Source organism: Ranitomeya variabilis, chromosome 7 (assembly GCF_051348905.1).
Source record: "Ranitomeya variabilis isolate aRanVar5 chromosome 7, aRanVar5.hap1, whole genome shotgun sequence".
In the NCBI taxonomy this organism is placed as follows: domain Eukaryota; kingdom Metazoa; phylum Chordata; class Amphibia; order Anura; family Dendrobatidae; genus Ranitomeya; species Ranitomeya variabilis.
In genome coordinates this window covers 186,409,671-186,552,930 of record NC_135238.1, presented here as the reverse complement: position 1 = coordinate 186,552,930, position 143,260 = coordinate 186,409,671, and positions in this window count along the sequence as shown.

Here is a 143,260-nt window from a genome sequence, read left to right as displayed (position 1 = left end):
GAGATGACTCTACTGGTCCAATCATCAGGAACAAACAGCCTATCAGGCGGACAACGATCCGGTCTATCCGCCTGAAACTCCTGCAAGGCCCGCCGCAGGTCTGGAGAAACGGCTGACAAGATAACTCCCTCCTTAAGAATACCTGTGGGGTCAGAGTTGCCAGGTGAATCAGGCTCAAAACTCCTAGAAAGGGCATCCGCCTTAACATTCTTAGAACCCGGTAGGTACGATACCACAAAATTAAACCGAGAAAAAAATAATGACCAGCGCGCCTGTCTAGGGTTCAGGCGCCTGGCGGTCTCAAGATAAATCAAATTTTTGTGGTCAGTCAATACCACCACCTGATGTCTGGCCCCCTCGAGCCAATGGCGCCACTCCTCAAACGCCCACTTCATGGCCAAAAGCTCCCGATTCCCAACATCATAATTCCGCTCAGCGGGCGAAAATTTACGGGAAAAGAAGGCACAAGGCCTCATCACGGCGCAGTCAGAACTTTTCTGCGACAACACTGCCCCAGCTCCAATCTCAGAAGCGTCGACCTCAACCTGAAAAGGAAGAGTCACATCAGGCTGACGCAACACAGGGGCAGAAGAAAAACGGCGCTTAAGCTCCTGAAAGGCCTCCACAGCATCAGGGGACCAATTAGCAACATCAGCACCCTGTCTAGTCAAATCGGTCAATGGCTTAACGACATCCGAAAAACCAGAAATAAATCGACGATAAAAGTTGGCAAAGCCCAAAAATTTCTGAAGACTTTTAAGAGAAGAGGGCTGCGTCCAATCACAAATAGCTTGAACCTTGACAGGATCCATCTCAATGGAAGAGGGAGAAAAAATATATCCCAAAAAGGAAATTCTCTGAACCCCAAAAACGCACTTAGAACCCTTGACACACAGAGAATTAGACCGCAAAACCTGAAAAACCCTCTTAACTTGCCGGACATGAGAGTCCCAGTCATCCGAAAAAATCAGAATATCATCCAGATACACTATCATAAATTTATCCAAAAAATCGCGGAAAATATCATGCATAAAGGACTGGAAGACTGAAGGGGCATTAGAAAGACCAAAAGGCATCACCAAATACTCAAAGTGGCCCTCGGGCGTATTAAATGCGGTTTTCCACTCATCCCACTGAGTAAGCACAGACCATTTACGGAATCTTTGGCAGTAAATTTCAGCTTCATCTTGCCCCTGCGATAGGGACATCAAAGTTTTTTCTGCCTGAAGTTCCAAATGAGGTTCCTCATAAAGCAAGCCCAAGGCCAGAAAAAACGCATCCACATTGCGCAACGCAGGATCCCCTGGTGCCAATGCAAAAGCCCAGTCTTGAGGGTCGCCGCGGAGCAAGGAAATCACAATCCCAACCTGCTGTGCAGGGTCTCCAGCAGAACGAGATTTCAGGGACAAAAATAACTTACAATTATTTCTAAAATTCTGAAAGCTAGATCTATTCCCTGAGAAGAATTCCGGCAAAGGAATTCTCGGCTCTGATACCGGAGCATGAACAACAAAATCTTGCAAACTTTGTACTTTCGTGGCGAGATTATTCAAACCTGCAGTTACACTCTGTAGATCCATTATAGACAGGTGAACATAGAGCCATTCAAAGATTATAAGGAGAGAGAAAAAAAAGAAAGACTGCAGCATAGACAGACTGGCAAGTGATTCAATTAAGAGCACACTCACAACTAGAGGAAAAAAAAAAAAAAAAAAAAAATTCTCAGCAGACTTCTTATTTCTCTCCTTTCTCAGCCAAGGATTTTAACCCTTTAGTGGGCCGGTCAAACTGTCATGATCTCCATGGCCAGAGAACTAGCATAAGCCTCTATAAGAACAAGCTCTTGGAAGATGTAACTGTACTGACCATGAACTAAACCTACCGCATCAACTAGAAGTAGCCAGGTAGCATGTCCTACTTTTTATCCCTATATGCCCAGCACCGGCCGGAGAACTAAATAACGCTAGCAGAGGGAAATATAAGACCTGACTCACCTCTAGAGAAATGCCCCAAAAGGAGACAGAGGCCCCCCACATATATTGGCGGTGATTTGAGATGAAACAACAAACGCAGCAGGAAAATAGTTTTAGCAAATTTGAGGTCCGCTTTCTAGATAGCAGAAGACAGAAAGCATACTTTCATGGTCAGTAGAAAACCCTAACAAAACACCATCCAGAAATTACTTTAGGACTCTGGCATTAACTCATAATACCAGAGTGGCAATTCCTGATCAACAAGAGCTTTCCAGACACAGTAACGAAACTGCAGCTGTGAACTGGAACCAAAATACAAAAACAAAACATGGACGAATGTCCAACTTATCTAGTAGATGTCTGGGAGCAGGAACAAGCACAGAGAGGCTTCTGATAACATTGTTGACCGGCAAGCATCTAACAGAGAAGCCAGGTTATATAGCGACACCCAGATCTAATCAGAACAGGTGAACAGGGAAGATGATGTCACAAGTTCAATTCCACCAGTAGCCACCGGGGGAGCCCAGAATCCAAATTCACAACAGAAGGCCTCTCTGACGCCGTTAAAGATGTCATGGTGGGGTTTCCTACGCCCACAGGTCTGAATGAGTCCATGACTATGGCTATTCAGATTGATCGGCGTTTACGGGAGCGCAAATCTGTGCACCATTTGGCGGTGTCTTCTGAGCAGGCACCGGAGATTATGCAATGTGATAGAATTCTGTCCAGAAGTGAACGGCAGAATTATAGGCGTAAAAATGGGTTGTGCTTCTACTGTGGTGATTCTGCTCATGTTATATCAGCATGCTCTAAACGCACAAAAAAGGTTGATAAGCCTTTTGCAATTGGCACCTTACAGTCTAAGTTTATTTTGTCTGTAACTTTGATCTGTTCATTATCATCTATTACTGTGGATGCCTATGTGGATTCTGGCGCTTCCTTGAGTCTTATGGATTGGTCCTTTGCCAGACGCTGTGGGTTTAGCCTAGAGCCTTTGGAAGTTCCTATCCCTCTGAAGGGTATCGACTCCACACCTTTGGCTAGGAATAAACCACAATTCTGGACACAAGTGACTATGAGTATGACTCCTGACCATCTAGAGGTGATTCGCTTCCTTGTGTTGCATAACTTGCATGATGTCTTAGTGCTTGGATTGCCATGGTTGCAAACTCATAATCCAGTCCTTGACTGGAAAACAATGTCTGTGTTAAGCTGGGGATGTCAGGGGGTTCATGGGGAAGTACCTTTGGTTTCCATTGCTTCATCTACTCCCTCTGAAATTCCGGAATTTTTGTCTGATTATTGTGATGTTTTTGAGGAGCCTAAACTTAGTTCTCTTCCCCCTCACAGGGATTGTGATTGTGCTATAGACTTGATTCCTGGCAGCAAGTTTCCCAAGGGTCGTTTGTTCAATCTGTCTGTGCCTGAGCATGCTGCTATGCGAGAGTATATTAAGGAGTCCTTGGAAAAGGGACATATCCGTCCATCCTCATCCCCTTTAGGAGCAGGTTTTTTTTTCGTGGGTAAAAAAGATGGCTCCCTGAGGCCCTGTATTGATTATCGCCTGTTGAATAAGATTACAGTCAAATATCAGTATCCTTTGCCACTATTGACTGATTTGTTTGCTCGTATTAAAGGGGCAAAGTGGTTCTCTAAGGTTGATCTTCGGGGTGCGTATAATTTGGTGCGGATTAAGCAGGGAGATGAGTGGAAAACTGCATTTAATACGCCCGAGGGCCATTTTGAGTATTTGGTAATGCCTTTTGGTCTTTCTAATGCCCCTTCAGTCTTTCAGTCCTTTATGCACGATATTTTCCGTAAATACCTGGATAAATTTATGATTGTATATTTGGATGATATTTTGATTTTTTCGGATGACTGGGAGTCGCATGTTCAACAGGTTAGGAAGGTTTTTCAGGTTTTGCGGTCCAATTCTTTGTTTGTAAAGGGTTCAAAGTGTATTTTTGGGGTTTAGAAGATCTCCTTTTTGGGATATATTTTTTCCCCTTCTTCTGTTGAGATGGATCCTGTCAAGGTTCGGGCTATTTGTGATTGGACGCAGCCTACGTCCCTGAAGAGTCTTCAGAAGTTCTTGGGCTTTGCTAATTTCTATCGTCGATTTATAACTGGGTTTTCAAGTGTTGCTAAACCTCTGACTGATTTGACTAAGAAGGGTGCTGATGTTGCCAATTGGTCCTCTGCGGCTGTGGAGGCCTTTCGGGAGCTTAAGCGCCGCTTTTCTTCTGCCCCTGTGTTGCGCCAGCCTGATGTTTCACTCCCTTTTCAGGTTGAGGTTGATGCTTCCGAGATTGGAGCGGGGGCGGTTTTGTCGCAGAGAAGTCCTGATTGCTCAGTGATGAGACCATGTGCATTCTTCTCTCGAAAATTTTCGCCCGCCGAGCGAAATTATGATGTCGGTAATCGGGAGCTATTGGCTATGAAGTGGGCATTTGAGGAGTGGCGTCATTGGCTCGAGGGTGCTAGACATCAGGTGATGGTCTTGACTGATCACAAGAATCTGATTTACCTTGAGTCTGCCAGGCGTCTGAATCCTAGACAGGCACGCTGGTCATTGTTTTTCTCCCGGTTTAATTTTGTGGTTTCATACTTGCCGGTCTCGAAAAATGTGAAGGCAGATGCTCTTTCTAGGAGTTTTGAGCCTGACTCCTCTGGTGATTCTGAGCCTACGGGTATCCTTAAGGATGGAGTGATTTTGTCTGCTGTCTCCCCAGACTTGCGACGTGCTTTGCAGGAGTTTCAGACTGATAGGCCTGATCGTTGTCCGCCTGGGAGATTGTTTGTTCCAGATGAGTGGACCAGTAGATTCATCTCAGAGGTTCATTCTTCTGTGTTGGCAGGCCACCCTGGAATTTTTGGTACCAGAGATTTGGTGGCCAGGTCCTTCTGGTGGCCTTCCCTGTCTCGGGATGTGCGTACCTTTGTACAGTCTTGTGATGTTTGTGCTCGGGCCAAGCCTTGCTGTTCTCGGGCTAGTGGATTGTTGTTGTCCTTGCCTATTCCGAAGAGGCCATGGACGCACATCTCTATGGACTTTATCTCGGATCTCCCGGTTTCTCAGAAAATGTCCGTCATTTGGGTGGTGTGTGACCGTTTTTTTCTAAGATGGTTCATTTGGTACCCTTGCCCAAATTGCCTTCTTCATCGGAGTTGGTTCCTTTATTTTTTCAGAATGTGGTTCGTTTACATGGTATCCCGGAAAACATCGTTTCTGATAGGGGATCTCAATTTGTGTCTAGGTTCTGGCGAGCGTTCTGTGCCAGGATGGGCATTGATTTGTCTTTTTCGTCTGCGTTCCATCCTCAGACTAATGGCCAGACGGAGCGAACTAATCAGACCTTGGAGACTTATTTGAGGTGTTTTGTGTCTGCTGATCAGGATGATTGGGTCGCCTTTTTGCCGTTGGCAGAGTTTGCCCTCAATAATCGGGCCAGTTCTGCCACTCTGGTTTCTCCTTTCTTTTGCAATTCAGGGTTTCACCCTCGTTTTTCATCTGGCCAGGTGGAATCTTCGGATTGTCCTGGAGTGGACACTGTGGTGGATAGACTGCACCGGATTTGGAGTCATGTGGTGGACAATTTGAAGTTGTCTCAGGAGAAGACTCAGCAGTTTGCTAATCGTCATCGTCGTGAGGGTCATCATCTCCGTGTTGGAGACTTGGTGTGGTTATCTTTTCGTTTTGTCCCTATGAAGGTCTCTTCTCCTAAGTTTAAACCTCGGTTCATAGGTCCTTATAAGATTTTGGAGATTCTTAATCCTGTATCTTTTCGTTTGGACCTACCAGCATCTTTCACCATTCATAATGTCTTCCATCGGTCGTTGTTGCGGAGGTACGAGGTACCGGTTGTTCCTTCTGTTGAGCCTCCTGCTCCTGTGCTGGTGGAGGGTGAATTGGAGTATGTTGTGGAGAAGATTTTGGACTCTCGCATTTCCAGACGGAGACTTCAATATTTGGTTAAATGGAAGGGATATGGTCAGGAGGATAATTCTTGGGTGACTGCCTCTGATGTTCATGCCTCTGATTTGGTTCGCGCCTTTCATAGGGCGCATCCAGATCGCCCTGGTGGTTCTCATGAGGGTTCGGTGCCCCCTCCTTAAGGGGGGGGTACTGTTGTGAATTCTGTTTTTGGGCTCCCTCTGGTGGCTACTGGTGGTACTGGGTGACTTTGGTCTTGTGTTTCCAGTGCACCTGTTTCCATCTGGAGAGTGGGAGTTTCCTATTTAGTCTGGCTTGTCAGTCATTCTAGTGCCGGCAACCAATGTTACCAGAGCACCTCTGTTGCTTGCTACCTGCTCCAAGTCTGCAATTCAGCTAAGTTGAATCTTTGGCATTTTTTGTGTTTGTTTTGTCCAGCATGCATTAATATTTCTCGTGCTGCTGGAAGCTCTTGTGATCTGAAATTACTACTCCGGTGTCATGAGTTGATAACGGAGTTAAGGTAATTTCAGGATGGCTGTTAGGGTTTTGAGGTAACCGCGAAGTCCTCTTTTGTATTTTCCGCTATCTAGTCAGAGGGCCTCACTTTGCTGAATCTATATTCATACTGCGTTTGTGTTTTCCTCTTACCTAACCGTTATTATATGTGGGGGGCTACTATAACTTTTGGGGTTCCCCTGGAGGCAAGCCAGGTCTGTGTATTCCTCTACTAGGGGTAGCTAGATCTCCGGCTGGCGCGAGGTGTCTAGGGATAAAACGTAGGCACACCCCCTGGCTACTTTTATTTGCGTGTTAGGTTCAGCATCGCGGTTACCTGAGATACCATCTTCCGAGAGCTAGTCCGTTTTTTGCCTTAGTCCCTGCCATTGGGAATCATGACAGTATTGCAGGCCCAAATGTATTAAAAGTATTGGCTGAAGAAAGAGAGAAAAAAGAAGGTTCTGACACTTTTTTTTTTTTTTTTTTACTCAGAAGTTCTGTCTAGCCATAATTGCAATCTGCTGCTTTTTTCTCTCCTCTTAACCCCTGAATGGCTCGGATCTCAGCTGTTGAGAAATGGATATCCAGAGGTTAGCTTCAAACCTGAATACTCTTGCTTCTAAGGTTCAAAATATCCAAGACTATGTTATACATGCTCCCAGGTCTGAACCCAAGATCCCTATACCTGAGTTCTTTTCTGGAGATAGATCTCGTTTTTTTAATTTTAAGCACAATTGTAAATTGTATCTTTCTCTGAGATCTCGCTCCGCTGGAGACCCCGCTCAGCAGGTTAAAATTGTTATTTCCTTGTTGCGGGGTGACCCCCAGAATTGGGCATTTGCATTGGCACCAGGGGACCCTGCGCTGCTCAGTGTGGATGCGTTTTTTCTGGCACTGGGGTTGCTCTATGAGGAACCTAATTTGGAGATTCAGGCTGAAAAGGCCTTGATAGCCCTCTCTCAAGGGCATGATGAAGCTGAAATATATTGTCAAAAATTTCGAAAATGGTCTGTGCTTACTCAGTGGAATGAGTGCGCCCTGGTGGCGAATTTCAGAGAAGGCCTCTCTGACGCCGTTAAAGATGTCATGGTGGGGTTTCCTACGCCCACAGGTCTGAATGAGTCCATGACTATGGCTATTCAGATTGATCGGCGTTTACGGGAGCGCAAATCTGTGCACCATTTGGCGGTGTCTTCTGAGCAGGCACCGGAGATTATGCAATGTGATAGAATTCTGTCCAGAAGTGAACGGCAGAATTATAGGCGTAAAAATGGGTTGTGCTTCTACTGTGGTGATTCTGCTCATGTTATATCAGCATGCTCTAAACGCACAAAAAAGGTTGATAAGCCTTTTGCAATTGGCACCTTACAGTCTAAGTTTATTTTGTCTGTAACTTTGATCTGTTCATTATCATCTATTACTGTGGATGCCTATGTGGATTCTGGCGCTTCCTTGAGTCTTATGGATTGGTCCTTTGCCAGACGCTGTGGGTTTAGCCTAGAGCCTTTGGAAGTTCCTATCCCTCTGAAGGGTATCGACTCCACACCTTTGGCTAGGAATAAACCACAATTCTGGACACAAGTGACTATGAGTATGACTCCTGACCATCTAGAGGTGATTCGCTTCCTTGTGTTGCATAACTTGCATGATGTCTTAGTGCTTGGATTGCCATGGTTGCAAACTCATAATCCAGTCCTTGACTGGAAAACAATGTCTGTGTTAAGCTGGGGATGTCAGGGGGTTCATGGGGAAGTACCTTTGGTTTCCATTGCTTCATCTACTCCCTCTGAAATTCCGGAATTTTTGTCTGATTATTGTGATGTTTTTGAGGAGCCTAAACTTAGTTCTCTTCCCCCTCACAGGGATTGTGATTGTGCTATAGACTTGATTCCTGGCAGCAAGTTTCCCAAGGGTCGTTTGTTCAATCTGTCTGTGCCTGAGCATGCTGCTATGCGAGAGTATATTAAGGAGTCCTTGGAAAAGGGACATATCCGTCCATCCTCATCCCCTTTAGGAGCAGGTTTTTTTTTCGTGGGTAAAAAAGATGGCTCCCTGAGGCCCTGTATTGATTATCGCCTGTTGAATAAGATTACAGTCAAATATCAGTATCCTTTGCCACTATTGACTGATTTGTTTGCTCGTATTAAAGGGGCAAAGTGGTTCTCTAAGGTTGATCTTCGGGGTGCGTATAATTTGGTGCGGATTAAGCAGGGAGATGAGTGGAAAACTGCATTTAATACGCCCGAGGGCCATTTTGAGTATTTGGTAATGCCTTTTGGTCTTTCTAATGCCCCTTCAGTCTTTCAGTCCTTTATGCACGATATTTTCCGTAAATACCTGGATAAATTTATGATTGTATATTTGGATGATATTTTGATTTTTTCGGATGACTGGGAGTCGCATGTTCAACAGGTTAGGAAGGTTTTTCAGGTTTTGCGGTCCAATTCTTTGTTTGTAAAGGGTTCAAAGTGTATTTTTGGGGTTTAGAAGATCTCCTTTTTGGGATATATTTTTTCCCCTTCTTCTGTTGAGATGGATCCTGTCAAGGTTCGGGCTATTTGTGATTGGACGCAGCCTACGTCCCTGAAGAGTCTTCAGAAGTTCTTGGGCTTTGCTAATTTCTATCGTCGATTTATAACTGGGTTTTCAAGTGTTGCTAAACCTCTGACTGATTTGACTAAGAAGGGTGCTGATGTTGCCAATTGGTCCTCTGCGGCTGTGGAGGCCTTTCGGGAGCTTAAGCGCCGCTTTTCTTCTGCCCCTGTGTTGCGCCAGCCTGATGTTTCACTCCCTTTTCAGGTTGAGGTTGATGCTTCCGAGATTGGAGCGGGGGCGGTTTTGTCGCAGAGAAGTCCTGATTGCTCAGTGATGAGACCATGTGCATTCTTCTCTCGAAAATTTTCGCCCGCCGAGCGAAATTATGATGTCGGTAATCGGGAGCTATTGGCTATGAAGTGGGCATTTGAGGAGTGGCGTCATTGGCTCGAGGGTGCTAGACATCAGGTGATGGTCTTGACTGATCACAAGAATCTGATTTACCTTGAGTCTGCCAGGCGTCTGAATCCTAGACAGGCACGCTGGTCATTGTTTTTCTCCCGGTTTAATTTTGTGGTTTCATACTTGCCGGTCTCGAAAAATGTGAAGGCAGATGCTCTTTCTAGGAGTTTTGAGCCTGACTCCTCTGGTGATTCTGAGCCTACGGGTATCCTTAAGGATGGAGTGATTTTGTCTGCTGTCTCCCCAGACTTGCGACGTGCTTTGCAGGAGTTTCAGACTGATAGGCCTGATCGTTGTCCGCCTGGGAGATTGTTTGTTCCAGATGAGTGGACCAGTAGATTCATCTCAGAGGTTCATTCTTCTGTGTTGGCAGGCCACCCTGGAATTTTTGGTACCAGAGATTTGGTGGCCAGGTCCTTCTGGTGGCCTTCCCTGTCTCGGGATGTGCGTACCTTTGTACAGTCTTGTGATGTTTGTGCTCGGGCCAAGCCTTGCTGTTCTCGGGCTAGTGGATTGTTGTTGTCCTTGCCTATTCCGAAGAGGCCATGGACGCACATCTCTATGGACTTTATCTCGGATCTCCCGGTTTCTCAGAAAATGTCCGTCATTTGGGTGGTGTGTGACCGTTTTTTTCTAAGATGGTTCATTTGGTACCCTTGCCCAAATTGCCTTCTTCATCGGAGTTGGTTCCTTTATTTTTTCAGAATGTGGTTCGTTTACATGGTATCCCGGAAAACATCGTTTCTGATAGGGGATCTCAATTTGTGTCTAGGTTCTGGCGAGCGTTCTGTGCCAGGATGGGCATTGATTTGTCTTTTTCGTCTGCGTTCCATCCTCAGACTAATGGCCAGACGGAGCGAACTAATCAGACCTTGGAGACTTATTTGAGGTGTTTTGTGTCTGCTGATCAGGATGATTGGGTCGCCTTTTTGCCGTTGGCAGAGTTTGCCCTCAATAATCGGGCCAGTTCTGCCACTCTGGTTTCTCCTTTCTTTTGCAATTCAGGGTTTCACCCTCGTTTTTCATCTGGCCAGGTGGAATCTTCGGATTGTCCTGGAGTGGACACTGTGGTGGATAGACTGCACCGGATTTGGAGTCATGTGGTGGACAATTTGAAGTTGTCTCAGGAGAAGACTCAGCAGTTTGCTAATCGTCATCGTCGTGAGGGTCATCATCTCCGTGTTGGAGACTTGGTGTGGTTATCTTTTCGTTTTGTCCCTATGAAGGTCTCTTCTCCTAAGTTTAAACCTCGGTTCATAGGTCCTTATAAGATTTTGGAGATTCTTAATCCTGTATCTTTTCGTTTGGACCTACCAGCATCTTTCACCATTCATAATGTCTTCCATCGGTCGTTGTTGCGGAGGTACGAGGTACCGGTTGTTCCTTCTGTTGAGCCTCCTGCTCCTGTGCTGGTGGAGGGTGAATTGGAGTATGTTGTGGAGAAGATTTTGGACTCTCGCATTTCCAGACGGAGACTTCAATATTTGGTTAAATGGAAGGGATATGGTCAGGAGGATAATTCTTGGGTGACTGCCTCTGATGTTCATGCCTCTGATTTGGTTCGCGCCTTTCATAGGGCGCATCCAGATCGCCCTGGTGGTTCTCATGAGGGTTCGGTGCCCCCTCCTTAAGGGGGGGGTACTGTTGTGAATTCTGTTTTTGGGCTCCCTCTGGTGGCTACTGGTGGTACTGGGTGACTTTGGTCTTGTGTTTCCAGTGCACCTGTTTCCATCTGGAGAGTGGGAGTTTCCTATTTAGTCTGGCTTCTCAGTCATTCTAGTGCCGGCAACCAATGTTACCAGAGCACCTCTGTTGCTTGCTACCTGCTCCAAGTCTGCAATTCAGCTAAGTTGAATCTTTGGCATTTTTTGTGTTTGTTTTGTCCAGCATGCATTAATATTTCTCGTGCTGCTGGAAGCTCTTGTGATCTGAAATTACTACTCCGGTGTCATGAGTTGATAACGGAGTTAAGGTAATTTCAGGATGGCTGTTAGGGTTTTGAGGTAACCGCGAAGTCCTCTTTTGTATTTTCCGCTATCTAGTCAGAGGGCCTCACTTTGCTGAATCTATATTCATACTGCGTTTGTGTTTTCCTCTTACCTAACCGTTATTATATGTGGGGGGCTACTATAACTTTTGGGGTTCCCCTGGAGGCAAGCCAGGTCTGTGTATTCCTCTACTAGGGGTAGCTAGATCTCCGGCTGGCGCGAGGTGTCTAGGGATAAAACGTAGGCACACCCCCTTGCTACTTTTATTTGCGTGTTAGGTTCAGCATCGCGGTTACCTGAGATACCATCTTCCGAGAGCTAGTCCGTTTTTTGCCTTAGTCCCTGCCATTGGGAATCATGACAGTATTGCCGGCCCAAATGTATTAAAAGTATTGGCTGAAGAAAGAGAGAAAAAAGAAGGTTCTGACACTTTTTTTTTTTTTTTTTTACTCAGAAGTTCTGTCTAGCCATAATTGCAATCTGCTGCTTTTTTCTCTCCTCTTAACCCCTGAATGGCTCGGATCTCAGCTGTTGAGAAATGGATATCCAGAGGTTAGCTTCAAACCTGAATACTCTTGCTTCTAAGGTTCAAAATATCCAAGACTATGTTATACATGCTCCCAGGTCTGAACCCAAGATCCCTATACCTGAGTTCTTTTCTGGAGATAGATCTCGTTTTTTTAATTTTAAGCACAATTGTAAATTGTATCTTTCTCTGAGATCTCGCTCCGCTGGAGACCCCGCTCAGCAGGTTAAAATTGTTATTTCCTTGTTGCGGGGTGACCCCCAGAATTGGGCATTTGCATTGGCACCAGGGGACCCTGCGCTGCTCAGTGTGGATGCGTTTTTTCTGGCACTGGGGTTGCTCTATGAGGAACCTAATTTGGAGATTCAGGCTGAAAAGGCCTTGATAGCCCTCTCTCAAGGGCATGATGAAGCTGAAATATATTGTCAAAAATTTCGAAAATGGTCTGTGCTTACTCAGTGGAATGAGTGCGCCCTGGTGGCGAATTTCAGAGAAGGCCTCTCTGACGCCGTTAAAGATGTCATGGTGGGGTTTCCTACGCCCACAGGTCTGAATGAGTCCATGACTATGGCTATTCAGATTGATCGGCGTTTACGGGAGCGCAAATCTGTGCACCATTTGGCGGTGTCTTCTGAGCAGGCACCGGAGATTATGCAATGTGATAGAATTCTGTCCAGAAGTGAACGGCAGAATTATAGGCGTAAAAATGGGTTGTGCTTCTACTGTGGTGATTCTGCTCATGTTATATCAGCATGCTCTAAACGCACAAAAAAGGTTGATAAGCCTTTTGCAATTGGCACCTTACAGTCTAAGTTTATTTTGTCTGTAACTTTGATCTGTTCATTATCATCTATTACTGTGGATGCCTATGTGGATTCTGGCGCTTCCTTGAGTCTTATGGATTGGTCCTTTGCCAGACGCTGTGGGTTTAGCCTAGAGCCTTTGGAAGTTCCTATCCCTCTGAAGGGTATCGACTCCACACCTTTGGCTAGGAATAAACCACAATTCTGGACACAAGTGACTATGAGTATGACTCCTGACCATCTAGAGGTGATTCGCTTCCTTGTGTTGCATAACTTGCATGATGTCTTAGTGCTTGGATTGCCATGGTTGCAAACTCATAATCCAGTCCTTGACTGGAAAACAATGTCTGTGTTAAGCTGGGGATGTCAGGGGGTTCATGGGGAAGTACCTTTGGTTTCCATTGCTTCATCTACTCCCTCTGAAATTCCGGAATTTTTGTCTGATTATTGTGATGTTTTTGAGGAGCCTAAACTTAGTTCTCTTCCCCCTCACAGGGATTGTGATTGTGCTATAGACTTGATTCCTGGCAGCAAGTTTCCCAAGGGTCGTTTGTTCAATCTGTCTGTGCCTGAGCATGCTGCTATGCGAGAGTATATTAAGGAGTCCTTGGAAAAGGGACATATCCGTCCATCCTCATCCCCTTTAGGAGCAGGTTTTTTTTTCGTGGGTAAAAAAGATGGCTCTCTGAGGCCCTGTATTGATTATCGCCTGTTGAATAAGATTACAGTCAAATATCAGTATCCTTTGCCACTATTGACTGATTTGTTTGCTCGTATTAAAGGGGCAAAGTGGTTCTCTAAGGTTGATCTTCGGGGTGCGTATAATTTGGTGCGGATTAAGCAGGGAGATGAGTGGAAAACTGCATTTAATACGCCCGAGGGCCATTTTGAGTATTTGGTAATGCCTTTTGGTCTTTCTAATGCCCCTTCAGTCTTTCAGTCCTTTATGCACGATATTTTCCGTAAATACCTGGATAAATTTATGATTGTATATTTGGATGATATTTTGATTTTTTCGGATGACTGGGAGTCGCATGTTCAACAGGTTAGGAAGGTTTTTCAGGTTTTGCGGTCCAATTCTTTGTTTGTAAAGGGTTCAAAGTGTATTTTTGGGGTTTAGAAGATCTCCTTTTTGGGATATATTTTTTCCCCTTCTTCTGTTGAGATGGATCCTGTCAAGGTTCGGGCTATTTGTGATTGGACGCAGCCTACGTCCCTGAAGAGTCTTCAGAAGTTCTTGGGCTTTGCTAATTTCTATCGTCGATTTATAACTGGGTTTTCAAGTGTTGCTAAACCTCTGACTGATTTGACTAAGAAGGGTGCTGATGTTGCCAATTGGTCCTCTGCGGCTGTGGAGGCCTTTCGGGAGCTTAAGCGCCGCTTTTCTTCTGCCCCTGTGTTGCGCCAGCCTGATGTTTCACTCCCTTTTCAGGTTGAGGTTGATGCTTCCGAGATTGGAGCGGGGGCGGTTTTGTCGCAGAGAAGTCCTGATTGCTCAGTGATGAGACCATGTGCATTCTTCTCTCGAAAATTTTCGCCCGCCGAGCGAAATTATGATGTCGGTAATCGGGAGCTATTGGCTATGAAGTGGGCATTTGAGGAGTGGCGTCATTGGCTCGAGGGTGCTAGACATCAGGTGATGGTCTTGACTGATCACAAGAATCTGATTTACCTTGAGTCTGCCAGGCGTCTGAATCCTAGACAGGCACGCTGGTCATTGTTTTTCTCCCGGTTTAATTTTGTGGTTTCATACTTGCCGGGCTCGAAAAATGTGAAGGCAGATGCTCTTTCTAGGAGTTTTGAGCCTGACTCCTCTGGTGATTCTGAGCCTACGGGTATCCTTAAGGATGGAGTGATTTTGTCTGCTGTCTCCCCAGACTTGCGACGTGCTTTGCAGGAGTTTCAGACTGATAGGCCTGATCGTTGTCCGCCTGGGAGATTGTTTGTTCCAGATGAGTGGACCAGTAGATTCATCTCAGAGGTTCATTCTTCTGTGTTGGCAGGCCACCCTGGAATTTTTGGTACCAGAGATTTGGTGGCCAGGTCCTTCTGGTGGCCTTCCCTGTCTCGGGATGTGCGTACCTTTGTACAGTCTTGTGATGTTTGTGCTCGGGCCAAGCCTTGCTGTTCTCGGGCTAGTGGATTGTTGTTGTCCTTGCCTATTCCGAAGAGGCCATGGACGCACATCTCTATGGACTTTATCTCGGATCTCCCGGTTTCTCAGAAAATGTCCGTCATTTGGGTGGTGTGTGACCGTTTTTCTAAGATGGTTCATTTGGTACCCTTGCCCAAATTGCCTTCTTCATCGGAGTTGGTTCCTTTATTTTTTCAGAATGTGGTTCGTTTACATGGTATCCCGGAAAACATCGTTTCTGATAGGGGATCTCAATTTGTGTCTAGGTTCTGGCGAGCGTTCTGTGCCAGGATGGGCATTGATTTGTCTTTTTCGTCTGCGTTCCATCCTCAGACTAATGGCCAGACGGAGCGAACTAATCAGACCTTGGAGACTTATTTGAGGTGTTTTGTGTCTGCTGATCAGGATGATTGGGTCGCCTTTTTGCCGTTGGCAGAGTTTGCCCTCAATAATCGGGCCAGTTCTGCCACTCTGGTTTCTCCTTTCTTTTGCAATTCAGGGTTTCACCCTCGTTTTTCATCTGGCCAGGTGGAATCTTCGGATTGTCCTGGAGTGGACACTGTGGTGGATAGACTGCACCGGATTTGGAGTCATGTGGTGGACAATTTGAAGTTGTCTCAGGAGAAGACTCAGCAGTTTGCTAATCGTCATCGTCGTGAGGGTCATCATCTCCGTGTTGGAGACTTGGTGTGGTTATCTTTTCGTTTTGTCCCTATGAAGGTCTCTTCTCCTAAGTTTAAACCTCGGTTCATAGGTCCTTATAAGATTTTGGAGATTCTTAATCCTGTATCTTTTCGTTTGGACCTACCAGCATCTTTCACCATTCATAATGTCTTCCATCGGTCGTTGTTGCGGAGGTACGAGGTACCGGTTGTTCCTTCTGTTGAGCCTCCTGCTCCTGTGCTGGTGGAGGGTGAATTGGAGTATGTTGTGGAGAAGATTTTGGACTCTCGCATTTCCAGACGGAGACTTCAATATTTGGTTAAATGGAAGGGATATGGTCAGGAGGATAATTCTTGGGTGACTGCCTCTGATGTTCATGCCTCTGATTTGGTTCGCGCCTTTCATAGGGCGCATCCAGATCGCCCTGGTGGTTCTCATGAGGGTTCGGTGCCCCCTCCTTAAGGGGGGGTACTGTTGTGAATTCTGTTTTTGGGCTCCCTCTGGTGGCTACTGGTGGTACTGGGTGACTTTGGTCTTGTGTTTCCAGTGCACCTGTTTCCATCTGGAGAGTGGGAGTTTCCTATTTAGTCTGGCTTCTCAGTCATTCTAGTGCCGGCAACCAATGTTACCAGAGCACCTCTGTTGCTTGCTACCTGCTCCAAGTCTGCAATTCAGCTAAGTTGAATCTTTGGCATTTTTTGTGTTTGTTTTGTCCAGCATGCATTAATATTTCTCGTGCTGCTGGAAGCTCTTGTGATCTGAAATTACTACTCCGGTGTCATGAGTTGATAACGGAGTTAAGGTAATTTCAGGATGGCTGTTAGGGTTTTGAGGTAACCGCGAAGTCCTCTTTTGTATTTTCCGCTATCTAGTCAGAGGGCCTCACTTTGCTGAATCTATATTCATACTGCGTTTGTGTTTTCCTCTTACCTAACCGTTATTATATGTGGGGGGCTACTATAACTTTTGGGGTTCCCCTGGAGGCAAGCCAGGTCTGTGTATTCCTCTACTAGGGGTAGCTAGATCTCCGGCTGGCGCGAGGTGTCTAGGGATAAAACGTAGGCACACCCCCTGGCTACTTTTATTTGCGTGTTAGGTTCAGCATCGCGGTTACCTGAGATACCATCTTCCGAGAGCTAGTCCGTTTTTTGCCTTAGTCCCTGCCATTGGGAATCATGACAGTATTACCGGCCCAAATGTATTAAAAGTATTGGCTGAAGAAAGAGAGAAAAAAGAAGGTTCTGACACTTTTTTTTTTTTTTTTTTACTCAGAAGTTCTGTCTAGCCATAATTGCAATCTGCTGCTTTTTTCTCTCCTCTTAACCCCTGAATGGCTCGGATCTCAGCTGTTGAGAAATGGATATCCAGAGGTTAGCTTCAAACCTGAATACTCTTGCTTCTAAGGTTCAAAATATCCAAGACTATGTTATACATGCTCCCAGGTCTGAACCCAAGATCCCTATACCTGAGTTCTTTTCTGGAGATAGATCTCGTTTTTTTAATTTTAAGCACAATTGTAAATTGTATCTTTCTCTGAGATCTCGCTCCGCTGGAGACCCCGCTCAGCAGGTTAAAATTGTTATTTCCTTGTTGCGGGGTGACCCCCAGAATTGGGCATTTGCATTGGCACCAGGGGACCCTGCGCTGCTCAGTGTGGATGCGTTTTTTCTGGCACTGGGGTTGCTCTATGAGGAACCTAATTTGGAGATTCAGGCTGAAAAGGCCTTGATAGCCCTCTCTCAAGGGCATGATGAAGCTGAAATATATTGTCAAAAATTTCGAAAATGGTCTGTGCTTACTCAGTGGAATGAGTGCGCCCTGGTGGCGAATTTCAGAGAAGGCCTCTCTGACGCCGTTAAAGATGTCATGGTGGGGTTTCCTACGCCCACAGGTCTGAATGAGTCCATGACTATGGCTATTCAGATTGATCGGCGTTTACGGGAGCGCAAATCTGTGCACCATTTGGCGGTGTCTTCTGAGCAGGCACCGGAGATTATGCAATGTGATAGAATTCTGTCCAGAAGTGAACGGCAGAATTATAGGCGTAAAAATGGGTTGTGCTTCTACTGTGGTGATTCTGCTCATGTTATATCAGCATGCTCTAAACGCACAAAAAAGGTTGATAAGCCTTTTGCAATTGGCACCTTACAGTCTAAGTTTATTTTGTCTGTAACTTTGATCTGTTCATTATCATCTATTACTGTGGATGCCTATGTGGATTCTGGCGCTTCCTTGAGTCTTATGGATTGGTCCTTTGCCAGACGCTGTGGGTTTAGCCTAGAGCCTTTGGAAGTTCCTATCCCTCTGAAGGGTATCGACTCCACACCTTTGGCTAGGAATAAACCACAATTCTGGACACAAGTGACTATGAGTATGACTCCTGACCATCTAGAGGTGATTCGCTTCCTTGTGTTGCATAACTTGCATGATGTCTTAGTGCTTGGATTGCCATGGTTGCAAACTCATAATCCAGTCCTTGACTGGAAAACAATGTCTGTGTTAAGCTGGGGATGTCAGGGGGTTCATGGGGAAGTACCTTTGGTTTCCATTGCTTCATCTACTCCCTCTGAAATTCCGGAATTTTTGTCTGATTATTGTGATGTTTTTGAGGAGCCTAAACTTAGTTCTCTTCCCCCTCACAGGGATTGTGATTGTGCTATAGACTTGATTCCTGGCAGCAAGTTTCCCAAGGGTCGTTTGTTCAATCTGTCTGTGCCTGAGCATGCTGCTATGCGAGAGTATATTAAGGAGTCCTTGGAAAAGGGACATATCCGTCCATCCTCATCCCCTTTAGGAGCAGGTTTTTTTTTCGTGGGTAAAAAAGATGGCTCCCTGAGGCCCTGTATTGATTATCGCCTGTTGAATAAGATTACAGTCAAATATCAGTATCCTTTGCCACTATTGACTGATTTGTTTGCTCGTATTAAAGGGGCAAAGTGGTTCTCTAAGGTTGATCTTCGGGGTGCGTATAATTTGGTGCGGATTAAGCAGGGAGATGAGTGGAAAACTGCATTTAATACGCCCGAGGGCCATTTTGAGTATTTGGTAATGCCTTTTGGTCTTTCTAATGCCCCTTCAGTCTTTCAGTCCTTTATGCACGATATTTTCCGTAAATACCTGGATAAATTTATGATTGTATATTTGGATGATATTTTGATTTTTTCGGATGACTGGGAGTCGCATGTTCAACAGGTTAGGAAGGTTTTTCAGGTTTTGCGGTCCAATTCTTTGTTTGTAAAGGGTTCAAAGTGTATTTTTGGGGTTTAGAAGATCTCCTTTTTGGGATATATTTTTTCCCCTTCTTCTGTTGAGATGGATCCTGTCAAGGTTCGGGCTATTTGTGATTGGACGCAGCCTACGTCCCTGAAGAGTCTTCAGAAGTTCTTGGGCTTTGCTAATTTCTATCGTCGATTTATAACTGGGTTTTCAAGTGTTGCTAAACCTCTGACTGATTTGACTAAGAAGGGTGCTGATGTTGCCAATTGGTCCTCTGCGGCTGTGGAGGCCTTTCGGGAGCTTAAGCGCCGCTTTTCTTCTGCCCCTGTGTTGCGCCAGCCTGATGTTTCACTCCCTTTTCAGGTTGAGGTTGATGCTTCCGAGATTGGAGCGGGGGCGGTTTTGTCGCAGAGAAGTCCTGATTGCTCAGTGATGAGACCATGTGCATTCTTCTCTCGAAAATTTTCGCCCGCCGAGCGAAATTATGATGTCGGTAATCGGGAGCTATTGGCTATGAAGTGGGCATTTGAGGAGTGGCGTCATTGGCTCGAGGGTGCTAGACATCAGGTGATGGTCTTGACTGATCACAAGAATCTGATTTACCTTGAGTCTGCCAGGCGTCTGAATCCTAGACAGGCACGCTGGTCATTGTTTTTCTCCCGGTTTAATTTTGTGGTTTCATACTTGCCGGGCTCGAAAAATGTGAAGGCAGATGCTCTTTCTAGGAGTTTTGAGCCTGACTCCTCTGGTGATTCTGAGCCTACGGGTATCCTTAAGGATGGAGTGATTTTGTCTGCTGTCTCCCCAGACTTGCGACGTGCTTTGCAGGAGTTTCAGACTGATAGGCCTGATCGTTGTCCGCCTGGGAGATTGTTTGTTCCAGATGAGTGGACCAGTAGATTCATCTCAGAGGTTCATTCTTCTGTGTTGGCAGGCCACCCTGGAATTTTTGGTACCAGAGATTTGGTGGCCAGGTCCTTCTGGTGGCCTTCCCTGTCTCGGGATGTGCGTACCTTTGTACAGTCTTGTGATGTTTGTGCTCGGGCCAAGCCTTGCTGTTCTCGGGCTAGTGGATTGTTGTTGTCCTTGCCTATTCCGAAGAGGCCATGGACGCACATCTCTATGGACTTTATCTCGGATCTCCCGGTTTCTCAGAAAATGTCCGTCATTTGGGTGGTGTGTGACCGTTTTTTTCTAAGATGGTTCATTTGGTACCCTTGCCCAAATTGCCTTCTTCATCGGAGTTGGTTCCTTTATTTTTTCAGAATGTGGTTCGTTTACATGGTATCCCGGAAAACATCGTTTCTGATAGGGGATCTCAATTTGTGTCTAGGTTCTGGCGAGCGTTCTGTGCCAGGATGGGCATTGATTTGTCTTTTTCGTCTGCGTTCCATCCTCAGACTAATGGCCAGACGGAGCGAACTAATCAGACCTTGGAGACTTATTTGAGGTGTTTTGTGTCTGCTGATCAGGATGATTGGGTCGCCTTTTTGCCGTTGGCAGAGTTTGCCCTCAATAATCGGGCCAGTTCTGCCACTCTGGTTTCTCCTTTCTTTTGCAATTCAGGGTTTCACCCTCGTTTTTCATCTGGCCAGGTGGAATCTTCGGATTGTCCTGGAGTGGACACTGTGGTGGATAGACTGCACCGGATTTGGAGTCATGTGGTGGACAATTTGAAGTTGTCTCAGGAGAAGACTCAGCAGTTTGCTAATCGTCATCGTCGTGAGGGTCATCATCTCCGTGTTGGAGACTTGGTGTGGTTATCTTTTCGTTTTGTCCCTATGAAGGTCTCTTCTCCTAAGTTTAAACCTCGGTTCATAGGTCCTTATAAGATTTTGGAGATTCTTAATCCTGTATCTTTTCGTTTGGACCTACCAGCATCTTTCACCATTCATAATGTCTTCCATCGGTCGTTGTTGCGGAGGTACGAGGTACCGGTTGTTCCTTCTGTTGAGCCTCCTGCTCCTGTGCTGGTGGAGGGTGAATTGGAGTATGTTGTGGAGAAGATTTTGGACTCTCGCATTTCCAGACGGAGACTTCAATATTTGGTTAAATGGAAGGGATATGGTCAGGAGGATAATTCTTGGGTGACTGCCTCTGATGTTCATGCCTCTGATTTGGTTCGCGCCTTTCATAGGGCGCATCCAGATCGCCCTGGTGGTTCTCATGAGGGTTCGGTGCCCCCTCCTTAAGGGGGGGTACTGTTGTGAATTCTGTTTTTGGGCTCCCTCTGGTGGCTACTGGTGGTACTGGGTGACTTTGGTCTTGTGTTTCCAGTGCACCTGTTTCCATCTGGAGAGTGGGAGTTTCCTATTTAGTCTGGCTTCTCAGTCATTCTAGTGCCGGCAACCAATGTTACCAGAGCACCTCTGTTGCTTGCTACCTGCTCCAAGTCTGCAATTCAGCTAAGTTGAATCTTTGGCATTTTTTGTGTTTGTTTTGTCCAGCATGCATTAATATTTCTCGTGCTGCTGGAAGCTCTTGTGATCTGAAATTACTACTCCGGTGTCATGAGTTGATAACGGAGTTAAGGTAATTTCAGGATGGCTGTTAGGGTTTTGAGGTAACCGCGAAGTCCTCTTTTGTATTTTCCGCTATCTAGTCAGAGGGCCTCACTTTGCTGAATCTATATTCATACTGCGTTTGTGTTTTCCTCTTACCTAACCGTTATTATATGTGGGGGGCTACTATAACTTTTGGGGTTCCCCTGGAGGCAAGCCAGGTCTGTGTATTCCTCTACTAGGGGTAGCTAGATCTCCGGCTGGCGCGAGGTGTCTAGGGATAAAACGTAGGCACACCCCCTGGCTACTTTTATTTGCGTGTTAGGTTCAGCATCGCGGTTACCTGAGATACCATCTTCCGAGAGCTAGTCCGTTTTTTGCCTTAGTCCCTGCCATTGGGAATCATGACAGTATTGCCGGCCCAAATGTATTAAAAGTATTGGCTGAAGAAAGAGAGAAAAAAGAAGGTTCTGACACTTTTTTTTTTTTTTTTTTACTCAGAAGTTCTGTCTAGCCATAATTGCAATCTGCTGCTTTTTTCTCTCCTCTTAACCCCTGAATGGCTCAGATCTCAGCTGTTGAGAAATGGATATCCAGAGGTTAGCTTCAAACCTGAATACTCTTGCTTCTAAGGTTCAAAATATCCAAGACTATGTTATACATGCTCCCAGGTCTGAACCCAAGATCCCTATACCTGAGTTCTTTTCTGGAGATAGATCTCGTTTTTTTAATTTTAAGCACAATTGTAAATTGTATCTTTCTCTGAGATCTCGCTCCGCTGGAGACCCCGCTCAGCAGGTTAAAATTGTTATTTCCTTGTTGCGGGGTGACCCCCAGAATTGGGCATTTGCATTGGCACCAGGGGACCCTGCGCTGCTCAGTGTGGATGCGTTTTTTCTGGCACTGGGGTTGCTCTATGAGGAACCTAATTTGGAGATTCAGGCTGAAAAGGCCTTGATAGCCCTCTCTCAAGGGCATGATGAAGCTGAAATATATTGTCAAAAATTTCGAAAATGGTCTGTGCTTACTCAGTGGAATGAGTGCGCCCTGGTGGCGAATTTCAGAGAAGGCCTCTCTGACGCCGTTAAAGATGTCATGGTGGGGTTTCCTACGCCCACAGGTCTGAATGAGTCCATGACTATGGCTATTCAGATTGATCGGCGTTTACGGGAGCGCAAATCTGTGCACCATTTGGCGGTGTCTTCTGAGCAGGCACCGGAGATTATGCAATGTGATAGAATTCTGTCCAGAAGTGAACGGCAGAATTATAGGCGTAAAAATGGGTTGTGCTTCTACTGTGGTGATTCTGCTCATGTTATATCAGCATGCTCTAAACGCACAAAAAAGGTTGATAAGCCTTTTGCAATTGGCACCTTACAGTCTAAGTTTATTTTGTCTGTAACTTTGATCTGTTCATTATCATCTATTACTGTGGATGCCTATGTGGATTCTGGCGCTTCCTTGAGTCTTATGGATTGGTCCTTTGCCAGACGCTGTGGGTTTAGCCTAGAGCCTTTGGAAGTTCCTATCCCTCTGAAGGGTATCGACTCCACACCTTTGGCTAGGAATAAACCACAATTCTGGACACAAGTGACTATGAGTATGACTCCTGACCATCTAGAGGTGATTCGCTTCCTTGTGTTGCATAACTTGCATGATGTCTTAGTGCTTGGATTGCCATGGTTGCAAACTCATAATCCAGTCCTTGACTGGAAAACAATGTCTGTGTTAAGCTGGGGATGTCAGGGGGTTCATGGGGAAGTACCTTTGGTTTCCATTGCTTCATCTACTCCCTCTGAAATTCCGGAATTTTTGTCTGATTATTGTGATGTTTTTGAGGAGCCTAAACTTAGTTCTCTTCCCGCTCACAGGGATTGTGATTGTGCTATAGACTTGATTCCTGGCAGCAAGTTTCCCAAGGGTCGTTTGTTCAATCTGTCTGTGCCTGAGCATGCTGCTATGCGAGAGTATATTAAGGAGTCCTTGGAAAAGGGACATATCCGTCCATCCTCATCCCCTTTAGGAGCAGGTTTTTTTTTCGTGGGTAAAAAAGATGGCTCCCTGAGGCCCTGTATTGATTATCGCCTGTTGAATAAGATTACAGTCAAATATCAGTATCCTTTGCCACTATTGACTGATTTGTTTGCTCGTATTAAAGGGGCAAAGTGGTTCTCTAAGGTTGATCTTCGGGGTGCGTATAATTTGGTGCGGATTAAGCAGGGAGATGAGTGGAAAACTGCATTTAATACGCCCGAGGGCCATTTTGAGTATTTGGTAATGCCTTTTGGTCTTTCTAATGCCCCTTCAGTCTTTCAGTCCTTTATGCACGATATTTTCCGTAAATACCTGGATAAATTTATGATTGTATATTTGGATGATATTTTGATTTTTTCGGATGACTGGGAGTCGCATGTTCAACAGGTTAGGAAGGTTTTTCAGGTTTTGCGGTCCAATTCTTTGTTTGTAAAGGGTTCAAAGTGTATTTTTGGGGTTTAGAAGATCTCCTTTTTGGGATATATTTTTTCCCCTTCTTCTGTTGAGATGGATCCTGTCAAGGTTCGGGCTATTTGTGATTGGACGCAGCCTACGTCCCTGAAGAGTCTTCAGAAGTTCTTGGGCTTTGCTAATTTCTATCGTCGATTTATAACTGGGTTTTCAAGTGTTGCTAAACCTCTGACTGATTTGACTAAGAAGGGTGCTGATGTTGCCAATTGGTCCTCTGCGGCTGTGGAGGCCTTTCGGGAGCTTAAGCGCCGCTTTTCTTCTGCCCCTGTGTTGCGCCAGCCTGATGTTTCACTCCCTTTTCAGGTTGAGGTTGATGCTTCCGAGATTGGAGCGGGGGCGGTTTTGTCGCAGAGAAGTCCTGATTGCTCAGTGATGAGACCATGTGCATTCTTCTCTCGAAAATTTTCGCCCGCCGAGCGAAATTATGATGTCGGTAATCGGGAGCTATTGGCTATGAAGTGGGCATTTGAGGAGTGGCGTCATTGGCTCGAGGGTGCTAGACATCAGGTGATGGTCTTGACTGATCACAAGAATCTGATTTACCTTGAGTCTGCCAGGCGTCTGAATCCTAGACAGGCACGCTGGTCATTGTTTTTCTCCCGGTTTAATTTTGTGGTTTCATACTTGCCGGGCTCGAAAAATGTGAAGGCAGATGCTCTTTCTAGGAGTTTTGAGCCTGACTCCTCTGGTGATTCTGAGCCTACGGGTATCCTTAAGGATGGAGTGATTTTGTCTGCTGTCTCCCCAGACTTGCGACGTGCTTTGCAGGAGTTTCAGACTGATAGGCCTGATCGTTGTCCGCCTGGGAGATTGTTTGTTCCAGATGAGTGGACCAGTAGATTCATCTCAGAGGTTCATTCTTCTGTGTTGGCAGGCCACCCTGGAATTTTTGGTACCAGAGATTTGGTGGCCAGGTCCTTCTGGTGGCCTTCCCTGTCTCGGGATGTGCGTACCTTTGTACAGTCTTGTGATGTTTGTGCTCGGGCCAAGCCTTGCTGTTCTCGGGCTAGTGGATTGTTGTTGTCCTTGCCTATTCCGAAGAGGCCATGGACGCACATCTCTATGGACTTTATCTCGGATCTCCCGGTTTCTCAGAAAATGTCCGTCATTTGGGTGGTGTGTGACCGTTTTTCTAAGATGGTTCATTTGGTACCCTTGCCCAAATTGCCTTCTTCATCGGAGTTGGTTCCTTTATTTTTTCAGAATGTGGTTCGTTTACATGGTATCCCGGAAAACATCGTTTCTGATAGGGGATCTCAATTTGTGTCTAGGTTCTGGCGAGCGTTCTGTGCCAGGATGGGCATTGATTTGTCTTTTTCGTCTGCGTTCCATCCTCAGACTAATGGCCAGACGGAGCGAACTAATCAGACCTTGGAGACTTATTTGAGGTGTTTTGTGTCTGCTGATCAGGATGATTGGGTCGCCTTTTTGCCGTTGGCAGAGTTTGCCCTCAATAATCGGGCCAGTTCTGCCACTCTGGTTTCTCCTTTCTTTTGCAATTCAGGGTTTCACCCTCGTTTTTCATCTGGCCAGGTGGAATCTTCGGATTGTCCTGGAGTGGACACTGTGGTGGATAGACTGCACCGGATTTGGAGTCATGTGGTGGACAATTTGAAGTTGTCTCAGGAGAAGACTCAGCAGTTTGCTAATCGTCATCGTCGTGAGGGTCATCATCTCCGTGTTGGAGACTTGGTGTGGTTATCTTTTCGTTTTGTCCCTATGAAGGTCTCTTCTCCTAAGTTTAAACCTCGGTTCATAGGTCCTTATAAGATTTTGGAGATTCTTAATCCTGTATCTTTTCGTTTGGACCTACCAGCATCTTTCACCATTCATAATGTCTTCCATCGGTCGTTGTTGCGGAGGTACGAGGTACCGGTTGTTCCTTCTGTTGAGCCTCCTGCTCCTGTGCTGGTGGAGGGTGAATTGGAGTATGTTGTGGAGAAGATTTTGGACTCTCGCATTTCCAGACGGAGACTTCAATATTTGGTTAAATGGAAGGGATATGGTCAGGAGGATAATTCTTGGGTGACTGCCTCTGATGTTCATGCCTCTGATTTGGTTCGCGCCTTTCATAGGGCGCATCCAGATCGCCCTGGTGGTTCTCATGAGGGTTCGGTGCCCCCTCCTTAAGGGGGGGTACTGTTGTGAATTCTGTTTTTGGGCTCCCTCTGGTGGCTACTGGTGGTACTGGGTGACTTTGGTCTTGTGTTTCCAGTGCACCTGTTTCCATCTGGAGAGTGGGAGTTTCCTATTTAGTCTGGCTTCTCAGTCATTCTAGTGCCGGCAACCAATGTTACCAGAGCACCTCTGTTGCTTGCTACCTGCTCCAAGTCTGCAATTCAGCTAAGTTGAATCTTTGGCATTTTTTGTGTTTGTTTTGTCCAGCATGCATTAATATTTCTCGTGCTGCTGGAAGCTCTTGTGATCTGAAATTACTACTCCGGTGTCATGAGTTGATAACGGAGTTAAGGTAATTTCAGGATGGCTGTTAGGGTTTTGAGGTAACCGCGAAGTCCTCTTTTGTATTTTCCGCTATCTAGTCAGAGGGCCTCACTTTGCTGAATCTATATTCATACTGCGTTTGTGTTTTCCTCTTACCTAACCGTTATTATATGTGGGGGGCTACTATAACTTTTGGGGTTCCCCTGGAGGCAAGCCAGGTCTGTGTATTCCTCTACTAGGGGTAGCTAGATCTCCGGCTGGCGCGAGGTGTCTAGGGATAAAACGTAGGCACACCCCCTGGCTACTTTTATTTGCGTGTTAGGTTCAGCATCGCGGTTACCTGAGATACCATCTTCCGAGAGCTAGTCCGTTTTTTGCCTTAGTCCCTGCCATTGGGAATCATGACAGTATTGCCGGCCCAAATGTATTAAAAGTATTGGCTGAAGAAAGAGAGAAAAAAGAAGGTTCTGACACTTTTTTTTTTTTTTTTTTACTCAGAAGTTCTGTCTAGCCATAATTGCAATCTGCTGCTTTTTTCTCTCCTCTTAACCCCTGAATGGCTCGGATCTCAGCTGTTGAGAAATGGATATCCAGAGGTTAGCTTCAAACCTGAATACTCTTGCTTCTAAGGTTCAAAATATCCAAGACTATGTTATACATGCTCCCAGGTCTGAACCCAAGATCCCTATACCTGAGTTCTTTTCTGGAGATAGATCTCGTTTTTTTAATTTTAAGCACAATTGTAAATTGTATCTTTCTCTGAGATCTCGCTCCGCTGGAGACCCCGCTCAGCAGGTTAAAATTGTTATTTCCTTGTTGCGGGGTGACCCCCAGAATTGGGCATTTGCATTGGCACCAGGGGACCCTGCGCTGCTCAGTGTGGATGCGTTTTTTCTGGCACTGGGGTTGCTCTATGAGGAACCTAATTTGGAGATTCAGGCTGAAAAGGCCTTGATAGCCCTCTCTCAAGGGCATGATGAAGCTGAAATATATTGTCAAAAATTTCGAAAATGGTCTGTGCTTACTCAGTGGAATGAGTGCGCCCTGGTGGCGAATTTCAGAGAAGGCCTCTCTGACGCCGTTAAAGATGTCATGGTGGGGTTTCCTACGCCCACAGGTCTGAATGAGTCCATGACTATGGCTATTCAGATTGATCGGCGTTTACGGGAGCGCAAATCTGTGCACCATTTGGCGGTGTCTTCTGAGCAGGCACCGGAGATTATGCAATGTGATAGAATTCTGTCCAGAAGTGAACGGCAGAATTATAGGCGTAAAAATGGGTTGTGCTTCTACTGTGGTGATTCTGCTCATGTTATATCAGCATGCTCTAAACGCACAAAAAAGGTTGATAAGCCTTTTGCAATTGGCACCTTACAGTCTAAGTTTATTTTGTCTGTAACTTTGATCTGTTCATTATCATCTATTACTGTGGATGCCTATGTGGATTCTGGCGCTTCCTTGAGTCTTATGGATTGGTCCTTTGCCAGACGCTGTGGGTTTAGCCTAGAGCCTTTGGAAGTTCCTATCCCTCTGAAGGGTATCGACTCCACACCTTTGGCTAGGAATAAACCACAATTCTGGACACAAGTGACTATGAGTATGACTCCTGACCATCTAGAGGTGATTCGCTTCCTTGTGTTGCATAACTTGCATGATGTCTTAGTGCTTGGATTGCCATGGTTGCAAACTCATAATCCAGTCCTTGACTGGAAAACAATGTCTGTGTTAAGCTGGGGATGTCAGGGGGTTCATGGGGAAGTACCTTTGGTTTCCATTGCTTCATCTACTCCCTCTGAAATTCCGGAATTTTTGTCTGATTATTGTGATGTTTTTGAGGAGCCTAAACTTAGTTCTCTTCCCCCTCACAGGGATTGTGATTGTGCTATAGACTTGATTCCTGGCAGCAAGTTTCCCAAGGGTCGTTTGTTCAATCTGTCTGTGCCTGAGCATGCTGCTATGCGAGAGTATATTAAGGAGTCCTTGGAAAAGGGACATATCCGTCCATCCTCATCCCCTTTAGGAGCAGGTTTTTTTTTCGTGGGTAAAAAAGATGGCTCCCTGAGGCCCTGTATTGATTATCGCCTGTTGAATAAGATTACAGTCAAATATCAGTATCCTTTGCCACTATTGACTGATTTGTTTGCTCGTATTAAAGGGGCAAAGTGGTTCTCTAAGGTTGATCTTCGGGGTGCGTATAATTTGGTGCGGATTAAGCAGGGAGATGAGTGGAAAACTGCATTTAATACGCCCGAGGGCCATTTTGAGTATTTGGTAATGCCTTTTGGTCTTTCTAATGCCCCTTCAGTCTTTCAGTCCTTTATGCACGATATTTTCCGTAAATACCTGGATAAATTTATGATTGTATATTTGGATGATATTTTGATTTTTTCGGATGACTGGGAGTCGCATGTTCAACAGGTTAGGAAGGTTTTTCAGGTTTTGCGGTCCAATTCTTTGTTTGTAAAGGGTTCAAAGTGTATTTTTGGGGTTTAGAAGATCTCCTTTTTGGGATATATTTTTTCCCCTTCTTCTGTTGAGATGGATCCTGTCAAGGTTCGGGCTATTTGTGATTGGACGCAGCCTACGTCCCTGAAGAGTCTTCAGAAGTTCTTGGGCTTTGCTAATTTCTATCGTCGATTTATAACTGGGTTTTCAAGTGTTGCTAAACCTCTGACTGATTTGACTAAGAAGGGTGCTGATGTTGCCAATTGGTCCTCTGCGGCTGTGGAGGCCTTTCGGGAGCTTAAGCGCCGCTTTTCTTCTGCCCCTGTGTTGCGCCAGCCTGATGTTTCACTCCCTTTTCAGGTTGAGGTTGATGCTTCCGAGATTGGAGCGGGGGCGGTTTTGTCGCAGAGAAGTCCTGATTGCTCAGTGATGAGACCATGTGCATTCTTCTCTCGAAAATTTTCGCCCGCCGAGCGAAATTATGATGTCGGTAATCGGGAGCTATTGGCTATGAAGTGGGCATTTGAGGAGTGGCGTCATTGGCTCGAGGGTGCTAGACATCAGGTGATGGTCTTGACTGATCACAAGAATCTGATTTACCTTGAGTCTGCCAGGCGTCTGAATCCTAGACAGGCACGCTGGTCATTGTTTTTCTCCCGGTTTAATTTTGTGGTTTCATACTTGCCGGGCTCGAAAAATGTGAAGGCAGATGCTCTTTCTAGGAGTTTTGAGCCTGACTCCTCTGGTGATTCTGAGCCTACGGGTATCCTTAAGGATGGAGTGATTTTGTCTGCTGTCTCCCCAGACTTGCGACGTGCTTTGCAGGAGTTTCAGACTGATAGGCCTGATCGTTGTCCGCCTGGGAGATTGTTTGTTCCAGATGAGTGGACCAGTAGATTCATCTCAGAGGTTCATTCTTCTGTGTTGGCAGGCCACCCTGGAATTTTTGGTACCAGAGATTTGGTGGCCAGGTCCTTCTGGTGGCCTTCCCTGTCTCGGGATGTGCGTACCTTTGTACAGTCTTGTGATGTTTGTGCTCGGGCCAAGCCTTGCTGTTCTCGGGCTAGTGGATTGTTGTTGTCCTTGCCTATTCCGAAGAGGCCATGGACGCACATCTCTATGGACTTTATCTCGGATCTCCCGGTTTCTCAGAAAATGTCCGTCATTTGGGTGGTGTGTGACCGTTTTTCTAAGATGGTTCATTTGGTACCCTTGCCCAAATTGCCTTCTTCATCGGAGTTGGTTCCTTTATTTTTTCAGAATGTGGTTCGTTTACATGGTATCCCGGAAAACATCGTTTCTGATAGGGGATCTCAATTTGTGTCTAGGTTCTGGCGAGCGTTCTGTGCCAGGATGGGCATTGATTTGTCTTTTTCGTCTGCGTTCCATCCTCAGACTAATGGCCAGACGGAGCGAACTAATCAGACCTTGGAGACTTATTTGAGGTGTTTTGTGTCTGCTGATCAGGATGATTGGGTCGCCTTTTTGCCGTTGGCAGAGTTTGCCCTCAATAATCGGGCCAGTTCTGCCACTCTGGTTTCTCCTTTCTTTTGCAATTCAGGGTTTCACCCTCGTTTTTCATCTGGCCAGGTGGAATCTTCGGATTGTCCTGGAGTGGACACTGTGGTGGATAGACTGCACCGGATTTGGAGTCATGTGGTGGACAATTTGAAGTTGTCTCAGGAGAAGACTCAGCAGTTTGCTAATCGTCATCGTCGTGAGGGTCATCATCTCCGTGTTGGAGACTTGGTGTGGTTATCTTTTCGTTTTGTCCCTATGAAGGTCTCTTCTCCTAAGTTTAAACCTCGGTTCATAGGTCCTTATAAGATTTTGGAGATTCTTAATCCTGTATCTTTTCGTTTGGACCTACCAGCATCTTTCACCATTCATAATGTCTTCCATCGGTCGTTGTTGCGGAGGTACGAGGTACCGGTTGTTCCTTCTGTTGAGCCTCCTGCTCCTGTGCTGGTGGAGGGTGAATTGGAGTATGTTGTGGAGAAGATTTTGGACTCTCGCATTTCCAGACGGAGACTTCAATATTTGGTTAAATGGAAGGGATATGGTCAGGAGGATAATTCTTGGGTGACTGCCTCTGATGTTCATGCCTCTGATTTGGTTCGCGCCTTTCATAGGGCGCATCCAGATCGCCCTGGTGGTTCTCATGAGGGTTCGGTGCCCCCTCCTTAAGGGGGGGTACTGTTGTGAATTCTGTTTTTGGGCTCCCTCTGGTGGCTACTGGTGGTACTGGGTGACTTTGGTCTTGTGTTTCCAGTGCACCTGTTTCCATCTGGAGAGTGGGAGTTTCCTATTTAGTCTGGCTTCTCAGTCATTCTAGTGCCGGCAACCAATGTTACCAGAGCACCTCTGTTGCTTGCTACCTGCTCCAAGTCTGCAATTCAGCTAAGTTGAATCTTTGGCATTTTTTGTGTTTGTTTTGTCCAGCATGCATTAATATTTCTCGTGCTGCTGGAAGCTCTTGTGATCTGAAATTACTACTCCGGTGTCATGAGTTGATAACGGAGTTAAGGTAATTTCAGGATGGCTGTTAGGGTTTTGAGGTAACCGCGAAGTCCTCTTTTGTATTTTCCGCTATCTAGTCAGAGGGCCTCACTTTGCTGAATCTATATTCATACTGCGTTTGTGTTTTCCTCTTACCTAACCGTTATTATATGTGGGGGGCTACTATAACTTTTGGGGTTCCCCTGGAGGCAAGCCAGGTCTGTGTATTCCTCTACTAGGGGTAGCTAGATCTCCGGCTGGCGCGAGGTGTCTAGGGATAAAACGTAGGCACACCCCCTGGCTACTTTTATTTGCGTGTTAGGTTCAGCATCGCGGTTACCTGAGATACCATCTTCCGAGAGCTAGTCCGTTTTTTGCCTTAGTCCCTGCCATTGGGAATCATGACAGTATTGCCGGCCCAAATGTATTAAAAGTATTGGCTGAAGAAAGAGAGAAAAAAGAAGGTTCTGACACTTTTTTTTTTTTTTTTTTACTCAGAAGTTCTGTCTAGCCATAATTGCAATCTGCTGCTTTTTTCTCTCCTCTTAACCCCTGAATGGCTCGGATCTCAGCTGTTGAGAAATGGATATCCAGAGGTTAGCTTCAAACCTGAATACTCTTGCTTCTAAGGTTCAAAATATCCAAGACTATGTTATACATGCTCCCAGGTCTGAACCCAAGATCCCTATACCTGAGTTCTTTTCTGGAGATAGATCTCGTTTTTTTAATTTTAAGCACAATTGTAAATTGTATCTTTCTCTGAGATCTCGCTCCGCTGGAGACCCCGCTCAGCAGGTTAAAATTGTTATTTCCTTGTTGCGGGGTGACCCCCAGAATTGGGCATTTGCATTGGCACCAGGGGACCCTGCGCTGCTCAGTGTGGATGCGTTTTTTCTGGCACTGGGGTTGCTCTATGAGGAACCTAATTTGGAGATTCAGGCTGAAAAGGCCTTGATAGCCCTCTCTCAAGGGCATGATGAAGCTGAAATATATTGTCAAAAATTTCGAAAATGGTCTGTGCTTACTCAGTGGAATGAGTGCGCCCTGGTGGCGAATTTCAGAGAAGGCCTCTCTGACGCCGTTAAAGATGTCATGGTGGGGTTTCCTACGCCCACAGGTCTGAATGAGTCCATGACTATGGCTATTCAGATTGATCGGCGTTTACGGGAGCGCAAATCTGTGCACCATTTGGCGGTGTCTTCTGAGCAGGCACCGGAGATTATGCAATGTGATAGAATTCTGTCCAGAAGTGAACGGCAGAATTATAGGCGTAAAAATGGGTTGTGCTTCTACTGTGGTGATTCTGCTCATGTTATATCAGCATGCTCTAAACGCACAAAAAAGGTTGATAAGCCTTTTGCAATTGGCACCTTACAGTCTAAGTTTATTTTGTCTGTAACTTTGATCTGTTCATTATCATCTATTACTGTGGATGCCTATGTGGATTCTGGCGCTTCCTTGAGTCTTATGGATTGGTCCTTTGCCAGACGCTGTGGGTTTAGCCTAGAGCCTTTGGAAGTTCCTATCCCTCTGAAGGGTATCGACTCCACACCTTTGGCTAGGAATAAACCACAATTCTGGACACAAGTGACTATGAGTATGACTCCTGACCATCTAGAGGTGATTCGCTTCCTTGTGTTGCATAACTTGCATGATGTCTTAGTGCTTGGATTGCCATGGTTGCAAACTCATAATCCAGTCCTTGACTGGAAAACAATGTCTGTGTTAAGCTGGGGATGTCAGGGGGTTCATGGGGAAGTACCTTTGGTTTCCATTGCTTCATCTACTCCCTCTGAAATTCCGGAATTTTTGTCTGATTATTGTGATGTTTTTGAGGAGCCTAAACTTAGTTCTCTTCCCCCTCACAGGGATTGTGATTGTGCTATAGACTTGATTCCTGGCAGCAAGTTTCCCAAGGGTCGTTTGTTCAATCTGTCTGTGCCTGAGCATGCTGCTATGCGAGAGTATATTAAGGAGTCCTTGGAAAAGGGACATATCCGTCCATCCTCATCCCCTTTAGGAGCAGGTTTTTTTTTCGTGGGTAAAAAAGATGGCTCCCTGAGGCCCTGTATTGATTATCGCCTGTTGAATAAGATTACAGTCAAATATCAGTATCCTTTGCCACTATTGACTGATTTGTTTGCTCGTATTAAAGGGGCAAAGTGGTTCTCTAAGGTTGATCTTCGGGGTGCGTATAATTTGGTGCGGATTAAGCAGGGAGATGAGTGGAAAACTGCATTTAATACGCCCGAGGGCCATTTTGAGTATTTGGTAATGCCTTTTGGTCTTTCTAATGCCCCTTCAGTCTTTCAGTCCTTTATGCACGATATTTTCCGTAAATACCTGGATAAATTTATGATTGTATATTTGGATGATATTTTGATTTTTTCGGATGACTGGGAGTCGCATGTTCAACAGGTTAGGAAGGTTTTTCAGGTTTTGCGGTCCAATTCTTTGTTTGTAAAGGGTTCAAAGTGTATTTTTGGGGTTTAGAAGATCTCCTTTTTGGGATATATTTTTTCCCCTTCTTCTGTTGAGATGGATCCTGTCAAGGTTCGGGCTATTTGTGATTGGACGCAGCCTACGTCCCTGAAGAGTCTTCAGAAGTTCTTGGGCTTTGCTAATTTCTATCGTCGATTTATAACTGGGTTTTCAAGTGTTGCTAAACCTCTGACTGATTTGACTAAGAAGGGTGCTGATGTTGCCAATTGGTCCTCTGCGGCTGTGGAGGCCTTTCGGGAGCTTAAGCGCCGCTTTTCTTCTGCCCCTGTGTTGCGCCAGCCTGATGTTTCACTCCCTTTTCAGGTTGAGGTTGATGCTTCCGAGATTGGAGCGGGGGCGGTTTTGTCGCAGAGAAGTCCTGATTGCTCAGTGATGAGACCATGTGCATTCTTCTCTCGAAAATTTTCGCCCGCCGAGCGAAATTATGATGTCGGTAATCGGGAGCTATTGGCTATGAAGTGGGCATTTGAGGAGTGGCGTCATTGGCTCGAGGGTGCTAGACATCAGGTGATGGTCTTGACTGATCACAAGAATCTGATTTACCTTGAGTCTGCCAGGCGTCTGAATCCTAGACAGGCACGCTGGTCATTGTTTTTCTCCCGGTTTAATTTTGTGGTTTCATACTTGCCGGGCTCGAAAAATGTGAAGGCAGATGCTCTTTCTAGGAGTTTTGAGCCTGACTCCTCTGGTGATTCTGAGCCTACGGGTATCCTTAAGGATGGAGTGATTTTGTCTGCTGTCTCCCCAGACTTGCGACGTGCTTTGCAGGAGTTTCAGACTGATAGGCCTGATCGTTGTCCGCCTGGGAGATTGTTTGTTCCAGATGAGTGGACCAGTAGATTCATCTCAGAGGTTCATTCTTCTGTGTTGGCAGGCCACCCTGGAATTTTTGGTACCAGAGATTTGGTGGCCAGGTCCTTCTGGTGGCCTTCCCTGTCTCGGGATGTGCGTACCTTTGTACAGTCTTGTGATGTTTGTGCTCGGGCCAAGCCTTGCTGTTCTCGGGCTAGTGGATTGTTGTTGTCCTTGCCTATTCCGAAGAGGCCATGGACGCACATCTCTATGGACTTTATCTCGGATCTCCCGGTTTCTCAGAAAATGTCCGTCATTTGGGTGGTGTGTGACCGTTTTTTTCTAAGATGGTTCATTTGGTACCCTTGCCCAAATTGCCTTCTTCATCGGAGTTGGTTCCTTTATTTTTTCAGAATGTGGTTCGTTTACATGGTATCCCGGAAAACATCGTTTCTGATAGGGGATCTTAATTTGTGTCTAGGTTCTGGCGAGCGTTCTGTGCCAGGATGGGCATTGATTTGTCTTTTTCGTCTGCGTTCCATCCTCAGACTAATGGCCAGACGGAGCGAACTAATCAGACCTTGGAGACTTATTTGAGGTGTTTTGTGTCTGCTGATCAGGATGATTGGGTCGCCTTTTTGCCGTTGGCAGAGTTTGCCCTCAATAATCGGGCCAGTTCTGCCACTCTGGTTTCTCCTTTCTTTTGCAATTCAGGGTTTCACCCTCGTTTTTCATCTGGCCAGGTGGAATCTTCGGATTGTCCTGGAGTGGACACTGTGGTGGATAGACTGCACCGGATTTGGAGTCATGTGGTGGACAATTTGAAGTTGTCTCAGGAGAAGACTCAGCAGTTTGCTAATCGTCATCGTCGTGAGGGTCATCATCTCCGTGTTGGAGACTTGGTGTGGTTATCTTTTCGTTTTGTCCCTATGAAGGTCTCTTCTCCTAAGTTTAAACCTCGGTTCATAGGTCCTTATAAGATTTTGGAGATTCTTAATCCTGTATCTTTTCGTTTGGACCTACCAGCATCTTTCACCATTCATAATGTCTTCCATCGGTCGTTGTTGCGGAGGTACGAGGTACCGGTTGTTCCTTCTGTTGAGCCTCCTGCTCCTGTGCTGGTGGAGGGTGAATTGGAGTATGTTGTGGAGAAGATTTTGGACTCTCGCATTTCCAGACGGAGACTTCAATATTTGGTTAAATGGAAGGGATATGGTCAGGAGGATAATTCTTGGGTGACTGCCTCTGATGTTCATGCCTCTGATTTGGTTCGCGCCTTTCATAGGGCGCATCCAGATCGCCCTGGTGGTTCTCATGAGGGTTCGGTGCCCCCTCCTTAAGGGGGGGTACTGTTGTGAATTCTGTTTTTGGGCTCCCTCTGGTGGCTACTGGTGGTACTGGGTGACTTTGGTCTTGTGTTTCCAGTGCACCTGTTTCCATCTGGAGAGTGGGAGTTTCCTATTTAGTCTGGCTTCTCAGTCATTCTAGTGCCGGCAACCAATGTTACCAGAGCACCTCTGTTGCTTGCTACCTGCTCCAAGTCTGCAATTCAGCTAAGTTGAATCTTTGGCATTTTTTGTGTTTGTTTTGTCCAGCATGCATTAATATTTCTCGTGCTGCTGGAAGCTCTTGTGATCTGAAATTACTACTCCGGTGTCATGAGTTGATAACGGAGTTAAGGTAATTTCAGGATGGCTGTTAGGGTTTTGAGGTAACCGCGAAGTCCTCTTTTGTATTTTCCGCTATCTAGTCAGAGGGCCTCACTTTGCTGAATCTATATTCATACTGCGTTTGTGTTTTCCTCTTACCTAACCGTTATTATATGTGGGGGGCTACTATAACTTTTGGGGTTCCCCTGGAGGCAAGCCAGGTCTGTGTATTCCTCTACTAGGGGTAGCTAGATCTCCGGCTGGCGCGAGGTGTCTAGGGATAAAACGTAGGCACACCCCCTGGCTACTTTTATTTGCGTGTTAGGTTCAGCATCGCGGTTACCTGAGATACCATCTTCCGAGAGCTAGTCCGTTTTTTGCCTTAGTCCCTGCCATTGGGAATCATGACAGTATTGCCGGCCCAAATGTATTAAAAGTATTGGCTGAAGAAAGAGAGAAAAAAGAAGGTTCTGACACTTTTTTTTTTTTTTTTTTACTCAGAAGTTCTGTCTAGCCATAATTGCAATCTGCTGCTTTTTTCTCTCCTCTTAACCCCTGAATGGCTCGGATCTCAGCTGTTGAGAAATGGATATCCAGAGGTTAGCTTCAAACCTGAATACTCTTGCTTCTAAGGTTCAAAATATCCAAGACTATGTTATACATGCTCCCAGGTCTGAACCCAAGATCCCTATACCTGAGTTCTTTTCTGGAGATAGATCTCGTTTTTTTAATTTTAAGCACAATTGTAAATTGTATCTTTCTCTGAGATCTCGCTCCGCTGGAGACCCCGCTCAGCAGGTTAAAATTGTTATTTCCTTGTTGCGGGGTGACCCCCAGAATTGGGCATTTGCATTGGCACCAGGGGACCCTGCGCTGCTCAGTGTGGATGCGTTTTTTCTGGCACTGGGGTTGCTCTATGAGGAACCTAATTTGGAGATTCAGGCTGAAAAGGCCTTGATAGCCCTCTCTCAAGGGCATGATGAAGCTGAAATATATTGTCAAAAATTTCGAAAATGGTCTGTGCTTACTCAGTGGAATGAGTGCGCCCTGGTGGCGAATTTCAGAGAAGGCCTCTCTGACGCCGTTAAAGATGTCATGGTGGGGTTTCCTACGCCCACAGGTCTGAATGAGTCCATGACTATGGCTATTCAGATTGATCGGCGTTTACGGGAGCGCAAATCTGTGCACCATTTGGCGGTGTCTTCTGAGCAGGCACCGGAGATTATGCAATGTGATAGAATTCTGTCCAGAAGTGAACGGCAGAATTATAGGCGTAAAAATGGGTTGTGCTTCTACTGTGGTGATTCTGCTCATGTTATATCAGCATGCTCTAAACGCACAAAAAAGGTTGATAAGCCTTTTGCAATTGGCACCTTACAGTCTAAGTTTATTTTGTCTGTAACTTTGATCTGTTCATTATCATCTATTACTGTGGATGCCTATGTGGATTCTGGCGCTTCCTTGAGTCTTATGGATTGGTCCTTTGCCAGACGCTGTGGGTTTAGCCTAGAGCCTTTGGAAGTTCCTATCCCTCTGAAGGGTATCGACTCCACACCTTTGGCTAGGAATAAACCACAATTCTGGACACAAGTGACTATGAGTATGACTCCTGACCATCTAGAGGTGATTCGCTTCCTTGTGTTGCATAACTTGCATGATGTCTTAGTGCTTGGATTGCCATGGTTGCAAACTCATAATCCAGTCCTTGACTGGAAAACAATGTCTGTGTTAAGCTGGGGATGTCAGGGGGTTCATGGGGAAGTACCTTTGGTTTCCATTGCTTCATCTACTCCCTCTGAAATTCCGGAATTTTTGTCTGATTATTGTGATGTTTTTGAGGAGCCTAAACTTAGTTCTCTTCCCCCTCACAGGGATTGTGATTGTGCTATAGACTTGATTCCTGGCAGCAAGTTTCCCAAGGGTCGTTTGTTCAATCTGTCTGTGCCTGAGCATGCTGCTATGCGAGAGTATATTAAGGAGTCCTTGGAAAAGGGACATATCCGTCCATCCTCATCCCCTTTAGGAGCAGGTTTTTTTTTCGTGGGTAAAAAAGATGGCTCCCTGAGGCCCTGTATTGATTATCGCCTGTTGAATAAGATTACAGTCAAATATCAGTATCCTTTGCCACTATTGACTGATTTGTTTGCTCGTATTAAAGGGGCAAAGTGGTTCTCTAAGGTTGATCTTCGGGGTGCGTATAATTTGGTGCGGATTAAGCAGGGAGATGAGTGGAAAACTGCATTTAATACGCCCGAGGGCCATTTTGAGTATTTGGTAATGCCTTTTGGTCTTTCTAATGCCCCTTCAGTCTTTCAGTCCTTTATGCACGATATTTTCCGTAAATACCTGGATAAATTTATGATTGTATATTTGGATGATATTTTGATTTTTTCGGATGACTGGGAGTCGCATGTTCAACAGGTTAGGAAGGTTTTTCAGGTTTTGCGGTCCAATTCTTTGTTTGTAAAGGGTTCAAAGTGTATTTTTGGGGTTTAGAAGATCTCCTTTTTGGGATATATTTTTTCCCCTTCTTCTGTTGAGATGGATCCTGTCAAGGTTCGGGCTATTTGTGATTGGACGCAGCCTACGTCCCTGAAGAGTCTTCAGAAGTTCTTGGGCTTTGCTAATTTCTATCGTCGATTTATAACTGGGTTTTCAAGTGTTGCTAAACCTCTGACTGATTTGACTAAGAAGGGTGCTGATGTTGCCAATTGGTCCTCTGCGGCTGTGGAGGCCTTTCGGGAGCTTAAGCGCCGCTTTTCTTCTGCCCCTGTGTTGCGCCAGCCTGATGTTTCACTCCCTTTTCAGGTTGAGGTTGATGCTTCCGAGATTGGAGCGGGGGCGGTTTTGTCGCAGAGAAGTCCTGATTGCTCAGTGATGAGACCATGTGCATTCTTCTCTCGAAAATTTTCGCCCGCCGAGCGAAATTATGATGTCGGTAATCGGGAGCTATTGGCTATGAAGTGGGCATTTGAGGAGTGGCGTCATTGGCTCGAGGGTGCTAGACATCAGGTGATGGTCTTGACTGATCACAAGAATCTGATTTACCTTGAGTCTGCCAGGCGTCTGAATCCTAGACAGGCACGCTGGTCATTGTTTTTCTCCCGGTTTAATTTTGTGGTTTCATACTTGCCGGGCTCGAAAAATGTGAAGGCAGATGCTCTTTCTAGGAGTTTTGAGCCTGACTCCTCTGGTGATTCTGAGCCTACGGGTATCCTTAAGGATGGAGTGATTTTGTCTGCTGTCTCCCCAGACTTGCGATGTGCTTTGCAGGAGTTTCAGACTGATAGGCCTGATCGTTGTCCGCCTGGGAGATTGTTTGTTCCAGATGAGTGGACCAGTAGATTCATCTCAGAGGTTCATTCTTCTGTGTTGGCAGGCCACCCTGGAATTTTTGGTACCAGAGATTTGGTGGCCAGGTCCTTCTGGTGGCCTTCCCTGTCTCGGGATGTGCGTACCTTTGTACAGTCTTGTGATGTTTGTGCTCGGGCCAAGCCTTGCTGTTCTCGGGCTAGTGGATTGTTGTTGTCCTTGCCTATTCCGAAGAGGCCATGGACGCACATCTCTATGGACTTTATCTCGGATCTCCCGGTTTCTCAGAAAATGTCCGTCATTTGGGTGGTGTGTGACCGTTTTTCTAAGATGGTTCATTTGGTACCCTTGCCCAAATTGCCTTCTTCATCGGAGTTGGTTCCTTTATTTTTTCAGAATGTGGTTCGTTTACATGGTATCCCGGAAAACATCGTTTCTGATAGGGGATCTCAATTTGTGTCTAGGTTCTGGCGAGCGTTCTGTGCCAGGATGGGCATTGATTTGTCTTTTTCGTCTGCGTTCCATCCTCAGACTAATGGCCAGACGGAGCGAACTAATCAGACCTTGGAGACTTATTTGAGGTGTTTTGTGTCTGCTGATCAGGATGATTGGGTCGCCTTTTTGCCGTTGGCAGAGTTTGCCCTCAATAATCGGGCCAGTTCTGCCACTCTGGTTTCTCCTTTCTTTTGCAATTCAGGGTTTCACCCTCGTTTTTCATCTGGCCAGGTGGAATCTTCGGATTGTCCTGGAGTGGACACTGTGGTGGATAGACTGCACCGGATTTGGAGTCATGTGGTGGACAATTTGAAGTTGTCTCAGGAGAAGACTCAGCAGTTTGCTAATCGTCATCGTCGTGAGGGTCATCATCTCCGTGTTGGAGACTTGGTGTGGTTATCTTTTCGTTTTGTCCCTATGAAGGTCTCTTCTCCTAAGTTTAAACCTCGGTTCATAGGTCCTTATAAGATTTTGGAGATTCTTAATCCTGTATCTTTTCGTTTGGACCTACCAGCATCTTTCACCATTCATAATGTCTTCCATCGGTCGTTGTTGCGGAGGTACGAGGTACCGGTTGTTCCTTCTGTTGAGCCTCCTGCTCCTGTGCTGGTGGAGGGTGAATTGGAGTATGTTGTGGAGAAGATTTTGGACTCTCGCATTTCCAGACGGAGACTTCAATATTTGGTTAAATGGAATGGATATGGTCAGGAGGATAATTCTTGGGTGACTGCCTCTGATGTTCATGCCTCTGATTTGGTTCGCGCCTTTCATAGGGCGCATCCAGATCGCCCTGGTGGTTCTCATGAGGGTTCGGTGCCCCCTCCTTAAGGGGGGGTACTGTTGTGAATTCTGTTTTTGGGCTCCCTCTGGTGGCTACTGGTGGTACTGGGTGACTTTGGTCTTGTGTTTCCAGTGCACCTGTTTCCATCTGGAGAGTGGGAGTTTCCTATTTAGTCTGGCTTCTCAGTCATTCTAGTGCCGGCAACCAATGTTACCAGAGCACCTCTGTTGCTTGCTACCTGCTCCAAGTCTGCAATTCAGCTAAGTTGAATCTTTGGCATTTTTTGTGTTTGTTTTGTCCAGCATGCATTAATATTTCTCGTGCTGCTGGAAGCTCTTGTGATCTGAAATTACTACTCCGGTGTCATGAGTTGATAACGGAGTTAAGGTAATTTCAGGATGGCTGTTAGGGTTTTGAGGTAACCGCGAAGTCCTCTTTTGTATTTTCCGCTATCTAGTCAGAGGGCCTCACTTTGCTGAATCTATATTCATACTGCGTTTGTGTTTTCCTCTTACCTAACCGTTATTATATGTGGGGGGCTACTATAACTTTTGGGGTTCCCCTGGAGGCAAGCCAGGTCTGTGTATTCCTCTACTAGGGGTAGCTAGATCTCCGGCTGGCGCGAGGTGTCTAGGGATAAAACGTAGGCACACCCCCTGGCTACTTTTATTTGCGTGTTAGGTTCAGCATCGCGGTTACCTGAGATACCATCTTCCGAGAGCTAGTCCGTTTTTTGCCTTAGTCCCTGCCATTGGGAATCATGACAGTATTGCCGGCCCAAATGTATTAAAAGTATTGGCTGAAGAAAGAGAGAAAAAAGAAGGTTCTGACACTTTTTTTTTTTTTTTTTTACTCAGAAGTTCTGTCTAGCCATAATTGCAATCTGCTGCTTTTTTCTCTCCTCTTAACCCCTGAATGGCTCGGATCTCAGCTGTTGAGAAATGGATATCCAGAGGTTAGCTTCAAACCTGAATACTCTTGCTTCTAAGGTTCAAAATATCCAAGACTATGTTATACATGCTCCCAGGTCTGAACCCAAGATCCCTATACCTGAGTTCTTTTCTGGAGATAGATCTCGTTTTTTTAATTTTAAGCACAATTGTAAATTGTATCTTTCTCTGAGATCTCGCTCCGCTGGAGACCCCGCTCAGCAGGTTAAAATTGTTATTTCCTTGTTGCGGGGTGACCCCCAGAATTGGGCATTTGCATTGGCACCAGGGGACCCTGCGCTGCTCAGTGTGGATGCGTTTTTTCTGGCACTGGGGTTGCTCTATGAGGAACCTAATTTGGAGATTCAGGCTGAAAAGGCCTTGATAGCCCTCTCTCAAGGGCATGATGAAGCTGAAATATATTGTCAAAAATTTCGAAAATGGTCTGTGCTTACTCAGTGGAATGAGTGCGCCCTGGTGGCGAATTTCAGAGAAGGCCTCTCTGACGCCGTTAAAGATGTCATGGTGGGGTTTCCTACGCCCACAGGTCTGAATGAGTCCATGACTATGGCTATTCAGATTGATCGGCGTTTACGGGAGCGCAAATCTGTGCACCATTTGGCGGTGTCTTCTGAGCAGGCACCGGAGATTATGCAATGTGATAGAATTCTGTCCAGAAGTGAACGGCAGAATTATAGGCGTAAAAATGGGTTGTGCTTCTACTGTGGTGATTCTGCTCATGTTATATCAGCATGCTCTAAACGCACAAAAAAGGTTGATAAGCCTTTTGCAATTGGCACCTTACAGTCTAAGTTTATTTTGTCTGTAACTTTGATCTGTTCATTATCATCTATTACTGTGGATGCCTATGTGGATTCTGGCGCTTCCTTGAGTCTTATGGATTGGTCCTTTGCCAGACGCTGTGGGTTTAGCCTAGAGCCTTTGGAAGTTCCTATCCCTCTGAAGGGTATCGACTCCACACCTTTGGCTAGGAATAAACCACAATTCTGGACACAAGTGACTATGAGTATGACTCCTGACCATCTAGAGGTGATTCGCTTCCTTGTGTTGCATAACTTGCATGATGTCTTAGTGCTTGGATTGCCATGGTTGCAAACTCATAATCCAGTCCTTGACTGGAAAACAATGTCTGTGTTAAGCTGGGGATGTCAGGGGGTTCATGGGGAAGTACCTTTGGTTTCCATTGCTTCATCTACTCCCTCTGAAATTCCGGAATTTTTGTCTGATTATTGTGATGTTTTTGAGGAGCCTAAACTTAGTTCTCTTCCCCCTCACAGGGATTGTGATTGTGCTATAGACTTGATTCCTGGCAGCAAGTTTCCCAAGGGTCGTTTGTTCAATCTGTCTGTGCCTGAGCATGCTGCTATGCGAGAGTATATTAAGGAGTCCTTGGAAAAGGGACATATCCGTCCATCCTCATCCCCTTTAGGAGCAGGTTTTTTTTTCGTGGGTAAAAAAGATGGCTCCCTGAGGCCCTGTATTGATTATCGCCTGTTGAATAAGATTACAGTCAAATATCAGTATCCTTTGCCACTATTGACTGATTTGTTTGCTCGTATTAAAGGGGCAAAGTGGTTCTCTAAGGTTGATCTTCGGGGTGCGTATAATTTGGTGCGGATTAAGCAGGGAGATGAGTGGAAAACTGCATTTAATACGCCCGAGGGCCATTTTGAGTATTTGGTAATGCCTTTTGGTCTTTCTAATGCCCCTTCAGTCTTTCAGTCCTTTATGCACGATATTTTCCGTAAATACCTGGATAAATTTATGATTGTATATTTGGATGATATTTTGATTTTTTCGGATGACTGGGAGTCGCATGTTCAACAGGTTAGGAAGGTTTTTCAGGTTTTGCGGTCCAATTCTTTGTTTGTAAAGGGTTCAAAGTGTATTTTTGGGGTTTAGAAGATCTCCTTTTTGGGATATATTTTTTCCCCTTCTTCTGTTGAGATGGATCCTGTCAAGGTTCGGGCTATTTGTGATTGGACGCAGCCTACGTCCCTGAAGAGTCTTCAGAAGTTCTTGGGCTTTGCTAATTTCTATCGTCGATTTATAACTGGGTTTTCAAGTGTTGCTAAACCTCTGACTGATTTGACTAAGAAGGGTGCTGATGTTGCCAATTGGTCCTCTGCGGCTGTGGAGGCCTTTCGGGAGCTTAAGCGCCGCTTTTCTTCTGCCCCTGTGTTGCGCCAGCCTGATGTTTCACTCCCTTTTCAGGTTGAGGTTGATGCTTCCGAGATTGGAGCGGGGGCGGTTTTGTCGCAGAGAAGTCCTGATTGCTCAGTGATGAGACCATGTGCATTCTTCTCTCGAAAATTTTCGCCCGCCGAGCGAAATTATGATGTCGGTAATCGGGAGCTATTGGCTATGAAGTGGGCATTTGAGGAGTGGCGTCATTGGCTCGAGGGTGCTAGACATCAGGTGATGGTCTTGACTGATCACAAGAATCTGATTTACCTTGAGTCTGCCAGGCGTCTGAATCCTAGACAGGCACGCTGGTCATTGTTTTTCTCCCGGTTTAATTTTGTGGTTTCATACTTGCCGGGCTCGAAAAATGTGAAGGCAGATGCTCTTTCTAGGAGTTTTGAGCCTGACTCCTCTGGTGATTCTGAGCCTACGGGTATCCTTAAGGATGGAGTGATTTTGTCTGCTGTCTCCCCAGACTTGCGATGTGCTTTGCAGGAGTTTCAGACTGATAGGCCTGATCGTTGTCCGCCTGGGAGATTGTTTGTTCCAGATGAGTGGACCAGTAGATTCATCTCAGAGGTTCATTCTTCTGTGTTGGCAGGCCACCCTGGAATTTTTGGTACCAGAGATTTGGTGGCCAGGTCCTTCTGGTGGCCTTCCCTGTCTCGGGATGTGCGTACCTTTGTACAGTCTTGTGATGTTTGTGCTCGGGCCAAGCCTTGCTGTTCTCGGGCTAGTGGATTGTTGTTGTCCTTGCCTATTCCGAAGAGGCCATGGACGCACATCTCTATGGACTTTATCTCGGATCTCCCGGTTTCTCAGAAAATGTCCGTCATTTGGGTGGTGTGTGACCGTTTTTCTAAGATGGTTCATTTGGTACCCTTGCCCAAATTGCCTTCTTCATCGGAGTTGGTTCCTTTATTTTTTCAGAATGTGGTTCGTTTACATGGTATCCCGGAAAACATCGTTTCTGATAGGGGATCTCAATTTGTGTCTAGGTTCTGGCGAGCGTTCTGTGCCAGGATGGGCATTGATTTGTCTTTTTCGTCTGCGTTCCATCCTCAGACTAATGGCCAGACGGAGCGAACTAATCAGACCTTGGAGACTTATTTGAGGTGTTTTGTGTCTGCTGATCAGGATGATTGGGTCGCCTTTTTGCCGTTGGCAGAGTTTGCCCTCAATAATCGGGCCAGTTCTGCCACTCTGGTTTCTCCTTTCTTTTGCAATTCAGGGTTTCACCCTCGTTTTTCATCTGGCCAGGTGGAATCTTCGGATTGTCCTGGAGTGGACACTGTGGTGGATAGACTGCACCGGATTTGGAGTCATGTGGTGGACAATTTGAAGTTGTCTCAGGAGAAGACTCAGCAGTTTGCTAATCGTCATCGTCGTGAGGGTCATCATCTCCGTGTTGGAGACTTGGTGTGGTTATCTTTTCGTTTTGTCCCTATGAAGGTCTCTTCTCCTAAGTTTAAACCTCGGTTCATAGGTCCTTATAAGATTTTGGAGATTCTTAATCCTGTATCTTTTCGTTTGGACCTACCAGCATCTTTCACCATTCATAATGTCTTCCATCGGTCGTTGTTGCGGAGGTACGAGGTACCGGTTGTTCCTTCTGTTGAGCCTCCTGCTCCTGTGCTGGTGGAGGGTGAATTGGAGTATGTTGTGGAGAAGATTTTGGACTCTCGCATTTCCAGACGGAGACTTCAATATTTGGTTAAATGGAATGGATATGGTCAGGAGGATAATTCTTGGGTGACTGCCTCTGATGTTCATGCCTCTGATTTGGTTCGCGCCTTTCATAGGGCGCATCCAGATCGCCCTGGTGGTTCTCATGAGGGTTCGGTGCCCCCTCCTTAAGGGGGGGTACTGTTGTGAATTCTGTTTTTGGGCTCCCTCTGGTGGCTACTGGTGGTACTGGGTGACTTTGGTCTTGTGTTTCCAGTGCACCTGTTTCCATCTGGAGAGTGGGAGTTTCCTATTTAGTCTGGCTTCTCAGTCATTCTAGTGCCGGCAACCAATGTTACCAGAGCACCTCTGTTGCTTGCTACCTGCTCCAAGTCTGCAATTCAGCTAAGTTGAATCTTTGGCATTTTTTGTGTTTGTTTTGTCCAGCATGCATTAATATTTCTCGTGCTGCTGGAAGCTCTTGTGATCTGAAATTACTACTCCGGTGTCATGAGTTGATAACGGAGTTAAGGTAATTTCAGGATGGCTGTTAGGGTTTTGAGGTAACCGCGAAGTCCTCTTTTGTATTTTCCGCTATCTAGTCAGAGGGCCTCACTTTGCTGAATCTATATTCATACTGCGTTTGTGTTTTCCTCTTACCTAACCGTTATTATATGTGGGGGGCTACTATAACTTTTGGGGTTCCCCTGGAGGCAAGCCAGGTCTGTGTATTCCTCTACTAGGGGTAGCTAGATCTCCGGCTGGCGCGAGGTGTCTAGGGATAAAACGTAGGCACACCCCCTGGCTACTTTTATTTGCGTGTTAGGTTCAGCATCGCGGTTACCTGAGATACCATCTTCCGAGAGCTAGTCCGTTTTTTGCCTTAGTCCCTGCCATTGGGAATCATGACAGTATTGCCGGCCCAAATGTATTAAAAGTATTGGCTGAAGAAAGAGAGAAAAAAGAAGGTTCTGACACTTTTTTTTTTTTTTTTTTACTCAGAAGTTCTGTCTAGCCATAATTGCAATCTGCTGCTTTTTTCTCTCCTCTTAACCCCTGAATGGCTCGGATCTCAGCTGTTGAGAAATGGATATCCAGAGGTTAGCTTCAAACCTGAATACTCTTGCTTCTAAGGTTCAAAATATCCAAGACTATGTTATACATGCTCCCAGGTCTGAACCCAAGATCCCTATACCTGAGTTCTTTTCTGGAGATAGATCTCGTTTTTTTAATTTTAAGCACAATTGTAAATTGTATCTTTCTCTGAGATCTCGCTCCGCTGGAGACCCCGCTCAGCAGGTTAAAATTGTTATTTCCTTGTTGCGGGGTGACCCCCAGAATTGGGCATTTGCATCGGCACCAGGGGACCCTGCGCTGCTCAGTGTGGATGCGTTTTTTCTGGCACTGGGGTTGCTCTATGAGGAACCTAATTTGGAGATTCAGGCTGAAAAGGCCTTGATAGCCCTCTCTCAAGGGCATGATGAAGCTGAAATATATTGTCAAAAATTTCGAAAATGGTCTGTGCTTACTCAGTGGAATGAGTGCGCCCTGGTGGCGAATTTCAGAGAAGGCCTCTCTGACGCCGTTAAAGATGTCATGGTGGGGTTTCCTACGCCCACAGGTCTGAATGAGTCCATGACTATGGCTATTCAGATTGATCGGCGTTTACGGGAGCGCAAATCTGTGCACCATTTGGCGGTGTCTTCTGAGCAGGCACCGGAGATTATGCAATGTGATAGAATTCTGTCCAGAAGTGAACGGCAGAATTATAGGCGTAAAAATGGGTTGTGCTTCTACTGTGGTGATTCTGCTCATGTTATATCAGCATGCTCTAAACGCACAAAAAAGGTTGATAAGCCTTTTGCAATTGGCACCTTACAGTCTAAGTTTATTTTGTCTGTAACTTTGATCTGTTCATTATCATCTATTACTGTGGATGCCTATGTGGATTCTGGCGCTTCCTTGAGTCTTATGGATTGGTCCTTTGCCAGACGCTGTGGGTTTAGCCTAGAGCCTTTGGAAGTTCCTATCCCTCTGAAGGGTATCGACTCCACACCTTTGGCTAGGAATAAACCACAATTCTGGACACAAGTGACTATGAGTATGACTCCTGACCATCTAGAGGTGATTCGCTTCCTTGTGTTGCATAACTTGCATGATGTCTTAGTGCTTGGATTGCCATGGTTGCAAACTCATAATCCAGTCCTTGACTGGAAAACAATGTCTGTGTTAAGCTGGGGATGTCAGGGGGTTCATGGGGAAGTACCTTTGGTTTCCATTGCTTCATCTACTCCCTCTGAAATTCCGGAATTTTTGTCTGATTATTGTGATGTTTTTGAGGAGCCTAAACTTAGTTCTCTTCCCCCTCACAGGGATTGTGATTGTGCTATAGACTTGATTCCTGGCAGCAAGTTTCCCAAGGGTCGTTTGTTCAATCTGTCTGTGCCTGAGCATGCTGCTATGCGAGAGTATATTAAGGAGTCCTTGGAAAAGGGACATATCCGTCCATCCTCATCCCCTTTAGGAGCAGGTTTTTTTTTCGTGGGTAAAAAAGATGGCTCCCTGAGGCCCTGTATTGATTATCGCCTGTTGAATAAGATTACAGTCAAATATCAGTATCCTTTGCCACTATTGACTGATTTGTTTGCTCGTATTAAAGGGGCAAAGTGGTTCTCTAAGGTTGATCTTCGGGGTGCGTATAATTTGGTGCGGATTAAGCAGGGAGATGAGTGGAAAACTGCATTTAATACGCCCGAGGGCCATTTTGAGTATTTGGTAATGCCTTTTGGTCTTTCTAATGCCCCTTCAGTCTTTCAGTCCTTTATGCACGATATTTTCCGTAAATACCTGGATAAATTTATGATTGTATATTTGGATGATATTTTGATTTTTTCGGATGACTGGGAGTCGCATGTTCAACAGGTTAGGAAGGTTTTTCAGGTTTTGCGGTCCAATTCTTTGTTTGTAAAGGGTTCAAAGTGTATTTTTGGGGTTTAGAAGATCTCCTTTTTGGGATATATTTTTTCCCCTTCTTCTGTTGAGATGGATCCTGTCAAGGTTCGGGCTATTTGTGATTGGACGCAGCCTACGTCCCTGAAGAGTCTTCAGAAGTTCTTGGGCTTTGCTAATTTCTATCGTCGATTTATAACTGGGTTTTCAAGTGTTGCTAAACCTCTGACTGATTTGACTAAGAAGGGTGCTGATGTTGCCAATTGGTCCTCTGCGGCTGTGGAGGCCTTTCGGGAGCTTAAGCGCCGCTTTTCTTCTGCCCCTGTGTTGCGCCAGCCTGATGTTTCACTCCCTTTTCAGGTTGAGGTTGATGCTTCCGAGATTGGAGCGGGGGCGGTTTTGTCGCAGAGAAGTCCTGATTGCTCAGTGATGAGACCATGTGCATTCTTCTCTCGAAAATTTTCGCCCGCCGAGCGAAATTATGATGTCGGTAATCGGGAGCTATTGGCTATGAAGTGGGCATTTGAGGAGTGGCGTCATTGGCTCGAGGGTGCTAGACATCAGGTGATGGTCTTGACTGATCACAAGAATCTGATTTACCTTGAGTCTGCCAGGCGTCTGAATCCTAGACAGGCACGCTGGTCATTGTTTTTCTCCCGGTTTAATTTTGTGGTTTCATACTTGCCGGGCTCGAAAAATGTGAAGGCAGATGCTCTTTCTAGGAGTTTTGAGCCTGACTCCTCTGGTGATTCTGAGCCTACGGGTATCCTTAAGGATGGAGTGATTTTGTCTGCTGTCTCCCCAGACTTGCGACGTGCTTTGCAGGAGTTTCAGACTGATAGGCCTGATCGTTGTCCGCCTGGGAGATTGTTTGTTCCAGATGAGTGGACCAGTAGATTCATCTCAGAGGTTCATTCTTCTGTGTTGGCAGGCCACCCTGGAATTTTTGGTACCAGAGATTTGGTGGCCAGGTCCTTCTGGTGGCCTTCCCTGTCTCGGGATGTGCGTACCTTTGTACAGTCTTGTGATGTTTGTGCTCGGGCCAAGCCTTGCTGTTCTCGGGCTAGTGGATTGTTGTTGTCCTTGCCTATTCCGAAGAGGCCATGGACGCACATCTCTATGGACTTTATCTCGGATCTCCCGGTTTCTCAGAAAATGTCCGTCATTTGGGTGGTGTGTGACCGTTTTTTTCTAAGATGGTTCATTTGGTACCCTTGCCCAAATTGCCTTCTTCATCGGAGTTGGTTCCTTTATTTTTTCAGAATGTGGTTCGTTTACATGGTATCCCGGAAAACATCGTTTCTGATAGGGGATCTCAATTTGTGTCTAGGTTCTGGCGAGCGTTCTGTGCCAGGATGGGCATTGATTTGTCTTTTTCGTCTGCGTTCCATCCTCAGACTAATGGCCAGACGGAGCGAACTAATCAGACCTTGGAGACTTATTTGAGGTGTTTTGTGTCTGCTGATCAGGATGATTGGGTCGCCTTTTTGCCGTTGGCAGAGTTTGCCCTCAATAATCGGGCCAGTTCTGCCACTCTGGTTTCTCCTTTCTTTTGCAATTCAGGGTTTCACCCTCGTTTTTCATCTGGCCAGGTGGAATCTTCGGATTGTCCTGGAGTGGACACTGTGGTGGATAGACTGCACCGGATTTGGAGTCATGTGGTGGACAATTTGAAGTTGTCTCAGGAGAAGACTCAGCAGTTTGCTAATCGTCATCGTCGTGAGGGTCATCATCTCCGTGTTGGAGACTTGGTGTGGTTATCTTTTCGTTTTGTCCCTATGAAGGTCTCTTCTCCTAAGTTTAAACCTCGGTTCATAGGTCCTTATAAGATTTTGGAGATTCTTAATCCTGTATCTTTTCGTTTGGACCTACCAGCATCTTTCACCATTCATAATGTCTTCCATCGGTCGTTGTTGCGGAGGTACGAGGTACCGGTTGTTCCTTCTGTTGAGCCTCCTGCTCCTGTGCTGGTGGAGGGTGAATTGGAGTATGTTGTGGAGAAGATTTTGGACTCTCGCATTTCCAGACGGAGACTTCAATATTTGGTTAAATGGAAGGGATATGGTCAGGAGGATAATTCTTGGGTGACTGCCTCTGATGTTCATGCCTCTGATTTGGTTCGCGCCTTTCATAGGGCGCATCCAGATCGCCCTGGTGGTTCTCATGAGGGTTCGGTGCCCCCTCCTTAAGGGGGGGTACTGTTGTGAATTCTGTTTTTGGGCTCCCTCTGGTGGCTACTGGTGGTACTGGGTGACTTTGGTCTTGTGTTTCCAGTGCACCTGTTTCCATCTGGAGAGTGGGAGTTTCCTATTTAGTCTGGCTTCTCAGTCATTCTAGTGCCGGCAACCAATGTTACCAGAGCACCTCTGTTGCTTGCTACCTGCTCCAAGTCTGCAATTCAGCTAAGTTGAATCTTTGGCATTTTTTGTGTTTGTTTTGTCCAGCATGCATTAATATTTCTCGTGCTGCTGGAAGCTCTTGTGATCTGAAATTACTACTCCGGTGTCATGAGTTGATAACGGAGTTAAGGTAATTTCAGGATGGCTGTTAGGGTTTTGAGGTAACCGCGAAGTCCTCTTTTGTATTTTCCGCTATCTAGTCAGAGGGCCTCACTTTGCTGAATCTATATTCATACTGCGTTTGTGTTTTCCTCTTACCTAACCGTTATTATATGTGGGGGGCTACTATAACTTTTGGGGTTCCCCTGGAGGCAAGCCAGGTCTGTGTATTCCTCTACTAGGGGTAGCTAGATCTCCGGCTGGCGCGAGGTGTCTAGGGATAAAACGTAGGCACACCCCCTGGCTACTTTTATTTGCGTGTTAGGTTCAGCATCGCGGTTACCTGAGATACCATCTTCCGAGAGCTAGTCCGTTTTTTGCCTTAGTCCCTGCCATTGGGAATCATGACAGTATTGCCGGCCCAAATGTATTAAAAGTATTGGCTGAAGAAAGAGAGAAAAAAGAAGGTTCTGACACTTTTTTTTTTTTTTTTTTACTCAGAAGTTCTGTCTAGCCATAATTGCAATCTGCTGCTTTTTTCTCTCCTCTTAACCCCTGAATGGCTCGGATCTCAGCTGTTGAGAAATGGATATCCAGAGGTTAGCTTCAAACCTGAATACTCTTGCTTCTAAGGTTCAAAATATCCAAGACTATGTTATACATGCTCCCAGGTCTGAACCCAAGATCCCTATACCTGAGTTCTTTTCTGGAGATAGATCTCGTTTTTTTAATTTTAAGCACAATTGTAAATTGTATCTTTCTCTGAGATCTCGCTCCGCTGGAGACCCCGCTCAGCAGGTTAAAATTGTTATTTCCTTGTTGCGGGGTGACCCCCAGAATTGGGCATTTGCATTGGCACCAGGGGACCCTGCGCTGCTCAGTGTGGATGCGTTTTTTCTGGCACTGGGGTTGCTCTATGAGGAACCTAATTTGGAGATTCAGGCTGAAAAGGCCTTGATAGCCCTCTCTCAAGGGCATGATGAAGCTGAAATATATTGTCAAAAATTTCGAAAATGGTCTGTGCTTACTCAGTGGAATGAGTGCGCCCTGGTGGCGAATTTCAGAGAAGGCCTCTCTGACGCCGTTAAAGATGTCATGGTGGGGTTTCCTACGCCCACAGGTCTGAATGAGTCCATGACTATGGCTATTCAGATTGATCGGCGTTTACGGGAGCGCAAATCTGTGCACCATTTGGCGGTGTCTTCTGAGCAGGCACCGGAGATTATGCAATGTGATAGAATTCTGTCCAGAAGTGAACGGCAGAATTATAGGCGTAAAAATGGGTTGTGCTTCTACTGTGGTGATTCTGCTCATGTTATATCAGCATGCTCTAAACGCACAAAAAAGGTTGATAAGCCTTTTGCAATTGGCACCTTACAGTCTAAGTTTATTTTGTCTGTAACTTTGATCTGTTCATTATCATCTATTACTGTGGATGCCTATGTGGATTCTGGCGCTTCCTTGAGTCTTATGGATTGGTCCTTTGCCAGACGCTGTGGGTTTAGCCTAGAGCCTTTGGAAGTTCCTATCCCTCTGAAGGGTATCGACTCCACACCTTTGGCTAGGAATAAACCACAATTCTGGACACAAGTGACTATGAGTATGACTCCTGACCATCTAGAGGTGATTCGCTTCCTTGTGTTGCATAACTTGCATGATGTCTTAGTGCTTGGATTGCCATGGTTGCAAACTCATAATCCAGTCCTTGACTGGAAAACAATGTCTGTGTTAAGCTGGGGATGTCAGGGGGTTCATGGGGAAGTACCTTTGGTTTCCATTGCTTCATCTACTCCCTCTGAAATTCCGGAATTTTTGTCTGATTATTGTGATGTTTTTGAGGAGCCTAAACTTAGTTCTCTTCCCCCTCACAGGGATTGTGATTGTGCTATAGACTTGATTCCTGGCAGCAAGTTTCCCAAGGGTCGTTTGTTCAATCTGTCTGTGCCTGAGCATGCTGCTATGCGAGAGTATATTAAGGAGTCCTTGGAAAAGGGACATATCCGTCCATCCTCATCCCCTTTAGGAGCAGGTTTTTTTTTCATGGGTAAAAAAGATGGCTCCCTGAGGCCCTGTATTGATTATCGCCTGTTGAATAAGATTACAGTCAAATATCAGTATCCTTTGCCACTATTGACTGATTTGTTTGCTCGTATTAAAGGGGCAAAGTGGTTCTCTAAGGTTGATCTTCGGGGTGCGTATAATTTGGTGCGGATTAAGCAGGGAGATGAGTGGAAAACTGCATTTAATACGCCCGAGGGCCATTTTGAGTATTTGGTAATGCCTTTTGGTCTTTCTAATGCCCCTTCAGTCTTTCAGTCCTTTATGCACGATATTTTCCGTAAATACCTGGATAAATTTATGATTGTATATTTGGATGATATTTTGATTTTTTCGGATGACTGGGAGTCGCATGTTCAACAGGTTAGGAAGGTTTTTCAGGTTTTGCGGTCCAATTCTTTGTTTGTAAAGGGTTCAAAGTGTATTTTTGGGGTTTAGAAGATCTCCTTTTTGGGATATATTTTTTCCCCTTCTTCTGTTGAGATGGATCCTGTCAAGGTTCGGGCTATTTGTGATTGGACGCAGCCTACGTCCCTGAAGAGTCTTCAGAAGTTCTTGGGCTTTGCTAATTTCTATCGTCGATTTATAACTGGGTTTTCAAGTGTTGCTAAACCTCTGACTGATTTGACTAAGAAGGGTGCTGATGTTGCCAATTGGTCCTCTGCGGCTGTGGAGGCCTTTCGGGAGCTTAAGCGCCGCTTTTCTTCTGCCCCTGTGTTGCGCCAGCCTGATGTTTCACTCCCTTTTCAGGTTGAGGTTGATGCTTCCGAGATTGGAGCGGGGGCGGTTTTGTCGCAGAGAAGTCCTGATTGCTCAGTGATGAGACCATGTGCATTCTTCTCTCGAAAATTTTCGCCCGCCGAGCGAAATTATGATGTCGGTAATCGGGAGCTATTGGCTATGAAGTGGGCATTTGAGGAGTGGCGTCATTGGCTCGAGGGTGCTAGACATCAGGTGATGGTCTTGACTGATCACAAGAATCTGATTTACCTTGAGTCTGCCAGGCGTCTGAATCCTAGACAGGCACGCTGGTCATTGTTTTTCTCCCGGTTTAATTTTGTGGTTTCATACTTGCCGGGCTCGAAAAATGTGAAGGCAGATGCTCTTTCTAGGAGTTTTGAGCCTGACTCCTCTGGTGATTCTGAGCCTACGGGTATCCTTAAGGATGGAGTGATTTTGTCTGCTGTCTCCCCAGACTTGCGACGTGCTTTGCAGGAGTTTCAGACTGATAGGCCTGATCGTTGTCCGCCTGGGAGATTGTTTGTTCCAGATGAGTGGACCAGTAGATTCATCTCAGAGGTTCATTCTTCTGTGTTGGCAGGCCACCCTGGAATTTTTGGTACCAGAGATTTGGTGGCCAGGTCCTTCTGGTGGCCTTCCCTGTCTCGGGATGTGCGTACCTTTGTACAGTCTTGTGATGTTTGTGCTCGGGCCAAGCCTTGCTGTTCTCGGGCTAGTGGATTGTTGTTGTCCTTGCCTATTCCGAAGAGGCCATGGACGCACATCTCTATGGACTTTATCTCGGATCTCCCGGTTTCTCAGAAAATGTCCGTCATTTGGGTGGTGTGTGACCGTTTTTCTAAGATGGTTCATTTGGTACCCTTGCCCAAATTGCCTTCTTCATCGGAGTTGGTTCCTTTATTTTTTCAGAATGTGGTTCGTTTACATGGTATCCCGGAAAACATCGTTTCTGATAGGGGATCTCAATTTGTGTCTAGGTTCTGGCGAGCGTTCTGTGCCAGGATGGGCATTGATTTGTCTTTTTCGTCTGCGTTCCATCCTCAGACTAATGGCCAGACGGAGCGAACTAATCAGACCTTGGAGACTTATTTGAGGTGTTTTGTGTCTGCTGATCAGGATGATTGGGTCGCCTTTTTGCCGTTGGCAGAGTTTGCCCTCAATAATCGGGCCAGTTCTGCCACTCTGGTTTCTCCTTTCTTTTGCAATTCAGGGTTTCACCCTCGTTTTTCATCTGGCCAGGTGGAATCTTCGGATTGTCCTGGAGTGGACACTGTGGTGGATAGACTGCACCGGATTTGGAGTCATGTGGTGGACAATTTGAAGTTGTCTCAGGAGAAGACTCAGCAGTTTGCTAATCGTCATCGTCGTGAGGGTCATCATCTCCGTGTTGGAGACTTGGTGTGGTTATCTTTTCGTTTTGTCCCTATGAAGGTCTCTTCTCCTAAGTTTAAACCTCGGTTCATAGGTCCTTATAAGATTTTGGAGATTCTTAATCCTGTATCTTTTCGTTTGGACCTACCAGCATCTTTCACCATTCATAATGTCTTCCATCGGTCGTTGTTGCGGAGGTACGAGGTACCGGTTGTTCCTTCTGTTGAGCCTCCTGCTCCTGTGCTGGTGGAGGGTGAATTGGAGTATGTTGTGGAGAAGATTTTGGACTCTCGCATTTCCAGACGGAGACTTCAATATTTGGTTAAATGGAAGGGATATGGTCAGGAGGATAATTCTTGGGTGACTGCCTCTGATGTTCATGCCTCTGATTTGGTTCGCGCCTTTCATAGGGCGCATCCAGATCGCCCTGGTGGTTCTCATGAGGGTTCGGTGCCCCCTCCTTAAGGGGGGGTACTGTTGTGAATTCTGTTTTTGGGCTCCCTCTGGTGGCTACTGGGTGACTTTGGTCTTGTGTTTCCAGTGCACCTGTTTCCATCTGGAGAGTGGGAGTTTCCTATTTAGTCTGGCTTCTCAGTCATTCTAGTGCCGGCAACCAATGTTACCAGAGCACCTCTGTTGCTTGCTACCTGCTCCAAGTCTGCAATTCAGCTAAGTTGAATCTTTGGCATTTTTTGTGTTTGTTTTGTCCAGCATGCATTAATATTTCTCGTGCTGCTGGAAGCTCTTGTGATCTGAAATTACTACTCCGGTGTCATGAGTTGATAACGGAGTTAAGGTAATTTCAGGATGGCTGTTAGGGTTTTGAGGTAACCGCGAAGTCCTCTTTTGTATTTTCCGCTATCTAGTCAGAGGGCCTCACTTTGCTGAATCTATATTCATACTGCGTTTGTGTTTTCCTCTTACCTAACCGTTATTATATGTGGGGGGCTACTATAACTTTTGGGGTTCCCCTGGAGGCAAGCCAGGTCTGTGTATTCCTCTACTAGGGGTAGCTAGATCTCCGGCTGGCGCGAGGTGTCTAGGGATAAAACGTAGGCACACCCCCTGGCTACTTTTATTTGCGTGTTAGGTTCAGCATCGCGGTTACCTGAGATACCATCTTCCGAGAGCTAGTCCGTTTTTTGCCTTAGTCCCTGCCATTGGGAATCATGACAGTATTGCCGGCCCAAATGTATTAAAAGTATTGGCTGAAGAAAGAGAGAAAAAAGAAGGTTCTGACACTTTTTTTTTTTTTTTTTTACTCAGAAGTTCTGTCTAGCCATAATTGCAATCTGCTGCTTTTTTCTCTCCTCTTAACCCCTGAATGGCTCGGATCTCAGCTGTTGAGAAATGGATATCCAGAGGTTAGCTTCAAACCTGAATACTCTTGCTTCTAAGGTTCAAAATATCCAAGACTATGTTATACATGCTCCCAGGTCTGAACCCAAGATCCCTATACCTGAGTTCTTTTCTGGAGATAGATCTCGTTTTTTTAATTTTAAGCACAATTGTAAATTGTATCTTTCTCTGAGATCTCGCTCCGCTGGAGACCCCGCTCAGCAGGTTAAAATTGTTATTTCCTTGTTGCGGGGTGACCCCCAGAATTGGGCATTTGCATTGGCACCAGGGGACCCTGCGCTGCTCAGTGTGGATGCGTTTTTTCTGGCACTGGGGTTGCTCTATGAGGAACCTAATTTGGAGATTCAGGCTGAAAAGGCCTTGATAGCCCTCTCTCAAGGGCATGATGAAGCTGAAATATATTGTCAAAAATTTCGAAAATGGTCTGTGCTTACTCAGTGGAATGAGTGCGCCCTGGTGGCGAATTTCAGAGAAGGCCTCTCTGACGCCGTTAAAGATGTCATGGTGGGGTTTCCTACGCCCACAGGTCTGAATGAGTCCATGACTATGGCTATTCAGATTGATCGGCGTTTACGGGAGCGCAAATCTGTGCACCATTTGGCGGTGTCTTCTGAGCAGGCACCGGAGATTATGCAATGTGATAGAATTCTGTCCAGAAGTGAACGGCAGAATTATAGGCGTAAAAATGGGTTGTGCTTCTACTGTGGTGATTCTGCTCATGTTATATCAGCATGCTCTAAACGCACAAAAAAGGTTGATAAGCCTTTTGCAATTGGCACCTTACAGTCTAAGTTTATTTTGTCTGTAACTTTGATCTGTTCATTATCATCTATTACTGTGGATGCCTATGTGGATTCTGGCGCTTCCTTGAGTCTTATGGATTGGTCCTTTGCCAGACGCTGTGGGTTTAGCCTAGAGCCTTTGGAAGTTCCTATCCCTCTGAAGGGTATCGACTCCACACCTTTGGCTAGGAATAAACCACAATTCTGGACACAAGTGACTATGAGTATGACTCCTGACCATCTAGAGGTGATTCGCTTCCTTGTGTTGCATAACTTGCATGATGTCTTAGTGCTTGGATTGCCATGGTTGCAAACTCATAATCCAGTCCTTGACTGGAAAACAATGTCTGTGTTAAGCTGGGGATGTCAGGGGGTTCATGGGGAAGTACCTTTGGTTTCCATTGCTTCATCTACTCCCTCTGAAATTCCGGAATTTTTGTCTGATTATTGTGATGTTTTTGAGGAGCCTAAACTTAGTTCTCTTCCCCCTCACAGGGATTGTGATTGTGCTATAGACTTGATTCCTGGCAGCAAGTTTCCCAAGGGTCGTTTGTTCAATCTGTCTGTGCCTGAGCATGCTGCTATGCGAGAGTATATTAAGGAGTCCTTGGAAAAGGGACATATCCGTCCATCCTCATCCCCTTTAGGAGCAGGTTTTTTTTTCGTGGGTAAAAAAGATGGCTCCCTGAGGCCCTGTATTGATTATCGCCTGTTGAATAAGATTACAGTCAAATATCAGTATCCTTTGCCACTATTGACTGATTTGTTTGCTCGTATTAAAGGGGCAAAGTGGTTCTCTAAGGTTGATCTTCGGGGTGCGTATAATTTGGTGCGGATTAAGCAGGGAGATGAGTGGAAAACTGCATTTAATACGCCCGAGGGCCATTTTGAGTATTTGGTAATGCCTTTTGGTCTTTCTAATGCCCCTTCAGTCTTTCAGTCCTTTATGCACGATATTTTCCGTAAATACCTGGATAAATTTATGATTGTATATTTGGATGATATTTTGATTTTTTCGGATGACTGGGAGTCGCATGTTCAACAGGTTAGGAAGGTTTTTCAGGTTTTGCGGTCCAATTCTTTGTTTGTAAAGGGTTCAAAGTGTATTTTTGGGGTTTAGAAGATCTCCTTTTTGGGATATATTTTTTCCCCTTCTTCTGTTGAGATGGATCCTGTCAAGGTTCGGGCTATTTGTGATTGGACGCAGCCTACGTCCCTGAAGAGTCTTCAGAAGTTCTTGGGCTTTGCTAATTTCTATCGTCGATTTATAACTGGGTTTTCAAGTGTTGCTAAACCTCTGACTGATTTGACTAAGAAGGGTGCTGATGTTGCCAATTGGTCCTCTGCGGCTGTGGAGGCCTTTCGGGAGCTTAAGCGCCGCTTTTCTTCTGCCCCTGTGTTGCGCCAGCCTGATGTTTCACTCCCTTTTCAGGTTGAGGTTGATGCTTCCGAGATTGGAGCGGGGGCGGTTTTGTCGCAGAGAAGTCCTGATTGCTCAGTGATGAGACCATGTGCATTCTTCTCTCGAAAATTTTCGCCCGCCGAGCGAAATTATGATGTCGGTAATCGGGAGCTATTGGCTATGAAGTGGGCATTTGAGGAGTGGCGTCATTGGCTCGAGGGTGCTAGACATCAGGTGATGGTCTTGACTGATCACAAGAATCTGATTTACCTTGAGTCTGCCAGGCGTCTGAATCCTAGACAGGCACGCTGGTCATTGTTTTTCTCCCGGTTTAATTTTGTGGTTTCATACTTGCCGGGCTCGAAAAATGTGAAGGCAGATGCTCTTTCTAGGAGTTTTGAGCCTGACTCCTCTGGTGATTCTGAGCCTACGGGTATCCTTAAGGATGGAGTGATTTTGTCTGCTGTCTCCCCAGACTTGCGACGTGCTTTGCAGGAGTTTCAGACTGATAGGCCTGATCGTTGTCCGCCTGGGAGATTGTTTGTTCCAGATGAGTGGACCAGTAGATTCATCTCAGAGGTTCATTCTTCTGTGTTGGCAGGCCACCCTGGAATTTTTGGTACCAGAGATTTGGTGGCCAGGTCCTTCTGGTGGCCTTCCCTGTCTCGGGATGTGCGTACCTTTGTACAGTCTTGTGATGTTTGTGCTCGGGCCAAGCCTTGCTGTTCTCGGGCTAGTGGATTGTTGTTGTCCTTGCCTATTCCGAAGAGGCCATGGACGCACATCTCTATGGACTTTATCTCGGATCTCCCGGTTTCTCAGAAAATGTCCGTCATTTGGGTGGTGTGTGACCGTTTTTCTAAGATGGTTCATTTGGTACCCTTGCCCAAATTGCCTTCTTCATCGGAGTTGGTTCCTTTATTTTTTCAGAATGTGGTTCGTTTACATGGTATCCCGGAAAACATCGTTTCTGATAGGGGATCTCAATTTGTGTCTAGGTTCTGGCGAGCGTTCTGTGCCAGGATGGGCATTGATTTGTCTTTTTCGTCTGCGTTCCATCCTCAGACTAATGGCCAGACGGAGCGAACTAATCAGACCTTGGAGACTTATTTGAGGTGTTTTGTGTCTGCTGATCAGGATGATTGGGTCGCCTTTTTGCCGTTGGCAGAGTTTGCCCTCAATAATCGGGCCAGTTCTGCCACTCTGGTTTCTCCTTTCTTTTGCAATTCAGGGTTTCACCCTCGTTTTTCATCTGGCCAGGTGGAATCTTCGGATTGTCCTGGAGTGGACACTGTGGTGGATAGACTGCACCGGATTTGGAGTCATGTGGTGGACAATTTGAAGTTGTCTCAGGAGAAGACTCAGCAGTTTGCTAATCGTCATCGTCGTGAGGGTCATCATCTCCGTGTTGGAGACTTGGTGTGGTTATCTTTTCGTTTTGTCCCTATGAAGGTCTCTTCTCCTAAGTTTAAACCTCGGTTCATAGGTCCTTATAAGATTTTGGAGATTCTTAATCCTGTATCTTTTCGTTTGGACCTACCAGCATCTTTCACCATTCATAATGTCTTCCATCGGTCGTTGTTGCGGAGGTACGAGGTACCGGTTGTTCCTTCTGTTGAGCCTCCTGCTCCTGTGCTGGTGGAGGGTGAATTGGAGTATGTTGTGGAGAAGATTTTGGACTCTCGCATTTCCAGACGGAGACTTCAATATTTGGTTAAATGGAAGGGATATGGTCAGGAGGATAATTCTTGGGTGACTGCCTCTGATGTTCATGCCTCTGATTTGGTTCGCGCCTTTCATAGGGCGCATCCAGATCGCCCTGGTGGTTCTCATGAGGGTTCGGTGCCCCCTCCTTAAGGGGGGGGTACTGTTGTGAATTCTGTTTTTGGGCTCCCTCTGGTGGCTACTGGTGGTACTGGGTGACTTTGGTCTTGTGTTTCCAGTGCACCTGTTTCCATCTGGAGAGTGGGAGTTTCCTATTTAGTCTGGCTTCTCAGTCATTCTAGTGCCGGCAACCAATGTTACCAGAGCACCTCTGTTGCTTGCTACCTGCTCCAAGTCTGCAATTCAGCTAAGTTGAATCTTTGGCATTTTTTGTGTTTGTTTTGTCCAGCATGCATTAATATTTCTCGTGCTGCTGGAAGCTCTTGTGATCTGAAATTACTACTCCGGTGTCATGAGTTGATAACGGAGTTAAGGTAATTTCAGGATGGCTGTTAGGGTTTTGAGGTAACCGCGAAGTCCTCTTTTGTATTTTCCGCTATCTAGTCAGAGGGCCTCACTTTGCTGAATCTATATTCATACTGCGTTTGTGTTTTCCTCTTACCTAACCGTTATTATATGTGGGGGGCTACTATAACTTTTGGGGTTCCCCTGGAGGCAAGCCAGGTCTGTGTATTCCTCTACTAGGGGTAGCTAGATCTCCGGCTGGCGCGAGGTGTCTAGGGATAAAACGTAGGCACACCCCCTGGCTACTTTTATTTGCGTGTTAGGTTCAGCATCGCGGTTACCTGAGATACCATCTTCCGAGAGCTAGTCCGTTTTTTGCCTTAGTCCCTGCCATTGGGAATCATGACAGTATTGCCGGCCCAAATGTATTAAAAGTATTGGCTGAAGAAAGAGAGAAAAAAGAAGGTTCTGACACTTTTTTTTTTTTTTTTTACTCAGAAGTTCTGTCTAGCCATAATTGCAATCTGCTGCTTTTTTCTCTCCTCTTAACCCCTGAATGGCTCGGATCTCAGCTGTTGAGAAATGGATATCCAGAGGTTAGCTTCAAACCTGAATACTCTTGCTTCTAAGGTTCAAAATATCCAAGACTATGTTATACATGCTCCCAGGTCTGAACCCAAGATCCCTATACCTGAGTTCTTTTCTGGAGATAGATCTCGTTTTTTTAATTTTAAGCACAATTGTAAATTGTATCTTTCTCTGAGATCTCGCTCCGCTGGAGACCCCGCTCAGCAGGTTAAAATTGTTATTTCCTTGTTGCGGGGTGACCCCCAGAATTGGGCATTTGCATTGGCACCAGGGGACCCTGCGCTGCTCAGTGTGGATGCGTTTTTTCTGGCACTGGGGTTGCTCTATGAGGAACCTAATTTGGAGATTCAGGCTGAAAAGGCCTTGATAGCCCTCTCTCAAGGGCATGATGAAGCTGAAATATATTGTCAAAAATTTCGAAAATGGTCTGTGCTTACTCAGTGGAATGAGTGCGCCCTGGTGGCGAATTTCAGAGAAGGCCTCTCTGACGCCGTTAAAGATGTCATGGTGGGGTTTCCTACGCCCACAGGTCTGAATGAGTCCATGACTATGGCTATTCAGATTGATCGGCGTTTACGGGAGCGCAAATCTGTGCACCATTTGGCGGTGTCTTCTGAGCAGGCACCGGAGATTATGCAATGTGATAGAATTCTGTCCAGAAGTGAACGGCAGAATTATAGGCGTAAAAATGGGTTGTGCTTCTACTGTGGTGATTCTGCTCATGTTATATCAGCATGCTCTAAACGCACAAAAAAGGTTGATAAGCCTTTTGCAATTGGCACCTTACAGTCTAAGTTTATTTTGTCTGTAACTTTGATCTGTTCATTATCATCTATTACTGTGGATGCCTATGTGGATTCTGGCGCTTCCTTGAGTCTTATGGATTGGTCCTTTGCCAGACGCTGTGGGTTTAGCCTAGAGCCTTTGGAAGTTCCTATCCCTCTGAAGGGTATCGACTCCACACCTTTGGCTAGGAATAAACCACAATTCTGGACACAAGTGACTATGAGTATGACTCCTGACCATCTAGAGGTGATTCGCTTCCTTGTGTTGCATAACTTGCATGATGTCTTAGTGCTTGGATTGCCATGGTTGCAAACTCATAATCCAGTCCTTGACTGGAAAACAATGTCTGTGTTAAGCTGGGGATGTCAGGGGGTTCATGGGGAAGTACCTTTGGTTTCCATTGCTTCATCTACTCCCTCTGAAATTCCGGAATTTTTGTCTGATTATTGTGATGTTTTTGAGGAGCCTAAACTTAGTTCTCTTCCCCCTCACAGGGATTGTGATTGTGCTATAGACTTGATTCCTGGCAGCAAGTTTCCCAAGGGTCGTTTGTTCAATCTGTCTGTGCCTGAGCATGCTGCTATGCGAGAGTATATTAAGGAGTCCTTGGAAAAGGGACATATCCGTCCATCCTCATCCCCTTTAGGAGCAGGTTTTTTTTTCGTGGGTAAAAAAGATGGCTCCCTGAGGCCCTGTATTGATTATCGCCTGTTGAATAAGATTACAGTCAAATATCAGTATCCTTTGCCACTATTGACTGATTTGTTTGCTCGTATTAAAGGGGCAAAGTGGTTCTCTAAGGTTGATCTTCGGGGTGCGTATAATTTGGTGCGGATTAAGCAGGGAGATGAGTGGAAAACTGCATTTAATACGCCCGAGGGCCATTTTGAGTATTTGGTAATGCCTTTTGGTCTTTCTAATGCCCCTTCAGTCTTTCAGTCCTTTATGCACGATATTTTCCGTAAATACCTGGATAAATTTATGATTGTATATTTGGATGATATTTTGATTTTTTCGGATGACTGGGAGTCGCATGTTCAACAGGTTAGGAAGGTTTTTCAGGTTTTGCGGTCCAATTCTTTGTTTGTAAAGGGTTCAAAGTGTATTTTTGGGGTTTAGAAGATCTCCTTTTTGGGATATATTTTTTCCCCTTCTTCTGTTGAGATGGATCCTGTCAAGGTTCGGGCTATTTGTGATTGGACGCAGCCTACGTCCCTGAAGAGTCTTCAGAAGTTCTTGGGCTTTGCTAATTTCTATCGTCGATTTATAACTGGGTTTTCAAGTGTTGCTAAACCTCTGACTGATTTGACTAAGAAGGGTGCTGATGTTGCCAATTGGTCCTCTGCGGCTGTGGAGGCCTTTCGGGAGCTTAAGCGCCGCTTTTCTTCTGCCCCTGTGTTGCGCCAGCCTGATGTTTCACTCCCTTTTCAGGTTGAGGTTGATGCTTCCGAGATTGGAGCGGGGGCGGTTTTGTCGCAGAGAAGTCCTGATTGCTCAGTGATGAGACCATGTGCATTCTTCTCTCGAAAATTTTCGCCCGCCGAGCGAAATTATGATGTCGGTAATCGGGAGCTATTGGCTATGAAGTGGGCATTTGAGGAGTGGCGTCATTGGCTCGAGGGTGCTAGACATCAGGTGATGGTCTTGACTGATCACAAGAATCTGATTTACCTTGAGTCTGCCAGGCGTCTGAATCCTAGACAGGCACGCTGGTCATTGTTTTTCTCCCGGTTTAATTTTGTGGTTTCATACTTGCCGGGCTCGAAAAATGTGAAGGCAGATGCTCTTTCTAGGAGTTTTGAGCCTGACTCCTCTGGTGATTCTGAGCCTACGGGTATCCTTAAGGATGGAGTGATTTTGTCTGCTGTCTCCCCAGACTTGCGACGTGCTTTGCAGGAGTTTCAGACTGATAGGCCTGATCGTTGTCCGCCTGGGAGATTGTTTGTTCCAGATGAGTGGACCAGTAGATTCATCTCAGAGGTTCATTCTTCTGTGTTGGCAGGCCACCCTGGAATTTTTGGTACCAGAGATTTGGTGGCCAGGTCCTTCTGGTGGCCTTCCCTGTCTCGGGATGTGCGTACCTTTGTACAGTCTTGTGATGTTTGTGCTCGGGCCAAGCCTTGCTGTTCTCGGGCTAGTGGATTGTTGTTGTCCTTGCCTATTCCGAAGAGGCCATGGACGCACATCTCTATGGACTTTATCTCGGATCTCCCGGTTTCTCAGAAAATGTCCGTCATTTGGGTGGTGTGTGACCGTTTTTTTCTAAGATGGTTCATTTGGTACCCTTGCCCAAATTGCCTTCTTCATCGGAGTTGGTTCCTTTATTTTTTCAGAATGTGGTTCGTTTACATGGTATCCCGGAAAACATCGTTTCTGATAGGGGATCTCAATTTGTGTCTAGGTTCTGGCGAGCGTTCTGTGCCAGGATGGGCATTGATTTGTCTTTTTCGTCTGCGTTCCATCCTCAGACTAATGGCCAGACGGAGCGAACTAATCAGACCTTGGAGACTTATTTGAGGTGTTTTGTGTCTGCTGATCAGGATGATTGGGTCGCCTTTTTGCCGTTGGCAGAGTTTGCCCTCAATAATCGGGCCAGTTCTGCCACTCTGGTTTCTCCTTTCTTTTGCAATTCAGGGTTTCACCCTCGTTTTTCATCTGGCCAGGTGGAATCTTCGGATTGTCCTGGAGTGGACACTGTGGTGGATAGACTGCACCGGATTTGGAGTCATGTGGTGGACAATTTGAAGTTGTCTCAGGAGAAGACTCAGCAGTTTGCTAATCGTCATCGTCGTGAGGGTCATCATCTCCGTGTTGGAGACTTGGTGTGGTTATCTTTTCGTTTTGTCCCTATGAAGGTCTCTTCTCCTAAGTTTAAACCTCGGTTCATAGGTCCTTATAAGATTTTGGAGATTCTTAATCCTGTATCTTTTCGTTTGGACCTACCAGCATCTTTCACCATTCATAATGTCTTCCATCGGTCGTTGTTGCGGAGGTACGAGGTACCGGTTGTTCCTTCTGTTGAGCCTCCTGCTCCTGTGCTGGTGGAGGGTGAATTGGAGTATGTTGTGGAGAAGATTTTGGACTCTCGCATTTCCAGACGGAGACTTCAATATTTGGTTAAATGGAAGGGATATGGTCAGGAGGATAATTCTTGGGTGACTGCCTCTGATGTTCATGCCTCTGATTTGGTTCGCGCCTTTCATAGGGCGCATCCAGATCGCCCTGGTGGTTCTCATGAGGGTTCGGTGCCCCCTCCTTAAGGGGGGGTACTGTTGTGAATTCTGTTTTTGGGCTCCCTCTGGTGGCTACTGGTGGCACTGGGTGACTTTGGTCTTGTGTTTCCAGTGCACCTGTTTCCATCTGGAGTGGGAGTTTCCTATTTAGTCTGGCTTCTCAGTCATTCTAGTGCCGGCAACCAATGTTACCAGAGCACCTCTGTTGCTTGCTACCTGCTCCAAGTCTGCAATTCAGCTAAGTTGAATCTTTGGCATTTTTTGTGTTTGTTTTGTCCAGCATGCATTAATATTTCTCGTGCTGCTGGAAGCTCTTGTGATCTGAAATTACTACTCCGGTGTCATGAGTTGATAACGGAGTTAAGGTAATTTCAGGATGGCTGTTAGGGTTTTGAGGTAACCGCGAAGTCCTCTTTTGTATTTTCCGCTATCTAGTCAGAGGGCCTCACTTTGCTGAATCTATATTCATACTGCGTTTGTGTTTTCCTCTTACCTAACCGTTATTATATGTGGGGGGCTACTATAACTTTTGGGGTTCCCCTGGAGGCAAGCCAGGTCTGTGTATTCCTCTACTAGGGGTAGCTAGATCTCCGGCTGGCGCGAGGTGTCTAGGGATAAAACGTAGGCACACCCCCTGGCTACTTTTATTTGCGTGTTAGGTTCAGCATCGCGGTTACCTGAGATACCATCTTCCGAGAGCTAGTCCGTTTTTTGCCTTAGTCCCTGCCATTGGGAATCATGACAGTATTGCCGGCCCAAATGTATTAAAAGTATTGGCTGAAGAAAGAGAGAAAAAAGAAGGTTCTGACACTTTTTTTTTTTTTTTTTACTCAGAAGTTCTGTCTAGCCATAATTGCAATCTGCTGCTTTTTTCTCTCCTCTTAACCCCTGAATGGCTCGGATCTCAGCTGTTGAGAAATGGATATCCAGAGGTTAGCTTCAAACCTGAATACTCTTGCTTCTAAGGTTCAAAATATCCAAGACTATGTTATACATGCTCCCAGGTCTGAACCCAAGATCCCTATACCTGAGTTCTTTTCTGGAGATAGATCTCGTTTTTTTAATTTTAAGCACAATTGTAAATTGTATCTTTCTCTGAGATCTCGCTCCGCTGGAGACCCCGCTCAGCAGGTTAAAATTGTTATTTCCTTGTTGCGGGGTGACCCCCAGAATTGGGCATTTGCATCGGCACCAGGGGACCCTGCGCTGCTCAGTGTGGATGCGTTTTTTCTGGCACTGGGGTTGCTCTATGAGGAACCTAATTTGGAGATTCAGGCTGAAAAGGCCTTGATAGCCCTCTCTCAAGGGCATGATGAAGCTGAAATATATTGTCAAAAATTTCGAAAATGGTCTGTGCTTACTCAGTGGAATGAGTGCGCCCTGGTGGCGAATTTCAGAGAAGGCCTCTCTGACGCCGTTAAAGATGTCATGGTGGGGTTTCCTACGCCCACAGGTCTGAATGAGTCCATGACTATGGCTATTCAGATTGATCGGCGTTTACGGGAGCGCAAATCTGTGCACCATTTGGCGGTGTCTTCTGAGCAGGCACCGGAGATTATGCAATGTGATAGAATTCTGTCCAGAAGTGAACGGCAGAATTATAGGCGTAAAAATGGGTTGTGCTTCTACTGTGGTGATTCTGCTCATGTTATATCAGCATGCTCTAAACGCACAAAAAAGGTTGATAAGCCTTTTGCAATTGGCACCTTACAGTCTAAGTTTATTTTGTCTGTAACTTTGATCTGTTCATTATCATCTATTACTGTGGATGCCTATGTGGATTCTGGCGCTTCCTTGAGTCTTATGGATTGGTCCTTTGCCAGACGCTGTGGGTTTAGCCTAGAGCCTTTGGAAGTTCCTATCCCTCTGAAGGGTATCGACTCCACACCTTTGGCTAGGAATAAACCACAATTCTGGACACAAGTGACTATGAGTATGACTCCTGACCATCTAGAGGTGATTCGCTTCCTTGTGTTGCATAACTTGCATGATGTCTTAGTGCTTGGATTGCCATGGTTGCAAACTCATAATCCAGTCCTTGACTGGAAAACAATGTCTGTGTTAAGCTGGGGATGTCAGGGGGTTCATGGGGAAGTACCTTTGGTTTCCATTGCTTCATCTACTCCCTCTGAAATTCCGGAATTTTTGTCTGATTATTGTGATGTTTTTGAGGAGCCTAAACTTAGTTCTCTTCCCCCTCACAGGGATTGTGATTGTGCTATAGACTTGATTCCTGGCAGCAAGTTTCCCAAGGGTCGTTTGTTCAATCTGTCTGTGCCTGAGCATGCTGCTATGCGAGAGTATATTAAGGAGTCCTTGGAAAAGGGACATATCCGTCCATCCTCATCCCCTTTAGGAGCAGGTTTTTTTTTCGTGGGTAAAAAAGATGGCTCCCTGAGGCCCTGTATTGATTATCGCCTGTTGAATAAGATTACAGTCAAATATCAGTATCCTTTGCCACTATTGACTGATTTGTTTGCTCGTATTAAAGGGGCAAAGTGGTTCTCTAAGGTTGATCTTCGGGGTGCGTATAATTTGGTGCGGATTAAGCAGGGAGATGAGTGGAAAACTGCATTTAATACGCCCGAGGGCCATTTTGAGTATTTGGTAATGCCTTTTGGTCTTTCTAATGCCCCTTCAGTCTTTCAGTCCTTTATGCACGATATTTTCCGTAAATACCTGGATAAATTTATGATTGTATATTTGGATGATATTTTGATTTTTTCGGATGACTGGGAGTCGCATGTTCAACAGGTTAGGAAGGTTTTTCAGGTTTTGCGGTCCAATTCTTTGTTTGTAAAGGGTTCAAAGTGTATTTTTGGGGTTTAGAAGATCTCCTTTTTGGGATATATTTTTTCCCCTTCTTCTGTTGAGATGGATCCTGTCAAGGTTCGGGCTATTTGTGATTGGACGCAGCCTACGTCCCTGAAGAGTCTTCAGAAGTTCTTGGGCTTTGCTAATTTCTATCGTCGATTTATAACTGGGTTTTCAAGTGTTGCTAAACCTCTGACTGATTTGACTAAGAAGGGTGCTGATGTTGCCAATTGGTCCTCTGCGGCTGTGGAGGCCTTTCGGGAGCTTAAGCGCCGCTTTTCTTCTGCCCCTGTGTTGCGCCAGCCTGATGTTTCACTCCCTTTTCAGGTTGAGGTTGATGCTTCCGAGATTGGAGCGGGGGCGGTTTTGTCGCAGAGAAGTCCTGATTGCTCAGTGATGAGACCATGTGCATTCTTCTCTCGAAAATTTTCGCCCGCCGAGCGAAATTATGATGTCGGTAATCGGGAGCTATTGGCTATGAAGTGGGCATTTGAGGAGTGGCGTCATTGGCTCGAGGGTGCTAGACATCAGGTGATGGTCTTGACTGATCACAAGAATCTGATTTACCTTGAGTCTGCCAGGCGTCTGAATCCTAGACAGGCACGCTGGTCATTGTTTTTCTCCCGGTTTAATTTTGTGGTTTCATACTTGCCGGGCTCGAAAAATGTGAAGGCAGATGCTCTTTCTAGGAGTTTTGAGCCTGACTCCTCTGGTGATTCTGAGCCTACGGGTATCCTTAAGGATGGAGTGATTTTGTCTGCTGTCTCCCCAGACTTGCGACGTGCTTTGCAGGAGTTTCAGACTGATAGGCCTGATCGTTGTCCGCCTGGGAGATTGTTTGTTCCAGATGAGTGGACCAGTAGATTCATCTCAGAGGTTCATTCTTCTGTGTTGGCAGGCCACCCTGGAATTTTTGGTACCAGAGATTTGGTGGCCAGGTCCTTCTGGTGGCCTTCCCTGTCTCGGGATGTGCGTACCTTTGTACAGTCTTGTGATGTTTGTGCTCGGGCCAAGCCTTGCTGTTCTCGGGCTAGTGGATTGTTGTTGTCCTTGCCTATTCCGAAGAGGCCATGGACGCACATCTCTATGGACTTTATCTCGGATCTCCCGGTTTCTCAGAAAATGTCCGTCATTTGGGTGGTGTGTGACCGTTTTTTTCGAAGATGGTTCATTTGGTACCCTTGCCCAAATTGCCTTCTTCATCGGAGTTGGTTCCTTTATTTTTTCAGAATGTGGTTCGTTTACATGGTATCCCGGAAAACATCGTTTCTGATAGGGGATCTCAATTTGTGTCTAGGTTCTGGCGAGCGTTCTGTGCCAGGATGGGCATTGATTTGTCTTTTTCGTCTGCGTTCCATCCTCAGACTAATGGCCAGACGGAGCGAACTAATCAGACCTTGGAGACTTATTTGAGGTGTTTTGTGTCTGCTGATCAGGATGATTGGGTCGCCTTTTTGCCGTTGGCAGAGTTTGCCCTCAATAATCGGGCCAGTTCTGCCACTCTGGTTTCTCCTTTCTTTTGCAATTCAGGGTTTCACCCTCGTTTTTCATCTGGCCAGGTGGAATCTTCGGATTGTCCTGGAGTGGACACTGTGGTGGATAGACTGCACCGGATTTGGAGTCATGTGGTGGACAATTTGAAGTTGTCTCAGGAGAAGACTCAGCAGTTTGCTAATCGTCATCGTCGTGAGGGTCATCATCTCCGTGTTGGAGACTTGGTGTGGTTATCTTTTCGTTTTGTCCCTATGAAGGTCTCTTCTCCTAAGTTTAAACCTCGGTTCATAGGTCCTTATAAGATTTTGGAGATTCTTAATCCTGTATCTTTTCGTTTGGACCTACCAGCATCTTTCACCATTCATAATGTCTTCCATCGGTCGTTGTTGCGGAGGTACGAGGTACCGGTTGTTCCTTCTGTTGAGCCTCCTGCTCCTGTGCTGGTGGAGGGTGAATTGGAGTATGTTGTGGAGAAGATTTTGGACTCTCGCATTTCCAGACGGAGACTTCAATATTTGGTTAAATGGAAGGGATATGGTCAGGAGGATAATTCTTGGGTGACTGCCTCTGATGTTCATGCCTCTGATTTGGTTCGCGCCTTTCATAGGGCGCATCCAGATCGCCCTGGTGGTTCTCATGAGGGTTCGGTGCCCCCTCCTTAAGGGGGGGTACTGTTGTGAATTCTGTTTTTGGGCTCCCTCTGGTGGCTACTGGTGGTACTGGGTGACTTTGGTCTTGTGTTTCCAGTGCACCTGTTTCCATCTGGAGAGTGGGAGTTTCCTATTTAGTCTGGCTTCTCAGTCATTCTAGTGCCGGCAACCAATGTTACCAGAGCACCTCTGTTGCTTGCTACCTGCTCCAAGTCTGCAATTCAGCTAAGTTGAATCTTTGGCATTTTTTGTGTTTGTTTTGTCCAGCATGCATTAATATTTCTCGTGCTGCTGGAAGCTCTTGTGATCTGAAATTACTACTCCGGTGTCATGAGTTGATAACGGAGTTAAGGTAATTTCAGGATGGCTGTTAGGGTTTTGAGGTAACCGCGAAGTCCTCTTTTGTATTTTCCGCTATCTAGTCAGAGGGCCTCACTTTGCTGAATCTATATTCATACTGCGTTTGTGTTTTCCTCTTACCTAACCGTTATTATATGTGGGGGGCTACTATAACTTTTGGGGTTCCCCTGGAGGCAAGCCAGGTCTGTGTATTCCTCTACTAGGGGTAGCTAGATCTCCGGCTGGCGCGAGGTGTCTAGGGATAAAACGTAGGCACACCCCCTGGCTACTTTTATTTGCGTGTTAGGTTCAGCATCGCGGTTACCTGAGATACCATCTTCCGAGAGCTAGTCCGTTTTTTGCCTTAGTCCCTGCCATTGGGAATCATGACAGTATTGCCGGCCCAAATGTATTAAAAGTATTGGCTGAAGAAAGAGAGAAAAAAGAAGGTTCTGACACTTTTTTTTTTTTTTTTTTACTCAGAAGTTCTGTCTAGCCATAATTGCAATCTGCTGCTTTTTTCTCTCCTCTTAACCCCTGAATGGCTCGGATCTCAGCTGTTGAGAAATGGATATCCAGAGGTTAGCTTCAAACCTGAATACTCTTGCTTCTAAGGTTCAAAATATCCAAGACTATGTTATACATGCTCCCAGGTCTGAACCCAAGATCCCTATACCTGAGTTCTTTTCTGGAGATAGATCTCGTTTTTTTTAATTTTAAGCACAATTGTAAATTGTATCTTTCTCTGAGATCTCGCTCCGCTGGAGACCCCGCTCAGCAGGTTAAAATTGTTATTTCCTTGTTGCGGGGTGACCCCCAGAATTGGGCATTTGCATCGGCACCAGGGGACCCTGCGCTGCTCAGTGTGGATGCGTTTTTTCTGGCACTGGGGTTGCTCTATGAGGAACCTAATTTGGAGATTCAGGCTGAAAAGGCCTTGATAGCCCTCTCTCAAGGGCATGATGAAGCTGAAATATATTGTCAAAAATTTCGAAAATGGTCTGTGCTTACTCAGTGGAATGAGTGCGCCCTGGTGGCGAATTTCAGAGAAGGCCTCTCTGACGCCGTTAAAGATGTCATGGTGGGGTTTCCTACGCCCACAGGTCTGAATGAGTCCATGACTATGGCTATTCAGATTGATCGGCGTTTACGGGAGCGCAAATCTGTGCACCATTTGGCGGTGTCTTCTGAGCAGGCACCGGAGATTATGCAATGTGATAGAATTCTGTCCAGAAGTGAACGGCAGAATTATAGGCGTAAAAATGGGTTGTGCTTCTACTGTGGTGATTCTGCTCATGTTATATCAGCATGCTCTAAACGCACAAAAAAGGTTGATAAGCCTTTTGCAATTGGCACCTTACAGTCTAAGTTTATTTTGTCTGTAACTTTGATCTGTTCATTATCATCTATTACTGTGGATGCCTATGTGGATTCTGGCGCTTCCTTGAGTCTTATGGATTGGTCCTTTGCCAGACGCTGTGGGTTTAGCCTAGAGCCTTTGGAAGTTCCTATCCCTCTGAAGGGTATCGACTCCACACCTTTGGCTAGGAATAAACCACAATTCTGGACACAAGTGACTATGAGTATGACTCCTGACCATCTAGAGGTGATTCGCTTCCTTGTGTTGCATAACTTGCATGATGTCTTAGTGCTTGGATTGCCATGGTTGCAAACTCATAATCCAGTCCTTGACTGGAAAACAATGTCTGTGTTAAGCTGGGGATGTCAGGGGGTTCATGGGGAAGTACCTTTGGTTTCCATTGCTTCATCTACTCCCTCTGAAATTCCGGAATTTTTGTCTGATTATTGTGATGTTTTTGAGGAGCCTAAACTTAGTTCTCTTCCCCCTCACAGGGATTGTGATTGTGCTATAGACTTGATTCCTGGCAGCAAGTTTCCCAAGGGTCGTTTGTTCAATCTGTCTGTGCCTGAGCATGCTGCTATGCGAGAGTATATTAAGGAGTCCTTGGAAAAGGGACATATCCGTCCATCCTCATCCCCTTTAGGAGCAGGTTTTTTTTTCGTGGGTAAAAAAGATGGCTCCCTGAGGCCCTGTATTGATTATCGCCTGTTGAATAAGATTACAGTCAAATATCAGTATCCTTTGCCACTATTGACTGATTTGTTTGCTCGTATTAAAGGGGCAAAGTGGTTCTCTAAGGTTGATCTTCGGGGTGCGTATAATTTGGTGCGGATTAAGCAGGGAGATGAGTGGAAAACTGCATTTAATACGCCCGAGGGCCATTTTGAGTATTTGGTAATGCCTTTTGGTCTTTCTAATGCCCCTTCAGTCTTTCAGTCCTTTATGCACGATATTTTCCGTAAATACCTGGATAAATTTATGATTGTATATTTGGATGATATTTTGATTTTTTCGGATGACTGGGAGTCGCATGTTCAACAGGTTAGGAAGGTTTTTCAGGTTTTGCGGTCCAATTCTTTGTTTGTAAAGGGTTCAAAGTGTATTTTTGGGGTTTAGAAGATCTCCTTTTTGGGATATATTTTTTCCCCTTCTTCTGTTGAGATGGATCCTGTCAAGGTTCGGGCTATTTGTGATTGGACGCAGCCTACGTCCCTGAAGAGTCTTCAGAAGTTCTTGGGCTTTGCTAATTTCTATCGTCGATTTATAACTGGGTTTTCAAGTGTTGCTAAACCTCTGACTGATTTGACTAAGAAGGGTGCTGATGTTGCCAATTGGTCCTCTGCGGCTGTGGAGGCCTTTCGGGAGCTTAAGCGCCGCTTTTCTTCTGCCCCTGTGTTGCGCCAGCCTGATGTTTCACTCCCTTTTCAGGTTGAGGTTGATGCTTCCGAGATTGGAGCGGGGGCGGTTTTGTCGCAGAGAAGTCCTGATTGCTCAGTGATGAGACCATGTGCATTCTTCTCTCGAAAATTTTCGCCCGCCGAGCGAAATTATGATGTCGGTAATCGGGAGCTATTGGCTATGAAGTGGGCATTTGAGGAGTGGCGTCATTGGCTCGAGGGTGCTAGACATCAGGTGATGGTCTTGACTGATCACAAGAATCTGATTTACCTTGAGTCTGCCAGGCGTCTGAATCCTAGACAGGCACGCTGGTCATTGTTTTTCTCCCGGTTTAATTTTGTGGTTTCATACTTGCCGGGCTCGAAAAATGTGAAGGCAGATGCTCTTTCTAGGAGTTTTGAGCCTGACTCCTCTGGTGATTCTGAGCCTACGGGTATCCTTAAGGATGGAGTGATTTTGTCTGCTGTCTCCCCAGACTTGCGACGTGCTTTGCAGGAGTTTCAGACTGATAGGCCTGATCGTTGTCCGCCTGGGAGATTGTTTGTTCCAGATGAGTGGACCAGTAGATTCATCTCAGAGGTTCATTCTTCTGTGTTGGCAGGCCACCCTGGAATTTTTGGTACCAGAGATTTGGTGGCCAGGTCCTTCTGGTGGCCTTCCCTGTCTCGGGATGTGCGTACCTTTGTACAGTCTTGTGATGTTTGTGCTCGGGCCAAGCCTTGCTGTTCTCGGGCTAGTGGATTGTTGTTGTCCTTGCCTATTCCGAAGAGGCCATGGACGCACATCTCTATGGACTTTATCTCGGATCTCCCGGTTTCTCAGAAAATGTCCGTCATTTGGGTGGTGTGTGACCGTTTTTTTCTAAGATGGTTCATTTGGTACCCTTGCCCAAATTGCCTTCTTCATCGGAGTTGGTTCCTTTATTTTTTCAGAATGTGGTTCGTTTACATGGTATCCCGGAAAACATCGTTTCTGATAGGGGATCTCAATTTGTGTCTAGGTTCTGGCGAGCGTTCTGTGCCAGGATGGGCATTGATTTGTCTTTTTCGTCTGCGTTCCATCCTCAGACTAATGGCCAGACGGAGCGAACTAATCAGACCTTGGAGACTTATTTGAGGTGTTTTGTGTCTGCTGATCAGGATGATTGGGTCGCCTTTTTGCCGTTGGCAGAGTTTGCCCTCAATAATCGGGCCAGTTCTGCCACTCTGGTTTCTCCTTTCTTTTGCAATTCAGGGTTTCACCCTCGTTTTTCATCTGGCCAGGTGGAATCTTCGGATTGTCCTGGAGTGGACACTGTGGTGGATAGACTGCACCGGATTTGGAGTCATGTGGTGGACAATTTGAAGTTGTCTCAGGAGAAGACTCAGCAGTTTGCTAATCGTCATCGTCGTGAGGGTCATCATCTCCGTGTTGGAGACTTGGTGTGGTTATCTTTTCGTTTTGTCCCTATGAAGGTCTCTTCTCCTAAGTTTAAACCTCGGTTCATAGGTCCTTATAAGATTTTGGAGATTCTTAATCCTGTATCTTTTCGTTTGGACCTACCAGCATCTTTCACCATTCATAATGTCTTCCATCGGTCGTTGTTGCGGAGGTACGAGGTACCGGTTGTTCCTTCTGTTGAGCCTCCTGCTCCTGTGCTGGTGGAGGGTGAATTGGAGTATGTTGTGGAGAAGATTTTGGACTCTCGCATTTCCAGACGGAGACTTCAATATTTGGTTAAATGGAAGGGATATGGTCAGGAGGATAATTCTTGGGTGACTGCCTCTGATGTTCATGCCTCTGATTTGGTTCGCGCCTTTCATAGGGCGCATCCAGATCGCCCTGGTGGTTCTCATGAGGGTTCGGTGCCCCCTCCTTAAGGGGGGGTACTGTTGTGAATTCTGTTTTTGGGCTCCCTCTGGTGGCTACTGGTGGCACTGGGTGACTTTGGTCTTGTGTTTCCAGTGCACCTGTTTCCATCTGGAGTGGGAGTTTCCTATTTAGTCTGGCTTCTCAGTCATTCTAGTGCCGGCAACCAATGTTACCAGAGCACCTCTGTTGCTTGCTACCTGCTCCAAGTCTGCAATTCAGCTAAGTTGAATCTTTGGCATTTTTTGTGTTTGTTTTGTCCAGCATGCATTAATATTTCTCGTGCTGCTGGAAGCTCTTGTGATCTGAAATTACTACTCCGGTGTCATGAGTTGATAACGGAGTTAAGGTAATTTCAGGATGGCTGTTAGGGTTTTGAGGTAACCGCGAAGTCCTCTTTTGTATTTTCCGCTATCTAGTCAGAGGGCCTCACTTTGCTGAATCTATATTCATACTGCGTTTGTGTTTTCCTCTTACCTAACCGTTATTATATGTGGGGGGCTACTATAACTTTTGGGGTTCCCCTGGAGGCAAGCCAGGTCTGTGTATTCCTCTACTAGGGGTAGCTAGATCTCCGGCTGGCGCGAGGTGTCTAGGGATAAAACGTAGGCACACCCCCTGGCTACTTTTATTTGCGTGTTAGGTTCAGCATCGCGGTTACCTGAGATACCATCTTCCGAGAGCTAGTCCGTTTTTTGCCTTAGTCCCTGCCATTGGGAATCATGACAGTATTGCCGGCCCAAATGTATTAAAAGTATTGGCTGAAGAAAGAGAGAAAAAAGAAGGTTCTGACACTTTTTTTTTTTTTTTTTACTCAGAAGTTCTGTCTAGCCATAATTGCAATCTGCTGCTTTTTTCTCTCCTCTTAACCCCTGAATGGCTCGGATCTCAGCTGTTGAGAAATGGATATCCAGAGGTTAGCTTCAAACCTGAATACTCTTGCTTCTAAGGTTCAAAATATCCAAGACTATGTTATACATGCTCCCAGGTCTGAACCCAAGATCCCTATACCTGAGTTCTTTTCTGGAGATAGATCTCGTTTTTTTTAATTTTAAGCACAATTGTAAATTGTATCTTTCTCTGAGATCTCGCTCCGCTGGAGACCCCGCTCAGCAGGTTAAAATTGTTATTTCCTTGTTGCGGGGTGACCCCCAGAATTGGGCATTTGCATCGGCACCAGGGGACCCTGCGCTGCTCAGTGTGGATGCGTTTTTTCTGGCACTGGGGTTGCTCTATGAGGAACCTAATTTGGAGATTCAGGCTGAAAAGGCCTTGATAGCCCTCTCTCAAGGGCATGATGAAGCTGAAATATATTGTCAAAAATTTCGAAAATGGTCTGTGCTTACTCAGTGGAATGAGTGCGCCCTGGTGGCGAATTTCAGAGAAGGCCTCTCTGACGCCGTTAAAGATGTCATGGTGGGGTTTCCTACGCCCACAGGTCTGAATGAGTCCATGACTATGGCTATTCAGATTGATCGGCGTTTACGGGAGCGCAAATCTGTGCACCATTTGGCGGTGTCTTCTGAGCAGGCACCGGAGATTATGCAATGTGATAGAATTCTGTCCAGAAGTGAACGGCAGAATTATAGGCGTAAAAATGGGTTGTGCTTCTACTGTGGTGATTCTGCTCATGTTATATCAGCATGCTCTAAACGCACAAAAAAGGTTGATAAGCCTTTTGCAATTGGCACCTTACAGTCTAAGTTTATTTTGTCTGTAACTTTGATCTGTTCATTATCATCTATTACTGTGGATGCCTATGTGGATTCTGGCGCTTCCTTGAGTCTTATGGATTGGTCCTTTGCCAGACGCTGTGGGTTTAGCCTAGAGCCTTTGGAAGTTCCTATCCCTCTGAAGGGTATCGACTCCACACCTTTGGCTAGGAATAAACCACAATTCTGGACACAAGTGACTATGAGTATGACTCCTGACCATCTAGAGGTGATTCGCTTCCTTGTGTTGCATAACTTGCATGATGTCTTAGTGCTTGGATTGCCATGGTTGCAAACTCATAATCCAGTCCTTGACTGGAAAACAATGTCTGTGTTAAGCTGGGGATGTCAGGGGGTTCATGGGGAAGTACCTTTGGTTTCCATTGCTTCATCTACTCCCTCTGAAATTCCGGAATTTTTGTCTGATTATTGTGATGTTTTTGAGGAGCCTAAACTTAGTTCTCTTCCCCCTCACAGGGATTGTGATTGTGCTATAGACTTGATTCCTGGCAGCAAGTTTCCCAAGGGTCGTTTGTTCAATCTGTCTGTGCCTGAGCATGCTGCTATGCGAGAGTATATTAAGGAGTCCTTGGAAAAGGGACATATCCGTCCATCCTCATCCCCTTTAGGAGCAGGTTTTTTTTTCGTGGGTAAAAAAGATGGCTCCCTGAGGCCCTGTATTGATTATCGCCTGTTGAATAAGATTACAGTCAAATATCAGTATCCTTTGCCACTATTGACTGATTTGTTTGCTCGTATTAAAGGGGCAAAGTGGTTCTCTAAGGTTGATCTTCGGGGTGCGTATAATTTGGTGCGGATTAAGCAGGGAGATGAGTGGAAAACTGCATTTAATACGCCCGAGGGCCATTTTGAGTATTTGGTAATGCCTTTTGGTCTTTCTAATGCCCCTTCAGTCTTTCAGTCCTTTATGCACGATATTTTCCGTAAATACCTGGATAAATTTATGATTGTATATTTGGATGATATTTTGATTTTTTCGGATGACTGGGAGTCGCATGTTCAACAGGTTAGGAAGGTTTTTCAGGTTTTGCGGTCCAATTCTTTGTTTGTAAAGGGTTCAAAGTGTATTTTTGGGGTTTAGAAGATCTCCTTTTTGGGATATATTTTTTCCCCTTCTTCTGTTGAGATGGATCCTGTCAAGGTTCGGGCTATTTGTGATTGGACGCAGCCTACGTCCCTGAAGAGTCTTCAGAAGTTCTTGGGCTTTGCTAATTTCTATCGTCGATTTATAACTGGGTTTTCAAGTGTTGCTAAACCTCTGACTGATTTGACTAAGAAGGGTGCTGATGTTGCCAATTGGTCCTCTGCGGCTGTGGAGGCCTTTCGGGAGCTTAAGCGCCGCTTTTCTTCTGCCCCTGTGTTGCGCCAGCCTGATGTTTCACTCCCTTTTCAGGTTGAGGTTGATGCTTCCGAGATTGGAGCGGGGGCGGTTTTGTCGCAGAGAAGTCCTGATTGCTCAGTGATGAGACCATGTGCATTCTTCTCTCGAAAATTTTCGCCCGCCGAGCGAAATTATGATGTCGGTAATCGGGAGCTATTGGCTATGAAGTGGGCATTTGAGGAGTGGCGTCATTGGCTCGAGGGTGCTAGACATCAGGTGATGGTCTTGACTGATCACAAGAATCTGATTTACCTTGAGTCTGCCAGGCGTCTGAATCCTAGACAGGCACGCTGGTCATTGTTTTTCTCCCGGTTTAATTTTGTGGTTTCATACTTGCCGGGCTCGAAAAATGTGAAGGCAGATGCTCTTTCTAGGAGTTTTGAGCCTGACTCCTCTGGTGATTCTGAGCCTACGGGTATCCTTAAGGATGGAGTGATTTTGTCTGCTGTCTCCCCAGACTTGCGACGTGCTTTGCAGGAGTTTCAGACTGATAGGCCTGATCGTTGTCCGCCTGGGAGATTGTTTGTTCCAGATGAGTGGACCAGTAGATTCATCTCAGAGGTTCATTCTTCTGTGTTGGCAGGCCACCCTGGAATTTTTGGTACCAGAGATTTGGTGGCCAGGTCCTTCTGGTGGCCTTCCCTGTCTCGGGATGTGCGTACCTTTGTACAGTCTTGTGATGTTTGTGCTCGGGCCAAGCCTTGCTGTTCTCGGGCTAGTGGATTGTTGTTGTCCTTGCCTATTCCGAAGAGGCCATGGACGCACATCTCTATGGACTTTATCTCGGATCTCCCGGTTTCTCAGAAAATGTCCGTCATTTGGGTGGTGTGTGACCGTTTTTTTCTAAGATGGTTCATTTGGTACCCTTGCCCAAATTGCCTTCTTCATCGGAGTTGGTTCCTTTATTTTTTCAGAATGTGGTTCGTTTACATGGTATCCCGGAAAACATCGTTTCTGATAGGGGATCTCAATTTGTGTCTAGGTTCTGGCGAGCGTTCTGTGCCAGGATGGGCATTGATTTGTCTTTTTCGTCTGCGTTCCATCCTCAGACTAATGGCCAGACGGAGCGAACTAATCAGACCTTGGAGACTTATTTGAGGTGTTTTGTGTCTGCTGATCAGGATGATTGGGTCGCCTTTTTGCCGTTGGCAGAGTTTGCCCTCAATAATCGGGCCAGTTCTGCCACTCTGGTTTCTCCTTTCTTTTGCAATTCAGGGTTTCACCCTCGTTTTTCATCTGGCCAGGTGGAATCTTCGGATTGTCCTGGAGTGGACACTGTGGTGGATAGACTGCACCGGATTTGGAGTCATGTGGTGGACAATTTGAAGTTGTCTCAGGAGAAGACTCAGCAGTTTGCTAATCGTCATCGTCGTGAGGGTCATCATCTCCGTGTTGGAGACTTGGTGTGGTTATCTTTTCGTTTTGTCCCTATGAAGGTCTCTTCTCCTAAGTTTAAACCTCGGTTCATAGGTCCTTATAAGATTTTGGAGATTCTTAATCCTGTATCTTTTCGTTTGGACCTACCAGCATCTTTCACCATTCATAATGTCTTCCATCGGTCGTTGTTGCGGAGGTACGAGGTACCGGTTGTTCCTTCTGTTGAGCCTCCTGCTCCTGTGCTGGTGGAGGGTGAATTGGAGTATGTTGTGGAGAAGATTTTGGACTCTCGCATTTCCAGACGGAGACTTCAATATTTGGTTAAATGGAAGGGATATGGTCAGGAGGATAATTCTTGGGTGACTGCCTCTGATGTTCATGCCTCTGATTTGGTTCGCGCCTTTCATAGGGCGCATCCAGATCGCCCTGGTGGTTCTCATGAGGGTTCGGTGCCCCCTCCTTAAGGGGGGGTACTGTTGTGAATTCTGTTTTTGGGCTCCCTCTGGTGGCTACTGGTGGTACTGGGTGACTTTGGTCTTGTGTTTCCAGTGCACCTGTTTCCATCTGGAGAGTGGGAGTTTCCTATTTAGTCTGGCTTCTCAGTCATTCTAGTGCCGGCAACCAATGTTACCAGAGCACCTCTGTTGCTTGCTACCTGCTCCAAGTCTGCAATTCAGCTAAGTTGAATCTTTGGCATTTTTTGTGTTTGTTTTGTCCAGCATGCATTAATATTTCTCGTGCTGCTGGAAGCTCTTGTGATCTGAAATTACTACTCCGGTGTCATGAGTTGATAACGGAGTTAAGGTAATTTCAGGATGGCTGTTAGGGTTTTGAGGTAACCGCGAAGTCCTCTTTTGTATTTTCCGCTATCTAGTCAGAGGGCCTCACTTTGCTGAATCTATATTCATACTGCGTTTGTGTTTTCCTCTTACCTAACCGTTATTATATGTGGGGGGCTACTATAACTTTTGGGGTTCCCCTGGAGGCAAGCCAGGTCTGTGTATTCCTCTACTAGGGGTAGCTAGATCTCCGGCTGGCGCGAGGTGTCTAGGGATAAAACGTAGGCACACCCCCTGGCTACTTTTATTTGCGTGTTAGGTTCAGCATCGCGGTTACCTGAGATACCATCTTCCGAGAGCTAGTCCGTTTTTTGCCTTAGTCCCTGCCATTGGGAATCATGACAGTATTGCCGGCCCAAATGTATTAAAAGTATTGGCTGAAGAAAGAGAGAAAAAAGAAGGTTCTGACACTTTTTTTTTTTTTTTTTTACTCAGAAGTTCTGTCTAGCCATAATTGCAATCTGCTGCTTTTTTCTCTCCTCTTAACCCCTGAATGGCTCGGATCTCAGCTGTTGAGAAATGGATATCCAGAGGTTAGCTTCAAACCTGAATACTCTTGCTTCTAAGGTTCAAAATATCCAAGACTATGTTATACATGCTCCCAGGTCTGAACCCAAGATCCCTATACCTGAGTTCTTTTCTGGAGATAGATCTCGTTTTTTTTAATTTTAAGCACAATTGTAAATTGTATCTTTCTCTGAGATCTCGCTCCGCTGGAGACCCCGCTCAGCAGGTTAAAATTGTTATTTCCTTGTTGCGGGGTGACCCCCAGAATTGGGCATTTGCATCGGCACCAGGGGACCCTGCGCTGCTCAGTGTGGATGCGTTTTTTCTGGCACTGGGGTTGCTCTATGAGGAACCTAATTTGGAGATTCAGGCTGAAAAGGCCTTGATAGCCCTCTCTCAAGGGCATGATGAAGCTGAAATATATTGTCAAAAATTTCGAAAATGGTCTGTGCTTACTCAGTGGAATGAGTGCGCCCTGGTGGCGAATTTCAGAGAAGGCCTCTCTGACGCCGTTAAAGATGTCATGGTGGGGTTTCCTACGCCCACAGGTCTGAATGAGTCCATGACTATGGCTATTCAGATTGATCGGCGTTTACGGGAGCGCAAATCTGTGCACCATTTGGCGGTGTCTTCTGAGCAGGCACCGGAGATTATGCAATGTGATAGAATTCTGTCCAGAAGTGAACGGCAGAATTATAGGCGTAAAAATGGGTTGTGCTTCTACTGTGGTGATTCTGCTCATGTTATATCAGCATGCTCTAAACGCACAAAAAAGGTTGATAAGCCTTTTGCAATTGGCACCTTACAGTCTAAGTTTATTTTGTCTGTAACTTTGATCTGTTCATTATCATCTATTACTGTGGATGCCTATGTGGATTCTGGCGCTTCCTTGAGTCTTATGGATTGGTCCTTTGCCAGACGCTGTGGGTTTAGCCTAGAGCCTTTGGAAGTTCCTATCCCTCTGAAGGGTATCGACTCCACACCTTTGGCTAGGAATAAACCACAATTCTGGACACAAGTGACTATGAGTATGACTCCTGACCATCTAGAGGTGATTCGCTTCCTTGTGTTGCATAACTTGCATGATGTCTTAGTGCTTGGATTGCCATGGTTGCAAACTCATAATCCAGTCCTTGACTGGAAAACAATGTCTGTGTTAAGCTGGGGATGTCAGGGGGTTCATGGGGAAGTACCTTTGGTTTCCATTGCTTCATCTACTCCCTCTGAAATTCCGGAATTTTTGTCTGATTATTGTGATGTTTTTGAGGAGCCTAAACTTAGTTCTCTTCCCCCTCACAGGGATTGTGATTGTGCTATAGACTTGATTCCTGGCAGCAAGTTTCCCAAGGGTCGTTTGTTCAATCTGTCTGTGCCTGAGCATGCTGCTATGCGAGAGTATATTAAGGAGTCCTTGGAAAAGGGACATATCCGTCCATCCTCATCCCCTTTAGGAGCAGGTTTTTTTTTCGTGGGTAAAAAAGATGGCTCCCTGAGGCCCTGTATTGATTATCGCCTGTTGAATAAGATTACAGTCAAATATCAGTATCCTTTGCCACTATTGACTGATTTGTTTGCTCGTATTAAAGGGGCAAAGTGGTTCTCTAAGGTTGATCTTCGGGGTGCGTATAATTTGGTGCGGATTAAGCAGGGAGATGAGTGGAAAACTGCATTTAATACGCCCGAGGGCCATTTTGAGTATTTGGTAATGCCTTTTGGTCTTTCTAATGCCCCTTCAGTCTTTCAGTCCTTTATGCACGATATTTTCCGTAAATACCTGGATAAATTTATGATTGTATATTTGGATGATATTTTGATTTTTTCGGATGACTGGGAGTCGCATGTTCAACAGGTTAGGAAGGTTTTTCAGGTTTTGCGGTCCAATTCTTTGTTTGTAAAGGGTTCAAAGTGTATTTTTGGGGTTTAGAAGATCTCCTTTTTGGGATATATTTTTTCCCCTTCTTCTGTTGAGATGGATCCTGTCAAGGTTCGGGCTATTTGTGATTGGACGCAGCCTACGTCCCTGAAGAGTCTTCAGAAGTTCTTGGGCTTTGCTAATTTTTATCGTCGATTTATAACTGGGTTTTCAAGTGTTGCTAAACCTCTGACTGATTTGACTAAGAAGGGTGCTGATGTTGCCAATTGGTCCTCTGCGGCTGTGGAGGCCTTTCGGGAGCTTAAGCGCCGCTTTTCTTCTGCCCCTGTGTTGCGCCAGCCTGATGTTTCACTCCCTTTTCAGGTTGAGGTTGATGCTTCCGAGATTGGAGCGGGGGCGGTTTTGTCGCAGAGAAGTCCTGATTGCTCAGTGATGAGACCATGTGCATTCTTCTCTCGAAAATTTTCGCCCGCCGAGCGAAATTATGATGTCGGTAATCGGGAGCTATTGGCTATGAAGTGGGCATTTGAGGAGTGGCGTCATTGGCTCGAGGGTGCTAGACATCAGGTGATGGTCTTGACTGATCACAAGAATCTGATTTACCTTGAGTCTGCCAGGCGTCTGAATCCTAGACAGGCACGCTGGTCATTGTTTTTCTCCCGGTTTAATTTTGTGGTTTCATACTTGCCGGGCTCGAAAAATGTGAAGGCAGATGCTCTTTCTAGGAGTTTTGAGCCTGACTCCTCTGGTGATTCTGAGCCTACGGGTATCCTTAAGGATGTAGTGATTTTGTCTGCTGTCTCCCCAGACTTGCGACGTGCTTTGCAGGAGTTTCAGACTGATAGGCCTGATCGTTGTCCGCCTGGGAGATTGTTTGTTCCAGATGAGTGGACCAGTAGATTCATCTCAGAGGTTCATTCTTCTGTGTTGGCAGGCCACCCTGGAATTTTTGGTACCAGAGATTTGGTGGCCAGGTCCTTCTGGTGGCCTTCCCTGTCTCGGGATGTGCGTACCTTTGTACAGTCTTGTGATGTTTGTGCTCGGGCCAAGCCTTGCTGTTCTCGGGCTAGTGGATTGTTGTTGTCCTTGCCTATTCCGAAGAGGCCATGGACGCACATCTCTATGGACTTTATCTCGGATCTCCCGGTTTCTCAGAAAATGTCCGTCATTTGGGTGGTGTGTGACCGTTTTTTTCTAAGATGGTTCATTTGGTACCCTTGCCCAAATTGCCTTCTTCATCGGAGTTGGTTCCTTTATTTTTTCAGAATGTGGTTCGTTTACATGGTATCCCGGAAAACATCGTTTCTGATAGGGGATCTCAATTTGTGTCTAGGTTCTGGCGAGCGTTCTGTGCCAGGATGGGCATTGATTTGTCTTTTTCGTCTGCGTTCCATCCTCAGACTAATGGCCAGACGGAGCGAACTAATCAGACCTTGGAGACTTATTTGAGGTGTTTTGTGTCTGCTGATCAGGATGATTGGGTCGCCTTTTTGCCGTTGGCAGAGTTTGCCCTCAATAATCGGGCCAGTTCTGCCACTCTGGTTTCTCCTTTCTTTTGCAATTCAGGGTTTCACCCTCGTTTTTCATCTGGCCAGGTGGAATCTTCGGATTGTCCTGGAGTGGACACTGTGGTGGATAGACTGCACCGGATTTGGAGTCATGTGGTGGACAATTTGAAGTTGTCTCAGGAGAAGACTCAGCAGTTTGCTAATCGTCATCGTCGTGAGGGTCATCATCTCCGTGTTGGAGACTTGGTGTGGTTATCTTTTCGTTTTGTCCCTATGAAGGTCTCTTCTCCTAAGTTTAAACCTCGGTTCATAGGTCCTTATAAGATTTTGGAGATTCTTAATCCTGTATCTTTTCGTTTGGACCTACCAGCATCTTTCACCATTCATAATGTCTTCCATCGGTCGTTGTTGCGGAGGTACGAGGTACCGGTTGTTCCTTCTGTTGAGCCTCCTGCTCCTGTGCTGGTGGAGGGTGAATTGGAGTATGTTGTGGAGAAGATTTTGGACTCTCGCATTTCCAGACGGAGACTTCAATATTTGGTTAAATGGAAGGGATATGGTCAGGAGGATAATTCTTGGGTGACTGCCTCTGATGTTCATGCCTCTGATTTGGTTCGCGCCTTTCATAGGGCGCATCCAGATCGCCCTGGTGGTTCTCATGAGGGTTCGGTGCCCCCTCCTTAAGGGGGGGTACTGTTGTGAATTCTGTTTTTGGGCTCCCTCTGGTGGCTACTGGTGGTACTGGGTGACTTTGGTCTTGTGTTTCCAGTGCACCTGTTTCCATCTGGAGAGTGGGAGTTTCCTATTTAGTCTGGCTTCTCAGTCATTCTAGTGCCGGCAACCAATGTTACCAGAGCACCTCTGTTGCTTGCTACCTGCTCCAAGTCTGCAATTCAGCTAAGTTGAATCTTTGGCATTTTTTGTGTTTGTTTTGTCCAGCATGCATTAATATTTCTCGTGCTGCTGGAAGCTCTTGTGATCTGAAATTACTACTCCGGTGTCATGAGTTGATAACGGAGTTAAGGTAATTTCAGGATGGCTGTTAGGGTTTTGAGGTAACCGCGAAGTCCTCTTTTGTATTTTCCGCTATCTAGTCAGAGGGCCTCACTTTGCTGAATCTATATTCATACTGCGTTTGTGTTTTCCTCTTACCTAACCGTTATTATATGTGGGGGGCTACTATAACTTTTGGGGTTCCCCTGGAGGCAAGCCAGGTCTGTGTATTCCTCTACTAGGGGTAGCTAGATCTCCGGCTGGCGCGAGGTGTCTAGGGATAAAACGTAGGCACACCCCCTGGCTACTTTTATTTGCGTGTTAGGTTCAGCATCGCGGTTACCTGAGATACCATCTTCCGAGAGCTAGTCCGTTTTTTGCCTTAGTCCCTGCCATTGGGAATCATGACAGTATTGCCGGCCCAAATGTATTAAAAGTATTGGCTGAAGAAAGAGAGAAAAAAGAAGGTTCTGACACTTTTTTTTTTTTTTTTTACTCAGAAGTTCTGTCTAGCCATAATTGCAATCTGCTGCTTTTTTCTCTCCTCTTAACCCCTGAATGGCTCGGATCTCAGCTGTTGAGAAATGGATATCCAGAGGTTAGCTTCAAACCTGAATACTCTTGCTTCTAAGGTTCAAAATATCCAAGACTATGTTATACATGCTCCCAGGTCTGAACCCAAGATCCCTATACCTGAGTTCTTTTCTGGAGATAGATCTCGTTTTTTTTAATTTTAAGCACAATTGTAAATTGTATCTTTCTCTGAGATCTCGCTCCGCTGGAGACCCCGCTCAGCAGGTTAAAATTGTTATTTCCTTGTTGCGGGGTGACCCCCAGAATTGGGCATTTGCATCGGCACCAGGGGACCCTGCGCTGCTCAGTGTGGATGCGTTTTTTCTGGCACTGGGGTTGCTCTATGAGGAACCTAATTTGGAGATTCAGGCTGAAAAGGCCTTGATAGCCCTCTCTCAAGGGCATGATGAAGCTGAAATATATTGTCAAAAATTTCGAAAATGGTCTGTGCTTACTCAGTGGAATGAGTGCGCCCTGGTGGCGAATTTCAGAGAAGGCCTCTCTGACGCCGTTAAAGATGTCATGGTGGGGTTTCCTACGCCCACAGGTCTGAATGAGTCCATGACTATGGCTATTCAGATTGATCGGCGTTTACGGGAGCGCAAATCTGTGCACCATTTGGCGGTGTCTTCTGAGCAGGCACCGGAGATTATGCAATGTGATAGAATTCTGTCCAGAAGTGAACGGCAGAATTATAGGCGTAAAAATGGGTTGTGCTTCTACTGTGGTGATTCTGCTCATGTTATATCAGCATGCTCTAAACGCACAAAAAAGGTTGATAAGCCTTTTGCAATTGGCACCTTACAGTCTAAGTTTATTTTGTCTGTAACTTTGATCTGTTCATTATCATCTATTACTGTGGATGCCTATGTGGATTCTGGCGCTTCCTTGAGTCTTATGGATTGGTCCTTTGCCAGACGCTGTGGGTTTAGCCTAGAGCCTTTGGAAGTTCCTATCCCTCTGAAGGGTATCGACTCCACACCTTTGGCTAGGAATAAACCACAATTCTGGACACAAGTGACTATGAGTATGACTCCTGACCATCTAGAGGTGATTCGCTTCCTTGTGTTGCATAACTTGCATGATGTCTTAGTGCTTGGATTGCCATGGTTGCAAACTCATAATCCAGTCCTTGACTGGAAAACAATGTCTGTGTTAAGCTGGGGATGTCAGGGGGTTCATGGGGAAGTACCTTTGGTTTCCATTGCTTCATCTACTCCCTCTGAAATTCCGGAATTTTTGTCTGATTATTGTGATGTTTTTGAGGAGCCTAAACTTAGTTCTCTTCCCCCTCACAGGGATTGTGATTGTGCTATAGACTTGATTCCTGGCAGCAAGTTTCCCAAGGGTCGTTTGTTCAATCTGTCTGTGCCTGAGCATGCTGCTATGCGAGAGTATATTAAGGAGTCCTTGGAAAAGGGACATATCCGTCCATCCTCATCCCCTTTAGGAGCAGGTTTTTTTTTCGTGGGTAAAAAAGATGGCTCCCTGAGGCCCTGTATTGATTATCGCCTGTTGAATAAGATTACAGTCAAATATCAGTATCCTTTGCCACTATTGACTGATTTGTTTGCTCGTATTAAAGGGGCAAAGTGGTTCTCTAAGGTTGATCTTCGGGGTGCGTATAATTTGGTGCGGATTAAGCAGGGAGATGAGTGGAAAACTGCATTTAATACGCCCGAGGGCCATTTTGAGTATTTGGTAATGCCTTTTGGTCTTTCTAATGCCCCTTCAGTCTTTCAGTCCTTTATGCACGATATTTTCCGTAAATACCTGGATAAATTTATGATTGTATATTTGGATGATATTTTGATTTTTTCGGATGACTGGGAGTCGCATGTTCAACAGGTTAGGAAGGTTTTTCAGGTTTTGCGGTCCAATTCTTTGTTTGTAAAGGGTTCAAAGTGTATTTTTGGGGTTTAGAAGATCTCCTTTTTGGGATATATTTTTTCCCCTTCTTCTGTTGAGATGGATCCTGTCAAGGTTCGGGCTATTTGTGATTGGACGCAGCCTACGTCCCTGAAGAGTCTTCAGAAGTTCTTGGGCTTTGCTAATTTCTATCGTCGATTTATAACTGGGTTTTCAAGTGTTGCTAAACCTCTGACTGATTTGACTAAGAAGGGTGCTGATGTTGCCAATTGGTCCTCTGCGGCTGTGGAGGCCTTTCGGGAGCTTAAGCGCCGCTTTTCTTCTGCCCCTGTGTTGCGCCAGCCTGATGTTTCACTCCCTTTTCAGGTTGAGGTTGATGCTTCCGAGATTGGAGCGGGGGCGGTTTTGTCGCAGAGAAGTCCTGATTGCTCAGTGATGAGACCATGTGCATTCTTCTCTCGAAAATTTTCGCCCGCCGAGCGAAATTATGATGTCGGTAATCGGGAGCTATTGGCTATGAAGTGGGCATTTGAGGAGTGGCGTCATTGGCTCGAGGGTGCTAGACATCAGGTGATGGTCTTGACTGATCACAAGAATCTGATTTACCTTGAGTCTGCCAGGCGTCTGAATCCTAGACAGGCACGCTGGTCATTGTTTTTCTCCCGGTTTAATTTTGTGGTTTCATACTTGCCGGGCTCGAAAAATGTGAAGGCAGATGCTCTTTCTAGGAGTTTTGAGCCTGACTCCTCTGGTGATTCTGAGCCTACGGGTATCCTTAAGGATGGAGTGATTTTGTCTGCTGTCTCCCCAGACTTGCGACGTGCTTTGCAGGAGTTTCAGACTGATAGGCCTGATCGTTGTCCGCCTGGGAGATTGTTTGTTCCAGATGAGTGGACCAGTAGATTCATCTCAGAGGTTCATTCTTCTGTGTTGGCAGGCCACCCTGGAATTTTTGGTACCAGAGATTTGGTGGCCAGGTCCTTCTGGTGGCCTTCCCTGTCTCGGGATGTGCGTACCTTTGTACAGTCTTGTGATGTTTGTGCTCGGGCCAAGCCTTGCTGTTCTCGGGCTAGTGGATTGTTGTTGTCCTTGCCTATTCCGAAGAGGCCATGGACGCACATCTCTATGGACTTTATCTCGGATCTCCCGGTTTCTCAGAAAATGTCCGTCATTTGGGTGGTGTGTGACCGTTTTTTTCTAAGATGGTTCATTTGGTACCCTTGCCCAAATTGCCTTCTTCATCGGAGTTGGTTCCTTTATTTTTTCAAAATGTGGTTCGTTTACATGGTATCCCGGAAAACATCGTTTCTGATAGGGGATCTCAATTTGTGTCTAGGTTCTGGCGAGCGTTCTGTGCCAGGATGGGCATTGATTTGTCTTTTTCGTCTGCGTTCCATCCTCAGACTAATGGCCAGACGGAGCGAACTAATCAGACCTTGGAGACTTATTTGAGGTGTTTTGTGTCTGCTGATCAGGATGATTGGGTCGCCTTTTTGCCGTTGGCAGAGTTTGCCCTCAATAATCGGGCCAGTTCTGCCACTCTGGTTTCTCCTTTCTTTTGCAATTCAGGGTTTCACCCTCGTTTTTCATCTGGCCAGGTGGAATCTTCGGATTGTCCTGGAGTGGACACTGTGGTGGATAGACTGCACCGGATTTGGAGTCATGTGGTGGACAATTTGAAGTTGTCTCAGGAGAAGACTCAGCAGTTTGCTAATCGTCATCGTCGTGAGGGTCATCATCTCCGTGTTGGAGACTTGGTGTGGTTATCTTTTCGTTTTGTCCCTATGAAGGTCTCTTCTCCTAAGTTTAAACCTCGGTTCATAGGTCCTTATAAGATTTTGGAGATTCTTAATCCTGTATCTTTTCGTTTGGACCTACCAGCATCTTTCACCATTCATAATGTCTTCCATCGGTCGTTGTTGCGGAGGTACGAGGTACCGGTTGTTCCTTCTGTTGAGCCTCCTGCTCCTGTGCTGGTGGAGGGTGAATTGGAGTATGTTGTGGAGAAGATTTTGGACTCTCGCATTTCCAGACGGAGACTTCAATATTTGGTTAAATGGAAGGGATATGGTCAGGAGGATAATTCTTGGGTGACTGCCTCTGATGTTCATGCCTCTGATTTGGTTCGCGCCTTTCATAGGGCGCATCCAGATCGCCCTGGTGGTTCTCATGAGGGTTCGGTGCCCCCTCCTTAAGGGGGGGTACTGTTGTGAATTCTGTTTTTGGGCTCCCTCTGGTGGCTACTGGTGGTACTGGGTGACTTTGGTCTTGTGTTTCCAGTGCACCTGTTTCCATCTGGAGAGTGGGAGTTTCCTATTTAGTCTGGCTTCTCAGTCATTCTAGTGCCGGCAACCAATGTTACCAGAGCACCTCTGTTGCTTGCTACCTGCTCCAAGTCTGCAATTCAGCTAAGTTGAATCTTTGGCATTTTTTGTGTTTGTTTTGTCCAGCATGCATTAATATTTCTCGTGCTGCTGGAAGCTCTTGTGATCTGAAATTACTACTCCGGTGTCATGAGTTGATAACGGAGTTAAGGTAATTTCAGGATGGCTGTTAGGGTTTTGAGGTAACCGCGAAGTCCTCTTTTGTATTTTCCGCTATCTAGTCAGAGGGCCTCACTTTGCTGAATCTATATTCATACTGCGTTTGTGTTTTCCTCTTACCTAACCGTTATTATATGTGGGGGGCTACTATAACTTTTGGGGTTCCCCTGGAGGCAAGCCAGGTCTGTGTATTCCTCTACTAGGGGTAGCTAGATCTCCGGCTGGCGCGAGGTGTCTAGGGATAAAACGTAGGCACACCCCCTGGCTACTTTTATTTGCGTGTTAGGTTCAGCATCGCGGTTACCTGAGATACCATCTTCCGAGAGCTAGTCCGTTTTTTGCCTTAGTCCCTGCCATTGGGAATCATGACAGTATTGCCGGCCCAAATGTATTAAAAGTATTGGCTGAAGAAAGAGAGAAAAAAGAAGGTTCTGACACTTTTTTTTTTTTTTTTTTACTCAGAAGTTCTGTCTAGCCATAATTGCAATCTGCTGCTTTTTTCTCTCCTCTTAACCCCTGAATGGCTCGGATCTCAGCTGTTGAGAAATGGATATCCAGAGGTTAGCTTCAAACCTGAATACTCTTGCTTCTAAGGTTCAAAATATCCAAGACTATGTTATACATGCTCCCAGGTCTGAACCCAAGATCCCTATACCTGAGTTCTTTTCTGGAGATAGATCTCGTTTTTTTTAATTTTAAGCACAATTGTAAATTGTATCTTTCTCTGAGATCTCGCTCCGCTGGAGACCCCGCTCAGCAGGTTAAAATTGTTATTTCCTTGTTGCGGGGTGACCCCCAGAATTGGGCATTTGCATCGGCACCAGGGGACCCTGCGCTGCTCAGTGTGGATGCGTTTTTTCTGGCACTGGGGTTGCTCTATGAGGAACCTAATTTGGAGATTCAGGCTGAAAAGGCCTTGATAGCCCTCTCTCAAGGGCATGATGAAGCTGAAATATATTGTCAAAAATTTCGAAAATGGTCTGTGCTTACTCAGTGGAATGAGTGCGCCCTGGTGGCGAATTTCAGAGAAGGCCTCTCTGACGCCGTTAAAGATGTCATGGTGGGGTTTCCTACGCCCACAGGTCTGAATGAGTCCATGACTATGGCTATTCAGATTGATCGGCGTTTACGGGAGCGCAAATCTGTGCACCATTTGGCGGTGTCTTCTGAGCAGGCACCGGAGATTATGCAATGTGATAGAATTCTGTCCAGAAGTGAACGGCAGAATTATAGGCGTAAAAATGGGTTGTGCTTCTACTGTGGTGATTCTGCTCATGTTATATCAGCATGCTCTAAACGCACAAAAAAGGTTGATAAGCCTTTTGCAATTGGCACCTTACAGTCTAAGTTTATTTTGTCTGTAACTTTGATCTGTTCATTATCATCTATTACTGTGGATGCCTATGTGGATTCTGGCGCTTCCTTGAGTCTTATGGATTGGTCCTTTGCCAGACGCTGTGGGTTTAGCCTAGAGCCTTTGGAAGTTCCTATCCCTCTGAAGGGTATCGACTCCACACCTTTGGCTAGGAATAAACCACAATTCTGGACACAAGTGACTATGAGTATGACTCCTGACCATCTAGAGGTGATTCGCTTCCTTGTGTTGCATAACTTGCATGATGTCTTAGTGCTTGGATTGCCATGGTTGCAAACTCATAATCCAGTCCTTGACTGGAAAACAATGTCTGTGTTAAGCTGGGGATGTCAGGGGGTTCATGGGGAAGTACCTTTGGTTTCCATTGCTTCATCTACTCCCTCTGAAATTCCGGAATTTTTGTCTGATTATTGTGATGTTTTTGAGGAGCCTAAACTTAGTTCTCTTCCCCCTCACAGGGATTGTGATTGTGCTATAGACTTGATTCCTGGCAGCAAGTTTCCCAAGGGTCGTTTGTTCAATCTGTCTGTGCCTGAGCATGCTGCTATGCGAGAGTATATTAAGGAGTCCTTGGAAAAGGGACATATCCGTCCATCCTCATCCCCTTTAGGAGCAGGTTTTTTTTTCGTGGGTAAAAAAGATGGCTCCCTGAGGCCCTGTATTGATTATCGCCTGTTGAATAAGATTACAGTCAAATATCAGTATCCTTTGCCACTATTGACTGATTTGTTTGCTCGTATTAAAGGGGCAAAGTGGTTCTCTAAGGTTGATCTTCGGGGTGCGTATAATTTGGTGCGGATTAAGCAGGGAGATGAGTGGAAAACTGCATTTAATACGCCCGAGGGCCATTTTGAGTATTTGGTAATGCCTTTTGGTCTTTCTAATGCCCCTTCAGTCTTTCAGTCCTTTATGCACGATATTTTCCGTAAATACCTGGATAAATTTATGATTGTATATTTGGATGATATTTTGATTTTTTCGGATGACTGGGAGTCGCATGTTCAACAGGTTAGGAAGGTTTTTCAGGTTTTGCGGTCCAATTCTTTGTTTGTAAAGGGTTCAAAGTGTATTTTTGGGGTTTAGAAGATCTCCTTTTTGGGATATATTTTTTCCCCTTCTTCTGTTGAGATGGATCCTGTCAAGGTTCGGGCTATTTGTGATTGGACGCAGCCTACGTCCCTGAAGAGTCTTCAGAAGTTCTTGGGCTTTGCTAATTTCTATCGTCGATTTATAACTGGGTTTTCAAGTGTTGCTAAACCTCTGACTGATTTGACTAAGAAGGGTGCTGATGTTGCCAATTGGTCCTCTGCGGCTGTGGAGGCCTTTCGGGAGCTTAAGCGCCGCTTTTCTTCTGCCCCTGTGTTGCGCCAGCCTGATGTTTCACTCCCTTTTCAGGTTGAGGTTGATGCTTCCGAGATTGGAGCGGGGGCGGTTTTGTCGCAGAGAAGTCCTGATTGCTCAGTGATGAGACCATGTGCATTCTTCTCTCGAAAATTTTCGCCCGCCGAGCGAAATTATGATGTCGGTAATCGGGAGCTATTGGCTATGAAGTGGGCATTTGAGGAGTGGCGTCATTGGCTCGAGGGTGCTAGACATCAGGTGATGGTCTTGACTGATCACAAGAATCTGATTTACCTTGAGTCTGCCAGGCGTCTGAATCCTAGACAGGCACGCTGGTCATTGTTTTTCTCCCGGTTTAATTTTGTGGTTTCATACTTGCCGGGCTCGAAAAATGTGAAGGCAGATGCTCTTTCTAGGAGTTTTGAGCCTGACTCCTCTGGTGATTCTGAGCCTACGGGTATCCTTAAGGATGGAGTGATTTTGTCTGCTGTCTCCCCAGACTTGCGACGTGCTTTGCAGGAGTTTCAGACTGATAGGCCTGATCGTTGTCCGCCTGGGAGATTGTTTGTTCCAGATGAGTGGACCAGTAGATTCATCTCAGAGGTTCATTCTTCTGTGTTGGCAGGCCACCCTGGAATTTTTGGTACCAGAGATTTGGTGGCCAGGTCCTTCTGGTGGCCTTCCCTGTCTCGGGATGTGCGTACCTTTGTACAGTCTTGTGATGTTTGTGCTCGGGCCAAGCCTTGCTGTTCTCGGGCTAGTGGATTGTTGTTGTCCTTGCCTATTCCGAAGAGGCCATGGACGCACATCTCTATGGACTTTATCTCGGATCTCCCGGTTTCTCAGAAAATGTCCGTCATTTGGGTGGTGTGTGACCGTTTTTTTCTAAGATGGTTCATTTGGTACCCTTGCCCAAATTGCCTTCTTCATCGGAGTTGGTTCCTTTATTTTTTCAGAATGTGGTTCGTTTACATGGTATCCCGGAAAACATCGTTTCTGATAGGGGATCTCAATTTGTGTCTAGGTTCTGGCGAGCGTTCTGTGCCAGGATGGGCATTGATTTGTCTTTTTCGTCTGCGTTCCATCCTCAGACTAATGGCCAGACGGAGCGAACTAATCAGACCTTGGAGACTTATTTGAGGTGTTTTGTGTCTGCTGATCAGGATGATTGGGTCGCCTTTTTGCCGTTGGCAGAGTTTGCCCTCAATAATCGGGCCAGTTCTGCCACTCTGGTTTCTCCTTTCTTTTGCAATTCAGGGTTTCACCCTCGTTTTTCATCTGGCCAGGTGGAATCTTCGGATTGTCCTGGAGTGGACACTGTGGTGGATAGACTGCACCGGATTTGGAGTCATGTGGTGGACAATTTGAAGTTGTCTCAGGAGAAGACTCAGCAGTTTGCTAATCGTCATCGTCGTGAGGGTCATCATCTCCGTGTTGGAGACTTGGTGTGGTTATCTTTTCGTTTTGTCCCTATGAAGGTCTCTTCTCCTAAGTTTAAACCTCGGTTCATAGGTCCTTATAAGATTTTGGAGATTCTTAATCCTGTATCTTTTCGTTTGGACCTACCAGCATCTTTCACCATTCATAATGTCTTCCATCGGTCGTTGTTGCGGAGGTACGAGGTACCGGTTGTTCCTTCTGTTGAGCCTCCTGCTCCTGTGCTGGTGGAGGGTGAATTGGAGTATGTTGTGGAGAAGATTTTGGACTCTCGCATTTCCAGACGGAGACTTCAATATTTGGTTAAATGGAAGGGATATGGTCAGGAGGATAATTCTTGGGTGACTGCCTCTGATGTTCATGCCTCTGATTTGGTTCGCGCCTTTCATAGGGCGCATCCAGATCGCCCTGGTGGTTCTCATGAGGGTTCGGTGCCCCCTCCTTAAGGGGGGGTACTGTTGTGAATTCTGTTTTTGGGCTCCCTCTCGTGGCTACTGGTGGTACTGGGTGACTTTGGTCTTGTGTTTCCAGTGCACCTGTTTCCATCTGGAGAGTGGGAGTTTCCTATTTAGTCTGGCTTCTCAGTCATTCTAGTGCCGGCAACCAATGTTACCAGAGCACCTCTGTTGCTTGCTACCTGCTCCAAGTCTGCAATTCAGCTAAGTTGAATCTTTGGCATTTTTTGTGTTTGTTTTGTCCAGCATGCATTAATATTTCTCGTGCTGCTGGAAGCTCTTGTGATCTGAAATTACTACTCCGGTGTCATGAGTTGATAACGGAGTTAAGGTAATTTCAGGATGGCTGTTAGGGTTTTGAGGTAACCGCGAAGTCCTCTTTTGTATTTTCCGCTATCTAGTCAGAGGGCCTCACTTTGCTGAATCTATATTCATACTGCGTTTGTGTTTTCCTCTTACCTAACCGTTATTATATGTGGGGGGCTACTATAACTTTTGGGGTTCCCCTGGAGGCAAGCCAGGTCTGTGTATTCCTCTACTAGGGGTAGCTAGATCTCCGGCTGGCGCGAGGTGTCTAGGGATAAAACGTAGGCACACCCCCTGGCTACTTTTATTTGCGTGTTAGGTTCAGCATCGCGGTTACCTGAGATACCATCTTCCGAGAGCTAGTCCGTTTTTTGCCTTAGTCCCTGCCATTGGGAATCATGACAGTATTGCCGGCCCAAATGTATTAAAAGTATTGGCTGAAGAAAGAGAGAAAAAAGAAGGTTCTGACACTTTTTTTTTTTTTTTTTTACTCAGAAGTTCTGTCTAGCCATAATTGCAATCTGCTGCTTTTTTCTCTCCTCTTAACCCCTGAATGGCTCGGATCTCAGCTGTTGAGAAATGGATATCCAGAGGTTAGCTTCAAACCTGAATACTCTTGCTTCTAAGGTTCAAAATATCCAAGACTATGTTATACATGCTCCCAGGTCTGAACCCAAGATCCCTATACCTGAGTTCTTTTCTGGAGATAGATCTCGTTTTTTTTAATTTTAAGCACAATTGTAAATTGTATCTTTCTCTGAGATCTCGCTCCGCTGGAGACCCCGCTCAGCAGGTTAAAATTGTTATTTCCTTGTTGCGGGGTGACCCCCAGAATTGGGCATTTGCATCGGCACCAGGGGACCCTGCGCTGCTCAGTGTGGATGCGTTTTTTCTGGCACTGGGGTTGCTCTATGAGGAACCTAATTTGGAGATTCAGGCTGAAAAGGCCTTGATAGCCCTCTCTCAAGGGCATGATGAAGCTGAAATATATTGTCAAAAATTTCGAAAATGGTCTGTGCTTACTCAGTGGAATGAGTGCGCCCTGGTGGCGAATTTCAGAGAAGGCCTCTCTGACGCCGTTAAAGATGTCATGGTGGGGTTTCCTACGCCCACAGGTCTGAATGAGTCCATGACTATGGCTATTCAGATTGATCGGCGTTTACGGGAGCGCAAATCTGTGCACCATTTGGCGGTGTCTTCTGAGCAGGCACCGGAGATTATGCAATGTGATAGAATTCTGTCCAGAAGTGAACGGCAGAATTATAGGCGTAAAAATGGGTTGTGCTTCTACTGTGGTGATTCTGCTCATGTTATATCAGCATGCTCTAAACGCACAAAAAAGGTTGATAAGCCTTTTGCAATTGGCACCTTACAGTCTAAGTTTATTTTGTCTGTAACTTTGATCTGTTCATTATCATCTATTACTGTGGATGCCTATGTGGATTCTGGCGCTTCCTTGAGTCTTATGGATTGGTCCTTTGCCAGACGCTGTGGGTTTAGCCTAGAGCCTTTGGAAGTTCCTATCCCTCTGAAGGGTATCGACTCCACACCTTTGGCTAGGAATAAACCACAATTCTGGACACAAGTGACTATGAGTATGACTCCTGACCATCTAGAGGTGATTCGCTTCCTTGTGTTGCATAACTTGCATGATGTCTTAGTGCTTGGATTGCCATGGTTGCAAACTCATAATCCAGTCCTTGACTGGAAAACAATGTCTGTGTTAAGCTGGGGATGTCAGGGGGTTCATGGGGAAGTACCTTTGGTTTCCATTGCTTCATCTACTCCCTCTGAAATTCCGGAATTTTTGTCTGATTATTGTGATGTTTTTGAGGAGCCTAAACTTAGTTCTCTTCCCCCTCACAGGGATTGTGATTGTGCTATAGACTTGATTCCTGGCAGCAAGTTTCCCAAGGGTCGTTTGTTCAATCTGTCTGTGCCTGAGCATGCTGCTATGCGAGAGTATATTAAGGAGTCCTTGGAAAAGGGACATATCCGTCCATCCTCATCCCCTTTAGGAGCAGGTTTTTTTTTCGTGGGTAAAAAAGATGGCTCCCTGAGGCCCTGTATTGATTATCGCCTGTTGAATAAGATTACAGTCAAATATCAGTATCCTTTGCCACTATTGACTGATTTGTTTGCTCGTATTAAAGGGGCAAAGTGGTTCTCTAAGGTTGATCTTCGGGGTGCGTATAATTTGGTGCGGATTAAGCAGGGAGATGAGTGGAAAACTGCATTTAATACGCCCGAGGGCCATTTTGAGTATTTGGTAATGCCTTTTGGTCTTTCTAATGCCCCTTCAGTCTTTCAGTCCTTTATGCACGATATTTTCCGTAAATACCTGGATAAATTTATGATTGTATATTTGGATGATATTTTGATTTTTTCGGATGACTGGGAGTCGCATGTTCAACAGGTTAGGAAGGTTTTTCAGGTTTTGCGGTCCAATTCTTTGTTTGTAAAGGGTTCAAAGTGTATTTTTGGGGTTTAGAAGATCTCCTTTTTGGGATATATTTTTTCCCCTTCTTCTGTTGAGATGGATCCTGTCAAGGTTCGGGCTATTTGTGATTGGACGCAGCCTACGTCCCTGAAGAGTCTTCAGAAGTTCTTGGGCTTTGCTAATTTCTATCGTCGATTTATAACTGGGTTTTCAAGTGTTGCTAAACCTCTGACTGATTTGACTAAGAAGGGTGCTGATGTTGCCAATTGGTCCTCTGCGGCTGTGGAGGCCTTTCGGGAGCTTAAGCGCCGCTTTTCTTCTGCCCCTGTGTTGCGCCAGCCTGATGTTTCACTCCCTTTTCAGGTTGAGGTTGATGCTTCCGAGATTGGAGCGGGGGCGGTTTTGTCGCAGAGAAGTCCTGATTGCTCAGTGATGAGACCATGTGCATTCTTCTCTCGAAAATTTTCGCCCGCCGAGCGAAATTATGATGTCGGTAATCGGGAGCTATTGGCTATGAAGTGGGCATTTGAGGAGTGGCGTCATTGGCTCGAGGGTGCTAGACATCAGGTGATGGTCTTGACTGATCACAAGAATCTGATTTACCTTGAGTCTGCCAGGCGTCTGAATCCTAGACAGGCACGCTGGTCATTGTTTTTCTCCCGGTTTAATTTTGTGGTTTCATACTTGCCGGGCTCGAAAAATGTGAAGGCAGATGCTCTTTCTAGGAGTTTTGAGCCTGACTCCTCTGGTGATTCTGAGCCTACGGGTATCCTTAAGGATGGAGTGATTTTGTCTGCTGTCTCCCCAGACTTGCGACGTGCTTTGCAGGAGTTTCAGACTGATAGGCCTGATCGTTGTCCGCCTGGGAGATTGTTTGTTCCAGATGAGTGGACCAGTAGATTCATCTCAGAGGTTCATTCTTCTGTGTTGGCAGGCCACCCTGGAATTTTTGGTACCAGAGATTTGGTGGCCAGGTCCTTCTGGTGGCCTTCCCTGTCTCGGGATGTGCGTACCTTTGTACAGTCTTGTGATGTTTGTGCTCGGGCCAAGCCTTGCTGTTCTCGGGCTAGTGGATTGTTGTTGTCCTTGCCTATTCCGAAGAGGCCATGGACGCACATCTCTATGGACTTTATCTCGGATCTCCCGGTTTCTCAGAAAATGTCCGTCATTTGGGTGGTGTGTGACCGTTTTTTTCTAAGATGGTTCATTTGGTACCCTTGCCCAAATTGCCTTCTTCATCGGAGTTGGTTCCTTTATTTTTTCAGAATGTGGTTCGTTTACATGGTATCCCGGAAAACATCGTTTCTGATAGGGGATCTCAATTTGTGTCTAGGTTCTGGCGAGCGTTCTGTGCCAGGATGGGCATTGATTTGTCTTTTTCGTCTGCGTTCCATCCTCAGACTAATGGCCAGACGGAGCGAACTAATCAGACCTTGGAGACTTATTTGAGGTGTTTTGTGTCTGCTGATCAGGATGATTGGGTCGCCTTTTTGCCGTTGGCAGAGTTTGCCCTCAATAATCGGGCCAGTTCTGCCACTCTGGTTTCTCCTTTCTTTTGCAATTCAGGGTTTCACCCTCGTTTTTCATCTGGCCAGGTGGAATCTTCGGATTGTCCTGGAGTGGACACTGTGGTGGATAGACTGCACCGGATTTGGAGTCATGTGGTGGACAATTTGAAGTTGTCTCAGGAGAAGACTCAGCAGTTTGCTAATCGTCATCGTCGTGAGGGTCATCATCTCCGTGTTGGAGACTTGGTGTGGTTATCTTTTCGTTTTGTCCCTATGAAGGTCTCTTCTCCTAAGTTTAAACCTCGGTTCATAGGTCCTTATAAGATTTTGGAGATTCTTAATCCTGTATCTTTTCGTTTGGACCTACCAGCATCTTTCACCATTCATAATGTCTTCCATCGGTCGTTGTTGCGGAGGTACGAGGTACCGGTTGTTCCTTCTGTTGAGCCTCCTGCTCCTGTGCTGGTGGAGGGTGAATTGGAGTATGTTGTGGAGAAGATTTTGGACTCTCGCATTTCCAGACGGAGACTTCAATATTTGGTTAAATGGAAGGGATATGGTCAGGAGGATAATTCTTGGGTGACTGCCTCTGATGTTCATGCCTCTGATTTGGTTCGCGCCTTTCATAGGGCGCATCCAGATCGCCCTGGTGGTTCTCATGAGGGTTCGGTGCCCCCTCCTTAAGGGGGGGTACTGTTGTGAATTCTGTTTTTGGGCTCCCTCTGGTGGCTACTGGTGGTACTGGGTGACTTTGGTCTTGTGTTTCCAGTGCACCTGTTTCCATCTGGAGAGTGGGAGTTTCCTATTTAGTCTGGCTTCTCAGTCATTCTAGTGCCGGCAACCAATGTTACCAGAGCACCTCTGTTGCTTGCTACCTGCTCCAAGTCTGCAATTCAGCTAAGTTGAATCTTTGGCATTTTTTGTGTTTGTTTTGTCCAGCATGCATTAATATTTCTCGTGCTGCTGGAAGCTCTTGTGATCTGAAATTACTACTCCGGTGTCATGAGTTGATAACGGAGTTAAGGTAATTTCAGGATGGCTGTTAGGGTTTTGAGGTAACCGCGAAGTCCTCTTTTGTATTTTCCGCTATCTAGTCAGAGGGCCTCACTTTGCTGAATCTATATTCATACTGCGTTTGTGTTTTCCTCTTACCTAACCGTTATTATATGTGGGGGGCTACTATAACTTTTGGGGTTCCCCTGGAGGCAAGCCAGGTCTGTGTATTCCTCTACTAGGGGTAGCTAGATCTCCGGCTGGCGCGAGGTGTCTAGGGATAAAACGTAGGCACACCCCCTGGCTACTTTTATTTGCGTGTTAGGTTCAGCATCGCGGTTACCTGAGATACCATCTTCCGAGAGCTAGTCCGTTTTTTGCCTTAGTCCCTGCCATTGGGAATCATGACAGTATTGCCGGCCCAAATGTATTAAAAGTATTGGCTGAAGAAAGAGAGAAAAAAGAAGGTTCTGACACTTTTTTTTTTTTTTTTTTACTCAGAAGTTCTGTCTAGCCATAATTGCAATCTGCTGCTTTTTTCTCTCCTCTTAACCCCTGAATGGCTCGGATCTCAGCTGTTGAGAAATGGATATCCAGAGGTTAGCTTCAAACCTGAATACTCTTGCTTCTAAGGTTCAAAATATCCAAGACTATGTTATACATGCTCCCAGGTCTGAACCCAAGATCCCTATACCTGAGTTCTTTTCTGGAGATAGATCTCGTTTTTTTTAATTTTAAGCACAATTGTAAATTGTATCTTTCTCTGAGATCTCGCTCCGCTGGAGACCCCGCTCAGCAGGTTAAAATTGTTATTTCCTTGTTGCGGGGTGACCCCCAGAATTGGGCATTTGCATCGGCACCAGGGGACCCTGCGCTGCTCAGTGTGGATGCGTTTTTTCTGGCACTGGGGTTGCTCTATGAGGAACCTAATTTGGAGATTCAGGCTGAAAAGGCCTTGATAGCCCTCTCTCAAGGGCATGATGAAGCTGAAATATATTGTCAAAAATTTCGAAAATGGTCTGTGCTTACTCAGTGGAATGAGTGCGCCCTGGTGGCGAATTTCAGAGAAGGCCTCTCTGACGCCGTTAAAGATGTCATGGTGGGGTTTCCTACGCCCACAGGTCTGAATGAGTCCATGACTATGGCTATTCAGATTGATCGGCGTTTACGGGAGCGCAAATCTGTGCACCATTTGGCGGTGTCTTCTGAGCAGGCACCGGAGATTATGCAATGTGATAGAATTCTGTCCAGAAGTGAACGGCAGAATTATAGGCGTAAAAATGGGTTGTGCTTCTACTGTGGTGATTCTGCTCATGTTATATCAGCATGCTCTAAACGCACAAAAAAGGTTGATAAGCCTTTTGCAATTGGCACCTTACAGTCTAAGTTTATTTTGTCTGTAACTTTGATCTGTTCATTATCATCTATTACTGTGGATGCCTATGTGGATTCTGGCGCTTCCTTGAGTCTTATGGATTGGTCCTTTGCCAGACGCTGTGGGTTTAGCCTAGAGCCTTTGGAAGTTCCTATCCCTCTGAAGGGTATCGACTCCACACCTTTGGCTAGGAATAAACCACAATTCTGGACACAAGTGACTATGAGTATGACTCCTGACCATCTAGAGGTGATTCGCTTCCTTGTGTTGCATAACTTGCATGATGTCTTAGTGCTTGGATTGCCATGGTTGCAAACTCATAATCCAGTCCTTGACTGGAAAACAATGTCTGTGTTAAGCTGGGGATGTCAGGGGGTTCATGGGGAAGTACCTTTGGTTTCCATTGCTTCATCTACTCCCTCTGAAATTCCGGAATTTTTGTCTGATTATTGTGATGTTTTTGAGGAGCCTAAACTTAGTTCTCTTCCCCCTCACAGGGATTGTGATTGTGCTATAGACTTGATTCCTGGCAGCAAGTTTCCCAAGGGTCGTTTGTTCAATCTGTCTGTGCCTGAGCATGCTGCTATGCGAGAGTATATTAAGGAGTCCTTGGAAAAGGGACATATCCGTCCATCCTCATCCCCTTTAGGAGCAGGTTTTTTTTTCGTGGGTAAAAAAGATGGCTCCCTGAGGCCCTGTATTGATTATCGCCTGTTGAATAAGATTACAGTCAAATATCAGTATCCTTTGCCACTATTGACTGATTTGTTTGCTCGTATTAAAGGGGCAAAGTGGTTCTCTAAGGTTGATCTTCGGGGTGCGTATAATTTGGTGCGGATTAAGCAGGGAGATGAGTGGAAAACTGCATTTAATACGCCCGAGGGCCATTTTGAGTATTTGGTAATGCCTTTTGGTCTTTCTAATGCCCCTTCAGTCTTTCAGTCCTTTATGCACGATATTTTCCGTAAATACCTGGATAAATTTATGATTGTATATTTGGATGATATTTTGATTTTTTCGGATGACTGGGAGTCGCATGTTCAACAGGTTAGGAAGGTTTTTCAGGTTTTGCGGTCCAATTCTTTGTTTGTAAAGGGTTCAAAGTGTATTTTTGGGGTTTAGAAGATCTCCTTTTTGGGATATATTTTTTCCCCTTCTTCTGTTGAGATGGATCCTGTCAAGGTTCGGGCTATTTGTGATTGGACGCAGCCTACGTCCCTGAAGAGTCTTCAGAAGTTCTTGGGCTTTGCTAATTTCTATCGTCGATTTATAACTGGGTTTTCAAGTGTTGCTAAACCTCTGACTGATTTGACTAAGAAGGGTGCTGATGTTGCCAATTGGTCCTCTGCGGCTGTGGAGGCCTTTCGGGAGCTTAAGCGCCGCTTTTCTTCTGCCCCTGTGTTGCGCCAGCCTGATGTTTCACTCCCTTTTCAGGTTGAGGTTGATGCTTCCGAGATTGGAGCGGGGGCGGTTTTGTCGCAGAGAAGTCCTGATTGCTCAGTGATGAGACCATGTGCATTCTTCTCTCGAAAATTTTCGCCCGCCGAGCGAAATTATGATGTCGGTAATCGGGAGCTATTGGCTATGAAGTGGGCATTTGAGGAGTGGCGTCATTGGCTCGAGGGTGCTAGACATCAGGTGATGGTCTTGACTGATCACAAGAATCTGATTTACCTTGAGTCTGCCAGGCGTCTGAATCCTAGACAGGCACGCTGGTCATTGTTTTTCTCCCGGTTTAATTTTGTGGTTTCATACTTGCCGGGCTCGAAAAATGTGAAGGCAGATGCTCTTTCTAGGAGTTTTGAGCCTGACTCCTCTGGTGATTCTGAGCCTACGGGTATCCTTAAGGATGGAGTGATTTTGTCTGCTGTCTCCCCAGACTTGCGACGTGCTTTGCAGGAGTTTCAGACTGATAGGCCTGATCGTTGTCCGCCTGGGAGATTGTTTGTTCCAGATGAGTGGACCAGTAGATTCATCTCAGAGGTTCATTCTTCTGTGTTGGCAGGCCACCCTGGAATTTTTGGTACCAGAGATTTGGTGGCCAGGTCCTTCTGGTGGCCTTCCCTGTCTCGGGATGTGCGTACCTTTGTACAGTCTTGTGATGTTTGTGCTCGGGCCAAGCCTTGCTGTTCTCGGGCTAGTGGATTGTTGTTGTCCTTGCCTATTCCGAAGAGGCCATGGACGCACATCTCTATGGACTTTATCTCGGATCTCCCGGTTTCTCAGAAAATGTCCGTCATTTGGGTGGTGTGTGACCGTTTTTTTCTAAGATGGTTCATTTGGTACCCTTGCCCAAATTGCCTTCTTCATCGGAGTTGGTTCCTTTATTTTTTCAGAATGTGGTTCGTTTACATGGTATCCCGGAAAACATCGTTTCTGATAGGGGATCTCAATTTGTGTCTAGGTTCTGGCGAGCGTTCTGTGCCAGGATGGGCATTGATTTGTCTTTTTCGTCTGCGTTCCATCCTCAGACTAATGGCCAGACGGAGCGAACTAATCAGACCTTGGAGACTTATTTGAGGTGTTTTGTGTCTGCTGATCAGGATGATTGGGTCGCCTTTTTGCCGTTGGCAGAGTTTGCCCTCAATAATCGGGCCAGTTCTGCCACTCTGGTTTCTCCTTTCTTTTGCAATTCAGGGTTTCACCCTCGTTTTTCATCTGGCCAGGTGGAATCTTCGGATTGTCCTGGAGTGGACACTGTGGTGGATAGACTGCACCGGATTTGGAGTCATGTGGTGGACAATTTGAAGTTGTCTCAGGAGAAGACTCAGCAGTTTGCTAATCGTCATCGTCGTGAGGGTCATCATCTCCGTGTTGGAGACTTGGTGTGGTTATCTTTTCGTTTTGTCCCTATGAAGGTCTCTTCTCCTAAGTTTAAACCTCGGTTCATAGGTCCTTATAAGATTTTGGAGATTCTTAATCCTGTATCTTTTCGTTTGGACCTACCAGCATCTTTCACCATTCATAATGTCTTCCATCGGTCGTTGTTGCGGAGGTACGAGGTACCGGTTGTTCCTTCTGTTGAGCCTCCTGCTCCTGTGCTGGTGGAGGGTGAATTGGAGTATGTTGTGGAGAAGATTTTGGACTCTCGCATTTCCAGACGGAGACTTCAATATTTGGTTAAATGGAAGGGATATGGTCAGGAGGATAATTCTTGGGTGACTGCCTCTGATGTTCATGCCTCTGATTTGGTTCGCGCCTTTCATAGGGCGCATCCAGATCGCCCTGGTGGTTCTCATGAGGGTTCGGTGCCCCCTCCTTAAGGGGGGGTACTGTTGTGAATTCTGTTTTTGGGCTCCCTCTGGTGGCTACTGGTGGTACTGGGTGACTTTGGTCTTGTGTTTCCAGTGCACCTGTTTCCATCTGGAGAGTGGGAGTTTCCTATTTAGTCTGGCTTCTCAGTCATTCTAGTGCCGGCAACCAATGTTACCAGAGCACCTCTGTTGCTTGCTACCTGCTCCAAGTCTGCAATTCAGCTAAGTTGAATCTTTGGCATTTTTTGTGTTTGTTTTGTCCAGCATGCATTAATATTTCTCGTGCTGCTGGAAGCTCTTGTGATCTGAAATTACTACTCCGGTGTCATGAGTTGATAACGGAGTTAAGGTAATTTCAGGATGGCTGTTAGGGTTTTGAGGTAACCGCGAAGTCCTCTTTTGTATTTTCCGCTATCTAGTCAGAGGGCCTCACTTTGCTGAATCTATATTCATACTGCGTTTGTGTTTTCCTCTTACCTAACCGTTATTATATGTGGGGGGCTACTATAACTTTTGGGGTTCCCCTGGAGGCAAGCCAGGTCTGTGTATTCCTCTACTAGGGGTAGCTAGATCTCCGGCTGGCGCGAGGTGTCTAGGGATAAAACGTAGGCACACCCCCTGGCTACTTTTATTTGCGTGTTAGGTTCAGCATCGCGGTTACCTGAGATACCATCTTCCGAGAGCTAGTCCGTTTTTTGCCTTAGTCCCTGCCATTGGGAATCATGACAGTATTGCCGGCCCAAATGTATTAAAAGTATTGGCTGAAGAAAGAGAGAAAAAAGAAGGTTCTGACACTTTTTTTTTTTTTTTTTTACTCAGAAGTTCTGTCTAGCCATAATTGCAATCTGCTGCTTTTTTCTCTCCTCTTAACCCCTGAATGGCTCGGATCTCAGCTGTTGAGAAATGGATATCCAGAGGTTAGCTTCAAACCTGAATACTCTTGCTTCTAAGGTTCAAAATATCCAAGACTATGTTATACATGCTCCCAGGTCTGAACCCAAGATCCCTATACCTGAGTTCTTTTCTGGAGATAGATCTCGTTTTTTTTAATTTTAAGCACAATTGTAAATTGTATCTTTCTCTGAGATCTCGCTCCGCTGGAGACCCCGCTCAGCAGGTTAAAATTGTTATTTCCTTGTTGCGGGGTGACCCCCAGAATTGGGCATTTGCATCGGCACCAGGGGACCCTGCGCTGCTCAGTGTGGATGCGTTTTTTCTGGCACTGGGGTTGCTCTATGAGGAACCTAATTTGGAGATTCAGGCTGAAAAGGCCTTGATAGCCCTCTCTCAAGGGCATGATGAAGCTGAAATATATTGTCAAAAATTTCGAAAATGGTCTGTGCTTACTCAGTGGAATGAGTGCGCCCTGGTGGCGAATTTCAGAGAAGGCCTCTCTGACGCCGTTAAAGATGTCATGGTGGGGTTTCCTACGCCCACAGGTCTGAATGAGTCCATGACTATGGCTATTCAGATTGATCGGCGTTTACGGGAGCGCAAATCTGTGCACCATTTGGCGGTGTCTTCTGAGCAGGCACCGGAGATTATGCAATGTGATAGAATTCTGTCCAGAAGTGAACGGCAGAATTATAGGCGTAAAAATGGGTTGTGCTTCTACTGTGGTGATTCTGCTCATGTTATATCAGCATGCTCTAAACGCACAAAAAAGGTTGATAAGCCTTTTGCAATTGGCACCTTACAGTCTAAGTTTATTTTGTCTGTAACTTTGATCTGTTCATTATCATCTATTACTGTGGATGCCTATGTGGATTCTGGCGCTTCCTTGAGTCTTATGGATTGGTCCTTTGCCAGACGCTGTGGGTTTAGCCTAGAGCCTTTGGAAGTTCCTATCCCTCTGAAGGGTATCGACTCCACACCTTTGGCTAGGAATAAACCACAATTCTGGACACAAGTGACTATGAGTATGACTCCTGACCATCTAGAGGTGATTCGCTTCCTTGTGTTGCATAACTTGCATGATGTCTTAGTGCTTGGATTGCCATGGTTGCAAACTCATAATCCAGTCCTTGACTGGAAAACAATGTCTGTGTTAAGCTGGGGATGTCAGGGGGTTCATGGGGAAGTACCTTTGGTTTCCATTGCTTCATCTACTCCCTCTGAAATTCCGGAATTTTTGTCTGATTATTGTGATGTTTTTGAGGAGCCTAAACTTAGTTCTCTTCCCCCTCACAGGGATTGTGATTGTGCTATAGACTTGATTCCTGGCAGCAAGTTTCCCAAGGGTCGTTTGTTCAATCTGTCTGTGCCTGAGCATGCTGCTATGCGAGAGTATATTAAGGAGTCCTTGGAAAAGGGACATATCCGTCCATCCTCATCCCCTTTAGGAGCAGGTTTTTTTTTCGTGGGTAAAAAAGATGGCTCCCTGAGGCCCTGTATTGATTATCGCCTGTTGAATAAGATTACAGTCAAATATCAGTATCCTTTGCCACTATTGACTGATTTGTTTGCTCGTATTAAAGGGGCAAAGTGGTTCTCTAAGGTTGATCTTCGGGGTGCGTATAATTTGGTGCGGATTAAGCAGGGAGATGAGTGGAAAACTGCATTTAATACGCCCGAGGGCCATTTTGAGTATTTGGTAATGCCTTTTGGTCTTTCTAATGCCCCTTCAGTCTTTCAGTCCTTTATGCACGATATTTTCCGTAAATACCTGGATAAATTTATGATTGTATATTTGGATGATATTTTGATTTTTTCGGATGACTGGGAGTCGCATGTTCAACAGGTTAGGAAGGTTTTTCAGGTTTTGCGGTCCAATTCTTTGTTTGTAAAGGGTTCAAAGTGTATTTTTGGGGTTTAGAAGATCTCCTTTTTGGGATATATTTTTTCCCCTTCTTCTGTTGAGATGGATCCTGTCAAGGTTCGGGCTATTTGTGATTGGACGCAGCCTACGTCCCTGAAGAGTCTTCAGAAGTTCTTGGGCTTTGCTAATTTCTATCGTCGATTTATAACTGGGTTTTCAAGTGTTGCTAAACCTCTGACTGATTTGACTAAGAAGGGTGCTGATGTTGCCAATTGGTCCTCTGCGGCTGTGGAGGCCTTTCGGGAGCTTAAGCGCCGCTTTTCTTCTGCCCCTGTGTTGCGCCAGCCTGATGTTTCACTCCCTTTTCAGGTTGAGGTTGATGCTTCCGAGATTGGAGCGGGGGCGGTTTTGTCGCAGAGAAGTCCTGATTGCTCAGTGATGAGACCATGTGCATTCTTCTCTCGAAAATTTTCGCCCGCCGAGCGAAATTATGATGTCGGTAATCGGGAGCTATTGGCTATGAAGTGGGCATTTGAGGAGTGGCGTCATTGGCTCGAGGGTGCTAGACATCAGGTGATGGTCTTGACTGATCACAAGAATCTGATTTACCTTGAGTCTGCCAGGCGTCTGAATCCTAGACAGGCACGCTGGTCATTGTTTTTCTCCCGGTTTAATTTTGTGGTTTCATACTTGCCGGGCTCGAAAAATGTGAAGGCAGATGCTCTTTCTAGGAGTTTTGAGCCTGACTCCTCTGGTGATTCTGAGCCTACGGGTATCCTTAAGGATGGAGTGATTTTGTCTGCTGTCTCCCCAGACTTGCGACGTGCTTTGCAGGAGTTTCAGACTGATAGGCCTGATCGTTGTCCGCCTGGGAGATTGTTTGTTCCAGATGAGTGGACCAGTAGATTCATCTCAGAGGTTCATTCTTCTGTGTTGGCAGGCCACCCTGGAATTTTTGGTACCAGAGATTTGGTGGCCAGGTCCTTCTGGTGGCCTTCCCTGTCTCGGGATGTGCGTACCTTTGTACAGTCTTGTGATGTTTGTGCTCGGGCCAAGCCTTGCTGTTCTCGGGCTAGTGGATTGTTGTTGTCCTTGCCTATTCCGAAGAGGCCATGGACGCACATCTCTATGGACTTTATCTCGGATCTCCCGGTTTCTCAGAAAATGTCCGTCATTTGGGTGGTGTGTGACCGTTTTTTTCTAAGATGGTTCATTTGGTACCCTTGCCCAAATTGCCTTCTTCATCGGAGTTGGTTCCTTTATTTTTTCAGAATGTGGTTCGTTTACATGGTATCCCGGAAAACATCGTTTCTGATAGGGGATCTCAATTTGTGTCTAGGTTCTGGCGAGCGTTCTGTGCCAGGATGGGCATTGATTTGTCTTTTTCGTCTGCGTTCCATCCTCAGACTAATGGCCAGACGGAGCGAACTAATCAGACCTTGGAGACTTATTTGAGGTGTTTTGTGTCTGCTGATCAGGATGATTGGGTCGCCTTTTTGCCGTTGGCAGAGTTTGCCCTCAATAATCGGGCCAGTTCTGCCACTCTGGTTTCTCCTTTCTTTTGCAATTCAGGGTTTCACCCTCGTTTTTCATCTGGCCAGGTGGAATCTTCGGATTGTCCTGGAGTGGACACTGTGGTGGATAGACTGCACCGGATTTGGAGTCATGTGGTGGACAATTTGAAGTTGTCTCAGGAGAAGACTCAGCAGTTTGCTAATCGTCATCGTCGTGAGGGTCATCATCTCCGTGTTGGAGACTTGGTGTGGTTATCTTTTCGTTTTGTCCCTATGAAGGTCTCTTCTCCTAAGTTTAAACCTCGGTTCATAGGTCCTTATAAGATTTTGGAGATTCTTAATCCTGTATCTTTTCGTTTGGACCTACCAGCATCTTTCACCATTCATAATGTCTTCCATCGGTCGTTGTTGCGGAGGTACGAGGTACCGGTTGTTCCTTCTGTTGAGCCTCCTGCTCCTGTGCTGGTGGAGGGTGAATTGGAGTATGTTGTGGAGAAGATTTTGGACTCTCGCATTTCCAGACGGAGACTTCAATATTTGGTTAAATGGAAGGGATATGGTCAGGAGGATAATTCTTGGGTGACTGCCTCTGATGTTCATGCCTCTGATTTGGTTCGCGCCTTTCATAGGGCGCATCCAGATCGCCCTGGTGGTTCTCATGAGGGTTCGGTGCCCCCTCCTTAAGGGGGGGTACTGTTGTGAATTCTGTTTTTGGGCTCCCTCTGGTGGCTACTGGTGGTACTGGGTGACTTTGGTCTTGTGTTTCCAGTGCACCTGTTTCCATCTGGAGAGTGGGAGTTTCCTATTTAGTCTGGCTTCTCAGTCATTCTAGTGCCGGCAACCAATGTTACCAGAGCACCTCTGTTGCTTGCTACCTGCTCCAAGTCTGCAATTCAGCTAAGTTGAATCTTTGGCATTTTTTGTGTTTGTTTTGTCCAGCATGCATTAATATTTCTCGTGCTGCTGGAAGCTCTTGTGATCTGAAATTACTACTCCGGTGTCATGAGTTGATAACGGAGTTAAGGTAATTTCAGGATGGCTGTTAGGGTTTTGAGGTAACCGCGAAGTCCTCTTTTGTATTTTCCGCTATCTAGTCAGAGGGCCTCACTTTGCTGAATCTATATTCATACTGCGTTTGTGTTTTCCTCTTACCTAACCGTTATTATATGTGGGGGGCTACTATAACTTTTGGGGTTCCCCTGGAGGCAAGCCAGGTCTGTGTATTCCTCTACTAGGGGTAGCTAGATCTCCGGCTGGCGCGAGGTGTCTAGGGATAAAACGTAGGCACACCCCCTGGCTACTTTTATTTGCGTGTTAGGTTCAGCATCGCGGTTACCTGAGATACCATCTTCCGAGAGCTAGTCCGTTTTTTGCCTTAGTCCCTGCCATTGGGAATCATGACAGTATTGCCGGCCCAAATGTATTAAAAGTATTGGCTGAAGAAAGAGAGAAAAAAGAAGGTTCTGACACTTTTTTTTTTTTTTTTTTACTCAGAAGTTCTGTCTAGCCATAATTGCAATCTGCTGCTTTTTTCTCTCCTCTTAACCCCTGAATGGCTCGGATCTCAGCTGTTGAGAAATGGATATCCAGAGGTTAGCTTCAAACCTGAATACTCTTGCTTCTAAGGTTCAAAATATCCAAGACTATGTTATACATGCTCCCAGGTCTGAACCCAAGATCCCTATACCTGAGTTCTTTTCTGGAGATAGATCTCGTTTTTTTTAATTTTAAGCACAATTGTAAATTGTATCTTTCTCTGAGATCTCGCTCCGCTGGAGACCCCGCTCAGCAGGTTAAAATTGTTATTTCCTTGTTGCGGGGTGACCCCCAGAATTGGGCATTTGCATCGGCACCAGGGGACCCTGCGCTGCTCAGTGTGGATGCGTTTTTTCTGGCACTGGGGTTGCTCTATGAGGAACCTAATTTGGAGATTCAGGCTGAAAAGGCCTTGATAGCCCTCTCTCAAGGGCATGATGAAGCTGAAATATATTGTCAAAAATTTCGAAAATGGTCTGTGCTTACTCAGTGGAATGAGTGCGCCCTGGTGGCGAATTTCAGAGAAGGCCTCTCTGACGCCGTTAAAGATGTCATGGTGGGGTTTCCTACGCCCACAGGTCTGAATGAGTCCATGACTATGGCTATTCAGATTGATCGGCGTTTACGGGAGCGCAAATCTGTGCACCATTTGGCGGTGTCTTCTGAGCAGGCACCGGAGATTATGCAATGTGATAGAATTCTGTCCAGAAGTGAACGGCAGAATTATAGGCGTAAAAATGGGTTGTGCTTCTACTGTGGTGATTCTGCTCATGTTATATCAGCATGCTCTAAACGCACAAAAAAGGTTGATAAGCCTTTTGCAATTGGCACCTTACAGTCTAAGTTTATTTTGTCTGTAACTTTGATCTGTTCATTATCATCTATTACTGTGGATGCCTATGTGGATTCTGGCGCTTCCTTGAGTCTTATGGATTGGTCCTTTGCCAGACGCTGTGGGTTTAGCCTAGAGCCTTTGGAAGTTCCTATCCCTCTGAAGGGTATCGACTCCACACCTTTGGCTAGGAATAAACCACAATTCTGGACACAAGTGACTATGAGTATGACTCCTGACCATCTAGAGGTGATTCGCTTCCTTGTGTTGCATAACTTGCATGATGTCTTAGTGCTTGGATTGCCATGGTTGCAAACTCATAATCCAGTCCTTGACTGGAAAACAATGTCTGTGTTAAGCTGGGGATGTCAGGGGGTTCATGGGGAAGTACCTTTGGTTTCCATTGCTTCATCTACTCCCTCTGAAATTCCGGAATTTTTGTCTGATTATTGTGATGTTTTTGAGGAGCCTAAACTTAGTTCTCTTCCCCCTCACAGGGATTGTGATTGTGCTATAGACTTGATTCCTGGCAGCAAGTTTCCCAAGGGTCGTTTGTTCAATCTGTCTGTGCCTGAGCATGCTGCTATGCGAGAGTATATTAAGGAGTCCTTGGAAAAGGGACATATCCGTCCATCCTCATCCCCTTTAGGAGCAGGTTTTTTTTTCGTGGGTAAAAAAGATGGCTCCCTGAGGCCCTGTATTGATTATCGCCTGTTGAATAAGATTACAGTCAAATATCAGTATCCTTTGCCACTATTGACTGATTTGTTTGCTCGTATTAAAGGGGCAAAGTGGTTCTCTAAGGTTGATCTTCGGGGTGCGTATAATTTGGTGCGGATTAAGCAGGGAGATGAGTGGAAAACTGCATTTAATACGCCCGAGGGCCATTTTGAGTATTTGGTAATGCCTTTTGGTCTTTCTAATGCCCCTTCAGTCTTTCAGTCCTTTATGCACGATATTTTCCGTAAATACCTGGATAAATTTATGATTGTATATTTGGATGATATTTTGATTTTTTCGGATGACTGGGAGTCGCATGTTCAACAGGTTAGGAAGGTTTTTCAGGTTTTGCGGTCCAATTCTTTGTTTGTAAAGGGTTCAAAGTGTATTTTTGGGGTTTAGAAGATCTCCTTTTTGGGATATATTTTTTCCCCTTCTTCTGTTGAGATGGATCCTGTCAAGGTTCGGGCTATTTGTGATTGGACGCAGCCTACGTCCCTGAAGAGTCTTCAGAAGTTCTTGGGCTTTGCTAATTTCTATCGTCGATTTATAACTGGGTTTTCAAGTGTTGCTAAACCTCTGACTGATTTGACTAAGAAGGGTGCTGATGTTGCCAATTGGTCCTCTGCGGCTGTGGAGGCCTTTCGGGAGCTTAAGCGCCGCTTTTCTTCTGCCCCTGTGTTGCGCCAGCCTGATGTTTCACTCCCTTTTCAGGTTGAGGTTGATGCTTCCGAGATTGGAGCGGGGGCGGTTTTGTCGCAGAGAAGTCCTGATTGCTCAGTGATGAGACCATGTGCATTCTTCTCTCGAAAATTTTCGCCCGCCGAGCGAAATTATGATGTCGGTAATCGGGAGCTATTGGCTATGAAGTGGGCATTTGAGGAGTGGCGTCATTGGCTCGAGGGTGCTAGACATCAGGTGATGGTCTTGACTGATCACAAGAATCTGATTTACCTTGAGTCTGCCAGGCGTCTGAATCCTAGACAGGCACGCTGGTCATTGTTTTTCTCCCGGTTTAATTTTGTGGTTTCATACTTGCCGGGCTCGAAAAATGTGAAGGCAGATGCTCTTTCTAGGAGTTTTGAGCCTGACTCCTCTGGTGATTCTGAGCCTACGGGTATCCTTAAGGATGGAGTGATTTTGTCTGCTGTCTCCCCAGACTTGCGACGTGCTTTGCAGGAGTTTCAGACTGATAGGCCTGATCGTTGTCCGCCTGGGAGATTGTTTGTTCCAGATGAGTGGACCAGTAGATTCATCTCAGAGGTTCATTCTTCTGTGTTGGCAGGCCACCCTGGAATTTTTGGTACCAGAGATTTGGTGGCCAGGTCCTTCTGGTGGCCTTCCCTGTCTCGGGATGTGCGTACCTTTGTACAGTCTTGTGATGTTTGTGCTCGGGCCAAGCCTTGCTGTTCTCGGGCTAGTGGATTGTTGTTGTCCTTGCCTATTCCGAAGAGGCCATGGACGCACATCTCTATGGACTTTATCTCGGATCTCCCGGTTTCTCAGAAAATGTCCGTCATTTGGGTGGTGTGTGACCGTTTTTTTCTAAGATGGTTCATTTGGTACCCTTGCCCAAATTGCCTTCTTCATCGGAGTTGGTTCCTTTATTTTTTCAGAATGTGGTTCGTTTACATGGTATCCCGGAAAACATCGTTTCTGATAGGGGATCTCAATTTGTGTCTAGGTTCTGGCGAGCGTTCTGTGCCAGGATGGGCATTGATTTGTCTTTTTCGTCTGCGTTCCATCCTCAGACTAATGGCCAGACGGAGCGAACTAATCAGACCTTGGAGACTTATTTGAGGTGTTTTGTGTCTGCTGATCAGGATGATTGGGTCGCCTTTTTGCCGTTGGCAGAGTTTGCCCTCAATAATCGGGCCAGTTCTGCCACTCTGGTTTCTCCTTTCTTTTGCAATTCAGGGTTTCACCCTCGTTTTTCATCTGGCCAGGTGGAATCTTCGGATTGTCCTGGAGTGGACACTGTGGTGGATAGACTGCACCGGATTTGGAGTCATGTGGTGGACAATTTGAAGTTGTCTCAGGAGAAGACTCAGCAGTTTGCTAATCGTCATCGTCGTGAGGGTCATCATCTCCGTGTTGGAGACTTGGTGTGGTTATCTTTTCGTTTTGTCCCTATGAAGGTCTCTTCTCCTAAGTTTAAACCTCGGTTCATAGGTCCTTATAAGATTTTGGAGATTCTTAATCCTGTATCTTTTCGTTTGGACCTACCAGCATCTTTCACCATTCATAATGTCTTCCATCGGTCGTTGTTGCGGAGGTACGAGGTACCGGTTGTTCCTTCTGTTGAGCCTCCTGCTCCTGTGCTGGTGGAGGGTGAATTGGAGTATGTTGTGGAGAAGATTTTGGACTCTCGCATTTCCAGACGGAGACTTCAATATTTGGTTAAATGGAAGGGATATGGTCAGGAGGATAATTCTTGGGTGACTGCCTCTGATGTTCATGCCTCTGATTTGGTTCGCGCCTTTCATAGGGCGCATCCAGATCGCCCTGGTGGTTCTCATGAGGGTTCGGTGCCCCCTCCTTAAGGGGGGGTACTGTTGTGAATTCTGTTTTTGGGCTCCCTCTGGTGGCTACTGGTGGTACTGGGTGACTTTGGTCTTGTGTTTCCAGTGCACCTGTTTCCATCTGGAGAGTGGGAGTTTCCTATTTAGTCTGGCTTCTCAGTCATTCTAGTGCCGGCAACCAATGTTACCAGAGCACCTCTGTTGCTTGCTACCTGCTCCAAGTCTGCAATTCAGCTAAGTTGAATCTTTGGCATTTTTTGTGTTTGTTTTGTCCAGCATGCATTAATATTTCTCGTGCTGCTGGAAGCTCTTGTGATCTGAAATTACTACTCCGGTGTCATGAGTTGATAACGGAGTTAAGGTAATTTCAGGATGGCTGTTAGGGTTTTGAGGTAACCGCGAAGTCCTCTTTTGTATTTTCCGCTATCTAGTCAGAGGGCCTCACTTTGCTGAATCTATATTCATACTGCGTTTGTGTTTTCCTCTTACCTAACCGTTATTATATGTGGGGGGCTACTATAACTTTTGGGGTTCCCCTGGAGGCAAGCCAGGTCTGTGTATTCCTCTACTAGGGGTAGCTAGATCTCCGGCTGGCGCGAGGTGTCTAGGGATAAAACGTAGGCACACCCCCTGGCTACTTTTATTTGCGTGTTAGGTTCAGCATCGCGGTTACCTGAGATACCATCTTCCGAGAGCTAGTCCGTTTTTTGCCTTAGTCCCTGCCATTGGGAATCATGACAGTATTGCCGGCCCAAATGTATTAAAAGTATTGGCTGAAGAAAGAGAGAAAAAAGAAGGTTCTGACACTTTTTTTTTTTTTTTTTTACTCAGAAGTTCTGTCTAGCCATAATTGCAATCTGCTGCTTTTTTCTCTCCTCTTAACCCCTGAATGGCTCGGATCTCAGCTGTTGAGAAATGGATATCCAGAGGTTAGCTTCAAACCTGAATACTCTTGCTTCTAAGGTTCAAAATATCCAAGACTATGTTATACATGCTCCCAGGTCTGAACCCAAGATCCCTATACCTGAGTTCTTTTCTGGAGATAGATCTCGTTTTTTTTAATTTTAAGCACAATTGTAAATTGTATCTTTCTCTGAGATCTCGCTCCGCTGGAGACCCCGCTCAGCAGGTTAAAATTGTTATTTCCTTGTTGCGGGGTGACCCCCAGAATTGGGCATTTGCATCGGCACCAGGGGACCCTGCGCTGCTCAGTGTGGATGCGTTTTTTCTGGCACTGGGGTTGCTCTATGAGGAACCTAATTTGGAGATTCAGGCTGAAAAGGCCTTGATAGCCCTCTCTCAAGGGCATGATGAAGCTGAAATATATTGTCAAAAATTTCGAAAATGGTCTGTGCTTACTCAGTGGAATGAGTGCGCCCTGGTGGCGAATTTCAGAGAAGGCCTCTCTGACGCCGTTAAAGATGTCATGGTGGGGTTTCCTACGCCCACAGGTCTGAATGAGTCCATGACTATGGCTATTCAGATTGATCGGCGTTTACGGGAGCGCAAATCTGTGCACCATTTGGCGGTGTCTTCTGAGCAGGCACCGGAGATTATGCAATGTGATAGAATTCTGTCCAGAAGTGAACGGCAGAATTATAGGCGTAAAAATGGGTTGTGCTTCTACTGTGGTGATTCTGCTCATGTTATATCAGCATGCTCTAAACGCACAAAAAAGGTTGATAAGCCTTTTGCAATTGGCACCTTACAGTCTAAGTTTATTTTGTCTGTAACTTTGATCTGTTCATTATCATCTATTACTGTGGATGCCTATGTGGATTCTGGCGCTTCCTTGAGTCTTATGGATTGGTCCTTTGCCAGACGCTGTGGGTTTAGCCTAGAGCCTTTGGAAGTTCCTATCCCTCTGAAGGGTATCGACTCCACACCTTTGGCTAGGAATAAACCACAATTCTGGACACAAGTGACTATGAGTATGACTCCTGACCATCTAGAGGTGATTCGCTTCCTTGTGTTGCATAACTTGCATGATGTCTTAGTGCTTGGATTGCCATGGTTGCAAACTCATAATCCAGTCCTTGACTGGAAAACAATGTCTGTGTTAAGCTGGGGATGTCAGGGGGTTCATGGGGAAGTACCTTTGGTTTCCATTGCTTCATCTACTCCCTCTGAAATTCCGGAATTTTTGTCTGATTATTGTGATGTTTTTGAGGAGCCTAAACTTAGTTCTCTTCCCCCTCACAGGGATTGTGATTGTGCTATAGACTTGATTCCTGGCAGCAAGTTTCCCAAGGGTCGTTTGTTCAATCTGTCTGTGCCTGAGCATGCTGCTATGCGAGAGTATATTAAGGAGTCCTTGGAAAAGGGACATATCCGTCCATCCTCATCCCCTTTAGGAGCAGGTTTTTTTTTCGTGGGTAAAAAAGATGGCTCCCTGAGGCCCTGTATTGATTATCGCCTGTTGAATAAGATTACAGTCAAATATCAGTATCCTTTGCCACTATTGACTGATTTGTTTGCTCGTATTAAAGGGGCAAAGTGGTTCTCTAAGGTTGATCTTCGGGGTGCGTATAATTTGGTGCGGATTAAGCAGGGAGATGAGTGGAAAACTGCATTTAATACGCCCGAGGGCCATTTTGAGTATTTGGTAATGCCTTTTGGTCTTTCTAATGCCCCTTCAGTCTTTCAGTCCTTTATGCACGATATTTTCCGTAAATACCTGGATAAATTTATGATTGTATATTTGGATGATATTTTGATTTTTTCGGATGACTGGGAGTCGCATGTTCAACAGGTTAGGAAGGTTTTTCAGGTTTTGCGGTCCAATTCTTTGTTTGTAAAGGGTTCAAAGTGTATTTTTGGGGTTTAGAAGATCTCCTTTTTGGGATATATTTTTTCCCCTTCTTCTGTTGAGATGGATCCTGTCAAGGTTCGGGCTATTTGTGATTGGACGCAGCCTACGTCCCTGAAGAGTCTTCAGAAGTTCTTGGGCTTTGCTAATTTCTATCGTCGATTTATAACTGGGTTTTCAAGTGTTGCTAAACCTCTGACTGATTTGACTAAGAAGGGTGCTGATGTTGCCAATTGGTCCTCTGCGGCTGTGGAGGCCTTTCGGGAGCTTAAGCGCCGCTTTTCTTCTGCCCCTGTGTTGCGCCAGCCTGATGTTTCACTCCCTTTTCAGGTTGAGGTTGATGCTTCCGAGATTGGAGCGGGGGCGGTTTTGTCGCAGAGAAGTCCTGATTGCTCAGTGATGAGACCATGTGCATTCTTCTCTCGAAAATTTTCGCCCGCCGAGCGAAATTATGATGTCGGTAATCGGGAGCTATTGGCTATGAAGTGGGCATTTGAGGAGTGGCGTCATTGGCTCGAGGGTGCTAGACATCAGGTGATGGTCTTGACTGATCACAAGAATCTGATTTACCTTGAGTCTGCCAGGCGTCTGAATCCTAGACAGGCACGCTGGTCATTGTTTTTCTCCCGGTTTAATTTTGTGGTTTCATACTTGCCGGGCTCGAAAAATGTGAAGGCAGATGCTCTTTCTAGGAGTTTTGAGCCTGACTCCTCTGGTGATTCTGAGCCTACGGGTATCCTTAAGGATGGAGTGATTTTGTCTGCTGTCTCCCCAGACTTGCGACGTGCTTTGCAGGAGTTTCAGACTGATAGGCCTGATCGTTGTCCGCCTGGGAGATTGTTTGTTCCAGATGAGTGGACCAGTAGATTCATCTCAGAGGTTCATTCTTCTGTGTTGGCAGGCCACCCTGGAATTTTTGGTACCAGAGATTTGGTGGCCAGGTCCTTCTGGTGGCCTTCCCTGTCTCGGGATGTGCGTACCTTTGTACAGTCTTGTGATGTTTGTGCTCGGGCCAAGCCTTGCTGTTCTCGGGCTAGTGGATTGTTGTTGTCCTTGCCTATTCCGAAGAGGCCATGGACGCACATCTCTATGGACTTTATCTCGGATCTCCCGGTTTCTCAGAAAATGTCCGTCATTTGGGTGGTGTGTGACCGTTTTTTTCTAAGATGGTTCATTTGGTACCCTTGCCCAAATTGCCTTCTTCATCGGAGTTGGTTCCTTTATTTTTTCAGAATGTGGTTCGTTTACATGGTATCCCGGAAAACATCGTTTCTGATAGGGGATCTCAATTTGTGTCTAGGTTCTGGCGAGCGTTCTGTGCCAGGATGGGCATTGATTTGTCTTTTTCGTCTGCGTTCCATCCTCAGACTAATGGCCAGACGGAGCGAACTAATCAGACCTTGGAGACTTATTTGAGGTGTTTTGTGTCTGCTGATCAGGATGATTGGGTCGCCTTTTTGCCGTTGGCAGAGTTTGCCCTCAATAATCGGGCCAGTTCTGCCACTCTGGTTTCTCCTTTCTTTTGCAATTCAGGGTTTCACCCTCGTTTTTCATCTGGCCAGGTGGAATCTTCGGATTGTCCTGGAGTGGACACTGTGGTGGATAGACTGCACCGGATTTGGAGTCATGTGGTGGACAATTTGAAGTTGTCTCAGGAGAAGACTCAGCAGTTTGCTAATCGTCATCGTCGTGAGGGTCATCATCTCCGTGTTGGAGACTTGGTGTGGTTATCTTTTCGTTTTGTCCCTATGAAGGTCTCTTCTCCTAAGTTTAAACCTCGGTTCATAGGTCCTTATAAGATTTTGGAGATTCTTAATCCTGTATCTTTTCGTTTGGACCTACCAGCATCTTTCACCATTCATAATGTCTTCCATCGGTCGTTGTTGCGGAGGTACGAGGTACCGGTTGTTCCTTCTGTTGAGCCTCCTGCTCCTGTGCTGGTGGAGGGTGAATTGGAGTATGTTGTGGAGAAGATTTTGGACTCTCGCATTTCCAGACGGAGACTTCAATATTTGGTTAAATGGAAGGGATATGGTCAGGAGGATAATTCTTGGGTGACTGCCTCTGATGTTCATGCCTCTGATTTGGTTCGCGCCTTTCATAGGGCGCATCCAGATCGCCCTGGTGGTTCTCATGAGGGTTCGGTGCCCCCTCCTTAAGGGGGGGTACTGTTGTGAATTCTGTTTTTGGGCTCCCTCTGGTGGCTACTGGTGGTACTGGGTGACTTTGGTCTTGTGTTTCCAGTGCACCTGTTTCCATCTGGAGAGTGGGAGTTTCCTATTTAGTCTGGCTTCTCAGTCATTCTAGTGCCGGCAACCAATGTTACCAGAGCACCTCTGTTGCTTGCTACCTGCTCCAAGTCTGCAATTCAGCTAAGTTGAATCTTTGGCATTTTTTGTGTTTGTTTTGTCCAGCATGCATTAATATTTCTCGTGCTGCTGGAAGCTCTTGTGATCTGAAATTACTACTCCGGTGTCATGAGTTGATAACGGAGTTAAGGTAATTTCAGGATGGCTGTTAGGGTTTTGAGGTAACCGCGAAGTCCTCTTTTGTATTTTCCGCTATCTAGTCAGAGGGCCTCACTTTGCTGAATCTATATTCATACTGCGTTTGTGTTTTCCTCTTACCTAACCGTTATTATATGTGGGGGGCTACTATAACTTTTGGGGTTCCCCTGGAGGCAAGCCAGGTCTGTGTATTCCTCTACTAGGGGTAGCTAGATCTCCGGCTGGCGCGAGGTGTCTAGGGATAAAACGTAGGCACACCCCCTGGCTACTTTTATTTGCGTGTTAGGTTCAGCATCGCGGTTACCTGAGATACCATCTTCCGAGAGCTAGTCCGTTTTTTGCCTTAGTCCCTGCCATTGGGAATCATGACAGTATTGCCGGCCCAAATGTATTAAAAGTATTGGCTGAAGAAAGAGAGAAAAAAGAAGGTTCTGACACTTTTTTTTTTTTTTTTTTACTCAGAAGTTCTGTCTAGCCATAATTGCAATCTGCTGCTTTTTTCTCTCCTCTTAACCCCTGAATGGCTCGGATCTCAGCTGTTGAGAAATGGATATCCAGAGGTTAGCTTCAAACCTGAATACTCTTGCTTCTAAGGTTCAAAATATCCAAGACTATGTTATACATGCTCCCAGGTCTGAACCCAAGATCCCTATACCTGAGTTCTTTTCTGGAGATAGATCTCGTTTTTTTTAATTTTAAGCACAATTGTAAATTGTATCTTTCTCTGAGATCTCGCTCCGCTGGAGACCCCGCTCAGCAGGTTAAAATTGTTATTTCCTTGTTGCGGGGTGACCCCCAGAATTGGGCATTTGCATCGGCACCAGGGGACCCTGCGCTGCTCAGTGTGGATGCGTTTTTTCTGGCACTGGGGTTGCTCTATGAGGAACCTAATTTGGAGATTCAGGCTGAAAAGGCCTTGATAGCCCTCTCTCAAGGGCATGATGAAGCTGAAATATATTGTCAAAAATTTCGAAAATGGTCTGTGCTTACTCAGTGGAATGAGTGCGCCCTGGTGGCGAATTTCAGAGAAGGCCTCTCTGACGCCGTTAAAGATGTCATGGTGGGGTTTCCTACGCCCACAGGTCTGAATGAGTCCATGACTATGGCTATTCAGATTGATCGGCGTTTACGGGAGCGCAAATCTGTGCACCATTTGGCGGTGTCTTCTGAGCAGGCACCGGAGATTATGCAATGTGATAGAATTCTGTCCAGAAGTGAACGGCAGAATTATAGGCGTAAAAATGGGTTGTGCTTCTACTGTGGTGATTCTGCTCATGTTATATCAGCATGCTCTAAACGCACAAAAAAGGTTGATAAGCCTTTTGCAATTGGCACCTTACAGTCTAAGTTTATTTTGTCTGTAACTTTGATCTGTTCATTATCATCTATTACTGTGGATGCCTATGTGGATTCTGGCGCTTCCTTGAGTCTTATGGATTGGTCCTTTGCCAGACGCTGTGGGTTTAGCCTAGAGCCTTTGGAAGTTCCTATCCCTCTGAAGGGTATCGACTCCACACCTTTGGCTAGGAATAAACCACAATTCTGGACACAAGTGACTATGAGTATGACTCCTGACCATCTAGAGGTGATTCGCTTCCTTGTGTTGCATAACTTGCATGATGTCTTAGTGCTTGGATTGCCATGGTTGCAAACTCATAATCCAGTCCTTGACTGGAAAACAATGTCTGTGTTAAGCTGGGGATGTCAGGGGGTTCATGGGGAAGTACCTTTGGTTTCCATTGCTTCATCTACTCCCTCTGAAATTCCGGAATTTTTGTCTGATTATTGTGATGTTTTTGAGGAGCCTAAACTTAGTTCTCTTCCCCCTCACAGGGATTGTGATTGTGCTATAGACTTGATTCCTGGCAGCAAGTTTCCCAAGGGTCGTTTGTTCAATCTGTCTGTGCCTGAGCATGCTGCTATGCGAGAGTATATTAAGGAGTCCTTGGAAAAGGGACATATCCGTCCATCCTCATCCCCTTTAGGAGCAGGTTTTTTTTTCGTGGGTAAAAAAGATGGCTCCCTGAGGCCCTGTATTGATTATCGCCTGTTGAATAAGATTACAGTCAAATATCAGTATCCTTTGCCACTATTGACTGATTTGTTTGCTCGTATTAAAGGGGCAAAGTGGTTCTCTAAGGTTGATCTTCGGGGTGCGTATAATTTGGTGCGGATTAAGCAGGGAGATGAGTGGAAAACTGCATTTAATACGCCCGAGGGCCATTTTGAGTATTTGGTAATGCCTTTTGGTCTTTCTAATGCCCCTTCAGTCTTTCAGTCCTTTATGCACGATATTTTCCGTAAATACCTGGATAAATTTATGATTGTATATTTGGATGATATTTTGATTTTTTCGGATGACTGGGAGTCGCATGTTCAACAGGTTAGGAAGGTTTTTCAGGTTTTGCGGTCCAATTCTTTGTTTGTAAAGGGTTCAAAGTGTATTTTTGGGGTTTAGAAGATCTCCTTTTTGGGATATATTTTTTCCCCTTCTTCTGTTGAGATGGATCCTGTCAAGGTTCGGGCTATTTGTGATTGGACGCAGCCTACGTCCCTGAAGAGTCTTCAGAAGTTCTTGGGCTTTGCTAATTTCTATCGTCGATTTATAACTGGGTTTTCAAGTGTTGCTAAACCTCTGACTGATTTGACTAAGAAGGGTGCTGATGTTGCCAATTGGTCCTCTGCGGCTGTGGAGGCCTTTCGGGAGCTTAAGCGCCGCTTTTCTTCTGCCCCTGTGTTGCGCCAGCCTGATGTTTCACTCCCTTTTCAGGTTGAGGTTGATGCTTCCGAGATTGGAGCGGGGGCGGTTTTGTCGCAGAGAAGTCCTGATTGCTCAGTGATGAGACCATGTGCATTCTTCTCTCGAAAATTTTCGCCCGCCGAGCGAAATTATGATGTCGGTAATCGGGAGCTATTGGCTATGAAGTGGGCATTTGAGGAGTGGCGTCATTGGCTCGAGGGTGCTAGACATCAGGTGATGGTCTTGACTGATCACAAGAATCTGATTTACCTTGAGTCTGCCAGGCGTCTGAATCCTAGACAGGCACGCTGGTCATTGTTTTTCTCCCGGTTTAATTTTGTGGTTTCATACTTGCCGGGCTCGAAAAATGTGAAGGCAGATGCTCTTTCTAGGAGTTTTGAGCCTGACTCCTCTGGTGATTCTGAGCCTACGGGTATCCTTAAGGATGGAGTGATTTTGTCTGCTGTCTCCCCAGACTTGCGACGTGCTTTGCAGGAGTTTCAGACTGATAGGCCTGATCGTTGTCCGCCTGGGAGATTGTTTGTTCCAGATGAGTGGACCAGTAGATTCATCTCAGAGGTTCATTCTTCTGTGTTGGCAGGCCACCCTGGAATTTTTGGTACCAGAGATTTGGTGGCCAGGTCCTTCTGGTGGCCTTCCCTGTCTCGGGATGTGCGTACCTTTGTACAGTCTTGTGATGTTTGTGCTCGGGCCAAGCCTTGCTGTTCTCGGGCTAGTGGATTGTTGTTGTCCTTGCCTATTCCGAAGAGGCCATGGACGCACATCTCTATGGACTTTATCTCGGATCTCCCGGTTTCTCAGAAAATGTCCGTCATTTGGGTGGTGTGTGACCGTTTTTTTCTAAGATGGTTCATTTGGTACCCTTGCCCAAATTGCCTTCTTCATCGGAGTTGGTTCCTTTATTTTTTCAGAATGTGGTTCGTTTACATGGTATCCCGGAAAACATCGTTTCTGATAGGGGATCTCAATTTGTGTCTAGGTTCTGGCGAGCGTTCTGTGCCAGGATGGGCATTGATTTGTCTTTTTCGTCTGCGTTCCATCCTCAGACTAATGGCCAGACGGAGCGAACTAATCAGACCTTGGAGACTTATTTGAGGTGTTTTGTGTCTGCTGATCAGGATGATTGGGTCGCCTTTTTGCCGTTGGCAGAGTTTGCCCTCAATAATCGGGCCAGTTCTGCCACTCTGGTTTCTCCTTTCTTTTGCAATTCAGGGTTTCACCCTCGTTTTTCATCTGGCCAGGTGGAATCTTCGGATTGTCCTGGAGTGGACACTGTGGTGGATAGACTGCACCGGATTTGGAGTCATGTGGTGGACAATTTGAAGTTGTCTCAGGAGAAGACTCAGCAGTTTGCTAATCGTCATCGTCGTGAGGGTCATCATCTCCGTGTTGGAGACTTGGTGTGGTTATCTTTTCGTTTTGTCCCTATGAAGGTCTCTTCTCCTAAGTTTAAACCTCGGTTCATAGGTCCTTATAAGATTTTGGAGATTCTTAATCCTGTATCTTTTCGTTTGGACCTACCAGCATCTTTCACCATTCATAATGTCTTCCATCGGTCGTTGTTGCGGAGGTACGAGGTACCGGTTGTTCCTTCTGTTGAGCCTCCTGCTCCTGTGCTGGTGGAGGGTGAATTGGAGTATGTTGTGGAGAAGATTTTGGACTCTCGCATTTCCAGACGGAGACTTCAATATTTGGTTAAATGGAAGGGATATGGTCAGGAGGATAATTCTTGGGTGACTGCCTCTGATGTTCATGCCTCTGATTTGGTTCGCGCCTTTCATAGGGCGCATCCAGATCGCCCTGGTGGTTCTCATGAGGGTTCGGTGCCCCCTCCTTAAGGGGGGGTACTGTTGTGAATTCTGTTTTTGGGCTCCCTCTGGTGGCTACTGGTGGTACTGGGTGACTTTGGTCTTGTGTTTCCAGTGCACCTGTTTCCATCTGGAGAGTGGGAGTTTCCTATTTAGTCTGGCTTCTCAGTCATTCTAGTGCCGGCAACCAATGTTACCAGAGCACCTCTGTTGCTTGCTACCTGCTCCAAGTCTGCAATTCAGCTAAGTTGAATCTTTGGCATTTTTTGTGTTTGTTTTGTCCAGCATGCATTAATATTTCTCGTGCTGCTGGAAGCTCTTGTGATCTGAAATTACTACTCCGGTGTCATGAGTTGATAACGGAGTTAAGGTAATTTCAGGATGGCTGTTAGGGTTTTGAGGTAACCGCGAAGTCCTCTTTTGTATTTTCCGCTATCTAGTCAGAGGGCCTCACTTTGCTGAATCTATATTCATACTGCGTTTGTGTTTTCCTCTTACCTAACCGTTATTATATGTGGGGGGCTACTATAACTTTTGGGGTTCCCCTGGAGGCAAGCCAGGTCTGTGTATTCCTCTACTAGGGGTAGCTAGATCTCCGGCTGGCGCGAGGTGTCTAGGGATAAAACGTAGGCACACCCCCTGGCTACTTTTATTTGCGTGTTAGGTTCAGCATCGCGGTTACCTGAGATACCATCTTCCGAGAGCTAGTCCGTTTTTTGCCTTAGTCCCTGCCATTGGGAATCATGACAGTATTGCCGGCCCAAATGTATTAAAAGTATTGGCTGAAGAAAGAGAGAAAAAAGAAGGTTCTGACACTTTTTTTTTTTTTTTTTTACTCAGAAGTTCTGTCTAGCCATAATTGCAATCTGCTGCTTTTTTCTCTCCTCTTAACCCCTGAATGGCTCGGATCTCAGCTGTTGAGAAATGGATATCCAGAGGTTAGCTTCAAACCTGAATACTCTTGCTTCTAAGGTTCAAAATATCCAAGACTATGTTATACATGCTCCCAGGTCTGAACCCAAGATCCCTATACCTGAGTTCTTTTCTGGAGATAGATCTCGTTTTTTTTAATTTTAAGCACAATTGTAAATTGTATCTTTCTCTGAGATCTCGCTCCGCTGGAGACCCCGCTCAGCAGGTTAAAATTGTTATTTCCTTGTTGCGGGGTGACCCCCAGAATTGGGCATTTGCATCGGCACCAGGGGACCCTGCGCTGCTCAGTGTGGATGCGTTTTTTCTGGCACTGGGGTTGCTCTATGAGGAACCTAATTTGGAGATTCAGGCTGAAAAGGCCTTGATAGCCCTCTCTCAAGGGCATGATGAAGCTGAAATATATTGTCAAAAATTTCGAAAATGGTCTGTGCTTACTCAGTGGAATGAGTGCGCCCTGGTGGCGAATTTCAGAGAAGGCCTCTCTGACGCCGTTAAAGATGTCATGGTGGGGTTTCCTACGCCCACAGGTCTGAATGAGTCCATGACTATGGCTATTCAGATTGATCGGCGTTTACGGGAGCGCAAATCTGTGCACCATTTGGCGGTGTCTTCTGAGCAGGCACCGGAGATTATGCAATGTGATAGAATTCTGTCCAGAAGTGAACGGCAGAATTATAGGCGTAAAAATGGGTTGTGCTTCTACTGTGGTGATTCTGCTCATGTTATATCAGCATGCTCTAAACGCACAAAAAAGGTTGATAAGCCTTTTGCAATTGGCACCTTACAGTCTAAGTTTATTTTGTCTGTAACTTTGATCTGTTCATTATCATCTATTACTGTGGATGCCTATGTGGATTCTGGCGCTTCCTTGAGTCTTATGGATTGGTCCTTTGCCAGACGCTGTGGGTTTAGCCTAGAGCCTTTGGAAGTTCCTATCCCTCTGAAGGGTATCGACTCCACACCTTTGGCTAGGAATAAACCACAATTCTGGACACAAGTGACTATGAGTATGACTCCTGACCATCTAGAGGTGATTCGCTTCCTTGTGTTGCATAACTTGCATGATGTCTTAGTGCTTGGATTGCCATGGTTGCAAACTCATAATCCAGTCCTTGACTGGAAAACAATGTCTGTGTTAAGCTGGGGATGTCAGGGGGTTCATGGGGAAGTACCTTTGGTTTCCATTGCTTCATCTACTCCCTCTGAAATTCCGGAATTTTTGTCTGATTATTGTGATGTTTTTGAGGAGCCTAAACTTAGTTCTCTTCCCCCTCACAGGGATTGTGATTGTGCTATAGACTTGATTCCTGGCAGCAAGTTTCCCAAGGGTCGTTTGTTCAATCTGTCTGTGCCTGAGCATGCTGCTATGCGAGAGTATATTAAGGAGTCCTTGGAAAAGGGACATATCCGTCCATCCTCATCCCCTTTAGGAGCAGGTTTTTTTTTCGTGGGTAAAAAAGATGGCTCCCTGAGGCCCTGTATTGATTATCGCCTGTTGAATAAGATTACAGTCAAATATCAGTATCCTTTGCCACTATTGACTGATTTGTTTGCTCGTATTAAAGGGGCAAAGTGGTTCTCTAAGGTTGATCTTCGGGGTGCGTATAATTTGGTGCGGATTAAGCAGGGAGATGAGTGGAAAACTGCATTTAATACGCCCGAGGGCCATTTTGAGTATTTGGTAATGCCTTTTGGTCTTTCTAATGCCCCTTCAGTCTTTCAGTCCTTTATGCACGATATTTTCCGTAAATACCTGGATAAATTTATGATTGTATATTTGGATGATATTTTGATTTTTTCGGATGACTGGGAGTCGCATGTTCAACAGGTTAGGAAGGTTTTTCAGGTTTTGCGGTCCAATTCTTTGTTTGTAAAGGGTTCAAAGTGTATTTTTGGGGTTTAGAAGATCTCCTTTTTGGGATATATTTTTTCCCCTTCTTCTGTTGAGATGGATCCTGTCAAGGTTCGGGCTATTTGTGATTGGACGCAGCCTACGTCCCTGAAGAGTCTTCAGAAGTTCTTGGGCTTTGCTAATTTCTATCGTCGATTTATAACTGGGTTTTCAAGTGTTGCTAAACCTCTGACTGATTTGACTAAGAAGGGTGCTGATGTTGCCAATTGGTCCTCTGCGGCTGTGGAGGCCTTTCGGGAGCTTAAGCGCCGCTTTTCTTCTGCCCCTGTGTTGCGCCAGCCTGATGTTTCACTCCCTTTTCAGGTTGAGGTTGATGCTTCCGAGATTGGAGCGGGGGCGGTTTTGTCGCAGAGAAGTCCTGATTGCTCAGTGATGAGACCATGTGCATTCTTCTCTCGAAAATTTTCGCCCGCCGAGCGAAATTATGATGTCGGTAATCGGGAGCTATTGGCTATGAAGTGGGCATTTGAGGAGTGGCGTCATTGGCTCGAGGGTGCTAGACATCAGGTGATGGTCTTGACTGATCACAAGAATCTGATTTACCTTGAGTCTGCCAGGCGTCTGAATCCTAGACAGGCACGCTGGTCATTGTTTTTCTCCCGGTTTAATTTTGTGGTTTCATACTTGCCGGGCTCGAAAAATGTGAAGGCAGATGCTCTTTCTAGGAGTTTTGAGCCTGACTCCTCTGGTGATTCTGAGCCTACGGGTATCCTTAAGGATGGAGTGATTTTGTCTGCTGTCTCCCCAGACTTGCGACGTGCTTTGCAGGAGTTTCAGACTGATAGGCCTGATCGTTGTCCGCCTGGGAGATTGTTTGTTCCAGATGAGTGGACCAGTAGATTCATCTCAGAGGTTCATTCTTCTGTGTTGGCAGGCCACCCTGGAATTTTTGGTACCAGAGATTTGGTGGCCAGGTCCTTCTGGTGGCCTTCCCTGTCTCGGGATGTGCGTACCTTTGTACAGTCTTGTGATGTTTGTGCTCGGGCCAAGCCTTGCTGTTCTCGGGCTAGTGGATTGTTGTTGTCCTTGCCTATTCCGAAGAGGCCATGGACGCACATCTCTATGGACTTTATCTCGGATCTCCCGGTTTCTCAGAAAATGTCCGTCATTTGGGTGGTGTGTGACCGTTTTTTTCTAAGATGGTTCATTTGGTACCCTTGCCCAAATTGCCTTCTTCATCGGAGTTGGTTCCTTTATTTTTTCAGAATGTGGTTCGTTTACATGGTATCCCGGAAAACATCGTTTCTGATAGGGGATCTCAATTTGTGTCTAGGTTCTGGCGAGCGTTCTGTGCCAGGATGGGCATTGATTTGTCTTTTTCGTCTGCGTTCCATCCTCAGACTAATGGCCAGACGGAGCGAACTAATCAGACCTTGGAGACTTATTTGAGGTGTTTTGTGTCTGCTGATCAGGATGATTGGGTCGCCTTTTTGCCGTTGGCAGAGTTTGCCCTCAATAATCGGGCCAGTTCTGCCACTCTGGTTTCTCCTTTCTTTTGCAATTCAGGGTTTCACCCTCGTTTTTCATCTGGCCAGGTGGAATCTTCGGATTGTCCTGGAGTGGACACTGTGGTGGATAGACTGCACCGGATTTGGAGTCATGTGGTGGACAATTTGAAGTTGTCTCAGGAGAAGACTCAGCAGTTTGCTAATCGTCATCGTCGTGAGGGTCATCATCTCCGTGTTGGAGACTTGGTGTGGTTATCTTTTCGTTTTGTCCCTATGAAGGTCTCTTCTCCTAAGTTTAAACCTCGGTTCATAGGTCCTTATAAGATTTTGGAGATTCTTAATCCTGTATCTTTTCGTTTGGACCTACCAGCATCTTTCACCATTCATAATGTCTTCCATCGGTCGTTGTTGCGGAGGTACGAGGTACCGGTTGTTCCTTCTGTTGAGCCTCCTGCTCCTGTGCTGGTGGAGGGTGAATTGGAGTATGTTGTGGAGAAGATTTTGGACTCTCGCATTTCCAGACGGAGACTTCAATATTTGGTTAAATGGAAGGGATATGGTCAGGAGGATAATTCTTGGGTGACTGCCTCTGATGTTCATGCCTCTGATTTGGTTCGCGCCTTTCATAGGGCGCATCCAGATCGCCCTGGTGGTTCTCATGAGGGTTCGGTGCCCCCTCCTTAAGGGGGGGTACTGTTGTGAATTCTGTTTTTGGGCTCCCTCTGGTGGCTACTGGTGGTACTGGGTGACTTTGGTCTTGTGTTTCCAGTGCACCTGTTTCCATCTGGAGAGTGGGAGTTTCCTATTTAGTCTGGCTTCTCAGTCATTCTAGTGCCGGCAACCAATGTTACCAGAGCACCTCTGTTGCTTGCTACCTGCTCCAAGTCTGCAATTCAGCTAAGTTGAATCTTTGGCATTTTTTGTGTTTGTTTTGTCCAGCATGCATTAATATTTCTCGTGCTGCTGGAAGCTCTTGTGATCTGAAATTACTACTCCGGTGTCATGAGTTGATAACGGAGTTAAGGTAATTTCAGGATGGCTGTTAGGGTTTTGAGGTAACCGCGAAGTCCTCTTTTGTATTTTCCGCTATCTAGTCAGAGGGCCTCACTTTGCTGAATCTATATTCATACTGCGTTTGTGTTTTCCTCTTACCTAACCGTTATTATATGTGGGGGGCTACTATAACTTTTGGGGTTCCCCTGGAGGCAAGCCAGGTCTGTGTATTCCTCTACTAGGGGTAGCTAGATCTCCGGCTGGCGCGAGGTGTCTAGGGATAAAACGTAGGCACACCCCCTGGCTACTTTTATTTGCGTGTTAGGTTCAGCATCGCGGTTACCTGAGATACCATCTTCCGAGAGCTAGTCCGTTTTTTGCCTTAGTCCCTGCCATTGGGAATCATGACAGTATTGCCGGCCCAAATGTATTAAAAGTATTGGCTGAAGAAAGAGAGAAAAAAGAAGGTTCTGACACTTTTTTTTTTTTTTTTTTACTCAGAAGTTCTGTCTAGCCATAATTGCAATCTGCTGCTTTTTTCTCTCCTCTTAACCCCTGAATGGCTCGGATCTCAGCTGTTGAGAAATGGATATCCAGAGGTTAGCTTCAAACCTGAATACTCTTGCTTCTAAGGTTCAAAATATCCAAGACTATGTTATACATGCTCCCAGGTCTGAACCCAAGATCCCTATACCTGAGTTCTTTTCTGGAGATAGATCTCGTTTTTTTTAATTTTAAGCACAATTGTAAATTGTATCTTTCTCTGAGATCTCGCTCCGCTGGAGACCCCGCTCAGCAGGTTAAAATTGTTATTTCCTTGTTGCGGGGTGACCCCCAGAATTGGGCATTTGCATCGGCACCAGGGGACCCTGCGCTGCTCAGTGTGGATGCGTTTTTTCTGGCACTGGGGTTGCTCTATGAGGAACCTAATTTGGAGATTCAGGCTGAAAAGGCCTTGATAGCCCTCTCTCAAGGGCATGATGAAGCTGAAATATATTGTCAAAAATTTCGAAAATGGTCTGTGCTTACTCAGTGGAATGAGTGCGCCCTGGTGGCGAATTTCAGAGAAGGCCTCTCTGACGCCGTTAAAGATGTCATGGTGGGGTTTCCTACGCCCACAGGTCTGAATGAGTCCATGACTATGGCTATTCAGATTGATCGGCGTTTACGGGAGCGCAAATCTGTGCACCATTTGGCGGTGTCTTCTGAGCAGGCACCGGAGATTATGCAATGTGATAGAATTCTGTCCAGAAGTGAACGGCAGAATTATAGGCGTAAAAATGGGTTGTGCTTCTACTGTGGTGATTCTGCTCATGTTATATCAGCATGCTCTAAACGCACAAAAAAGGTTGATAAGCCTTTTGCAATTGGCACCTTACAGTCTAAGTTTATTTTGTCTGTAACTTTGATCTGTTCATTATCATCTATTACTGTGGATGCCTATGTGGATTCTGGCGCTTCCTTGAGTCTTATGGATTGGTCCTTTGCCAGACGCTGTGGGTTTAGCCTAGAGCCTTTGGAAGTTCCTATCCCTCTGAAGGGTATCGACTCCACACCTTTGGCTAGGAATAAACCACAATTCTGGACACAAGTGACTATGAGTATGACTCCTGACCATCTAGAGGTGATTCGCTTCCTTGTGTTGCATAACTTGCATGATGTCTTAGTGCTTGGATTGCCATGGTTGCAAACTCATAATCCAGTCCTTGACTGGAAAACAATGTCTGTGTTAAGCTGGGGATGTCAGGGGGTTCATGGGGAAGTACCTTTGGTTTCCATTGCTTCATCTACTCCCTCTGAAATTCCGGAATTTTTGTCTGATTATTGTGATGTTTTTGAGGAGCCTAAACTTAGTTCTCTTCCCCCTCACAGGGATTGTGATTGTGCTATAGACTTGATTCCTGGCAGCAAGTTTCCCAAGGGTCGTTTGTTCAATCTGTCTGTGCCTGAGCATGCTGCTATGCGAGAGTATATTAAGGAGTCCTTGGAAAAGGGACATATCCGTCCATCCTCATCCCCTTTAGGAGCAGGTTTTTTTTTCGTGGGTAAAAAAGATGGCTCCCTGAGGCCCTGTATTGATTATCGCCTGTTGAATAAGATTACAGTCAAATATCAGTATCCTTTGCCACTATTGACTGATTTGTTTGCTCGTATTAAAGGGGCAAAGTGGTTCTCTAAGGTTGATCTTCGGGGTGCGTATAATTTGGTGCGGATTAAGCAGGGAGATGAGTGGAAAACTGCATTTAATACGCCCGAGGGCCATTTTGAGTATTTGGTAATGCCTTTTGGTCTTTCTAATGCCCCTTCAGTCTTTCAGTCCTTTATGCACGATATTTTCCGTAAATACCTGGATAAATTTATGATTGTATATTTGGATGATATTTTGATTTTTTCGGATGACTGGGAGTCGCATGTTCAACAGGTTAGGAAGGTTTTTCAGGTTTTGCGGTCCAATTCTTTGTTTGTAAAGGGTTCAAAGTGTATTTTTGGGGTTTAGAAGATCTCCTTTTTGGGATATATTTTTTCCCCTTCTTCTGTTGAGATGGATCCTGTCAAGGTTCGGGCTATTTGTGATTGGACGCAGCCTACGTCCCTGAAGAGTCTTCAGAAGTTCTTGGGCTTTGCTAATTTCTATCGTCGATTTATAACTGGGTTTTCAAGTGTTGCTAAACCTCTGACTGATTTGACTAAGAAGGGTGCTGATGTTGCCAATTGGTCCTCTGCGGCTGTGGAGGCCTTTCGGGAGCTTAAGCGCCGCTTTTCTTCTGCCCCTGTGTTGCGCCAGCCTGATGTTTCACTCCCTTTTCAGGTTGAGGTTGATGCTTCCGAGATTGGAGCGGGGGCGGTTTTGTCGCAGAGAAGTCCTGATTGCTCAGTGATGAGACCATGTGCATTCTTCTCTCGAAAATTTTCGCCCGCCGAGCGAAATTATGATGTCGGTAATCGGGAGCTATTGGCTATGAAGTGGGCATTTGAGGAGTGGCGTCATTGGCTCGAGGGTGCTAGACATCAGGTGATGGTCTTGACTGATCACAAGAATCTGATTTACCTTGAGTCTGCCAGGCGTCTGAATCCTAGACAGGCACGCTGGTCATTGTTTTTCTCCCGGTTTAATTTTGTGGTTTCATACTTGCCGGGCTCGAAAAATGTGAAGGCAGATGCTCTTTCTAGGAGTTTTGAGCCTGACTCCTCTGGTGATTCTGAGCCTACGGGTATCCTTAAGGATGGAGTGATTTTGTCTGCTGTCTCCCCAGACTTGCGACGTGCTTTGCAGGAGTTTCAGACTGATAGGCCTGATCGTTGTCCGCCTGGGAGATTGTTTGTTCCAGATGAGTGGACCAGTAGATTCATCTCAGAGGTTCATTCTTCTGTGTTGGCAGGCCACCCTGGAATTTTTGGTACCAGAGATTTGGTGGCCAGGTCCTTCTGGTGGCCTTCCCTGTCTCGGGATGTGCGTACCTTTGTACAGTCTTGTGATGTTTGTGCTCGGGCCAAGCCTTGCTGTTCTCGGGCTAGTGGATTGTTGTTGTCCTTGCCTATTCCGAAGAGGCCATGGACGCACATCTCTATGGACTTTATCTCGGATCTCCCGGTTTCTCAGAAAATGTCCGTCATTTGGGTGGTGTGTGACCGTTTTTTTCTAAGATGGTTCATTTGGTACCCTTGCCCAAATTGCCTTCTTCATCGGAGTTGGTTCCTTTATTTTTTCAGAATGTGGTTCGTTTACATGGTATCCCGGAAAACATCGTTTCTGATAGGGGATCTCAATTTGTGTCTAGGTTCTGGCGAGCGTTCTGTGCCAGGATGGGCATTGATTTGTCTTTTTCGTCTGCGTTCCATCCTCAGACTAATGGCCAGACGGAGCGAACTAATCAGACCTTGGAGACTTATTTGAGGTGTTTTGTGTCTGCTGATCAGGATGATTGGGTCGCCTTTTTGCCGTTGGCAGAGTTTGCCCTCAATAATCGGGCCAGTTCTGCCACTCTGGTTTCTCCTTTCTTTTGCAATTCAGGGTTTCACCCTCGTTTTTCATCTGGCCAGGTGGAATCTTCGGATTGTCCTGGAGTGGACACTGTGGTGGATAGACTGCACCGGATTTGGAGTCATGTGGTGGACAATTTGAAGTTGTCTCAGGAGAAGACTCAGCAGTTTGCTAATCGTCATCGTCGTGAGGGTCATCATCTCCGTGTTGGAGACTTGGTGTGGTTATCTTTTCGTTTTGTCCCTATGAAGGTCTCTTCTCCTAAGTTTAAACCTCGGTTCATAGGTCCTTATAAGATTTTGGAGATTCTTAATCCTGTATCTTTTCGTTTGGACCTACCAGCATCTTTCACCATTCATAATGTCTTCCATCGGTCGTTGTTGCGGAGGTACGAGGTACCGGTTGTTCCTTCTGTTGAGCCTCCTGCTCCTGTGCTGGTGGAGGGTGAATTGGAGTATGTTGTGGAGAAGATTTTGGACTCTCGCATTTCCAGACGGAGACTTCAATATTTGGTTAAATGGAAGGGATATGGTCAGGAGGATAATTCTTGGGTGACTGCCTCTGATGTTCATGCCTCTGATTTGGTTCGCGCCTTTCATAGGGCGCATCCAGATCGCCCTGGTGGTTCTCATGAGGGTTCGGTGCCCCCTCCTTAAGGGGGGGTACTGTTGTGAATTCTGTTTTTGGGCTCCCTCTGGTGGCTACTGGTGGTACTGGGTGACTTTGGTCTTGTGTTTCCAGTGCACCTGTTTCCATCTGGAGAGTGGGAGTTTCCTATTTAGTCTGGCTTCTCAGTCATTCTAGTGCCGGCAACCAATGTTACCAGAGCACCTCTGTTGCTTGCTACCTGCTCCAAGTCTGCAATTCAGCTAAGTTGAATCTTTGGCATTTTTTGTGTTTGTTTTGTCCAGCATGCATTAATATTTCTCGTGCTGCTGGAAGCTCTTGTGATCTGAAATTACTACTCCGGTGTCATGAGTTGATAACGGAGTTAAGGTAATTTCAGGATGGCTGTTAGGGTTTTGAGGTAACCGCGAAGTCCTCTTTTGTATTTTCCGCTATCTAGTCAGAGGGCCTCACTTTGCTGAATCTATATTCATACTGCGTTTGTGTTTTCCTCTTACCTAACCGTTATTATATGTGGGGGGCTACTATAACTTTTGGGGTTCCCCTGGAGGCAAGCCAGGTCTGTGTATTCCTCTACTAGGGGTAGCTAGATCTCCGGCTGGCGCGAGGTGTCTAGGGATAAAACGTAGGCACACCCCCTGGCTACTTTTATTTGCGTGTTAGGTTCAGCATCGCGGTTACCTGAGATACCATCTTCCGAGAGCTAGTCCGTTTTTTGCCTTAGTCCCTGCCATTGGGAATCATGACAGTATTGCCGGCCCAAATGTATTAAAAGTATTGGCTGAAGAAAGAGAGAAAAAAGAAGGTTCTGACACTTTTTTTTTTTTTTTTTTACTCAGAAGTTCTGTCTAGCCATAATTGCAATCTGCTGCTTTTTTCTCTCCTCTTAACCCCTGAATGGCTCGGATCTCAGCTGTTGAGAAATGGATATCCAGAGGTTAGCTTCAAACCTGAATACTCTTGCTTCTAAGGTTCAAAATATCCAAGACTATGTTATACATGCTCCCAGGTCTGAACCCAAGATCCCTATACCTGAGTTCTTTTCTGGAGATAGATCTCGTTTTTTTTAATTTTAAGCACAATTGTAAATTGTATCTTTCTCTGAGATCTCGCTCCGCTGGAGACCCCGCTCAGCAGGTTAAAATTGTTATTTCCTTGTTGCGGGGTGACCCCCAGAATTGGGCATTTGCATCGGCACCAGGGGACCCTGCGCTGCTCAGTGTGGATGCGTTTTTTCTGGCACTGGGGTTGCTCTATGAGGAACCTAATTTGGAGATTCAGGCTGAAAAGGCCTTGATAGCCCTCTCTCAAGGGCATGATGAAGCTGAAATATATTGTCAAAAATTTCGAAAATGGTCTGTGCTTACTCAGTGGAATGAGTGCGCCCTGGTGGCGAATTTCAGAGAAGGCCTCTCTGACGCCGTTAAAGATGTCATGGTGGGGTTTCCTACGCCCACAGGTCTGAATGAGTCCATGACTATGGCTATTCAGATTGATCGGCGTTTACGGGAGCGCAAATCTGTGCACCATTTGGCGGTGTCTTCTGAGCAGGCACCGGAGATTATGCAATGTGATAGAATTCTGTCCAGAAGTGAACGGCAGAATTATAGGCGTAAAAATGGGTTGTGCTTCTACTGTGGTGATTCTGCTCATGTTATATCAGCATGCTCTAAACGCACAAAAAAGGTTGATAAGCCTTTTGCAATTGGCACCTTACAGTCTAAGTTTATTTTGTCTGTAACTTTGATCTGTTCATTATCATCTATTACTGTGGATGCCTATGTGGATTCTGGCGCTTCCTTGAGTCTTATGGATTGGTCCTTTGCCAGACGCTGTGGGTTTAGCCTAGAGCCTTTGGAAGTTCCTATCCCTCTGAAGGGTATCGACTCCACACCTTTGGCTAGGAATAAACCACAATTCTGGACACAAGTGACTATGAGTATGACTCCTGACCATCTAGAGGTGATTCGCTTCCTTGTGTTGCATAACTTGCATGATGTCTTAGTGCTTGGATTGCCATGGTTGCAAACTCATAATCCAGTCCTTGACTGGAAAACAATGTCTGTGTTAAGCTGGGGATGTCAGGGGGTTCATGGGGAAGTACCTTTGGTTTCCATTGCTTCATCTACTCCCTCTGAAATTCCGGAATTTTTGTCTGATTATTGTGATGTTTTTGAGGAGCCTAAACTTAGTTCTCTTCCCCCTCACAGGGATTGTGATTGTGCTATAGACTTGATTCCTGGCAGCAAGTTTCCCAAGGGTCGTTTGTTCAATCTGTCTGTGCCTGAGCATGCTGCTATGCGAGAGTATATTAAGGAGTCCTTGGAAAAGGGACATATCCGTCCATCCTCATCCCCTTTAGGAGCAGGTTTTTTTTTCGTGGGTAAAAAAGATGGCTCCCTGAGGCCCTGTATTGATTATCGCCTGTTGAATAAGATTACAGTCAAATATCAGTATCCTTTGCCACTATTGACTGATTTGTTTGCTCGTATTAAAGGGGCAAAGTGGTTCTCTAAGGTTGATCTTCGGGGTGCGTATAATTTGGTGCGGATTAAGCAGGGAGATGAGTGGAAAACTGCATTTAATACGCCCGAGGGCCATTTTGAGTATTTGGTAATGCCTTTTGGTCTTTCTAATGCCCCTTCAGTCTTTCAGTCCTTTATGCACGATATTTTCCGTAAATACCTGGATAAATTTATGATTGTATATTTGGATGATATTTTGATTTTTTCGGATGACTGGGAGTCGCATGTTCAACAGGTTAGGAAGGTTTTTCAGGTTTTGCGGTCCAATTCTTTGTTTGTAAAGGGTTCAAAGTGTATTTTTGGGGTTTAGAAGATCTCCTTTTTGGGATATATTTTTTCCCCTTCTTCTGTTGAGATGGATCCTGTCAAGGTTCGGGCTATTTGTGATTGGACGCAGCCTACGTCCCTGAAGAGTCTTCAGAAGTTCTTGGGCTTTGCTAATTTCTATCGTCGATTTATAACTGGGTTTTCAAGTGTTGCTAAACCTCTGACTGATTTGACTAAGAAGGGTGCTGATGTTGCCAATTGGTCCTCTGCGGCTGTGGAGGCCTTTCGGGAGCTTAAGCGCCGCTTTTCTTCTGCCCCTGTGTTGCGCCAGCCTGATGTTTCACTCCCTTTTCAGGTTGAGGTTGATGCTTCCGAGATTGGAGCGGGGGCGGTTTTGTCGCAGAGAAGTCCTGATTGCTCAGTGATGAGACCATGTGCATTCTTCTCTCGAAAATTTTCGCCCGCCGAGCGAAATTATGATGTCGGTAATCGGGAGCTATTGGCTATGAAGTGGGCATTTGAGGAGTGGCGTCATTGGCTCGAGGGTGCTAGACATCAGGTGATGGTCTTGACTGATCACAAGAATCTGATTTACCTTGAGTCTGCCAGGCGTCTGAATCCTAGACAGGCACGCTGGTCATTGTTTTTCTCCCGGTTTAATTTTGTGGTTTCATACTTGCCGGGCTCGAAAAATGTGAAGGCAGATGCTCTTTCTAGGAGTTTTGAGCCTGACTCCTCTGGTGATTCTGAGCCTACGGGTATCCTTAAGGATGGAGTGATTTTGTCTGCTGTCTCCCCAGACTTGCGACGTGCTTTGCAGGAGTTTCAGACTGATAGGCCTGATCGTTGTCCGCCTGGGAGATTGTTTGTTCCAGATGAGTGGACCAGTAGATTCATCTCAGAGGTTCATTCTTCTGTGTTGGCAGGCCACCCTGGAATTTTTGGTACCAGAGATTTGGTGGCCAGGTCCTTCTGGTGGCCTTCCCTGTCTCGGGATGTGCGTACCTTTGTACAGTCTTGTGATGTTTGTGCTCGGGCCAAGCCTTGCTGTTCTCGGGCTAGTGGATTGTTGTTGTCCTTGCCTATTCCGAAGAGGCCATGGACGCACATCTCTATGGACTTTATCTCGGATCTCCCGGTTTCTCAGAAAATGTCCGTCATTTGGGTGGTGTGTGACCGTTTTTTTCTAAGATGGTTCATTTGGTACCCTTGCCCAAATTGCCTTCTTCATCGGAGTTGGTTCCTTTATTTTTTCAGAATGTGGTTCGTTTACATGGTATCCCGGAAAACATCGTTTCTGATAGGGGATCTCAATTTGTGTCTAGGTTCTGGCGAGCGTTCTGTGCCAGGATGGGCATTGATTTGTCTTTTTCGTCTGCGTTCCATCCTCAGACTAATGGCCAGACGGAGCGAACTAATCAGACCTTGGAGACTTATTTGAGGTGTTTTGTGTCTGCTGATCAGGATGATTGGGTCGCCTTTTTGCCGTTGGCAGAGTTTGCCCTCAATAATCGGGCCAGTTCTGCCACTCTGGTTTCTCCTTTCTTTTGCAATTCAGGGTTTCACCCTCGTTTTTCATCTGGCCAGGTGGAATCTTCGGATTGTCCTGGAGTGGACACTGTGGTGGATAGACTGCACCGGATTTGGAGTCATGTGGTGGACAATTTGAAGTTGTCTCAGGAGAAGACTCAGCAGTTTGCTAATCGTCATCGTCGTGAGGGTCATCATCTCCGTGTTGGAGACTTGGTGTGGTTATCTTTTCGTTTTGTCCCTATGAAGGTCTCTTCTCCTAAGTTTAAACCTCGGTTCATAGGTCCTTATAAGATTTTGGAGATTCTTAATCCTGTATCTTTTCGTTTGGACCTACCAGCATCTTTCACCATTCATAATGTCTTCCATCGGTCGTTGTTGCGGAGGTACGAGGTACCGGTTGTTCCTTCTGTTGAGCCTCCTGCTCCTGTGCTGGTGGAGGGTGAATTGGAGTATGTTGTGGAGAAGATTTTGGACTCTCGCATTTCCAGACGGAGACTTCAATATTTGGTTAAATGGAAGGGATATGGTCAGGAGGATAATTCTTGGGTGACTGCCTCTGATGTTCATGCCTCTGATTTGGTTCGCGCCTTTCATAGGGCGCATCCAGATCGCCCTGGTGGTTCTCATGAGGGTTCGGTGCCCCCTCCTTAAGGGGGGGTACTGTTGTGAATTCTGTTTTTGGGCTCCCTCTGGTGGCTACTGGTGGTACTGGGTGACTTTGGTCTTGTGTTTCCAGTGCACCTGTTTCCATCTGGAGAGTGGGAGTTTCCTATTTAGTCTGGCTTCTCAGTCATTCTAGTGCCGGCAACCAATGTTACCAGAGCACCTCTGTTGCTTGCTACCTGCTCCAAGTCTGCAATTCAGCTAAGTTGAATCTTTGGCATTTTTTGTGTTTGTTTTGTCCAGCATGCATTAATATTTCTCGTGCTGCTGGAAGCTCTTGTGATCTGAAATTACTACTCCGGTGTCATGAGTTGATAACGGAGTTAAGGTAATTTCAGGATGGCTGTTAGGGTTTTGAGGTAACCGCGAAGTCCTCTTTTGTATTTTCCGCTATCTAGTCAGAGGGCCTCACTTTGCTGAATCTATATTCATACTGCGTTTGTGTTTTCCTCTTACCTAACCGTTATTATATGTGGGGGGCTACTATAACTTTTGGGGTTCCCCTGGAGGCAAGCCAGGTCTGTGTATTCCTCTACTAGGGGTAGCTAGATCTCCGGCTGGCGCGAGGTGTCTAGGGATAAAACGTAGGCACACCCCCTGGCTACTTTTATTTGCGTGTTAGGTTCAGCATCGCGGTTACCTGAGATACCATATTCCGAGAGCTAGTCCGTTTTTTGCCTTAGTCCCTGCCATTGGGAATCATGACAGTATTGCCGGCCCAAATGTATTAAAAGTATTGGCTGAAGAAAGAGAGAAAAAAGAAGGTTCTGACACTTTTTTTTTTTTTTTACTCAGAAGTTCTGTCTAGCCATAATTGCAATCTGCTGCTTTTTTCTCTCCTCTTAACCCCTGAATGGCTCGGATCTCAGCTGTTGAGAAATGGATATCCAGAGGTTAGCTTCAAACCTGAATACTATTGCTTCTAAGGTTCAAAATATCCAAGACTATGTTATACATGCTCCCAGGTCTGAACCCAAGATCCCTATACCTGAGTTCTTTTCTGGAGATAGATCTCGTTTTTTTAATTTTAAGCACAATTGTAAATTGTATCTTTCTCTGAGATCTCGCTCCGCTGGAGACCCCGCTCAGCAGGTTAAAATTGTTATTTCCTTGTTGCGGGGTGACCCCCAGAATTGGGCATTTGCATTGGCACCAGGGGACCCTGCGCTGCTCAGTGTGGATGCGTTTTTTCTGGCACTGGGGTTGCTCTATGAGGAACCTAATTTGGAGATTCAGGCTGAAAAGGCCTTGATAGCCCTCTCTCAAGGGCATGATGAAGCTGAAATATATTGTCAAAAATTTCGAAAATGGTCTGTGCTTACTCAGTGGAATGAGTGCGCCCTGGTGGCGAATTTCAGAGAAGGCCTCTCTGACGCCGTTAAAGATGTCATGGTGGGGTTTCCTACGCCCACAGGTCTGAATGAGTCCATGACTATGGCTATTCAGATTGATCGGCGTTTACGGGAGCGCAAATCTGTGCACCATTTGGCGGTGTCTTCTGAGCAGGCACCGGAGATTATGCAATGTGATAGAATTCTGTCCAGAAGTGAACGGCAGAATTATAGGCGTAAAAATGGGTTGTGCTTCTACTGTGGTGATTCTGCTCATGTTATATCAGCATGCTCTAAACGCACAAAAAAGGTTGATAAGCCTTTTGCAATTGGCACCTTACAGTCTAAGTTTATTTTGTCTGTAACTTTGATCTGTTCATTATCATCTATTACTGTGGATGCCTATGTGGATTCTGGCGCTTCCTTGAGTCTTATGGATTGGTCCTTTGCCAGACGCTGTGGGTTTAGCCTAGAGCCTTTGGAAGTTCCTATCCCTCTGAAGGGTATCGACTCCACACCTTTGGCTAGGAATAAACCACAATTCTGGACACAAGTGACTATGAGTATGACTCCTGACCATCTAGAGGTGATTCGCTTCCTTGTGTTGCATAACTTGCATGATGTCTTAGTGCTTGGATTGCCATGGTTGCAAACTCATAATCCAGTCCTTGACTGGAAAACAATGTCTGTGTTAAGCTGGGGATGTCAGGGGGTTCATGGGGAAGTACCTTTGGTTTCCATTGCTTCATCTACTCCCTCTGAAATTCCGGAATTTTTGTCTGATTATTGTGATGTTTTTGAGGAGCCTAAACTTAGTTCTCTTCCCCCTCACAGGGATTGTGATTGTGCTATAGACTTGATTCCTGGCAGCAAGTTTCCCAAGGGTCGTTTGTTCAATCTGTCTGTGCCTGAGCATGCTGCTATGCGAGAGTATATTAAGGAGTCCTTGGAAAAGGGACATATCCGTCCATCCTCATCCCCTTTAGGAGCAGGTTTTTTTTTCGTGGGTAAAAAAGATGGCTCCCTGAGGCCCTGTATTGATTATCGCCTGTTGAATAAGATTACAGTCAAATATCAGTATCCTTTGCCACTATTGACTGATTTGTTTGCTCGTATTAAAGGGGCAAAGTGGTTCTCTAAGGTTGATCTTCGGGGTGCGTATAATTTGGTGCGGATTAAGCAGGGAGATGAGTGGAAAACTGCATTTAATACGCCCGAGGGCCATTTTGAGTATTTGGTAATGCCTTTTGGTCTTTCTAATGCCCCTTCAGTCTTTCAGTCCTTTATGCACGATATTTTCCGTAAATACCTGGATAAATTTATGATTGTATATTTGGATGATATTTTGATTTTTTCGGATGACTGGGAGTCGCATGTTCAACAGGTTAGGAAGGTTTTTCAGGTTTTGCGGTCCAATTCTTTGTTTGTAAAGGGTTCAAAGTGTATTTTTGGGGTTTAGAAGATCTCCTTTTTGGGATATATTTTTTCCCCTTCTTCTGTTGAGATGGATCCTGTCAAGGTTCGGGCTATTTGTGATTGGACGCAGCCTACGTCCCTGAAGAGTCTTCAGAAGTTCTTGGGCTTTGCTAATTTCTATCGTCGATTTATAACTGGGTTTTCAAGTGTTGCTAAACCTCTGACTGATTTGACTAAGAAGGGTGCTGATGTTGCCAATTGGTCCTCTGCGGCTGTGGAGGCCTTTCGGGAGCTTAAGCGCCGCTTTTCTTCTGCCCCTGTGTTGCGCCAGCCTGATGTTTCACTCCCTTTTCAGGTTGAGGTTGATGCTTCCGAGATTGGAGCGGGGGCGGTTTTGTCGCAGAGAAGTCCTGATTGCTCAGTGATGAGACCATGTGCATTCTTCTCTCGAAAATTTTCGCCCGCCGAGCGAAATTATGATGTCGGTAATCGGGAGCTATTGGCTATGAAGTGGGCATTTGAGGAGTGGCGTCATTGGCTCGAGGGTGCTAGACATCAGGTGATGGTCTTGACTGATCACAAGAATCTGATTTACCTTGAGTCTGCCAGGCGTCTGAATCCTAGACAGGCACGCTGGTCATTGTTTTTCTCCCGGTTTAATTTTGTGGTTTCATACTTGCCGGGCTCGAAAAATGTGAAGGCAGATGCTCTTTCTAGGAGTTTTGAGCCTGACTCCTCTGGTGATTCTGAGCCTACGGGTATCCTTAAGGATGGAGTGATTTTGTCTGCTGTCTCCCCAGACTTGCGACGTGCTTTGCAGGAGTTTCAGACTGATAGGCCTGATCGTTGTCCGCCTGGGAGATTGTTTGTTCCAGATGAGTGGA